Source organism: Passer montanus, unplaced genomic scaffold (genome assembly GCF_014805655.1).
Source record: "Passer montanus isolate IOZ18808 unplaced genomic scaffold, ASM1480565v1 scaffold18, whole genome shotgun sequence".
NCBI classification, from domain to species: domain Eukaryota; kingdom Metazoa; phylum Chordata; class Aves; order Passeriformes; family Passeridae; genus Passer; species Passer montanus.
In genome coordinates this window covers 5,426,781-5,541,618 of record NW_024365381.1, presented here as the reverse complement: position 1 = coordinate 5,541,618, position 114,838 = coordinate 5,426,781, and the positions used below count along the sequence as shown (strand labels likewise).

The window sequence follows — 114,838 nt, the reverse complement described above, 5'->3', positions numbered from 1 at the left end:
TCTGAGCACTTAGGGACACAAAAAACAGAGAATAAAAAGAGAATAGCTAGAGTTTTTCCAAATGTCAGCGAAATGTAAACTCTCTTACAAATTATATAGAAGAAAGACTTAGCACCAGTAATAAAAAGCAGATTGGAAGCAAATTTTCTTAAGTAAACTCCTGTGATTTTGATTATGGGTGTCAAAATCATGTCATTGTATAAAAGTAATATTCCTCTAAATGAGGTTTTAGTGTAACCTTACTGTAAGTATTATCTGTCCTGGCATTGAAACATCCTGGCATTGAAATGGCATGAAAATACAAAGTTTCAACCCTAAAATAACACTAAATTTCTCCAAATACGAAAAAAATAAAACTAAGGGAATAAAGTAAATAGCTGCCATAAAACTTAATTTAAACAATCTCTATTCCAGTTTAGTATTTTGTAGTAATGATGAATTACACAAGGGGGAGCTGTGACTGGATAAATATATCAGAACTTTTCATATTGAGTATTTTCTGTTCAGTATTCACTTAAGAAGAAACAGGTTATGATAGTATGTACTGCATTATTTTTACAAAAAAATGTGGTGTGGGTAATTTTTTTACCTTTTGCAGGAGATATTTAAAGTGACAGTACTATCCAAATTTTGTCAAATATTTTAATATTCTTTCAGTGACTATTTTGGCATGTTTCTGTTTTATTTGCAGGTAGACACTGGAGCAGGAAAAATTACTTTGTGAATAAGAACTATAGTTTTGGAACCAGTTGTAGCATCCCAACTCAAATCTAGGATACCCGTTTGAAATTGAGTTAAGAAAAATAAACAACTGTTTGGCATTGTCCTGGGGTGACTGTATGCTGCTTGTATCCCCAGTGGTCTGCTTTGCTTTTGCTGGATGTTGAGTTCTGTGCTTTTAAAGTAGATGTGAGAGCGAAGTGGGGAGGAGAAGAAGCGGTGGAATGTCTGAGGCAGCTGTATTCAAAAACATAAAAACAGGAGCTTCAGCTCTCTCAGTGTGTGTGTCTGCAGCATGGACAGTGAGAGGGAAATGGGAGTTTTTCTTTGTTTTTCGCAGCTTTTCCTCATTACCTGTGGCAAGGAAAGTTTTCACAAGACTGTGTCTTTTTTCCTGGAGATTTTCAAACCTGCTCTGCACTGAAAGCCCCACAAAAACACTGTGGCTCACAGGGGCCTGGGATGCAGCAATTCCCAGCACAGGAGGGACTGATAACAGACTGGGTGAGCAGAGCTGCAGCCCATGACAAGGACTTTCTGAATTTGCCATCTCTTCAGAACAGGGAGAGGTTCCGTTGTTTAATATTATTCATTTTTCTGTGTTTGTGAGTACTTTGCTTGTTAAATAAACTGTTTTTTCTACTTTTCTGCAAGGAAATCTTTCCCAAACTGCCTAGGGGAGGGGCTGCTTGAGTTTGCTTTCTAGAAACCACTTCAGAAGTTTCCTCCCAAAAATTTGCCCTAAACCAGGACAGATTTTTTCCCCTTGTCCTCCCCCTGCCCCAAATTGTCTCAGAATTGACATGCCAAGCTTCTGGAATTTTAAATAGTTCTAATTTTATGCTGCTATGAGTGAAATCATGTCCTGAGTGAAGTAAATTACATCATTCTCTTTCATCATGAGGTGGGCAAGGCTTACACATAAATGTTTGCATCCACACACAGACACTTTTTTCATTAATCATATATAGGTATGTGTTTACATTTTTGGAAAAAAAACCCCAAAACATGAGCATTTACATTTAGTGTGGTATTTTGTGAATTTTGGACGTTACTACAGAAATGACAGCTTTGAAAGATAAGTTAAATGCATACTAATAATCTCATTTCAGTAACCACTCAGAACAGTTAGTGGTCAAATCAACCTGAAAATCAGCCAGAGGAAGCAAAACCAAAGAGCAGGGTAACATAAGGAGTATGAAGAACAGACCTTACTCCAAAGTACACCCTCCCTGAACAAACTCAGAACTCCGTGGGAGGAAGTGTAAATATCCCATGTTCTAGCAGTACAAGGACTTCTTTTGTCTTACTTCTTCAACAGACAAGCTGAGGGAAGAAAGGCCATAAGGGCAGATTATGAAAAGTAAAGACCATGTGAGGAGAAATCCAGGCTGTACCATTCAGGAGAAACTCTGAGAAGTAGCTGCACAATGGAGACTCAGTCACTGATGTCCTCAGAGTGCAACTGCTAGTACACTTCATTCTGAACAGCCTTACTCGTTCTTGTCTCTTCCTGGCTTTCTCTCTTAATGAGGAATTATTTACTCTCATTCCCAATTGCCATCTTTTCACATTGTTCAGCCTACACTTATGTTAGCATTCCTTGGAAAAGTCTGTAACTGTTATGAAATGGTACAAAAGATGGATTTAAACCTCTCCTCCAGCTGATAATAAAGAAAGAAAATGAAACTCCATTTTATAGTTTACCCAATCTTATAGACTTACTTTCAGATGTAACTTATCAGATCATTAGTGGAGCAAGGTTTAGAATAAGGAACTAATTTCTAGTCTTTCTAGTTTCTTTCCTAGTTTCAGACAACCTTCAGTATAGGTAAAATAGAAAGAAAAATGCCTCTTCTTCTGGCATATCATTTGGCTAGGTTAATATTTTAGATGCCTCAAGTACATAAAAATCAAAGAACGGGAAGTGTAGGTATTCTAGTCCTGCGTGGAAGGTGAGTGGGGGTTTAAAGTTGCTCTGTTGGACTTGTGTCTGCAGTGGGATCTCAGGTGGAATGCAGCTGCCCAAGTCTTCTATGAAGCACCCAAAGCTTTAGGCAGATGCGCCACAGCACGTCTGAAGTAGGAGTTGTGCTGAAGCCTTTAGAAGTTTAACTCCAGGCCCAAACTTGATGTTTTTTCTCTTCTGACTTTTGATCCCTCCCTTTTAATCGGTGTGGGAAGGAGAGATGGTAAAGCAAGTTGTGTATGGGAAATTAAAATGAGAACAAAAGTCTGTCCAAATTATGCAACAAGGAACATTATGCTATAAAATTGCTCTTCAAATGTGGCTGTCATTGAGAGGTATTAAGATTTCAACAGTTATTTTCTCGATGAAGACTTAATTTCTTGCATAAAAAGGTTTTTAAGCTTAAAGCAATGCCTACATAATTAATGTCCTTTGGTTTTTTGAATGTTTGAAGAGTGCTAAAGGATTTAAATGTTACGGGAGTGTTGTTCATCACTACACAACAGTAGTATCAAAGTACTGTCACAGTACTTAGAATTTTAACAAATTACAAATGTAAAGCATAGTTAGGTAGAATGATCACTAGATCATTTTGCAATGGAATGTGTGTAGTTTTAGGAATTAGTGCAGGCTTGAGTGTTGTGCTGCTTTATCTAGGGCTAGAGCTGGGTTAGGCAAAACAAGCAGTAACTACATTTCTTCTGCCAATTCAGAAGAGAACTTTACTGGAAAACAGCAGAAAACAGAAGCCACAGATTCCCTTTCTTTAACTTCGTTCTCCATTTCTCTTATGCAATGGGATTTTCATGTGTGCAGTGAGGCAGAAATAAGCTGTTTAAATGTTCCAACAGGGAGAGTATTTGAAGAAATAAAATCTGTAGATAACATTGTTAAGTTTCACAGACTGTACAGTGAGGTACATGTCACTGGAGGGCTCTTCTGTGCATGTTTAAGTATGTTCCTTGGCCTAGAAACAACAACCTGGTGTGTAGTTTTGAGCTAATTTACCTTGGAGAGCATACACACAGTTTCCTTTCTGCGTTTTCCCCCCCAGTCATACTATACTCGTCAATTACACAATTTTTCATTGTGGGGTTGTTATGATATCCCAGTGCCCATCTTTGGAGTTGCTTTCATCTAATTTCTTTATATAAATGCACTTGTTTTTCTTTCCTACAGTAGAAAAGGTAATTGCATAGGAGAAGGAATTTTCACTGTTATTTTTGTCTTTTTTCTCCCTCCCCTGTTTTTTAACACATTTATATTACAAATGTGCCTGCTGGACTTAGCATTTTAGCCTGCCTATGATAGTTGCTAAGTAAATCCAATAAGAAACAGGATCTATTAAGAAAAGCTTGGAATCCAAGCAAGCAAGACAGTGGGGGTATTATCAGGTAGAAGAGGCACAGGCCAATGATATGACTTTTCTAGGAAAACCAATTGCTAAGCTAAATATAGAATCCAGATCTCTTGGAATTCAGTCCCATTAACCACATACTGACGTACAGAATCTCTTTTTTCCTAAAGCATCAGTAACTCTTAACTGACTAGAAGAATTGGTACCATGTGACTTAGACATACATTACTCCTATATGGAGTAATATATATATCCTGTTACCTTTATAATAAGTACAAAGACCTCTAGTGGCTGTGGAGTCCAAATCAGCAAAGAGAGCATATCTTCAAATACACTCACACTAACTATTCAGCCCACACACCACACACATTTTCACGGGTAGGGGTTGGTTAGTAATTATGGGGTAAAACCAGATGTCAATTTAGACAGCGGCAACTCTTTAAGAGACCACAATATAAATTCTTTATCACCCATTTTTGGATCTGAATTAGTCTACTAACAAACTTTAAGAGAAAACCTGACACAAATATGCAGTATTACTGTAGCTGGCAGTAGCATGGTCACATTTATTTCTCATATTTTCATTACAGTTACTTTTACCAAAAGCACTGACATCTCACTGTCATAAGGGATGTATGTAAATGTAGTTTTGAAACAATTGTGTTACTTACAGAGTGACAATTCTGAAAACTCTTACACATATAGATACCTTTCTATTATTTGTGAGTGGATCTTTATCTACTTTACAGGCTCGGCACGTTTTGAGCACAGAGAAGCTCAGGCCAACTTTGTGTGTGGGACTGTGTGAACGGGACCTCTGCAGTGCAGGTATGTCTGCTGTGGGCACTTGTGTCCCAGGCTTGGGGACAGGTTCTGTCACTCGGGGACCCATGGCTCTGCAGCCTCCCGTGCTGACACACTGCTGTATGTGGCTTCACTGTGTGAGCCTTTGGAAACTGTCTGCACTTCCCAGCTAAGTGCTCTTCAGTAGTAAATCTTTTCCTCATTTAATATCATCATATGTTCTTCTGGCTTTATTACCTAAATATTACATTATGTGTTTTTAAACTGTGTTATCTCTCTCTTCACCTTAGATAAATGATAACCAAAAGTGTTAATGCAACATAGTCAGCAATCCCCCCAAAATAAACTTGAAATTTCATGTATGAAAACATTTCTTTTAAAATATTAGACTTGTCTGCTCATCTAATACTTTCAATTATTTCAGAAAACTTAAAAAGAAGGCAAAAACTCAGAAGAAAAAAAGAACAGAAAACTTAATGAGACAGCTAATGAAACATGCAAATAAAACCTACTGGTGTAAACTTAAATTTCTTCCATTCTTCACGATCTCTGGAATTTTGCACTGTTTTTATCATGACATTTCCAAATATTTCAAATTTTCAAGTTGCCATGTGCTGGACTTTTCCCACTCTTTACTCTACTAGGAAAAGCAGTTCTAATTATATATATAGATATTTTTATACATGTTATTTTAATTTTTTTTTTATTTTTAGCTACTTACTTTCCCTCTAAAAATATACGTAAGATCAGCACTCATCTAGGAAATACAGAAACTTCTTTTTTTTTTGTGTCATGACTGCTGATTAGTTTAGATTCTTACTGCATTGAAAACAATTACCTGCCTTCTACTTGAAGGCATTCATGCTGATGTCAAGATGTGTCAAGATCTTTTGCTGTGCCACCTCCAGTGAAAGGCTGTCAAGGTGAAAACACTACATGTCATCCTAGCTTCCCACGCTATATCTAATTTTAATTTACTCTTAAGTTGCCACAGTATCTTGTGAGTCCTGTATTCTATCAAGTAAATGGTTATAATCCATATTTCCTTCAAAAATAAATAAGAAATAATAAAAAAGGAATACATCAAAATAACAAAATACTGCACTTTTCGTATTGTGGTATTTGTTTTTGGCAGAAGGAAGTAGAGAAAAGGAGAATGAGAAATTTCCAACAGAAACAGACTATGAATTACAAGTGCTCTTGGAAAAAAATTTTGTCAGGAATGGAAGACTGGCATCCACCAGCTCCAGTGTCACAGCTGTGGGACTGCTGTAGGAATTTTTCTTTTACCAGTCAGATACTTATTTAAATAACCTACATTGTGTAATCCTCAGTGAAGCAAAACTTCCCCTGTTCATGTTCATGGTTTAGCCCCAGTTGGCAACAAAGCACCACACAGCCACTCGTTCACTTCCCCTACTGATGGCATGGGGAGGAGAATTGGGAGAGAAAAGAGAATAGAATGCAGGGGTTGAGATAAGAACAGTTTATTAATTGAAACAAAGTAATAATATTAATATAATAATAATAAAAATAAATAATAACAGTAATAATAATAGTAGTAGTAATAAATGAAAGGGAGAGAGGGAGATAAAACACAAGAAAGACAAGTGCGAACAACACAATCTCTCACCATTTGTTGATCAATGCCCAGCCCATTTCTGAACCACACCTAGCCCCCTTCCAGGTAACTCACTCCAGTTTATATATTGGGCATAGCTTTTTACATAATAGAATATCTCTTTGGGCAGCTGTCCCAGCTATGCTCCCTCCCAGCTTTCGTGTGCCTCCTCACTGGGAGGATGAGACGCTGAAAAGTCCAGAATCACAGAATATGTAGAGTAGGAGGGGACCCACAGGAATCATCAAGTCCAACTGCTGTCCCTTCACAGCACCATTCCCAGGAGTCACTCCATGTGCCTGAGAACATTGTTCAAAAGTTTCTTGAACTCTGTCAGGCCCAGTGCTGTGACCACTTCCCCGGGAAGCCTGGCCCGCCACTCTGTGGGGAAAGGCTTCCCTAATATCCAACGTAAACTTCCCTTGACACAACTTCAGGCCATTCCCTCGGGTCCTGTCACTGTCACCATAGAGAAGAGATCAGTGCCTGCTCCTCCTCTTCCTCTCTTTAGGAAGTTCCAGCCTGCAGTGAGGTCCCCTCTTAGGGATCCTCTCCAGGCTGAACAAGCCAGGTGACCTGAGCCATATGGCTGTCCTTTAAGGCCTTGCAACATCTTTGTTGACCTCCTCTGGATTCTCTCTAATAGCTTCACTTCTTTCTTATATTGCAGTGACCAAATCTGCAGATAGGACTCAAGGTGAGGCTGCACCAGTGCAGAGCAGAGTGGGGAAGTCCTTGGCTTAGGGTAAGTACGACTTAGCAACAACCAAAATATCAGTGTTTTATTCACATTAGTCTCCTATGGAATCCAAAACACAGCACTGCATCAGCTACTGAGAAGAAAATGAGCTCTGCCCCAGCTGACACCAGGACAAGAAAAAGCAAAGTTGTTAGCATATTACTGCATACTATTTCTTCTGTTTAGTTTCAATCATTGATAAATATACAAATACTCAAGACTGAATTGAAACATACAGATTGAAAAAACTCAGTAGTGTTGGAATTGTGAAGAATTTATCATTAGTAGTTTCCCCATTCATTTATTTATAGCTTTATGAGACATTTTCATGTAGTGTCAGACATACTTAAGTCTATCCATCGACTGCACAAAAATATCTGTTCAAAAACCTGTGAAGATCAGACAATTCCTATGTTGATTATCTTAGCTTCAGAAAAACCACCACCCCAGAAGCTGACTTCCTGCTTGAGCAACCATACGCTAATTGCAAAACAAAAGGCACAAAAGGCACGTCTGGAGAGGCCCTTTCAGCAGTTAGTGCACTGCAGCGTATCTGATGCCGAACAACTTGTAAATGTTTAGCAGGTTCTTTGTTGGAGAGAGTCTGCTTGATGTATGCTGCTAATACTGCTGGGTGATGTGACAGAGCATTAAGGAAAACAAGCTGCATCCTTTACTGTCAAACTGTTCAGTTTCAGCTGCTCCAAAGAGTAGGCTTTCGGGTGAAGAGTAGGCAGCTGCTTTTTCTGGGTTTTTTAGTCAGCTGTCATCTTTACCAAGTCACTTTCCACCTGTTGGTTTTTAAAAAAAAATAAAATCCTTCCCACTCTCTTCAAGTCAGTTACTGAGATTCAAACCCATAATGCCAGGTTAATGTCTGTTACACGACTGACTGTGAAAAGAACATGAAGAAAGCAACAGGTAACTTGTGGTCCTTAACAGATTGGTTTTGTGTCGTTGCATTTTTCTTAAACTAAAAAAGATTAATTGATTTTTTTAAAAAAATCCATTGATGGTAACTCCTAGTTTTCTACTCATTTCTCCAATATATTTTTTCAGTGTATTTAATGTCCAATTTAAGCTCAAATCTTCCCATAATTAAAATTAATTAATGAAAATATTTTAGACTTTAAAACCTTAAAAGTACATGCTCAGAAAATGACTTTGTTATGTTAGTTTCTAAAAGTATGTAAGTAATACTGTGTTCAGTGCTTCTAGGCCTGTGGGACATATGATAGAATGTCCTTAAACCCAGACCTTTTAACTGTCCGCAGAAAAGGACTCCAAATCCAATCCCCAGGAATTTTGTACCATGCCAGGGCTGTAAGGCAGTTGTGTTACCAAGTTGCCTCCCTCTCCTTCTCATGATGTGCTTGAAACCTGTCTGTGTGTGAAGGGTTGGAGCACAGGAAGCCAAGCAGAGTTATCTCTGTGGCTTGCTGGTCCTGGCTTTCCACCCATCTGTATTTCCTGCACCTCTGACAAACAGTCCCATGCTGGAGTGACATGGCTTCTGCATAGGACAGAGTAGCTCTGTTGGCTTTACGTGGCCAGATGAGGGATCGGGTGCAAGGACAAGGTGCACACAGGAGAAAAGAACAGGACTCACAGGACTTTGGGGGCTGGAAATGATCCCCCCCAGCAGCTGTCACAGAATTATACAATCACAGAATGGTTGAGGCTCGAGGGGACCACTGGAGATCATCTGCATAGGACAGAGTAGCTCTGTTGGCTTTACGTGGCCAGATGAGGGATCGGGTGCAAGGACAAGGTGCACACAGGAGAGAAGGAGAGAAGAACAGGACTCATAGGACTTTGGGGGCTGGAAATGATCCCCCCCAGCAGCTGTCACAGAATTATACAATCACAGAATGGTTGAGGCTCGAGGGGACCACTGGAGATCATCTACTCCAACCTCCCTGCTCAAGCAGGGACCCTTAATCAGGATTGTTCCTGTTATTCAGGATTGTATCCAGGTAGGTGTTGAACATCTCCAGTGGGGGAGACCACAACTCTCCTGGCAGTCTGTTCCAGCTCTTAGTCACCTGCATAGTAACAAAGTAATTTCTCATGTTTAGGTGGAACTTCCTATGTCTCTTGTCCTATCACTTGGCAGCATCCAGAAGAGCCTGGCTCCATCCCCTTGACATTTACCCTTCAGATACTTGTATATATTTATAACATCCCCCCTCATTCTTCTCCAGGATAAACAGGCCCTGCTCCCTCAGCCTTTCCTCATAAGTGACCTGTTCCAGTCCCCTCATCCTCTTTGTTGCCCTTCACTGGACCTGCTCCAGGAGCTCCCTGTCTCTCCTGTCCTGAGGAGCCCAGACCTGGACACAGCTCTGCAGGTGAGGCTCACCAGGGCTGAGCAGAGGGGCAGGATCCCCTCCTCTGACTCTCTGGCCATGCTCTTCCCAATGCAGCTCAGGATCCCTTTGGCCTTCTTGGCCACCAGGACACATTTCTTGCAGGCTCAGGTGTCAGCATGGTCAGACTGTTACAGTTTAACTTCTGCTACTGAGACCTGTGCCCTTAAGTTAAATTGGCTGGGATAGTGTTTAATATTTAAAAGAAAGGCCATAATGTTTTAGGAGCTGTTTGAATTTAAATGCCATTTTGACTGATAATCTCAAAATATGTAGAACATGATGCATAGCAATACTCAGAACCAAGAAAAACTGGTGTATCCTCTAACAAGCACCCTAGAAACCTGGATTTTCCAATCAAGTGCGGGCAAAATTGCAATAACCACAGTGACTGCTACTTTTAAAAACAAAGTCCAGTTGTAGAGTTAGTTTCAAATGCTCTGATTTCACTCATTTAAAGATTTTCAAAACTCCTGTCTGTGGATATGAAAACATTTCTCATCCATTATTATAATGACTCACTCTATTTCTGTATTTTTATTGATTATGAGCCTAATTAATTTGTAAACCATCAGCAACCCCATTAAAATCCTTCTGGCTTTGTAGCGTCCTAAGGAATAGCATCTTATTAAAACCAGTTTGCAACTTGAATAGCTGCTTGTCTCTATTTTTAGGTAACTACCACTGAAAATGTAAGACCGAGAAGATTTTCTTTGTTTTGCTGTGTATTACTTGCTGAAAAATCAGATATATCAAGACTTATCAGATACACTTTAGGCAAGTGGGTCCTTCCAGTTATGCTGTACTTTATACAACGAGAGGAGAAACAAGCATTAAAATTACATGAGGCAAAACCACAGAGATAAAAATAAAAGACAGGGAAGTGATTTTATTTCTAGCTTGTTCTTCACATTATCTAGATAATAACTCAATTTCCTTAAAAAAACAATTAATTTCCTCAAATATTAATGTTTGTACTGAACTTGCCTATGTGCCCCTTCAGTAGAATTTAATGCCAAAGTTCTTGACAGTCATTATAAAATATCACATAACTGTCAGGAAAACAAATTTCACTAGTCATCAGAAATGTAGTTCACATCTCTGTCTAATTGTGTTATTCGATGCACAGGGGGTGTTTCTCTGCATGGAAATTTATTATTCTTCTTTCTTGTTCCCTAATGGAAATGAGCTCCTAGGTTCAGAGCTTGGAAAGGAATGAAATTTCCACCCTGTGACATTTCTCTGAAACCACTCTCTGTTTGTGAGTATCTCCTTCTGTGCTGGTAATGGAATCCCACACAGAAGAGCCAGTCTATTCTAATGGTTTTACTTGCTCCCAGCACCGCTTATGACTAAGTGCAAAACCCTCTCTTCTACCTCACCACCAACCCCATCCCCCCCATGAACCACAAGTCGAACAAGAGAACCAAATCTTTCTCTTCTAAGGTCTTCTTCATAGTGGAACTAATTATATACAAAGACATGAACACTTCCTTTGAGGGGAAACATAAAGTCATCAGGTCTGTCTGTGTGCTCAAAACTGCTGCACAAGTATGTGTACCTAAGCTAGCTGTGAGTTCCTCACAGTGTTTTTACAACCTGAGGGCTGGAAGGACAGCAGATTATAAATTTGTAAAAATCTGTGTATATATTCTATTACTTTATAATGTCTCATATTGTACAATGCCACCCTGTGTTGTCAAAGAGCCTGCTCTCAGAAATGGCATCTTTTCAGGCAATATTTGAGAAGTTTACAATATGAGAGTTCTTGTTCTGCAAACTCTTGACCAAGATGAAGAATTTACATGTTTTTTGAGTTGGAAGTGAATCAATTTGTGTCAACAAAGTGCAATCCCTATTCTAGCCAAGGGATTCTTCTGCTGTGTTTGTGTGACTCCTGCGCAAGAGCTTGGGAAGTTCTCAATTAGCCAGGTTTTGAAAACATAGCACTGGCATATTCTTCCAGGGAGATGTACCATAAACTTGGCATAAGACAATGTAGACAGAAATTTCTCTTGAAATATAAATGAAAAATGTTCATAATTCACTCAGTTGGTTCCCTCCCACCCCCCTGCAAAAAAAAACAAACCAAAAAACGCCCCCCCAAAAAACCCTAAACAAAACAAAACAAAACAAAAACAAAAAACAAACAAACAAACAAAAAAAAAAAAAGAAAACGACCAAAAAAAAACAACCCAAACCTGTTTTCAAAGAGAAAAAAACATCCAACAGAAAGCATCAAGTGTCTCTAAGTCCTGGGTGGAGTTCAACTCATTCCTAACTGATAGCCTTTTGATCTTGTGCACTGACTTACCTTTCTCTCTGATTTCTATTATATATCTTTCTGTCTGGTTTCTAGTGCTTGCTTCCCAGTCAAACAAGATTTTGCTGGGTTTGCTCAATGAGGCGTTCTGGTTCCCATGTCATTTGTCCAAACTTGTTCCATGCTTTCTCATCAAGGTGAAGGTGAGATGAAGAATGATCTACCAAAAGGACATGATACTCATTCTATGCAGTGACTTGGACAAGTCTTGCGAAGAACAAAGCAGTCTTTCATCTCACCAGTCACATGTCACCTGGACAAAAAACATGCAAATTTTTAAAAAACAAATGAGATTCTTTCCTTTGTCCAGGCCAGGTACTTGTAAAATATCAATTCTAATCAATCCAATGAGGTACATATGGCCTCCAGTATGACCTGCATTCTAGCTATTTTTGTAAATAACTTGTTTCCTTCAATAAAATATGAGTTGTTGGTCCCTTGACAAATATTCTGAGAAACCTAGAAAACAGAAATTAAAAACAAAAGTCAGAACTGAGAAAAATAAACTAGGAGCTTACTCTTTATGTTTGTATTTCTGCATGCTTTGGCATATTTTATTAGTATTTTTTTACAGACTCAAATATTCTCAAATGTTCATAATGAAAAATGGTACAAAATTAAAATGTGGTAATGTCTGGAAATACCTTCAAAATGCTGCCTCAATTTTAAGAACATTTTTTTCTAGCAGTTAATTGATAATATATCTATTAACATTTGAGTTAATAATGTCCGGATTGACAATCATACCAACTCTGGATTACATACTTCCCAAGTTTAATATTTGAATTTATTCCTGAATTTATTATTGAATTTATTGACTAATGCAATTAATTATAGCTACACATTAGCCTGCTTGTAACACGTTAAGCTGATGGTATAGGAGATTAGGAACTAGACCAAAACCAAACAAACTGTGGTATGCTATATTTAACCATATGCCTGATTTGATACTTCTCGTAACTGAATTTTCCAAAGAGCCTACAGGAAGGAAGAGCCTAATGGGCCCTTTAATTTTAAATGTGTCCTGCTCTTTGTGCCCTTACTATGCTGAAATGCTGGATGACTGAATGAAGTTGTGCTCCTGACCACTTATTAGAGAAGGCATTTTGAAAAGGAAGGATATGCATCACAACATGAATCCAGATTTCAGACAGCAATTTGTAACAATTTGGATTCAGGTTCAGAATGACACTGTGCATTTCAGGCCACTTTAAACTTTAAACACCTAAAAATTACCTAAATGGTATGTTGTCAGGGAAGCCATTTTTAGCATCAAGGAGAAATACAAGGATGTCTATTTAACAAGGTTAAATAGAGAGGAACACTGTTTAACTGCAACTTTAAAAAATCATCAGTCTCAGTGGTAAATGGTCTAAGTCATTAAATGTAAAAAGAACTCATTAAAGAGATACAACTAAGTGCCATTCTTTTGCCAACCAATGTTTCCTTTTAATTAAAATATTCTCTTATTTTCAGAGCCACACAGAGTTTCTGGTGGTTGATCCACTGAACTATTTTTATCTATATATATATTTTCAACCAACATAACCAGACATTAACTATATATGCAATATATGAATAATAAATGTTATTTTCCATTGAAAATAATATTTAGAGAGGTTTTCCTTTGGTAAGCCTTTTAAAAATAGCTCTAACTAGGAGAAGACACCTCACAGGCAAGTTTTACCCATTTTTAAGCTTTCTATTACTTTAAAAATTATTCTTCTCTATATAGCAATGCCTAATTATTTTCCATATGCTACTGTCTTCTTTTTAAAAGCTCTTTCTCTAGTGCCTTTGATATTTCTTTACAGAACTTCTTTTTCTCTCTTTTCATTTTAGATCCAACACATACTTAGGCTGTAAAAGGAGCATCCATTTAAGATCACCTCAGAACCTAATGATATGTACTTTGCTTTGGGTCAATGCTGAATGACATAGATTCTTCTTTAATCAAGAATTACAAATTTCAGAAACACTGCTAATAACATCTAAAACTTTATGTACTTATCTGTAGTAATCTCTGAAAATTGCTTATTTCTATAGAGGAAATTGTCTCTTGAATACGTAATTAAATATTGAATGCAGGGCAACTTAGGCTCTCACTAAAAGGGCTTTTTTTTCTGTAACATGCGTATACATTCAATTTTCCTCTTGCAGGTAAAAGTAGGTATAAATAGGAGAGTACATAACCTAGTCTGTTCTCATCTTATTTTTTGACACCCTATAAGAAAATAATGCATTATCTCATGCACTCAGCAAAAGATGTATCTAATTGGTTATGGTCCACAGACCTGGTCTTTCATCTGAATGCTTGTGTATACAGAGGTGCGGTAATCAGAATGCAGATGATTAGTCATCAGTAGGCTAGAATTTAAGGCTAATTTTTAAACTGAATTTTAGAATGATAAGCGTTATTTGTATTCTTAGGTGTCTAAGTTTAAAGTAATCAGTGAATCATGAAGATTACAGAGTTAAATTCTTCAAAGACAGCAAATAAATTCCTACTCTGAGAGGACAGTGAGAGCATGGAAGAGCAAGAAGTGAAACCAAAGCAGTATTTCTAATAGAATAAATTTTATATTAGGTAAACAAGTCTTGGCAGCTTTTTCAATAACATGCAGTTTTTTCTTCTCTACACAGAAATTTACTCCTTCCTCTCCCTCAACTAATTTTTCCATGAGTCAAACTCTCAATTGTAGAATTTATTTTAAAGATATCTAGTCTGATTTTTTGGGTGTTACATGCCATACAAACATGAAGGTAGAGTCTATCTATTGAAGAAATGTAAATTTTCATATCTAAAAGAAGCATGTAAAAAAGAAAGATGTGCTTTTACTCTAATTAGCTCATTCACTAAAATGGCAAATTTTAACCTTCTCTTCAAAAGAAATGGTATCAAAAAATGACCCTTTTGGTTAAGGCATATGGCAGGTGAGTTTGCTAGAGTAACATAACATGAAATGCGTGAACATATGAATTATGGCTCAAATCCAATACTTCAATGAACATCTAAGAAAACTTCTCAAATGCACATGTGCAACCTGCAGCACCTTAGTGTGAGAAAAGTTCAGGTTTGACAGTTCAGGAATTCTGACTAAACAGAAACTACTTGCACATGACTGAGAAAGAAAGTTGAAGAAGAAACTGGTATTTAGTAATGAGGTTAATGCTCTCATTTTGTCAGGTTTTACAAAATCACAACCTGTCAGGCACAAAGATTTCTCAGAAGCCCCTTTTGAAGGCACCTACCAGGTCACAGTTTTTAGAAGCACTCATACAAGCAGTGTCAAAATCAGAGCAGAGAATGTAAGGACAGGGTAAAACCACAGCTTAAAAACAATATTCCCGCCTTTTTTTTTTTTTTAAAGGATGGTAAGTGCAATGCTTATAGGGTCAGCATTTTGTAAGTGTTCTTAATCCTTATTATTTTCCATACTAAGAAATTATTTTTTTCTTGTTTTTAATTAGAAAACTGCAAATATTTGGGCTGAAATTCTTTATGCTACTGTTTGTTACTAGCTGGGTATTTTTGTAAATTTCAGCTACCAAGATAGAGCCACCTTTGAGAGTAAAATTGAGCAAAAACACATCATGTGGTCTATGTTCTAGACCTGTGTAGACTGCAAAGATTAAGTAATAGGATCAAATTATAATCAGTCTTGTCAGATATTGTTACATTTTCCAAGGTGATGGTGTGGATTTTATTGCCCTTATTAAAACTTATTTCATCTGGTGATTATGAAATGATTACAGCCACTTTTACCAAACTGCACTTCACAGTTAAACTCTTTCGTCTTCCCAGGCAGTGGTCAGACACCTAGCGTCCAACACAGACATGCTCTGTGAGTCATTGCTCTATGAGGAATTATTCAAGTTGATCACTCCTAGACTCAAGTGGTGGTGCATGACCCCCCTTCTAGGTTAAGCCAGAGCATCAATGTGAGTCGTTCTGTGAACTGGAGGGCTTGAATGATTTATGTTAAAGAGGAAGAAACATGCACAGACAAGGCATATCAGTTGTCTGACATGGATCACAGTGCAGTCCCACAGTCAGGTACGAGGCAGGGGAGGTGGAACACAGCACTGCAGTCATGGCTGTCCAGGCATGGCAAAGACAGCATAGGCTGGCACTACCACTGTGGAGTGGCATTACCCTGTGGAGTGGAAATAGAGCCTGTGGGGGCTTATCCTCTAACGAGGCTCAGGCAGACAATTACAGTGACTGATGAGAGCAGCAATCAAATTACACCAATTCAGCCTAGTTAAGTCTTCTGCACAGCTTGTATCTCAGCATAATTTCAGTTTCAACCCTTAGCAGTCACCTTGAGACAAAGCATTGCTTAAAAAAATCTCTATTTGATAGTGATAAATTGGGTGAAAAGAAATATGGTCTTTTGCTACAGCTTGAACTGGTGTTATAGAACATATTGGAGGATTTTATATTAAATTGCCTCTTCCATACAGTTCTGCAATCTAAGTATCATTCAAGACAGAAAAAAATAAGGTACCTATGATCTGACTTGTAGCAGAGCTGACTTTCCTCAGCAGAAGTTAATGATAAGTATGATTTTAATATACATTTCTAAATATTTGGAAAACAAGATTATAGATATCTTACATGGGACATGCAACATGATTTGATTTAACTCTCTGCATTTTATTCTTACACTTCGGTTTTCTTTATCACAACATGAAGAGGTTTTCTTTCAATTTCTATTAAATTTAATTATTAACATCAGACATTGTAAAATGGAAGTTAATTTTTCTATTCAATGCAGACTGCAATAAACTGTAAATAAGTCATTGAGCAGTATACTGCAGAAAACGGGAAATTCCTTATAGGACCATACAACTATCAGACCCAATTCATGCTATAGGTTGCTAAACCTAAGATGCAATTGCAGGCTACCACATAATTAATAATTTTCCTAAATGTTCCAATCTTAAGGATTACTGAATTGCTTGCCCACAGTAGAAAAAGCTATAACACATTCATCTCTAGATTCTACTGACCATTTTGCCAGAAACTTCTAATGCTTAGTCTGCATCATGGAAAATTTCTGTTTTCCTGCTAATGTGTTTTTTTTTCTGTTTTTTTGTTTTGTTTTGTTTGGTTTGGTTTGGTTTGGTTTTTTTGTTGTTGTTGTTGTTTTGGTTTGGTTTTTGGTTTTTTGTTTTGTTTATTTTATTTTTATTTTATTTTATTTTATTTTATTTTATTTTATTTTATTTTATTTTATTTTATTTTATTTTTTTCAGAATGAAATGTCATATGTTCAGCTAAATGAACAAGGATTTTATGACAGGTTGGACTAGAGCAGAAAAATGGCACACCTCCTTCTATAACATTTGTTTCATTCTGAAATCACCTTTCTGGAGCTGGATGCCTAGAGCTATTGCAGATGAGATAGCCCCTGCCTATCAAATAGCACAAGTGCTTTCCAGCACTGCTGTAGCCAGTGTCACCTGGTGCACTCTCTCCTCCAGCCACATCACACCAGGGACTCCTGAATCATTCTGCGATCAACTGCTGTGTCCCCACCACAGCTGCTTCCCGGCAGTAAGCGCACAAATTCACAGAAATCTCAGTATTAGTTCCAAAGAATACTTGTGCTTGATACTAATTAATTCCACTTCTTACAGTCATGCAGGTCTTCCTGGACATTGCAGCCACCTTCTGTGTTAGTGAGAGACACATTTTGCTGTCACCAAACTCCCTTATCACACTCCCGTATCTCCCAACTAAGCTGTTTAATGAAATGACAAAACAAGTATGGTTTGAAGACTGACTCCCTAAGAGCTCCAGTAATAACACCATGTAGCAGCACTTTCCCTTTCAATGCCACTTTTCCCTCTCACAATATTGTCCTCTCAATAATCAGTGAGCACTGATTATCATGTGCACTGAAGGTACATCAGGCAGGAGTCCACCAGAAATAAAATGTTCTTATTTAAGTATATGCTGTCTATTGATGCATGTTTACCTACAGACCAAAATAAGCACTTATATAAATCTAGGGGGCTTTTATAAAATAAATTAAAATATATATATTTTCTACTGTACTAACAATAGTTGCATCTAAAAATGCTAAGATGCAGAAAAATGAAAATCTCTTTTTTTGCTATTCTTTGGGCAAAATATTTTGTTTCATAAAAGATGAAATATTTTTTAAAGTTTCATTTTGGAAAATCAAGCCTGAACTAAATTAAAAAAAAAATTGAAGACCAAATGTTTCCAGTGCTACATAGAATAAATGAATAAAATCACAATGAAGTATTTTTGTGAATCTGTACTAAGAAAAATGGTTGGCTAGAAGAAAAATGTATTTTGGACTGACACAGAAGGAATGCACTTTCTAATTGTTTTGATTTTGCAACAGAACTGAAAAAGATAATTCATTTAATCAGCCTCTGGTTTTACAGAAAGTATGTTCTCATATACCAACCCCATAACTTAGCAGGTCTAGTGTTATTTTACCACAGGTTTTTCCAGATAGAAATTAAAATTAAATACTAGTGTGGCAGAGATAGCTCTGATTCCAAAGCTCAGATGTTGTCATGAGCACAAATTCTGGAGAAGGCTGGACTAATGGAGGAGAAGCAGCAGCAGGAAATCTCCCCAGTCTCTGCCAGGAAGCAATTAATGCAGGGACAAACTCAGTGCCACCTGCATAAACAAGCCTGTAGGTCTATGATGAGGGCATAGAAGCATGTATCAAAATCCCTATGCATATTTTAGGTGATTTCTTTGACTGGTCCTCAGAAAAAGCTAGGAGGAGCTTGAAGCAAAGATTAAAAAAAACAGTTAGAGAGAAGTAATAATGTTGACAGGCATGGACAGTGGGGGAAAAAAATCAAGCCAATGAAAAATCACCCAAGAAACTACTCTTTCACTTGCATATGGCAGAAATAAAAAGTTGTTTACTGAAATGGAAAAAAAAAAAAGTCATATGTCTGTTAGACGCTGTGTGCCTTGCATATGGCAGAAATAAAAAGTTGTTTACTGAAATGGAAAAAAAAAGTCATATGTGTCTGTTAGACACTGTGTGCAATACAACTAAATATTTATTTAAAGGCATAAAATGTCATGCTGTTTTGCCTACTTACTGGCAGAAAAACTTCTTGAATAAACAAATTCTACAAATTTGATCATTATATACTTTAAAAAATTCAATTCTAAGAGGTACTTTATATGTCAGAGTGATCACATGTAGCCTAGCAACCAGGATGTTATTGAAATTCTACATACAAGTGCATAAGTCATTTTTAGAGATGAGGTAACTGTAATGATGAATGTTTAACAAACGGCAGAATCAGTAAGATATGAGCTAAATTTTATAAATGTGCAAAGCTTGGTAAATTAATTTTTTTCATAAATTTGCTGATAAGAAAGGATAAATATCTGGGGTGGAGGGGGGGTTCCATAAGAATGTTAAACAATATTTTCTGCGTTTTCAGGTTATTTCCCATATTTACCATCTGAAGCTTTTTACACATCAACTTCAATCCTTATCTCAGATGTAAGGATTTGTCCTAAAAACATACATCTTATCTCTCTTATCCTGCCCAAGACCCGAAGAAGAGTCTTCTCTGCTTCATGTACAGATTTGTGGGTACAAGTGTCATACATCTAACTGACAGAAAACATCTCTCTAGGGTATTTTATATGCCTTTCCTGACACCAGTTCTGGATACTTCAACTCTTTGGTGAGGCATTATCCATTTTCTAAAAACAGACTGTTCTGTAGTTAGTGAACAAAACTTGCACTGTGTGCTGCTTCAAAGATCACATGACACTTGAAAAAAAAGAAGTGGAAATAGAATAATACCCAAAGTGATTTTTTTTTCCATTTAGGGGATCTGAAAAGTTCCTGTTTCATGGTAGTACTGTTGCATTCATCACAAGCCTTTGGGATTCATCCAGTTCTTTGGGATTCTTTCCTGAGCAGCAAAAAAATAGCCTACAATGAAGTCTACAAGTACACATGGTGAAAACTCAAGGTTCAAGGCTGAAAGGAAGGAGCATTGATGCATCCTAGAATGACAGTTCTCACATTCTTAGCACAGACAACATATTTGTTTCTCATTATTCCAGGCCTTAAGCCCCAGTTTAACTGTATTCATTGCTCCTCTGGTCCATGCTAATTTGCATGCAGCATCAGTTAATACCAGCTTAGAAGAATTGTTTAACAATTGGCTGTTAATTGACATTGTGTATGCTAGTTGTATCTCATTTTCAAAGCTTTTTCCTTGAATTCCAATTATGAATCAGGAACACCTTTTGATTAGTTATCAATCAGATAGGAAAAAATATCAGAAGTTTTTGAGCATTGGACATTCCTAAAAATAGTGCATGAAGGAGAAATTTGCCTTTGCAAACACTGTACAGAAGAAAGAGACCTTTAAATAATTGGAGGAAGAAGGTGACTCTGTCAATATAGAACTTGTTTCTGGTTTAACATAAACTGAGAATGATGGACATCTAATCCAAACTAAGATAAAGTTTCACTGGCTGTCTCTCATAACTTGCACAGGCTCTGTGGGATCACTGCTGTATTAGTCCAAAGCACAGCACACATTTCTCATGCAAAATGAGACTACAACAGTTATGGTCATAACAGCTTTTTAACAGTTCCGAACCCTTATTTATAGATGTTAAACCTAAGGCACAAATCCATAGTTTTAGTCAGTGCTGAAAGAAAAGCAGAGGTAAACAGCATCTCAGAGACGCAGTGTGAATGAAAACCTGTCCCTTTTTCTGCTATAACTGGGTGCAGGGTGTGGTGTGCCCTTATCACAGAACCCACCCCTTGATCTGTTTGTAGTAAGGTAATGAGTAAGCTACGCTTGTGTAGTCCTTTTGAACTGAAAAAAATTACTTCAGTTATCAGCACTTGCACCACCAGTAACATCAAAACCAGACAGAATTTCTCAATGTAGTTTTTAATCTAAATTTAGAAGAAAAAAAAAATACAGTAATCCTTCCTTCCTAGGATCTTGGCATATTCTAAATAGTCAAATAAATGATTGCTTAAGAGAAGAATCCTTAGGAAGGGTACTTAAGAGCAGAAGAAACTAGCCATTTAGATTAATTCTTCACAAGAAGCAGTTTATTTGATTGGTTTTATCTTTTAAAATTATCCAGAAAAAGTTGTACAAGCTTAAATTTGGCCAGTTGATAAACGAATCCTCTCTAATCTGTGGGAAGATTTCAGAAAGTTAACAGAAAGATTTCAGAAAGTGAACAGCTCTATTTTTTGTGTTTTGGTCACTGAATATTGTTTCTGTTTTGGTTAATTATACAAAAGTGAACAAAAGGAATGTTCCTATATGAATTAATTTTTGGAGTCTTTCATGGGCATCAGCATGCTAAGTACTGTAAAGACATGGACAAAGTGCTTGTTCCTGCTTTACCATACTGTTTCTAAACAGGCAAAAAGGGAAATGAGATGAGGGAGATGAGAATTTGACCAAAATTACACAACTGACTAATTGCAAACAGAGGATTTCCTGCATTTAAGCCCAATAAGCAGGGAACAAAGCTGCTTTTTACACATACAGCTTACAGGTGAAACTAAATACTCTGTTTTTTTTCACTTGCTAGAATGTGGATATTATGCTGGATTAGGAGAAACTATTTTGAGTTCTCTGCTTTGTGTCTTTTTTTCAGTCTGGTTTGCTAAGGAAATGAAACTTGTGCAATCACCATGGGTGTGTATGGGTGGCTGCACATGTGTCCTGGTAGTAACTTTTGAACCTGTTGGCAAACTGTAGCAAATTGGTACAGTACAAAGTACTGGTCTCACAGATAATGTAATTCCAAAATCTTGGTCTCAAAGGTAATGTTTTACAAATGTTGTGAAAATAGGGGTGCAGTTGTAAGGTAATGTTTTACAAATGTTGTGAAAATTCCTGCTATCAGGCTGGCACAGTTGCAAGTGCCAGCCTGATAGCAGGAAAATTCACGTGACAGAAATCATACTACTTTAGTTTTGATATTCACAGAACCATGCACCTTCTTCAGTTATGTTTTAAAGTTTTCCTCTGTATTAAAAATTTCATTAATGAAAAACCCAACAACAAAATGAAACCTCACAAAACAATGCAACATTATGAACTCAGGCTTGAAGGAAGAAATTACCTAGAATAACTGCTCATGGAAGGATGGTATCAGATTTCCAGATTTTCCTTCAGAGGGTAGGACTGGTGGCAGCAGAGAGCTTTACTGCTGTACTTAAAGGAAGAAAGAGGAAACAGATGAAAATAGGGATGAAGCTATGTTCATGATGGAGGACATTTATGTTAGTGATCTCAGATGCCATAATGAGGCAAGAGCTAATAAAAAATATCAGCATAGACAAGGCCTCACCAAGGCTCAAGGAAGGCAATGAATGAAGTTCTAACATTAGAATAATCTGTTTGAGCATGTGTCTCATGCTGGAACTTGCTCCTTTACAAGCACTGCTCCCTGTCCTGCTGCTGAGATCCCCTGCCAGGAGGGTGTGATGGAAGCTGGAGAGCCAGTGCATATGTTTCATTTGAGCGCTCCGGAGCAGGTCAGAAATTTTATTTCCCCTTTTATTTCCAGTAAAATTCACTTGCCTCACTGTGAGCAGCCTCCAACCGAACCAAAGCACACAATTTCCATTGTGTCATACATGTTCATTCAGCATGAGAATAAAATCAGTGAGAGACCGTTTACATCGGATGGCCTAGGGAACATTTTTATTCTTGTTGCTATAGTAATGAATACAGCTAGTTATGCAATCACTGGGATTGCACATTTTAAGAGGGTGGTACTTTCAAACAGTAGCAATACAATTGCAATGTGAAAAAGTGATGTAAACAAGGAAAGATGGAAGAGTAAGTCAACAGAATGCTTGAGATGGGTTTATTGGATTATGATGACATTTTAAAGAGGAAGTCTGGCTTAGTTGAGATACTTGCATCAGCTTCTAACATTAAAATCAGCATTTTGCTCTTCCACAGCTTTCTTTTTCTTAACCATGAAACACAGAGTTGGCTAAGAGTTATGAGCAATAACAAGACACTTTAGGTACTTGGTCATGGAACAGAATCCAGAACCTAAAGTTACGCAGATTGACCACAGACTGCATTCTGAGCTGGGAGTAAATGAACACAATTAGTGGTTATTCTTTCTGATAGATTATATCCTAAAACATCATTTGAGATGCAGAAGAGGTCTTCATTGGAAGGAGACATTTCCTATAATTTAAGGTTATGGAATTTGTTCTGAAGACAGATTCCCTTCAAAGGGCAAGGAAGTTAACAGTCTGATTTTGTAATGTATTTAAATTCAAGGGCTCAGATACTGAGAGCCCTAATAGAGATGCTTTCACTCATAAAGAATGCTCTGACACTCATCATGTCATTCTATGAGATGCTTAAGTTCAACTCCTTACACTGTTTGTAAAAATTCAAATCTTATCTTAATGTCTAAAATGCCAGAGGCTACAGGGTAGGATGCTTTCACTCTCCTATTCAATAACTAAAACCCCTTGTGTGCGCAGGGAACGCACACAACAAATATGAACACTGCCAACTACCAGAACACTTCCTTGGGAAAGGGAGGTTCAAGCAACATATCCAGAGGAACAAATAGCCAATGGATTTTGATTGTTGGGGGCTTACTAGCCTGACCAGAAACAGAGCTTAGATGCCACCAGATTGAGGAAGTAGCTTTGTCAGAATATTAAGAATTTTAACTTGGATCTAAAGATTTTGAAAGACAAAATACTCTATGGAATGAGGTAGCAATCTTGCTGAACAGTTGTTATTTAGTAAAATGGCCATGTTGGTAGCTCCTTAATTACTCCAGGTTCTGTGTGATTAACTATACTAAAATTGTCAGAATATCAGAAATTACCACCATATGGCCATGGATGATAAAATAAATTGACAAAGATTTAGCAAAGTTAAACAGCTTCAAATTAGAAGATTCCTTTACGCAATTTTTCAAAGTATGAAAAATATTGAAAGAATTAAGCTTACAGAAAAGCATAGTGTTTGATCACTCAAAAGGTCGCACAAGGACTTTGTATACTGGGAATGTTTTGCTGTTTTTCAAACATGTTCATAAACCAGCTGTAAAGAGATTTCAATTATTGCTTTTTAAAATAATTTGTCTTGTGAGAGCCAGAGACAGACAGGATACAAAGAAATAAAAAAGGAAAAGGAAGTATTTGCACAACAGGTAAACAAATTTTTTTTAAAAATCCAAAACAATGTGCTCTGATCTATACATAAATGGCACAAACATGAGAAAGAAAAGAAAAGGCTCATGACTGAGACAGGCTTGGTAAATAGCTGGAGTGACTTCTTGAATTTCTTCTTATCAATAATGTTTCCAAAACCACTGAGATTAGAGTTCAAGGAACAGGAAAATAAGGTAAATTAAGAAAGTAGTTTGAGGTTTACAAACAATGCCTGCCAAGGTGGCTGCAAAGTAATTCATACTGTATGTAAGCAAATGCAGGCAATTAAGACACAGAAACACAATAAAAAATCAATTAAATAACTCTCCAGTTCTGTATGGTACACCTAAGCATGCTCTGCAATCCACACAGCTCCAAATGAACAACTTCCTGTGCAAGCATGTCAAATATGAAAATTATATCTGCTTCTCCGAACATCACAACAATTAGTACAGCATAATCTTGGAATTTTGCATGAAAATGAGATGGCCTAGCACTCTGCACCGTTGCCCAACTTCTAGTAGGGATGAACAACATTGTAAAGTCAGTATGGCACATGCATGCTTCCCACTGGGTGCCTGAGGAATCATCAAAGCTAGGTTGAAGAGGTATAAGGTTGTGAAACCCAAACAGCAATTATCCCTACAGTGTGCTACTGTCTATTTTTTTGCCACTTATCCTGAAGAAAAAAAAAAAAAAAAGAAAGCCAAGGGGGTCTATTCTGATTAAAAGTTTGAATTCTTTTTCATTGTCACAACCACAGACTAAGACAAATAAACTTAACTTTCTTATCTGAATACAAATACTTTGCACCATTTAAAATAGTGATTTGAATACTTATAGGATCTGATATGTCCATCTAAGCACAATTTCTTTATTGTCATTGTTCTACTAGGGAACTAGAAATTATGGTTTTTTTTGTCTACAGTCTTAAATAATATTCTGTAACTGATGCTGAGAATAATAATGTGTGTCATGCTCTTAAAGGCAGCATAAACCAATCTGCATTATGAACACTAGTTCAGTTACTCTGACTCAGTCACACAGTTTACTGACAATGTTTTTCCCTTCTCTTTGTTTTCTGAACTTTTAAAGATAATACTAAGTTTAAATACAAATTTTAAAATGTGCTTATATTTGACAAAGAAATAGCACACTTTTTTTAACCTGTGTGTCATCCTGAGCAAACATTAACAGATCTTCCTTTCAAAATTCCAAAGTGATAAAATAGGACAGGTAGATAGAGAGAACACACAAAAACAATCACTCTTCAGACAGAAGCAAAAACTCTAACTTTCACTACTGTATTATTTTCAAGTTGTCATAAGACTTGACTCTTCATGTTTATACCACAGGATTCAAGGAGCTTTCAGAAGTGTTTTTCCTGGTTTCAACTGGGATAGAGAAAGGCACTGTCACCTTTTTCAGAGATGGTTGAAGGAGGAAAATAAAAAGCTGCAAATGAACAATTTTGAAAGACCTTAGGCTACAAAAAGCTTTGAATACTTTGCCTAACCCTCTTGCAGAGTGACAAACAGAAATATTAGCACCAAAAGTTTTTGGCATATCTTGACAATTGTACATTGTTTTCCAAGGTAGATATTCAGAGACACCTATTACAGACTAAGCTCCTGAACCTAACAAGGCTTGGGCTAAGGCTTTACAAGGACCCCTTAATATTGCCCCAAGAGGAGCTCTTAATAAACAGGGATGTATCTTAAACAAGATTAATTTTCAGCATACAAATTTTCAGCTCCCTGTTTGGCATTTTGCAATAAGAGTGCATTTAGATGTGAATACACTGAATTTGCTGAATTGCTGTCTAAATACCTTTGAATGATTCAATTATTTACATGCTACTGAACACTGATAGTGGTATATATTCACCATTACATTTTGTTCAGTACTGCTACAGCTACTCTCCCTGATTGAAACTGAAGCCAACAATGGATAGGGCTTCTAATCCAGAAAAGTGACAGTAATACTTAACAATATTGGTATTCTGAGCTGTCCTTTAAATCAGGAAACAATACACATTGCTTTAAAGTTGAAAAGATAAGGAGGTATAAAACCGGGAAAAGGAAAGGATCTGAGCAGTTCACAAAAATTTGCATCATTTTGGTCTAAGTAATTGCCATTGCCCTCTATTCATTTCCCATGTAGCCACAATGGTCCGCCAATATCCATTTTCTCTCTGCTTACTTAACATTTTCTTTATTGCATTAATTTTCCTGATCCTGTTCCCAAGAGCAATTATTTCAAAGTGTTTGTTAAATCTATGAAACTGACGAGCAGGTTTTACATTCCCTTCCTATAAGTTTGATGGTGTCAACAAAAGAGTTAACACAGTTTTGCTCCCCCACCTCTTCAAGGTATTTTCACTATAACTGTAAGACCTATAGAGACTGACCAGTGTACTGCCCTAACCTGATGATATTCTTCAGGAACCACACGAGACGTTCAACAAAGTACTGTGATGAGTAACAAGTTTTGTAAACAGCTTTGAAAAAACCCTCAGGATTTTTTCTAAATAGCTCCAAATATATTATGAAATATCAGCTCTCTTCAACTTAAAGGCATCAATTAAATTACTCAGTCTACCACCCTTCCTCCTGGGCAGGTGGAAAAAGAGCCTCCAGGTCTAGCCATAAGTATAGAAAGTTGCTGACAACAAGAGAACACGAGGGAAAAGTGGAGTCTTGAAGAGCTTAATCTTTCCCTTCCTGCACACACATGGCTGGTAAATTTACCGTTTGCAGCCCACACTAAGATTAGTTTTTCCTTTTAAATAATGGTCAACTCACTGTTAATTCTTGTAGCAATAACAGCAGAAGAGAGCCAGCCCTTGGCAGCCACTGTTACCTGTAACCACATGTTCTTAGTCCAGTTCTGCTTCCTTCTGATCCTCCAGAACCGTGGGCTCGATGAATTGCTGGAATGGGTTTGAGGGAAGATGCTCTTCCTTCCCTATCCTCTCCCTTTCTTCTCCATTTAACTCACATAATGAGCACACCAGAGAAACAAAGAGAGGGGCAAACAAAACCTGGTGAGAAGAGCAAAGAACTTTTCCTTTAAAGTGATGGAACACGAGAGTCCCTCAGTAGAGAAGAATGGGGCTGGTCTATGTGGCATATTATGTCCAATTACATTTTCAGCATTCAATTCAGTGCTTAGCTCAAATCAGCACAGCCTTGCATTCCAAGGTGAACTCCCCTTGGAAAAGGTTCCTGCCCTGCAGATGAAGTCAGAAAGGGCAAAGAAACACCACTTACCACACCCACGTGCTGTGAAACCCCTATGACTACTCCTTATTTCTTCTCACCTCACAGTCAGCAGGAGCTGTCACTCCTACTTGTTCACACAATCCCTTTCACTGACTTTGTCACTGCAAATAATGAGGGCAAACTTATTATCACTGACCTTGAATACTGCAGCAGCAAAATTAAATTTTGTCCACTCCGTTTGGAAATTTTGAAGCAGCTCTGCCAGAAACAAAGCACATGGAAACCATATCGACATTTCTTTCCAACTTGAAGGATCCATGTAATTTTAGGAAAAATTTAAGTAAACATTGTATTAAAAAAAAACAAACCCCATCACTTCTGTGTGCCCAACTTTCATCCTGTTATACTTTCAAAGGGACTGTTATATCCGCAACAATTTTACTGTGAAACCAATTTAAAAATGTTTAAACAATACACTTAGTATATTTCTAGAGCATGATGTCTGGCCTCTAGCTGCTGACCAAGAAATATCCTGTAAAGGAAGCAGCTAATCACTGTCTCCTTGGAAAATGTTTACAAAGGGGGTTTGGGGTGATGTTATCTGCATCCTGTTTAAATAGCTATTTTGTTCTCTTAAATCAGATGGTGAACCAAAAAGAGGCATTCTTAGTAGTATTGTTATGCTTTTCCTTTCTGTATCTTGAGTTTCTGGACAGTAATTTCAAGGGTAGCAGCTCTTTTTCACCTTATCTATCCATACTTTATACACCTGTGTTTTAAGAAATAAGGTGGTTTTTGTTATTCTTATCAAATCATTAAGTAAAGTGTATGTACATGTAAGAAACCCAACAAAATCTGACCAAATATGCTTATTCTGAAAGATCATAAAGGAAAGAAAGCTACTTTGCTATGGGGTACAGGAGGGAAACAAAAATTATGATGACAATGCTGTTGGACTCAGTTATAGTAAATAAAAAATTTTGTCTTTCTGATCCAGAATTAAATGTGATTTTATTGATTCAGAATACAGATTTCAGTTTGCAATATCATGACCTTTCACTGCATATTGCCCCACTCTGTGCTGCTCTTGAAATTCATGAAATGAATTTGACAGATGATCCTTACAGGCAGATGATCAATGTGCAATATCATGACCTTTCACTGCATATTGCCCCACTCTGTGCTGCTCATTTCATTCATGAAATGAATTTGATCCTTACAGGCAGATGATCAATATTTACTGTAATTCAGCATTCTCCTAAATAGCAAAATATCAAAATCTTGAATCAATAGAAAGGCTGGGGAACTGAGCCTAACAGCCACACAAATCAGCGTGAATCTGCTCAGAAGAATGCCACCAGTTGGTAACATTTCCTAACTCACCAGACCTCTTGATGTTTTTATCTATTATTAAGATACATCTTCATTGCTTTCTCTTAATTTTACTAGAATAATTCATTTTCGTATACTTTTGTTTAAAATTTTCTTGATTAAAAGCAACAACAAAATCTAAGTTTCAACTATACATAGCTGATAGTGCAAGACTGTTACCTAATGATAAACTTAAACATAGTTCTGAAAGTAAATTTTAGACTCCCTGCTGACTTTTAAGTCTGTGAGGGAGTCCAGAGTGCACACAGAAGGAACATCTAAGTTATTAAAAGTTAGAAATATCTAAATTTGACTGTTTTAGCTCACTTCATGTTGTAAGATTTATCTGAACAGAAGAAAAAGGGAAGAGGAATTTGGCCATTTTGAGGGGATTTGTCTCTGCCCAGAATCCAAATCAGACTACTGATGAAACTGAAGCACTATATGCACTCCCTGATGCATTTATTCATCTATCAGTCTCAAAATTCCTGGACTGAATGAGAAAAGCTCTAATCTGGATTGCAAAACCATGTGCTCATGCGCATTCCTGGAATATATGAACACCTTCACAAGCACATATGCAATTCTTTCCAGAGTGTATTACCAAAAAATTGGATAAATATTTATGAACACAACTGCATATTAAAAAAAAGACTTTATTACTCCTTGTTGTGAAGAACGGTGAGAGGGTTTTTTTTCCCTATTTAAAAAGGGGGAGCAGATGCACAAGGGAAGGGCCACAGAAGACGTAGTACTCAAAATGAGACTATGAGGATTTTTTTTTACAAAAACTAATTAGCATTAACGTAGTCCTTTGCATGATTGAAGAACATGTTTTTTATTTAATTTTCACTACTGAATGCTTAGATTTCTGTGATTTCTACAGTTCTGCAGTTTCTGCAGGTAAAAGAATGACGAGTCAGCACCTGAGGAATACAGCAAATAAATGTGTAGAAAGCTCTTTTTGGAATCATCACTTAAGGGGCAAGGAACTCTCTAGAGCCCATAGAAGATGCACAAGCAATTTCCAATTATCTCAGTCATCCGAGATTTTACTTCTCTAATCCTCATTCCCTAGTGACTACAAGCAATCTAACTTCTGTAACCAAAGCAGTTGAAAACTGCAACTCCCACCATTATGTCTCTTTGTTTACCTCCACTACATATCCATACTATGATTTAAATGGAAGCAGAGATGCTATGGAAGAAATGATGCCTTGTTTTATTGTTAAAGACAACACTGACACCCATTCACGTGAGATATGAATTTTGAAGTTCACAAGTCTTCAAGGGACCTCTCTACATGGTTACATTGTCATAATTGCAGTGACTTAAAGACACAGTCAAGACAAGGTTTTTAGGGATAGATAATGCCTTTTATTAGACCAGGTAGTATAATATAGGAAAAAGCACACAGATTTCCAGATGTTGCTGTTTTCTACGTTCAGTAAATTTTAGCTTTCAACATCACCTCCTGTAATACTACTGCATTCAGTTTGGGGGTTCTGGATAGATGGGGCAACAAGATACACACGCAGTAAAAAGCATTTTGAATGGTCAGGCTCAGGGAGTAGGAGTTTTACTGTAGCTGGAAACCAGCAGCGAGCAGTGCTGGGGGAGCTGCTGCAGTGCTCTCTCCTCCACTTGATACAGGCAGCATCGAATTGGGATGACAATTCAGTCCACCTGAGGCCAGGGCTGCCATCCAGAGAGACCTGGGCAGGCTGGAGGAGTGGACTGACCAAGGACAAAGGCACAGTCCTGCACCTAGGAAGGGAGAGACCCTTGCACCAATACAGGCTGGTCCTGGCAAGTGGGGAAGCAGCACTGCTGGGAAGGAGGTGAAGGCTTTGCCAAGCACAGGCTGCACAAGAGGCAGCAGAGTGCCCTGACAGCAGAGAGGGCCAGCAGCAGCCCAGGCTGTACTCACAGAGCCAGCAGAGAGGGAGAAGTGATTCACCACCACAGATCCAGTTCTGGGCATCCCAGCACAAGAAGGACATTGACAAACTGGATTGCCTTCACCAGAGAGCCACTGGGATTGCTGGAGGCCAGAGCACTTGTCCTGAGAGGACATGCTAAAGGAACTGGGCCTTTTCAGCTTGGAAAAGAGATGGCCTCAAGGGAGATGCAAGAGCAGATTGACTACTTCTGAGAAGGATATTGAGAGGGAGCTAGGTTTTCACAGCAGTGCTCAGCAGGAGTATGAGAGACAACAAATAAATCAAAACAAGCTTAGACTGTCATTAGATGTAGAGATGTTTTCATTTTCCAGATTTTTGTAACCATGAGGTCAGTCAAATGTTTTAACAGGCTGATCAGACAAGTTGTGCATTCTTCAGACATGGAGGCTTTCAAGATCCAGCTAAATAAAGCCCTGAGCAACCAAGATGGTCATGCTTGGAGCAGAAGGCTGGACCTGAGGTCCCTTCCAAAGTCACACATTGTGTGATTCTGAGATTCTCTACAGAAACTCTTGCTAAATCTACTCAAAATTTTAAACTTTTATCAGACCAACTGGCACACTGATAAAAGTTATTGCCTTTACCCACAAGCTATGTCTTGCCTATAATTTCCAAGATTAAGACCCACAGATATTCCATAAAGTGGCAGCAAGTTTCTACCCACATGGGTGTAATATGGGTCATTACTAGGACTGCACTCATTCAATCCATCCCACAGACCTTTGGCATTTGAAGTGAACAAACTTACAGTAGCTGTAACCACCAGCCTGAGCGTTCACTGAGAATGGTGGGGAATCCATGGCTGGCAAATAACCCAAAAAATACTCTGGCAAAATCAAAAACCAGCAAGTCCTGGTATTCTGTGCTCTAGTCTAGGTTCTGGCAATTTTTCTAAGCTTTTCCTTTTCTGCTTTCATCAGTTCTAGCTGTGTCTCTCTTTCACCTTGTTCAACTAAAGACTGACTGCTGGATGTTAATGTTTAACTGAAGCAACCTTTACAGAAGAAATGTCTGTATAGAGTAGCAAGAGAATTAGCCAAGGTCTGATAACCTCAATGGGGTTATCAGACCAAAACCTTCACTAACTCTGCAATTTTCCAAAACTGGAAATATTTGATAAATTGGTGAATGCACCCAAAGCCTAGATCATCCTGATCAAAGGGGATAACCCAGGCTTGGAAAAAACACTAGAACTGCTCTACTAGCTGCAACAGAAACCTACACTCACACCAACAAACTGTTTTAAGATCTACAAACTTTAATTATAACAGAGAAGTAAATTTAGATGGCACCTTAAACAGGGCAGACACTACAGGACAGCCACACCTTTGGCATATCACAGCTCAGATGAAGTTTTTCATGGGCAATTGCTAGTAGGCCCTCACTGAGGACAATTTGTTAAATCCAATGACTCTGATTACTACCTAGTTTACTAAGATTTAGCAATGTTGTCTTTTCATAAAGTGACTCTTCTAAGGTTTCTATTTTCTGTTCTTCTTCCCAATTATATTAGCAAGCTTTTCTGCCTTTTCTAGAATTGCTTCCTATACTATATTATCGGGCTTGCCTCTCTAATGTTGTCTACTGACACTGCCACATATCAGATCTTCTGTCAGTGCCAAGGACCCTTCTCACTCATGATCCCACACCACAAGGACACTGAAGAGCTTTCAGAATGAGGCTGTGCTTTTACAATGATCTATGCTAAATAGATCTAAGTAAATGTTATTGAAAAAATGTGTGGTCTTGCTCTCATGTCACTGTTTGGTTGTGGCAGCAGTTGAGCTAATGAGTGGGTGGTGAAATTAATTAAATAATTAGTATGGCAGAACATGTATAATTTTTACTGAGGTTATCTGAGTTTATTTTTTTGCCTGGATTTTGTGTTCAACCCACTGTATGGTAGTACATGCTCCACTGGTTGGCCCATTGTAAAGAGCAGGTATGGACCGAGGAAAAATAGCAAGCTGAATAAGCTTAAAATACATTTGACAGCACAGCTTTCAGAAAATTACTTTTATTCTGATTCAAGGCCAAGCTATGTTTGTGGTCTTGCAGTAATTTGGAGGGACAAAGGTATATCTTGAAGAACAACTGAACTCCAAAGATCCAGCTTGAGCTGAGGCAGTAAGATGGTTCTTTCACTTGGTTCTGATGATAAAATCCAATTTATAAATTACTATTGTTGGAAAATCTTCCAGGAATCTGAGCACATGAGTGCCAAAATAGATGGCTGGTCATGTTCCCTTGGGAGCAATATGGTCTGTCCTAGGCATTAGCATCTTGCAACTCTGTTAGCATGGTGGCTTAGTATGATAAATTATATTTTAAAGCAACTGACTACTGAGTGGAGCTCTGGGAATAGAAGAAATATCTTGCTTTTCCATAGAGCATATCTCTGATCCTCTGAGAACACAAACCAAGCATGAATCTACTTTACACTAAGAGACCATTTCATCAGAAGAATGTCACATTCAAGCATCAGTATGTCAGACTGTCATCTGGACATATAAATTAAAACTGAGTATTTGTATGAGGTTGTGTACTGTAAGATGTACTTATGGATTATTTTCAGAACACAAAGCCAGAAAGTACTCTTTCTGCCAAACCTCCATCTATTTGCGTATGTATGTATGCACTTCTGTACATTTGCGTGAATTTCTAAAGGAAAATGTGTTTAAAAAAAAAAAGCAAAGACGGCTGGGAGGTATATCTCTGAAGTACAATTCAGCCAGGAGATGGTCTTAACAACACAACTGCCACAGAGCACGTGATACGTGACCTTGGATATATATTAATGTATTTGTGTTTCTTAAACCACAGGGGCCTCCAAGCTCTACGCTAGGAACAAGATTGCAACTTACTTAAAAGAATGGCACCTACTGAATGTGATTGCCAGGAATATGTAGGGTACCTGAAATTCTTCAGCAAAGCAAAAGTCAAGTTGCCCCAGTCCCTGTTGTGATAATGCTATTTTATCACTGCCTCTGAGAAAAGCCAGTGAGCAAAATTGATCATTAGGGAAACCTGAAGAGAAATGTGCCCAGATTGTTGGTAGAAGATGACTTTGAATATCTGAACCTTGTCAGTTAGTCTTAGAATTAAAGATCCAGTTTATGAAATCTGTCTGATCTTGGTGTGAGGCACATTGGCATTATGATGACTAAGTAATGTTTACATACCATAAACTGAGCTCTAAAACAAGGTCTTGATAATGCAGCATCTCTGGGACCCTGTATTTTGTACTGCTGAGTGTATTTCTCAAAAAAACACCATTTGGCAAATTTTGCTTATAGGTATAGGGTGACTTTGCCCTTTCAGATTTCTTTCCTAGCCATTTCTTCTCAGAAGTGGAAAAGTTGACAACGTTGAGTTGGAAGAGCTCTCAGAAACTCCTAGTCGTTATACAAGAACCATGAAGAACACTGGGGCCCCTCTCATTGTCATGCAGTTAAACTGGAGGGGTAAGTAAGGTGCCGGATAAGCCTTTAAAACGGCAATCATCAACGTGGGCACCTCAGTTTTGTGCCTCCACCTCAGCACGGCACAGAGGCTCACTCGCCACAGCCGGGCCGGCCGCTCGCCCCTCGCTCCAGCCACGGCCGGGCGAGCTCCTGGCGCTGCTGGGAAACAGCGTGCTCAGGGAGGAGGGGAGGGGAGGGCAGGGAAGGGAAGGGAAGGGAAGGACAGGTCCTGCCCTGCCGGCCCAGGTGGTGCCGTAGAAAAAAGTTGTGGCAGCTTCAGAGCGGGCGGTGAGAGCGCGTGCGGGTACCCAGTAAAGCCGGCGGCTTCAGAGAAGAGCAGCCCCAGCTCAGTACTTCCTCCTGCCGATAACATCTCCGCCAGCGCTCGTCACGGGTGGCGGCCGCCGCCGTCGCTGCCCTACTTGAATCGGTTTCAGACTCCTCCCGAGGCGAGCCGGGAGCGGGAGAGCGGCGAGGCGAGAGGGAGGGAGGGGGCGATGCTCGGGGCCGCGCCGCTCCGCCCGGCCGCCTCCGCCCCGCGCAGCCCCGCTCCCTGCGCTGCCAACACAGCCAGCCGGGCGGCGGAGCTGCGGCTGGACCGGCATGGGGACCTTAGGCAAGAGGAGAGAAAACCAGTGAGTTTGCCGTGCTGCTTTGTGCCCCCGTCGCTCCCCTCCCCGCGGCGGAGGGCACCGGGGTCGGTGTCACGGCTGGGGCTCTCCCCGCGGCGGGGCTGGCGGGGGCTTCCGTGGGGCAGGGGCTGGTGCTGCGGGGGCCGGCCGGAGCCTCCCGAGCGGGACAGGGAGAGCAGAGGAGCGCGGGAGGGGGCGTGCGGGGGAGGATTTTGTTTCACCTTTGGGATGCCAGTGTGGCCGAGCGGGCGGGTCAGCGCGGGCGGAGGCTGCTCACGTTACGGGGTGGGCGAGCCCGGCTCGGTTACCTGCGGCACGGCCGGCCGGGCGGGGAAGCGGCGCCTGCTCCGGGTCGGCCAGCCGGAGCGCGGTCACTTGTTTGTGATGCTCTCCCCACCGCCGGGGCATGCGGTGGAGACGCAGGGCGGGCGTCCCCCGCTGCACCTCAGTCCCCCTTTCATCTGTTTGTCACGTCGGGTGGCTGCTGCGAGAGCTTCTGTTCTGAGGAACATCCAGAAGTGCCACCGGCTGAGCTTTGTCTGTCCAGCACGGCCAGTATAATGAAACTTTTTTCAGGTGTGGAAACTTCAGGTTTTCTCCTGGGTGTTGCCAAAGCCTGAAATATCTTCTACCTTAATTCTTACTTTATTACTGCTTTCTGGGATCCTCTCCCCTGGGTTGAAGAGGCACTGGGATAAAGCTAGAGCAGAGGGGCTTAAGCTCGTAAAAAGAAAACACTGAAAGCTGATCAGGCCCTTGTTATTTTTATATGAGAACAGGAAGTCAGATCACAAAGCTAAGAGGGAAATTGAGAAAAAGGGGGAAGGGAAGCGAGCATTTGCATGTCAGCTACTGTCAGCCTAACTACGGAGGAGCCCAGTCAGTGATGAGTACTGCCTCTGAAGGGTCAGACGTGTATTATCCTGAATTTCAAACTATAGAGGTCTGGGATCAGTGTTGGGTTGTAAATGACACCGTGGTCAGTGTTGTGGCTTCCCCAGCATTCAAGTGAGATGGAAAGGTAAGGATGAGGCTGGGCTTTCATGGGGATTGAGGTAGGGTCCAGTCTGTCTTCAAAAGGCATGCATTTTTTTAACTTCATGCAGGTGTGCCTAGTCAGGAATGTCTGTGAATTTACTTCTACTCTCTGTATGTAATACACTGCAGGAATTTCTATGCCTTTTCTTCCTGAGACTGTCAGCTGATTAATAGAGTCTTGCATAGTGTTCCAAGAAAAGTTCTGTTAAAGCTTAAGATAGCACCTTAAAGTCACTGGAGTCACTTGTTTAGGAAGGCTGTGGAGTGTCTGAAATAAACTCAAAGGATCCCTGAAATTTCAGGAGTCCCTGAAATAAACCCAGGTTTCATTGAAATGGCAATGCTTGTTCTTTTGTGAGCTATATGGTTATATTCTCAAGTCAGATTTTGCAGTGGTTCCTGGTATCTGCAGGCAAATATATTTCATCACTTTTCATTAATACAATATTATTTCAATTTACTGTTTCATACAGAAATATGAACTTGTGTGCAAGCAACGAATAGCCTTTAATATTATCCATAAACGTACATATTCTTGAAGTAGAAGGTATTATATGGGCAAAACACAAGACTAAAATTAGATACGTGCTTTACTTTTGTCTCATTTACAATTGTTATTAAATAAATTTTTTTTGTTTATGTATACTATTTTAAAACAACCTAGGAAATAATGGTGTTATGTAGATGCAAATTAATATATTTGTTTTGATTGTGAAATACTCCACTATTAGGTTGTGCTGATATTTTGTTTCCTTAACAGAGACTTTTCAGATTAAATTAATAAAACTAGTCAGGTGTTTTCCAATGTGTTTAATTTTTTTTTCCTCCTTTACTTTTGGTGGACACAAAAACATCTGGTGGTAGGTTATTACATACTTTCCAACAAACAGACAAGACTCCTGATAATCCTGACAGATCATTCAGTGAGCTGTATGACCATGTGCTCTGCAACAGGCATTTAGCAGAAAAAAAGTCACTTACTGAGCAGTCCCTTTGGTGTACATATCAAGTGGGAGGGTTATGTCTTCCAGCACCCTAACTAGAAGGAGTTAATTGTCCTTTAAATCTCTCCTCCTTTCCCATGCAGTGTAAAATTTGCCACTCTATCTTGTGTTTACTTCACTGTTGTGCTTTCTTCTAGGCAACCTGCCCAAGCATGCAGCACTGCCCCTGAATCAGCGCTGGAGCTGCAGCAGAGCAGCCACTGTCACAGCCTCTCAAATCACACTCAGGTCATGATGGTGCCGTTGGGGCACCTAGCCAAAGGAGCCACTTTGGAAGACCTTCTGGAAACCTGCATTCAGTCTTTTGGTGAGTGCCTGGAGGTGTTTAGAGTCATATTAATTTGTTTCTGTGTCTATGATTATGTTTCTGTTGGCTATGTTTAAATCCCCTAGTAGGGAATTAAGTGGATTTATTGGTGAAGTAGAATCTTGTTAACTGAGAATTGTCTGTGCTACAGGTGATTGTATTTTTCGTTGATGGATGGGTTTATGCAGATGTGTGTAATATATGCTGAGAGATTAGAGTAACTACTGCTTTTTCTTGAGGGAACCGGACAAATGCCAATCATCTACACTTCTAAGAGTTCTTCTGTTGTTCCTTAAAGTACCAATTTTGTAAACTTCAGCAAGCAATCATTATATTTTTGTATATTACAGTAACAATCTCATAATGCGTGTAAGCAACATGTTCATATTAAACATTTTTAAACAACAAGGGCTATTTTCAAGCTTGGTGAGATAACACTGGATTGCTTTTTGCGTTATCAGTATAGATTTAAAGTTGTTTCTTTATAAAAGAGAAAGATAACTGATGAGTTTAAAAATGCAGTTGGGATTTCTGTTTGGATTCTATTTGTCCTTTTACAACAGAGAAAGAATCCAAACAGAAATCCCAACTGCATTTTTAAACTCATCAGTTATCTATTTGTCCTTTTACAATAAGAATTGAAATATGGATAAGTGTAACCATTGCCTGAGCCATGTACCCCTAGTTTCCTTTTCCAACTTTTCCATTAGTAAATGTGTTTATATTCAATATTATTAAAATGTTGCTGAAGACACTTAAAGTGCTTCTACTGAATAATTTGCTTAGAAGTAGCACATCTGTTTGTTAATGCTGAGTCTTTCAGTGCTTTGAGCTACTCCCAAAGTATATGTGGGAAACTCTTCGTTTCAGAAGTAGTCCTTAGAAGATAAATGTACTTGAACACCCACTCAGCTCTAAAATAATTATCTATATAGTTAAATAGTAACACATCGTGCTGATCTACTGGTGCAGTGCATAAATACTGTGTAAACAATGACTAATCTTTCACATTTGTTTAAAATGAGGGTTTCTTTAAAGCCTTCTAATCAGCGTGAACAGAGAAATGCATGTCTGAGAAAAGCTGGTGAAACATGCAATATTCAGTAAGGTCTTGTTTCTTTTTTGCTTCTTTTCATCCCCAGTTCATTATTGTGAAGACACTGAACTTCTATAAAGCCCTAATTCCTCAATGAATGTTGACTGATATTTTTATAGGTTTCAGTTCAATAGGAGGGGGATAAGATATCTAAAACATAAGACCTTCAGGTGGCTGTAATATTGTGACTACTTGACCAGTATTAATGTCTCTACATTTTTATGAGAAAGCAGTAGTAACATTATAAAAATCTAGTATGGTTATTAAAATGGTGTAGTGCAGGTGAAACCCTGAGTAGGAGATAATTTTTGGCTAATACTGTGTATGGCAATATAGATGTGCTTAGGTGTTCCCAGATTCCTGAGCATCAGTGTATTAAAAGGACTGAGGTAACAAAGAAAAGCAGGTGTACCTGTGCAGTTCAGCTTCACATGCATGTCAGTCTTTCTTAAGGGTTTCACACTTCAGCTAGAAAATTTACTGTAATCCACTAGATAGGGTTTTCTTGACCTTTGACAAGCTGTGCATAAGTCAAGCAAGGTGAATTGTAGTGCATCAGCAAACATCATTATAACTCACTAAGGACTGCTAAAATCATGTTGTGTGCTGCAGAGGTTTAGACCCTTAATTGGACAATTCAGGCAGTGTCTGTATTTATAAATCTTCTATGAAATGATGCATGTTCTTATGCTATGTTGGAACTTCCCATTAAGGTATTAAAAAAAAAATACAACTGTTACAACACTAGATAACCTCCATAATGAAGTTCATTAAAGAAGGCTCTTGTAGCTATCCCCAAAACCAGTGCAAAATTCATTCACATGATTGTGCCAATAAAGGAAGAGATAAAAAGTCTTTAATTGTGATTTTGAAGAGGGTTGGGGGCAGGGAGCAAAATGGTAGGAAAAAGCATAGATTCAGAATGATTACAAGGAATCTGAATGATTGAGCAAATTTCTTTCCATGCATAGTACTGAAATTTTCTAACTTCTATGCTGATGGTTCTGTTTAGGCTGAGATTATATCTTCAGTCTTGGATATGCTGACCTATAATATTTTGTATATTATTCTATAAAGTCATTATTATGATTTGAGCAAGTTTTATATAAATGTTTAAAGTACAGAACTCCCCCAAGACATTGTGTATTTGAAGTTTACTTTCTGAAAAAAGCCTTTGGTTTATTTGCTGTCTAGCCTTAAGGAGAACAAAAGGCAGTAGATAGAGATGATGGTGTGTCACGTTTCAGAATATATACTGCATCTTGTTAGCATTATACTGCACTTGCTGATGTTATGTGTACAAATACAATTCCTCTGTAACGGATGCAGCTGAGTTTATGTTGCTGCACTCAATTACGCAAGTTTAGAGAAAGCAAACAGTGTGCAAGAGAGACTCCTGTCAACAATGGTGTGTAAGGAGAAGCTGGCAGCCTTTTGCTGTATACGCAGAGAGTACCACAAGGAGGTCTAACCAAGAAGGTATTAAGAATCAATACACACAACTGTGGAGAACACAGGCTGTAAATTCATATTGGTTCTTGTTGTATTGATTGTTGTAATTTATCTTACAACATGGATTATGAGAAGAAAGGAGAAAGGGAATATGCTAAATTGAAATTAAAAGTGAGATATCTAAACTGTGCTGCAGTATTATAAATGGATTCCAAGATGAAAGACTTTGTCAGGAGAGCCAAGTTAATCCAAAAGCTTAGTCAGTACTTAAAATCCTGCTTTGGGGTGCTTTGTGTGTGTGCTCTTTCACCTCTCTCAAACTTGGTCTTTTTTAGCTTGGACTGATGAATGACAGGCATGTGCCTTAGCAACAGAAACAATTAGAGTCTTAAGAGGTAGTGTGAAGTCATGTAGGTGGTCACTACATCTGAAAGAGTAGCATCATACCAGTGTTTATTCAACAGCATGATGAGGAGATGCTAAAAGTAAAGGTTTCTTGAAGTCCCATGGAAGTTTGAATCAGGATGATGAAGATGAATCATCCTGTGAATGAGTTGCCAAAAGTAAGGGCAACAAAAAAGCAAGGATGTAAATGAAGGCAAGAGTTTGGAGCGAAAATAGCACGGTGAGAGATTGAAGGTAGGAAGTGTCTTAGAAAGGAATATTGATCCTTTCTTAGGAGAAGATCTGTAGAGTCTTGAAACCACTCTCACCAGTTTTAAGAGAAGAGATTTGGTTATACAGGACAGTGCTTCAAAATGTGTCTCAGAAAACCTCCCAGCATTATAAGTAGCTACAGGATGGTGTTACTGCTACGATCTGGATTGACAAGAAGAATTGTAGAGCACAAATAACTCCATCACATGTGATTGCCTTAGAAAAGAAAGGGAGGAAAAGAGAAAGAAAGAAGGGAGGAGAGTGCAATAGAGAGGAAGAGCAAGAGGTATGGTAAAATGATTAAAAACTAGAAAAGCCAGTAGCTGCAGAAAGGGTAGATTCAGTGCAACCTCTACATAAGAGATATTAATCCTGGACAAAAAGCTCATAAAGAGGTACTTAAAAGTTGATTTTCCATTGGCAACAGAATGGCTGAAGTTGTAAGTTCAGGGAAGCAAAGAAGTAGTTAATGGACCTTGGCCCAGAATATGACAGCTTCAGGAGGGAGATAATTTATTCTGGAGGATATCTTCATTAATGACTGTGATTCTGGAGTGGAATTTCACATAGGACAGTGACTTTAACCCCTGCGTCCATTTTTTTTTCCATTATGTAGTATGTAAAATGCCTGGGAAAGTGTACTTTTGACTGGCAGACAGTTCTCTGAAAGGCCATGTGGCTTTGTCTGCTATTTTGTTGCTAGTTGTAAAGGCACTTAGTCGATCAGCTTTGTTGTTGAAACCAGCAGTGTAGGGTCCAGTTTGCTGGCAGGTCACTAGAACACAGGAAGCATATGCTTAGTAGCACGGCCATACTTTTGTGTCTAGTTCTTATAGTAATCTTTGTGACACTACATAAATTAATAACATATATTTAGTTCAGAAAGTGTTACAGATCAGAAAGGAAAAATGTATTAGCAGTGCTCCCGTCACTGGATACCTAATTTGTTAACTTTATATCTGCTAAATGTTCATGACATTTATCACCCTAGGGTATCCTCATGCTACTTGAAGTTCTGAATATGTGTTGTGAAGTCAATTTCTAATCTAGAAATTCTTTTTTTTTGTAGCTTCACAATATGTTAGTGCATGATAAGAAGTCCCTGTTTCTTTTCTTTGACTACATCTATTTTTATCTTATAAATCCACTTTTTAAAATCTAGAGTAAAGTTTAAGGGTGCTTATTTTTTAAAACAAACATACCTTTCAAAGATTCAGTGAGCTATTTTAACATGCATTCAAGCTTATAAACCATGTGGGGTCAGAGGGCCTTTTCCTTGCCCACACAAAACGTGTGTTTAAATTGGTTTTACAAGTGTTTAAAGATTCTGTTGCAATTAGGACAACGTGTATTCAGCATACAGCCAATTTGACATCTCCTTGTTTTGTCTGTAGTAAAGTCCTGAAATGTTACCTAGAATTACCTAGCAAACAATTCCAAGAGTGCACTAGAAAGCCATCATTTATTCAAACACATCTTGCTAAAAAAATCTGAGGATCATTTAAAAGCTGAGAATTCTGTAAGAGTTCAAGATGTTATTTTTATGAAGGAATTTTTGTCCTTAACCTCTGAGTACAAGATCTTACACTTTGCCTCTTATATTTGAGTGCTGGAAGTATGTTTACTGTAGCACATGGATTACCTGTGCTTATCCTACAATTCAGACACTTCAGTTTAAAAGAAATCAAAAAGTATCATCTTCAAATGCATGTCACAGTACAGTGTCCCTGTGTTTGGTTTCTTTAAAGAGATGTAAGTAAAGGGCTTTAGGAAAGCAACAAAAACATTTCTGAGACCATGTAGCATAATTCCATATGAAATCTCATCCATGATAAGCTGTTTGCGTTGGAGCTACTTGTTTATACATATATGTCAGTTTTAACCCATGGAGGACTTAAAGGAAGTGGAAAATTACAACTTCAAAGATCAGCAATGTTCTGAATAGAATTTATGTGAACCTAATGCAATGTTTTTAAATGCTGAGCAGTACATGATATGACACGAAATATCCACTGGTCAGCTGTCCTGGCTGTGTCCCCGCAGCCTCCTCACTGGTGGGGCAGTGTGAGAAGGCATCCCCAGCTCCTGGGTTAGAAGTTAGTTTGCCATGGTTTGTAAACACCAGTTCCAGAAGTATACCCAGAACTTAAAGCAAAGACTAGGAAGCTTAGGTATGTGAGTGAAATGTAAGTGAGGAATATTACAGCTGGAGCATGCAGCACTAATGAAAATCGAGACAAGGAGGTGGGACCCAAGGGATCTGAAGATTCTTCAAGCCCTTGAGAGGCAAGCAGCTTGGTGTTTACTAGTCTGTTGCAGTTTGAACCTTTGGGTGGGACAGACTTCCTGCTTCCTTGGATGTGATGACTGACTACCTCAGGATCTTAGAGGGAAGCTTGTTGTAAAACACTGCAGAGTAAGGGTTAAGCACACATCTGGGCTCAGTGGTCAGACAGGGACACTGACCTCAGAAGTTTCTGGTTCTGTTCTGGGAGTCTGTTTTTTCCTATTCATCAGTGCCTGTGCTAGCACAGCTGTATTGCCAAGCATTACACTTGAATTATTCAGGAGTTGCCTCTAGCTCAAAAAATTCACATGGCTCCAGCATCGTGACTTAAAGCTTTGGAAGAAATCTTGAATACTCAAATTATATTTTGTAGGCTTTGGAGAAAAAGACTATTTTATTAAAAAGTTTGCATCGAAATTTGCTAAAATCAATATTTTAAATATGCTGTAGAAGGATGTGTGGTGTGCTTCTGTGTGTGCAAACTTTTTTGTCTTCTTCTATGTACCTCATCTGAATTTCCAAGGCTAATGGAATGCTTTCCACCCACATTGCATTTGGTTTCTCTCAAAGTACATTTTAATTTCAGAAAATCATCCCATTTCCCTTTGACAAGAGCTTTTATCTCCCTGTTTTCATTTCAAAGAATTACCCACCTAGAGCTCTTTCTGCAAGATGTAGTTTTCCAAAAGCTGTTTCTGGGGGAGCGTAATGATTTTCCCTGGAGATTTCTCTCCCCTAATGTTCCCTACCCTCATGCAAAACAGTCTCATTATTCTTTTTGGATGCATATTATCCCTACTTTTGTCTTGGATATATCTGCATTGTTTATGAGTATTTGGAGGAATGGGAGTGGGTTCCCCTGTCCTCTGTTCTGTAGGGAGTTTGAAGGGAATAGATTAACATTTTTGTGAACTTGGTTTGTTTAGAGAGCTGTTGATGCAGGATTGATCACAAAGTAGTGCAGTTTTTTCTCTCAGCAAAATACTGATTTCTTCTAAGTTTAGTTTTGGAGCATTTCTTCCTAAGATCAATTACTTGTGTAAATAAATGTATGTAAAACTCAATAGTTGCAGGCACGTATGGACAAAAAGACACAAACAAATGAATCCAAAACTTGAGTGCAATTCCCTGAGGTTTTTGGTGCTGTCTGCTAAACATCATGTAACTCTTGTGGCATGAGGGGGAATACCATAATCCTGTACAGAATTAAATGTAAGCTGGAGCTCAGTATTCCACCAGCTTTCAGCTGCAGCTAAAACTAAAAAAAGCATTCTATTACCTAATTGCTGTGTCATTTTTGCTAGGACGTTCTTATTAAGTTATATTATTTCTGAAAGATATTAAGTACTTAATGATTTGAAATAAAGAAAAATTCACCAAGGATGAGTACAAAGTTCTACTTAGAGTAATCAGCTGTAAAAACAGTATGGTAAAGTCCTTCCTGTATGGCATTTCTGCAGAGAAGGCTCTCATTGTGAAGAAGGACTTGAAAACTGTAAATGGTATTAATTACAATAATGATGTTGTGTCACTGCAGAAACCCTGTGCGCATTGAGGGATGTGTGTACTTTCATATTTTCTGTATATACATTATACATTTACTTACGTTAAAATGTAGGTGTATATAAAGGTATTATGTAAAGCATATTAAGAATAATATTCTAACTCTGGTGCTAAGATCTCCTCTGTAGTACTATATTCAGGTTTTCTTCATAATGGTGTGAGCTACAAAGGATTCATCCAAAGCAACATCAAAGTTGACCAGACAGCTAGAAAACCTTGCCTCTGAGGAATAAAAAAAATTACAAATTTGATGTCTCTTAGCTCAGAAAATAGAGGGGTGCAACCCTTAAACAGAGAAAATATATTGATAAGGAAAAGAAATTTTTTTTCTGTCAGCTGGAGTCTGGGCTTAAGCAGCCCAAGTTGCCTGAAACATTTGATTAGACAGAAAAAAGAACTCCTAAATAGGTAGAGAAATTCAAGCATTGGAATAAGTCACCTGCAAAAGCTGTGAAGTCCTCATCACTGTAGAATTAAAAGAAGAAATTAAACTGGTTTTGAAACATGATATTGAGAAAACTGTTTTTGTCTTAGAGCAGCAGAATACAATATATTGGCTCCTAGTCCTGATATCTGCTATCAACTGAGCATTCAGTTGTCGCTAAAAAAATTAGTTTAAGTTGAATCTGCATGCTGACCCTCAGTAATGATGTCATACCTGATAAGGAGAATGGTAGCTTCTTATGAGTCGGATTCTGGCCAAATGTATTCAATTTAATGAAGACAGTTAAATGACTAGCTCTGTTACAGGGCATCAAATTCCAACACAGAAGTAGTAAGCATGGAATTAGAAGGCTACTATGGGTTGCACAAGTTTTAAGCTGAAGGGGAACAGGCTGTTTCCTGTTTGTAAAGGGAATTTCCAGGGAGTATCTGTAAAATACTCATGAAATATTTTATTTAGTTGTAGTTCCTTCTAGCCATTTTAAGGTTATCTTGCAGTACTGCACCTCGCATGTGGGGCAGATGCATTGACTTACAGCTTTTTCATTTCAGTCACTAAACCCTACCCATGTACTTCCACATGTATCTGCATATTTCTTACATGTCTCTGTGTTTTATCAAGGTCTTTGAAACCTTGAGACCTTAAGAACATAAGTTCCCTCACTTTTCAGATCACATGTTGTCTTAATCTTTGCAGACATTTATAGCACCAGCCTCGCACCATGTTCTTTAAACTACTAGAAAAAAATGCAGAAGTCTTGAAGAATTCTGTGTAGCACATCAGAATAGCAGCCCACGACTTTCAGCTTTGCACTTAACTTCTGGCAGTTGCTTGATACTTTCTTGCGCTGTGTTGTTTTCTGCATTTTGATAACCACTGAAAGACTTAAGGGAGTTTACAAGAAGTTATTCGTGTTCTTCGTAGCTTAGTCACTGATCATGTGATGTCAGTGCTCCGTGATTCACTTCTGATTCATTTCAAATTGTACTCTAGGTGATACAGTTGGAACCTGCTTATGAAATAATGACGGTGCTTATGAAATAAGGGCCTCTTAGACCTAGAAAAGCTAGCATCTCTTTCCTGTAAAATTCAGTTTGGTTAAGACATCCTTGGCATTCTTACTACGGCCTTATCATTGCATTCATGCATCAGAGGGAAGGTCTCAGTGCAGCGATTTTCTCTGCTGAACGTATTCTTTCTGTTAAGTATATTTACCACAGGCTCGTGGCCATCAGGACCTGGTGGAAAGCAGGTAGTTTGCTCTTAAAGCCTTGCTTACTGACTTTTGAGCAACTTGTTTCTCTATAGCATTCAAGGACCTAGAGATACTTAAGCTATTTCTAAATCTAAATCTAGAAAGATTAGGAGGAGTCACTCATTGGATCATGCAATAGAGTGGCTCATGGGTCTAAATGAGAAGGTTCTTACCCTTGTGTGTTCTGAGTCTCACATAAGAAATTTGTAATTTTGTAATTGTAGTTTTAGTGGCTTTGTTCTACTACATGGATCATAAAATACTTATCATTAACTGTCATTGTGCTTTCACTCGTGGAGTTAAATGCTGGAAAAGTACATTCAACTTCTGCTTTCTTTTTTGTTTCAGAGTATATTTATTAAAAATCTTAATACAATAAGGGAATTTGCAGGAGAAAAACATGCAGCAAATAACCAGTTGTTTATTTGTATTTTGCTGCAGTGAGACAAAGCTAAGGCTTTTGCAGTAATTTGCAGCTTTCTTTAATGTAAACTGACTAACTGAAACACACCCATCCCACTTTAGTTAGTATTCACTCGGTGGTTTTGCTCAGTAGGCTGTGTGGTTAGGAGCAGGTATACAAACGGAAATAAAAAGGAGTTTTAAAACAAACTGCTAAGGGTTCAGGAGAGTGCTGCAGAGGCACTCAGAGGCACACTTGCAGCACAGTCAGGCCAGCCCTCTTACTGGCTCCACCATTTGTACAAGATGCTTTCCCATTGTAAATTGTGTGCTGGTACAGTTCTTCCATGCAGGCTTGCTGTTCAGTGCTCAGCTGTACAGGGAACATTTAGATTTCTTTCTGCAGAGTGTTTTTTTTTATTTTGTTTTTTAAGCCACCACAAATACAATGGGTTTTTTTTTGTGAAGGCAAGCCTTTTAGTTGGAGGAGAGAACAGATAGCTCCAAACCTAGTATTGATTTAATGTGTGCAAAATAATTGCATGCCATTGTAATGAAGCGTATCTCTGTTGCAAGATAATTAGGTCTGGATGTGGTGAAGCATAAATACACTTTAATTATGCAGAAAAACACCATAAATGTGTTGACTTAATTACTAACAGTAGGCAGAACATACTGTTTTTCTCTGTACCTTTGTGACATGAAAAGGCTAAATGGAAGAGAGACCTTCTAGAAAACAAAAATTCAAATGGGAACCTGTGGCCAAGTGATACCTGTGTTATGATGTAGCAGAGGATTTTGCACACAATGAAATGCACATAATGAAAGTGCTAAGGGAGAGAGAGTGTTATTTTTGGTCTTTATTGTCTGGAAATTATCTATATTGAGCACTTACAAGAAGCTGTATGTTCTTAAGAGTATGTGTGCACATATCCATTTGGCTTCCAAGTAAAGCATATACTGAACTGTTTTCCTGATTAAACAGAAGCTAGTGGATGGAACTGCTGGCAGAACACCAAGTTTTGGCAAAGGAAGAAAATGGATACAGGCCTCTGTTTGCAAGGCCTAAAATAATTTTACTCTTCGTGAAGACACTCAAAGGGTACAAAATGCCTACTACTAAAGGCTTGATTAAGTATTTATTCTTGATGTTCCAGCCTTCCTCTGCAAATTTCCCACTTCTCTAGCTGAATAACTTGCTGGTTTGCCCTCAGTGCTCATGCTGTAATACCTAGGCAGTTTGTATCTCAGAAGGATTCTTTCAGTAAGGAATGAAATTTTGTGTGGACACAAACAAGGAACACATAAACTTTGGTTCATGCTGCAAAACAGAACTCGCAGCATAAGTCAAAAGGCAGATCAAGAACTTCCTGTTCCTTGGCGTCTATGCTGCTCTCATTCATGGGGCTGTAGGACAAGCAGACCTTCCCCTTGCCCACACCACTGAAGGTGGATACATTTGGTATCTTCTTGTAGAAGTGCATGGAAATTCTCACCCTAATGTGACTAATGTGGATTATCTTGTTTTGCAAATGGGCTATGTTTAAAGTGGTGTGCAAGTTGAAGTGCCTTCTCCCTCCCTTCCCTAGCCGTAGATGTCATTTCATATGCTGGAAATCTGCTGTTTCACATCCCTCTTCCATTTTGTCATATTATGATTTGCTTCTCTGTCTTGTTCCTGCTACTGCTTTTTAAAGAGAGAACTACATTTATTCCCATAGAGGTTGATCTATTTAAAAATTATTTGAGAAGATAAATTTTCTTTTGTATTTGAAAGGGCGTCAAATTCCAATTCAAGCAGGTTATGCTCTCTTATGACTGGCTGAGGGAGAACATTGTCAGTTAATATTTACAAACACTTCCGCTACTGTTTGTTGCAGAAATGGAAACTTTTTATAGTGCTCTGCCACATTTCATGCCCTTGATCTTTTTGACAGATGGAAAAAGAAAACGCACAAGATCCAGAAGACAGATGTAGGCTAAAGGCCCTGTGCTGAAATCCCTGTAGTGCATAGTTCAAGTTGATGTGCAGTACTTTTAGGTTCAGCACAGGGAGTATGCACAGGTTCACCTCTGGGTTTCTAGCATATGTTGTATCTCATTCTGTGTGCATCCATGCACATTTGTGATCCTATTCTGTGTGTGCACTTTGGTGTTATGTGTGTCATCTGTACAAAAAGGCTCACAAACAATTGAGAATATTGCTGTTCTGTTTGGTAAGTAGTTATGCCAGTGACTGGCTGAGATGGATCAGTAACTGAACGACTTTGCTCTGCAGTTCAATGATTTGTTTCCAAGTTTATATTCATATGCCTAAAACTAAGCATTTAAGTGCATTTCTGAACTTAGATAATCATGTAGAATTATCTGGGTATTCTGATTACTTTTGAGACACATCTGCTTTTTTGTTTGCCTTTTTTTTTCTTATTTTTTAAGGGTCTTCCAAACACAATAGTGAAATATAATAGTTGTTATGTGGCTCTCACCAGAAAAATTATGCACTTTCTAAATTAGTAGGTTACTGCTATCTTTGAAGTAGCATACATGAACAAACCTGATTAGAATCAGGATTCTGAAAAAGCTCGTTGAAAATTGTTTATGAAGGTATAGCACGATTTCAATATGAATAATCCTTTTTGTTTTTTAGATTTAGAAGGAAATGCATGTCAAAACAACCAGCTGCTAAAAATAATTCTGGCAATGCATCAGTTTTTCATCTCCTCTGCAGACATGCTTCAGAAACTCGTTGATCTATATCCTTTGTAATTTTCACCTGCTTTTAAGGTAACTTCATAGCCTGACAAGTTTGAGAGGGGTAAGTAGAGGATATTTAATCTATGGGTGCATTAGTATTCACCAATTAATCTGTATACTTGTTCTTTACAGTTTTTAGTTGTATGGTGTGCTTTTGTTTGGTTTGGGGTTGGCGTTTTTTGTTTGTCGGGTTTTGCTTGTTGTACACAGAGGAAAAGAGGAAACTCCAAGTCAGGTTTTAAATAGGATAAATCACCCTCTGTTGGCTGGGAAGGGAATATCTAGCAGGTGTTAAATGAATGGAGGCATCTCAGTTAGGTACTGTGAACCTTGGCCTAAGTTTCAGATCTGTTTCTTTCTCTGTCCACTACCAAGTCAAAGAGCAAAGAACAAAACTGTATCATCGGGGTGTGAAAATTTTCAATGAAAATTATTTCTCTCACACACACTGAAAATTGCTGAAATAAGTAATTTTCATTTCCTTTTCCTTTCTATTTGTTCCCATTTTGAATTGGCTGCCTGGACTCATATATGTTTCTGGCTCATTGGATTTTTCACGATGTAGCTACTAGATCATATTTGCAATGCTAGTCGTTCTTTGGAATTTTTAATTGTGGAATATGTTACCTGTCTTCTTAGCTTTACAAAACCTTTATTCCTAATTGGATGTACAGGATGGAGACCTGTCATGCTAAGAATCTCCATCCAATTTTGGTACAGTTCAATTTAATAATCCTTTCTTTCTTCAAACTCTGTATCTTCTGGGCATTTACAAGCAGCATCCTTGACAACAGAGCTTTACTGGAGCATTGACTGTCTGTCTGCAGCAGGACTGTCCTGCTGCTTCTCTAATGGCAGATGCTGGATCAAGTGTGCTAAGCTACAGCTGTGGTGTAGTGTTGCATTTCACTTAGGCTCCTGGGCTCTTGGAAAATGCAACAAAGAAGAAGTCAGTGCCTTCATCTTCTTTCTGAGATGGAACGTTTTCTACAACCAGAAAAGCAATTCAAACTTTTATTAGACTTGCATATTTTGCAAGCTTGGTTTTCAACTCGGTGTGTAGCTCCCTGTAAAGACATTGAAAGTTAAAGACAGTTTGAATGGATCAGGTAGTCTGGGCTCTTATATTTTGCAAAATCTTGCAAGTGTTCCAGTTGCACCGTTTCCATCCCCTAAATTACAGGAGTGATTTCAGGTGGTTACAAGTTCTTTGTAAATAATCTAATTCTAATCATTCAGAGAGGGGCCCTTAAAAATATTTGGGAATGTACTCAGACTTCACCAGTCCTGTAGTCAGCGTAGTGTAAGCGTGCTGAAAGGGTGGATGGCATGTCCCCTCAGCTGTGGTAGATGTAGGCTGCAGTTAATTGCAGTCGGATTGTCAGTGCATCCACGAGATATTTTCATTAAATTATGTTTTTCAGGCCTGAAAACACATGTGTCACCTCCATCAGAAGAATCAAGACATGCATAATACATTTTTCAAAATGGATTTTCCATTACTTCAGCAGACATTGGCTACAATATCAAAACATGTTTTAAAGAGCTAATAGACTGAAAATATGGTTGTTTCTTTCAGTTGCCAGAGCAAATTAAATGAAAACTGTTGTGTAACTAGAAAGGTGAGGTTACTATGGCAAGCCATGTTAAATTTTGCTCTGCCATTGTCTACAACTGGTTATGTTTAAAAGAAGAAAAGTTTTTAGTTTTTTTTTTTAATTTACAGTGAATTAGCTGAAAAGGATTGCTTCATAAATGCATTGATTGATAAATTTGGTATGAATATTTCAAATTTTAATGGCATGTGTCATTGCACAAGTTTTACAAGAAATTGTGAGGCATGTTGCAAAGAAACATGTAGAAAACAGAATCCCTTTACTGGTTAACACTACTCGGTACTCTGGCAACAGCACCAATATTACTCATAGTAGCCATAGTTGCAATAAACTGTGGTAACAACCTTGGGATATACTTTGTATATACTTATGTAAAAGCCTAATCTGATATAATATTTGCCATCCAGCAAGATGGTTCTTATTGCTTACAGGTTTGGAAGTATCAAGCATGTTACATTTTACATCGTATGTGAATGGATGTGGTTTTCCTTAACAGTTTTCTACCTATCTTAATGCTTTAGAAAATAACTCTTCCATGCTGTGTGTGAAGATCTGCTATTTTGTGAGGTAAGTGTATTTGTGGTTGCTAGCTGTTAGTTAGTTTGCAGTCATCCGTGTGACAAATATAAATATGTTTTTGCATGTCTGAAATTACATTAAAAAGAGAAACAGATATTCTGCTTCAGCTTTTCAAGGTTCACTTTAGCAGCTCCACACAACAAGGTCCAACTGGCTTTTGGCTTAAAGCAGTGCAAGAGTTGTCAGGTCACAGTTTTGAATGGAGTCTATATGAATCTGTATCTTAAATATCTGTGAAAACTGACAGTGCTCAGGAAATGATGGAATTGTGTCTAATATTATTATATTGGTCTATTAAAAATTAAGTGGGATATTGCAGATATTTTATACTAAGCAAAGCTCTATTGCATTTTGGTAGGTAATTCTCCTTAGCAATTCTACTTGCAATGGTCCTGGAACACTTAATTTTTTTAACCTATTAAGTATAATAAAGTTTGATATCTCAATATAGAGGAAAGAGAGGAGAGGGAAAATATTCAGCTCTAATAGATTGAGGATACCTCTTTTTACACAGTAACAGTAAAGTAGAATTTGTCTTAAATTGTGATGATTTTATTGCCTCAGAGCAGATTATTATTGGTTATGTCAGCTTACTTCAGTACTGTGTGAGATCTGGTAACATTTTTGCTTGCAGGCAAATTCATACATACGTGCATCCGTAAGAATGTGCATTTCCATTTTTCCAACAAGCACAGGTTTTTACATGTATAGTGCTGGGTAGTGTGTCTGTCTGGGATGGAGTTAACTTTCTTCATAGCAGCCTCTGTAGTGCTGTGTGTTGAATCTGTGAGTAAAACTCAGCATTATTTTACCTCTTGCTGAACAGTGATGACACAGCATCAATGCCTTCTGTTTCACATCTGCCCCTGCCAGTGTGGGCTGGGGGTGAGTTTGAGGCTGGGAGGGGACACAGCTGGAGCAGCTGACCTGAACTGACCAAAGGAACATTTCAACCCATACAGGATCATACTAAATTTCAGCTGAACTAGATCAAAACCTTCAAAACCGTTTTTTAAATTTTTTCCTTTGTGTGTACATGTTTTAATTTTAATAGGTATTGGATTACAGAATTCTGGATTATGTTCAAAATGGACTCTAAGCTATCCAGAGCTATGGAGGAATTTCAAGAAGTGGTTCGAGCTAATGGTGAGGAGTTACATTGTCGTCTAATTGACACATCTCAAATGTGAGTGTCGAAGTCTCAATATATACAGAAAAAAAAACTTTTTCTCTGAATTTCCTTTATTTGAATATAATGTCTCTCATAAGTCATCTGTTATAGCTGTCCTTACAAGAATTTATACTTCATTACAGATGAACTATACATTATGTAGTGGAAAATAATGTCTTTCATGAATGACTTAGGTTGAATTTAGCTGCAGTATAGACTTTGGGCTGGTTCTCTATGACAGCTAGGTTTTACCCTGTCCAGGGAACTTAGAAAACTTGTAGGTGCCTAATGGTTTTGTGAGATCACTGAAAAAGGAGAATAAAATTTGATTGGGTAACAGATGAGGTAAAAAAGTGTGTTTATATTTTGGCAACAAAGGTAAGTGAGGATATAGTTTATTACATTGTCAGACTCTTGATATTGTTTAGATGATTTTGGTTATAAAATATTTGTTGTGACCAAAATAAATCCTAGAGCTGTACATCACAGAAGACATGTTTCCCTGTTACATGGGAGTGAGATAGTTCTGTGGAGCAGTACAACTGACAAAACAAATGTCAGTTTGTACTTTGGAAATGCACAGGCTAAAGCAGAGCAGAATTTAGCATACATTTTGGATCTGGTTATGAAAGAGGATATTTAGCATTTCAAATTGAAATCAATTTTATTACTCAATGGGTCAATAGCAAAGTGGGACAGTTCATGCTCAGAGGTTGCTCAAGGAAATCTAAGGATTATTAAATGGAGGAGTGCTGAATGTATTCAACAAAGAAGAAGTTACAGATAGCGATTCTGAAAATGTAGAACTGATTGCAGAAATTACATAGACTCTCAGGCTGTTTAGTAAGACAGTTGTATTGTACTTAAAGTGCTACCTCAATACAATAAAGACTAACAATAATATTTTGTCATATAATTTCTACTGCATGAAAGGAGTTTGCTGTTTTGAAATTCAAATAATGCACTTTTTGCTGCACTAAGGCATGAAAACAATGTTACCTCTGACTTAGGGAAAGAGGAAAATTTTTCTCTGCAGTAAATAACTTGGAGTAATTGTGTTTTAAAAGAAATTCTAGGGATTGGTCTAGGAAGCTGACACAGCGTGTAAAGGCCAACACCAGTAAGAAACGGAAAGTCTCGCTTCTTTTTGATCACCTCGAGCCAGAGGAGCTGTCAGACCACCTTACCTATCTTGAGTTTAAGTCTTTCAGAAGAATATCAGTAAGTTTTTTATATTTATTTATATTAAGAAAATATGGGAAAGAATAGGAAATATGGCAGAGAGGCAGTAGTACAAGATTAACTCTGCCGTAAGAGATGTTGGACATGTAGAGTTTGTTTTCCAGACTTTTATTTTACTAGTATTGAAGGTGGCCAGTGTAACTTAGATTCTGAGTAAATACCCTTCTGCTGCAACCATATGTGAGTGGGAGAAGGAACTCAACTGTGTGAGAGCTGGGGCAAGATCAGTTGAAAGGAAGAGGAGAAAACCTTCCAGAGAAGCTCGGTTTGTTAGAACAAGGGATGTCATTGGGCACAAGAACAGGCAGCATCCTTTGACTCAAATCAGTAATCAGGCTGAAATGGGGTGAGGAAACTTGGAATATTCTCCTAGAATGCTAATCTTCTGTGGCTGTAGTGAACAGTGCAGCACTCCTGTGCGGTGATTAATTGACTGCACTGAAGATGGCCACTGGACTCTGCTTGCCTTTTTTGATTGTGCATAACAAAATAAAGACCAGAGATAAGAAAGCACTCTAGAAAATGCCATTTTTAATGTAAGGGGGTTAAACATATTTTATTATACAAGGTTTCATATACACTAACAATTTTTAAGGACTTATCCAAGATATTTTTTCTTTCATTTGATTTATTTTCTCAGTAATGCTTGTAGCTGATAAGATGCAAACTTCCCTATGCACCTTGGCTTCACTTGCATCATTGTATGCTACAACATTGCCTCTTTTCAAACCTGATACAGTTTACACTTGGAAAAGTGAATGTTAGGGACCAAAATCTGGGAGGGTTGCAAAGTCTGTGTGATAATAAGACTGAAGTGGTTTTTCAGTGGTTGTTTTTTTTGCTGTTGCTTGTTATTTAGTTGTTTTTGGTGGGTTTTTTGGTACCACTACAATATGAAGCTGAACCTATGCAAGGAAAGGGGCTCTCACTAGATGTGGAAGATTTCACAGTCATGTTTTTCATGTACTTTGTTTTGAGCTGACAGTACATGACTGTGTTTTGTGTTAAACTCAAAAAGCTGTAGAACTGAAGTCATGCACAGATTGCTGCCTGTAGGCAGTAATAATATGCAAAGCTTATATAACTTAACATTTTCAAAACCTCTGTGCTAATGTAAGGTAATTAATGAGTATAATAAGTATGGTTTTAGTCAGAGTGTCAGATGTGTCATGGAGTTCCAGCAGTTACATACATGTATACATTTTATATGAAGGGAACCTGCATATGTTTTTGTATAAATTGAGCTTACTAAGATTTTGTATCAGAGAATAATGCATAATTAATAATTAGCTATATTAATTAAATATTTGCAGAATATGTTGATGATGTGCAAGCTGCAGAATCCTTTGGTTATTCTAATATGGAATCATATACCAGGAGAAAGATTGAAAATGACCAGCTGTGTTATAAGTCCCTGGAATTTAAAGGCTTGGGCATTTAAAAGTCAGAAGGGAATATTTGATCACATACACAGCATACAGCAAAATCTTCCATGAGATACCATCCATCTTGCAGCAAATGAAAATGCAAGGAGTGGTGTTCACAGAGTAAGGACTGAAGGCATGCTGGTGCTTGGAAAGTATTTTAATCTTTAGTCATGAAGTACAGGGAGGCCACAGTCTTTTTTGTAAGAATCTGGATTCTGGATTCCTGTTGAGGCTCTTAAGTTAGTCATCACAATATCAGACTCTTGCAATATTTAAATACATAAACTACTTTAGTGTATCTGCCACTAACAAGCTTGTTACAGTTCACCTCAGGAAATTTGTGTACCACAATTAACTCAAAACTTTCAAGTAGCATTTTAGAGATTCATTTTTTCAGCATTTAAAAAAAACTTTTCTGAAGGAGATGACTGCTGAGAAAAAAAAAAACAAAACAAAAACTGATTCATAGTTGTACTGAAACTTCTGTGAAGTTCATAATTATGTAGTCAGATCTTAAAAATTATCTATCTGTATAGAGTAGTTGCTTAAATTTCAAGATCCAGCAAAACTTGGCTAGGTTCAAAATTCAAAGAGTAATTGTAATGTAAGTACTGTGTAATCTCAGAGACAGCTCTAATTATTACTAATATTTCTTCAATTTTTAATTTAATAAGGACAAATCGAAAGGTGTCTGCTGTCATCTACTTTTAAAGTGCTAATAATTCTTATTAAACAGATGGAAAAATATTATAAAGTTGCAAGAAGGTGAGAGGGGGAGAGTAAGAAACAAACAACAGTCTGACCTTTGCTTAAAGATCAGTGCTATTCCACATACTCCTGTGGAAAGGAATGTATGTCCCACCCTGTGAGTGGTTTTGGTAAGATGTTAGTGGTCATAGTAAAGAATGGCTGTAAAAATCCCTTGTCACATTTTCTGATGATTCAAATTATTGTGTATTTTTGTTAATGGATAAATCAACAGAATGGATAAAAATTGAGTCAACAAAAGCAAATTATTTCTTCTTTTTAGTCTTAATGTAAGAATTGCTTAAAAAATACATGTGTTACAGGTATCTACTGAACAATTTTAGATTGCCTTGATTAAATAAGAGAACCTCACAAGCTGTATTAAAAGTATTAAGGAATCTGCAGCCCTTACTCTTAATGGTCATATCTCAGTTTCATATTAATCCCATTGAACTTGCTTTTTGTATTAGTGTAGCTTAATTCAGAAGTGTGCCCCAGCTACAGAATACATAAACTGGACACTGAACTCCTTTAAACTGTTATTGAGTTATTAGGTTACAATTTAAGTTGTGTTTAACCTTCTCAATAGAAGTCAATGAATCTATGAAGCCACTGAGGCTGGGAGGAAAGCCCCAGTTCTACTCATCCTGGGGTTTATAAGAGCCAAGACTTCTGAGATACGGCAAAAAGAAGCTTTCAGTTAATTCAATTAGTGGAAGCCCCTGTTTTGAACTCAACAAAGCTTTTACAAAGGAAATATTTCAGTTTTATGGATAATTCAGGTATAAAAGATATAGTTTATATTTCATTTGCAAAACAGACCTCTGTCCACACACAGATCATGAGGCATATGAAACTACATGAGTTTTCATTTACGCTTCTTTTATTTGTTTAAGTTCTCAGACTATCAGAACTACATTGTGAATAGTTGTGTGAAAGAGAACCCAACAATGGAAAGATCAATTTCTCTTTGCAATGGTATCTCTCAGTGGGTGCAGCTAATGGTTCTCAGCAGACCAACACCACAGCTTCGGGCTGAAGTGTTCATCAAGTTTATCCATGTTGCACAGGTCAGTTAAAATCCAACATGTTTGGTGTTTATTTTGCTTTTCTCTGATGCAGCCCTTTTTTCTGCTCTTCCCATCCTACTACTGTAGGGTGAGCTGGGAGTGCTGGCACTGGTCTCCTGGTTCATACACACCACATGTGCATTTCTGTGTGTGTGCTGTCTTACCAAGTGTTCAGATATTACTGTCATGGCGCCAGCACTTTCTCATGTTCATTCTGAAGAAATTATTTTCACTGTAAAGCTAGACTTGCTTTTGAATCAGCATGTGAGATTCCCAGCTGTGGCTGTGAAGCTTTCCAAAGCATGAGCGACTCTGATGGCTTTGGCTGTAATTAGCAGCATTCACTAGAAACACCTTTCTGGATAAAAGGAGAGCTATGGTTCTGTTTGTATTCTTTGCATACTAATTCAACTGCAGTCATAACCAAGATAATAGGCAATGTTTCCTACTTGTGGTAGACTGTGAGAAGAAGGGGAAGTACTGAGAAAGTACTTTTAAGACTTACTGTATCTGAAAATCTAATATTTGATTTAATAACAGTAGAGTAAGTTCATGTTACACTCAATAAAATCACAGCTCATCATCAAAATACATGAAGTCAAATGGCACAAACTTGTAAGGCTTCAGAGGAAGACAAAAGAGGAAATTAAAATTTGGGTGTGCACACTGAACAACCTGAACCTTTAATTTATCTGTATTTTTTTTTGAATGTGAACACAGAAGCTCCACCAGCTGCAGAATTTCAACACATTAATGGCAGTGATAGGAGGTCTCTGTCACAGTTCCATTTCCAGGCTCAAGGAAACAAGCTCATGTGTTCCTCATGATGTAATTAAGGTTAGTATTGCTTCTCTAAGTTTTACAAATAAGAGAACCTTTAACTTTTTTGTCACTGCACACATTAAAAGTAATCTTACTTCATTGGATAAGATGGAAAAAGAGAACAAAAATTTCTTTGGTTTTGAAGAGTTTTTATTGATTATTTCATCTCTACATCACCAGTTACTCCTACACTTCTTACAACCCCACCTTTCTTCAAGACTTGTATAGATTCTCTAAGGTTTCAGTCTCAGATGTCATGAGCTGCATTTTCATCTACATGCAGTAGTACAGAATAATATTCAGACGTGAAAACAGAGAATTGGATCCTAGAACACTTGAAAACCAAACTGTTGTCTTCTGTAGTAACATTGATCATCCTTAATCTGTAAAATGCTAGCACAGAGCTCTGCACTTCGAGTGAAAAGACTTATTTTGTTCATCTGATTTTTCCATTTGGCTGGTTTTATTTCATTTAGACTTGAACAAATTTAACCCTAATGCAGACATAGTATGGTGGATTGTTAGGAATCTATTTAAATTTCCTGTTAAATTCTTGTGAAATATCAATGAAAGCTATTAAAAACGGAAGGAAGGTATATTTTTAGCAATGCTGCTTAAGCAGTCATGTGGCTTCTTAAGAGACTTCTTAAGAGAATAAGATACTTTCTTCTTTTTGGGCCTCAAAGAGTCCATGAAGGTATCTAATGAGCCTGTTTTGATCACAGTATGATCAGCCTAAATGAACAGTGCATACCTGGAGTAAGGACCTGAAATGTGACCTCCCACTGGAAATGCTTACAGATATCAGAATCTATAAAATCAGTTAGAGGGCTTATTTTAGAAACATGTTTTTCAAATTTTGTCATTTTAAGGTCTGCATGTGTGCACATCATTTGAATAACTTTTTGTTTAATGAAATTGTATACAGGTGCTAATAGAAAGCAGGTAAAAGTCTGGTAATTAGTGACTTGAAACACAATTCGAGGTTTAACTACATCAAACAGTTTGTAAAGGTTACAAATGGAGAACTTTGACAGGAATTTCCCAGAGAAAGCCTTAGTCCATTGCTTCTATCATGTTAATGAGTCAACTTTGTACCTGTATAATTTTCAACAAGGGAAATATTTATACTGCTAGACTGAATATTAATTTGGCCTTTATAAAAAAAAAAAACAACCCAAGATACTGTTTCTAATTAATTTCCATGGAAAAAAATTCTTTAAAAGACATGCCACCTTGAACCATAGTATGACTTCTGATCACACCATGATGGGATCATGGCACAGCACAGGATTTCACTGCCAGGATCTCTCCAGCAGTTCCAGCTGTTGTCCTGAAAGTCAGGGAATGCATTCCACATCTGAGTGTGAAAATGGCTGTTCTTATGAATGTCAAAGCTTGTGCTGTGCTTACACATTGACTGCATTCTGATCCCCCTGATTCAAGAGAATCATATTTCTTTTCATTTGACTAAATGGGGAGCATAAGGAGACCAGCATTATAGATTAGGCTATACATTAACCATCTATAATTACATATTAGTACCTAATTTATGGGTATAGGAAATCTAGAATACCTAGATTTCATTCAAAGTTTTAAAATTTTTTTCAAGACTTGTGAGTAAATTCCTTAACGATAATATGGGAAGTTCTTGTGCTGTGTGACAAAAACAGAAACAGTAACTAGTGCTGATTTTTTTTGTTTTCTTTTTATTTTTAGGTGTTTAATGAAATGACAGAATTGCTTTCGTCTTACAGAAATTATGATAGTTACCGACGTGCCTATAATGAGTGCAGTAACTTTAAGATCCCAATCCTTGGGGTCCACCTGAAAGACTTGATATCCCTTTATGAGGGCATGCCAGACTACTTGGAGGACAAAAAGATTAATGTGTACAAACTATATTCTCTGTATAACCACATAGATGAGCTGATACAACTCCAGGAAATGCCACTTCCCCTGGAGGCTAATATGGACCTTGTTCACTTGCTTACAGTAAGTATGTTAGATAAGATAAATACATCCAATTAAAAATGCCATATACCTATCAAATAACTAAACAGAGAATTCCACTAATTAATTAATTCTGAATACATAAGATTGTAATTTTTCCCCCAAAGGGGAAATGTACAGAAATAGAAGAAAAAAAATTGGTCATGACTTATGTGGCAGCAAGGGTAGAGGTGCCTTTCAGCAGTATGCTTCAAATTATTTCCATAAGGGAAGGAAATGTTTATTTCTGCTTCACTGTATTACTCTCTGTACTGTCAGTAAGGCAGATTCCTTGTGCTGAAAACAAAACCACACAAAAGTTCAGTCCCTCAAGATACTGCATTTCTAGCCTAGTCTCTTCTGGTACTTAAGGAACTGACATAAACATTAGTCAAATATAGTTGCTGTATTTCACTCCCAGTCATATCTAATCAGTGCCATGCTACTAAAAAATTAATACTACGTGGGTAATTGTTAAAGCTGTGGTTTTGGCTTCTACTAGTTAGTTAAAACACTACCTTCAATTAAAAGAAGTAAATCTTCCTTTCTTGTTTCTCAGTTTTGTTTGGCCTTAACAAGTATTTCATCTGGGAAAAACCAGGTAGTCTGCTTCCACTTTCTGGTTACAAGCCCTGTTTCAGGAAAAAGCTAATAGATAAAAATACTTATGTGCCTGACGTTATTTGTTCTGTCTGGCAACACCTTGTGTGAGGTAAAGCACACATGCCCAGAGTCTGAAATACAGCTATGTGAAATGGTGAACTTACTTCTTCCTGCTATTTGTTTTAAATGTTTTGTTTGAAATTATTCCAAGTATTTTTTTCTTCTAATAAAAACAGCTATTACAAATATTTAGAACTTTGGTCATAATTTCATGCAGGTGTATATGACAGGATATAAATGAGAAGAAATACTTCATTTCAGTGCAGGAGCTTCTGAACTCCCAATACTCCCTGTTACAGATTTCCAGATAATGGCAATAACAGTCTGTAATGTAGAGTTGGACACATTTCAAATCATTGTGAATGCTTGTGCAGCTCAAGTTCATTTCTTTTCTAGGTGTAATCAAAATTAATAAATAATGCACCAAAAAATATGAGTGCACTCCAGCAGCAAGTTTATAAAGTAGTAGTGACTGTTCTGGGATTAAACTAATGTGTTTGTTTTCAGCTGTCCCTTGATCTTTACTACACAGAAGATGAAATTTATGAACTTTCATATGCACGAGAGCCACGAAGTCACCGAGCTGCTGTAAGGGCCTTTACAGATTCTTAACAAAAGGAAGGCTTTTATGAGTGATTGTAATTTAAAACCAGGATTTTTAAAAGGAAAATTTTATCTCTTCCATTCAATTTAGTATTTTATTATATGCTAAATTGAAAACATTTTAGCTTTGTTGAGTGAGTGAAATCTATTAAAGTACAAATTGTTTGGTTGATGATGAAGTTTAAGATGGAATATATGGCAGAGTTTACACCGTATCAGGTTTTATAATATGAACACAAAGACAAATGAAGTTTCTGTATAGAGACATGACATCAGTCTTAATCTTGGCAGTTGATACTATTTTATTCAAATAGAGAATTCTTATATTATTCAAATTATGAAACATGTGAGTGTTATGTGGTAGTTTTGTTCTTGTTTTATTAATATGGAAAAGATGGTGATTTTACAGGGCTGTCAGTGAACTGTGACAATTTAAGGAATGACTGCTCTTTTGAACAATTCAAGGAAGAGCTTAAGCGCCATGTAGTTATCAAAAGAACAATGCTGGGTCCAACAGGTCATTTCTGCAGTCCTGTGTCACATAGTCCACTGTCACAAATGGAAGAAGTGTAATACTGAAAATCTTTCCATTTGGCACTAATGTGATATTTCTGATTTTTTTTCAGCCTATGACACCTTCCAAACCACCAGTAGTTGCAGACTGGGCCTCAGGAGTGGCCCCAAAACCTGATCCCAAAACCATCAGCAAACACGTTCAGAGAATGGTAGATGTAAGTAAGGTTGGCCAGTATATTTCATATTATTGTAAATCTTTATAGCCTTAATCTCAAGGTATGAGAAAATATGGGGATGGGTTTTAGTCCAGCCTGTGTTGACTTACCTATGTTTTGCTGCAAACCAAGAAATCATAATGCTTTTTTAATCTCAAGCAAAAAACTGCAGTCAAACTGTTGCACTGTTTAATAGACACTGTGAGAAGATGGGAGAGGAAATCCATAAATAATGAGGAGGCTTTCTAAAGTGGTAATTGAGACCATCCTCATTATAAACTATTATGCTGTTACCTTGCACAGTCTGTCTTTAAGAATTATGACCACGATCAGGACGGATACATTTCCCAGGAAGAATTTGAAAAGATTGCTGCCAGTTTCCCATTCTCGTTTTGTGTAATGGCTAAGGACTGGTGAGTACCATCTTATCAACTTTGTAGCATCTATTTTGGGAGACATTTAAGGGGTTTTGTGTTTAAATTGTATTTTATCATTGGGGTGTTAAAAGCATCCTCTTCAGGCACAGACAGAAGTGAAAACATAACTGACAAAAGCATCTTCTAAACGTTTTGTGAATGACATCTTCGTTGGGCTTACAGCAGTGGTATCCAAGCTCATTTAGAAGGAAAAACAGACAATAGAAAAATAAACATTTTTCAAATTATGTTCAGTATATACTGCTAAAGAATTTTCCTATGATAAAACTGTTTCTTAAAAACAGAGAATTGGCAAATATATATTTTGATAAAATCAGGAACATTTTTCTTAACATATTAGAGCATAGAAAAATACAGTAGTGATTATTCAGAGGTTTATACAGAGAATATCTGCATCACATATGCAGATATTCCATTTATCCTGTCAGTCTGCAGTTTAAGTGTGTAGATAAGCTTCTATATACTTTGGAAACAGTTGGCAAGATTGCTGAGATCACTTTAGCTTTTTGTGCATTAAACTATTGCTATTATAAAATGTGAAGAAAAAATGTTTAATTCTCCTTATGCATCTTATGCATTTAACAAAATCTATGTCTCACAAACAACTTTTCTTGTTTATTTCCAGGGAAGGTCTGATTAGCAGGGATGAAATAACAGCTTACTTTATGAGGGCTAGCTCAATCTATTCCAAATTAGGACTTGGTTTTGCTCACAACTTCCAAGAGACCACTTACTTAAGGCCCACTTTCTGCGACAACTGTGCTGGATTTGTAAGCTTACTTTTTAGTAAATTATGTTAACTTTCTTTGGAATTATGCTTTTCTTATCTCATAATTGCCTTGTGTCATATACAGAAATGGATCTATATAAAACATCAGTGAACACCAGACTTCTGCCTCTGTAGATGTTTAAGGTACCCTTTACTCCCCTCTTGGCAGTGCCAATATGTTTAAACATGGTTCATACCTTGTGGGGTTTGGTTATGTCACCAAAACCAGTCTCAGGCAAGACTTCTAAATGCAGAGCCTTCCACTCCTTGGGGCTGCTAGAATTCATGTTACAGAATTGATACAGACATCACTTGCCTCTGCCTATGGTACAGAAGGTTTAATAAAACTGTTATAAAATCCTACCAATCTGCCATTCAGCGATTGGTGAGATCAGACAAGGGTGCTGAGACAGCAGAATTCTCCATCTACTCCAGCTCCACAGCTTTTCAAGGAACTGCAAGATCTGCTGATGTATTCACTAGACTAGTTCAAGATATTTTGTTTGTCATTGAGACACATAAAATATTCTATTTACCTTATGCTAAAGGGGTAAATAGATCTATTTTGACATTATGATTAGAAGTGTAGGAAAGCAAGATATGCTGCAAGTGCTCAGATCTTAGAAAAGAGTGGAGCTTTTAGTGTATTTTTTATCTGGGGGTATCAAACATGCAGAAAAATTTATTAATACATAGGCTTTTTGTTTGTTTGAATTTCAGCTATGGGGAGTCATTAAACAAGGATACAGATGCAAAGGTAAAGTACTTTATACTTTGTTAATTTTAACCCATAATTTATAGGGAATGACAAAAACCTGTGATCATCCTGAGATCCAGGGCTATATCTATGGACCCATTTAATCTGACCTCCCAGGGAGGACAGGACTGATTCAAGAATAGTATGACAGAAGAAATGCAGAGATGAAGGAACTTGTAACTGACAGCTCTAATGCTTTGCAAGACATAACTGAATTCAGAGGATTTGTGAACAGGTCCTTGGACACAAACATCACGACTCTGTGAATGTTGTGCAGCACATTCCTAACATTTATTTTGCAGTTTTCTTCCTCATACAGGTATCAGCTTGCTCTGCAGCTGCTACAGTCAGAGCACTTTTGTGACTGAATGGTGCCATTTTGCACTTTCATAATGAAAAGGAGTTTTAGGCATGTATAGCAAAGGGATGTTGTGTTACAGGTAATGCACATAGAGAATACCAAAGGAGGCTGCTTGCTTCCCAAGAGGGCAGTGTGTCAGAGCTACCTTAGGTGCTACACCAGAGCCACTGAATCATGTAAACGTTGTCTTGTTTACAGACTGTGGGATGAACTGTCACAAGCAATGCAAAGACCTGGTTGTGATAGAGTGCAAGAGAAGACCCAAAACTTCAGTTGCAGACAGCAGCCCAACATCTGCGCTTGCTTCAAGCCTCTGCCCAGTAGGAGTTAAAGAACAATTCCATGGTGAGAAAAGACCATAATATGTAGATAATCTTCTCTTTCTTTGCTCCTTTTTCCTTTAAACCTGTTGTACACCATCCTTTTAGGTTTTGTGCGTTAACTGCAGGGTTTTATCTCCATGGAAAGTAGAAACAGGTGTATATTAGCTTGTATCAAGTAACACCATTCCTGCTCTAGACTAAGGCTGGAGTCCCTTTCCACATCTCTTGTCACACTACACAATGTATGGTGCACACATTCCACCAAATAATGAGTAAATCTTCTGCCAGACTCTCATGAGATCTAGATGCCATGTGACAGGAAGAGCTAACAGGCTTCCTTAACTCTCTCACTTTGTGACAAGCAAGTCTTGATTTTTAGCAAGTTATAACATTGACTACAGCACTGTTACAATTCTGACTCAAGTTTTAATATGGAGTTTTAAAGCCAATTTTCCTATGTATCTGTGTGCTAAGAAAACCAACAGCTAATTGTCTTTATTTTTTCCACTTCAGTAGCTGGATCTCTAACTCCTGTCCATCTGTCCATCTTCTGCAGAATTGGACATGAAAAATCTGCACCTCTCTGTTCTTCTCTCCTTATATCAAACAAACTCTATAACATTTTCTTTCTGTGTATTACTGTGCAGGCTTCCAAAGAAGGAATGTTGTCCTTGAAAAACACTAGGCTACTTCTGTTTCTATTTTGATTTTGACATTCCAACTCTTTGCATATTCACTCTTTTTGAATTTCTTTCCTGCTCTTTGCCTGTATTTAATGTCCTTCAAATCTGCTTCCACTCTGATTATCAATCTTTTGTGTTATATTTAAGACTCATACTGCTGGATTCCACCTTAGGCTTCCTGTTAGCACATCTGTAGAGCTCAGTGCAGCCCAATTCTCTTGATACTATGTGCACCTCTGTGATTGTGTCTGAAATGACTGCAGCACTACGTAATAACCACCTCTTACCCATATCAAAGTTTTTCTCAAGCTGACCTTGATGCCACACCTGTTTCTTCTTACTGATCCATATCTGTGTTACTGAGACAGGGCTAATAGTTGTTTCATGGGACAAAACATTGAGAAACTTCTAATGACACCTATTTTGGAGAGCAGTGAATGTAAAATCAGTAAGGAATAAATGCTTTATTTATTAAAATCATGTTTAATTACCATGCCTCCTGTTTCTCCTTTTCTGGGAGAAGATCTTGCCTTAATTGACCATATATATTTTAAAGGACAAGAAGAAGGATCATTCACCTTTCCTAATGGAGAAGTAGTGGAGCACAGTGAAGACAGCAAGGATCGAACCATTATGCTCATGGGTTCCTCAGCTCAAAAAATCTCAGTGAGACTGAAACCAGCTGTGATTCATAAAAGTACACAGACTGATCCTGTACTGCTGGCTGGTGATGTATCTCGTAAGCGGAGAGAGAAGAAAGAACACAGGATGCCAGAAAATCCTTATCTCCAGGCAGCTCCAGCATCCACATTTCCAAGCCCAATTCTAGGCCGCAGAAAGGCATTTGTTAAATGGGAAAACAAGGACTCCAGCCAGAAAATGAAGGAGGAGCATCACAGCTGCAAACCCTCATACCAGGAACTTGAGCAGGTACATACATGATGGAACAAATTCTGTTTTACACAACAGTATGGTCAAGTGGTTGATGTGTGGGGAGTGGCTGGGTGGAAAGGTGTCACTTTACTCCAGTGTAATTAATTCCCAATTTAATTGCAATTAAACAATCCATGAATAGCATAATAAAGTCTTAGCCACTTTAACTTCCAGCAATGCTTCATTTAAATGCTAAATTTTAGTTCTAGTATAGGGCTTCAAAGCTGTTGTTATGCTCACACTGATCCCTGTGTGTTCTAGAATGTGAACATAATCCAATCACTCAGGACAGAATGTTACTTCACAAAATGAGGAACATAGTTCTGAATTTCTTCTTGATTTTGGTGGCCTCTGCTACCCCAAATGACAGGATATATGGGGCTGAGAGGGTAGGGAGCTCTTCTTTTGTTCAACTGACAAGTGTACGGACCACCAAGAAATATTGCTGTGAACAGACGTGATGCTTCTTGCTACATTTCACCTGCATCAGCCCTGTTGTGTCTCAGCTTACTCTAAAGTGTTCTGACAAAATAGCTGTTCATAACACTGTGTCACCTCAAACATGGCCCAAATTCAGGTTTGTCCAAACACCTCTCCAGACAGGTTAAAGAGACTATTACAATTCCAAAGGTGCAAATAAGGGATAGATCCAGCTATAATTATGAGGAACAAAGACTTACTTTCATACTTTTTACTCAATATTTATCACTCTTCTAGGATCACAGTCTAATCTTTCAGTGATGACTGTAACTTTAAAAATATCCTTTGGTGCTGATAAAGTGAACTCATGTTATATCAAAGAGTGGTTTATTAAGACAAAGATTAAGACAATCTTCCAGTACAAACCACTTCCCTTTCAATCAACAGTACATTCAATACAACAAGGATGTGAAGCATAGATATAACTTCTAAAAAAGCATTCTTTAAAATGTCCCATTCATGTGAGCCCTATAATTTACACTTGCCCTTTCTCCCTCCTTCTGACCTCAATTACTAAACAGCAGATGAGGTTATGAATGAATGGCTTCTGGTACATCAATTTTGGCAGCAGTGGAGTGGTAAAGTGTGACCTGTGTTGTTGTTTCCCCAGACTGCTGTTGTTATGAGAGGTGCAGTGGGGGGTGGATAAGTGCAGGTTGTGGACATGACCCAGATACCAGTTGGTGGAAAGTTGTCAGAGCGTACACAAAGGGTAGAGCAGGGACTGTGGAAATACTCAGATAAGTTACTGGTTCTTTTGAGAGCTACATCAATTTATTTTTATGGCACTCAACCTAAATATACAACCAGACAGTCCTCAAAAAATTGCACTATAAAATACAATTACCTTTTTTTTTCTTGTTTGTTTAGGAAAGGAATATTCTAAAGGCAGACAATGAAGGTTTAAAGATCCAGCTGGAACAGGCACACAAAACAATTGAATCTCTCACAATCCAGAAAAGAAACCACGTAGTTGACAGTCTACAACACAGAGACTGCTCCTAGCAGATGAGAGGAAAATCTCCTATGGAATGGAAAAATGTAAGACTGAAAGAGAGGCTGTGATAAAGCTGCTTACCAAGTGAACTGGAGAGAGAATCTGAAGGATATTAAGAAGAAATGTTCTCTTTACTCAACACATTTCCCTTTTAAACATGCACTCCCAAATGTATAAAATAATTTTGACCTTGTAAGGTAATTTAGCATTATCTGTGCAATGGAAATAGTATCTTCTGGGTTTGCTTTTAAAAGGAATGAGAGTGTTGCTGAAGTCTCTGTTCACGTTGAAGACCATATTGATTTCCCAGTGACTTACTTGGCTGCCAGCAGCACGCCTTACTGTACAGATCTTCTGACAAAGTAGATATAAGACTGGGTCACCTCAAATTTGGCCCAACTCAGTTTTATAGAAACAAATGTGTGATAAAGCTGAGTAAGTTAAAACTGTAGAAAACCTATATTAAGAAAAACAATTCCTTCTTGGAGCTGAAACAAATTAAAAACATGAAGTGAACAGTCACATTTAATTCCAAAAATTTAACAAGAAAATTAAAGTAGCTAAGCTAATGATATTTGATTGATCCATACACTTTAAGATAAACTGACAAATTTTTAAAACATCTTTCAGAGCTTTAAAAGTTCTGCTGCTCAAACACTTACCTTTATTAAAGTAACGGAAGTGAGACTATAGACTTGGCATTGAATACTGCTTTCATGCCATAACTTGGAAGATTTAATTCCCCTTATTTGGCTTAAGGAGTAACTTGTTGTCCACATACGGTAGATATGGGACAAGGTTGATTTTATTTCTCTCATGTCAAAGTAGATTGTTGCCAATGTTGAGCAGAATCTTTAGAGCCATATTACAAGGGAAACTGTACAGCAAGCCCTGTGCAATAGCTACTGATTTCAGAGCTCCTAACAAGATTTCTCCATTTTCTCTCTCCTAGATTTCACATGCACTTTACATTAAGAGTCAAGATGAGTGTGCTCCTGTCTGTAAATTTTGTATAGTAAATGGTGCAGCGGAGGTAACTTAAAGACACAAAGTGTATATATTGTTAAGAGAAAATAGTCTTTCAAGTTACTGATAAATCTACTTGTCAAAATAGCTGATTAGAAAATTCCATTTGCATTCCAAGAGATCTGTACATTTAGAGCTATGTATTTGTCATCACACATACAAACACCATAAACAAAGTCCACTTAATGCTCAACACTTCTAAGTTACCAGTTCCATTATAGATTGAAATTCAGTCAATGACAATAGCATCTGTGCTTTGTGTTCAAAGTGGCAGAAAGACACATTCCATCCACAATTTACAGTCATTATCAAGCATATGAATGCTTTGTTTATAAAATTAATTTGAAAGTACTTGCCAGTTTAGTGATTCAAAATTGCTTGGAAATTGGATTGTGCTTGCAACTTCATGTATAAGTAAAAACAAATGGAGGGAAGGAGTAGTAGTAGTAGTAGATTTTCTGTAACATTACTGTAAATAACTGAAATGCATAGGAAAAAACCAGCTCTGTGCAGCTTTTTGAACTCATACACTAAACCTGAATTATTAACAAGTAACGTGGAATTGCACTTTGGTCAGTGAAGCAATCAGAATGGCTGTCAGGTCATGTCTGCACCCTTGGTTTGCCCATTTTCTGTGAGCTTCTTGATTTTGTCCTCTATTCAGGGAACTACAGCAAGGTGTATTTCTAATAGGCATTCAACAAATAAAAGTCTGTTTCTACAACTATTAAACAAGATAAAAAGTGGAATATATTTTCACATATTTAAAAAATGCCCCAGAGGAGCAGCTAAGACTCATAAATCTTGTTGTACAGCCAAGCTAAGTGCTCACTGGTGGTCTAAACTGTGGGTTTGAATAGAATTTGTGTATATACATATACTTTGTCTATGATGGAATGTGGTGATCATGAACAAAACCTTGTAATTTAAAGGAAAATTCCCTACTATCAGCAGCTGGCCCAAAGGCTACTGTGTAACTAGGTACTTAATACTCCAAAGTGAGTTATGACCACAGATTTGTACAGTCCTAAATAACTTAAAGTTTCTCTGTAAAGTTTGCTTGTTCAATCTGAAAGATTTAAAAGGGATCTGTATGCAGGAATGTCTTGCAGAACAAGTGTGCAGTGCTTCATGTGTGCTGAAAACTTCCTGCTTCAAAGAAGTCAGTTGATACCTGGATAACTTCAGAGCTTTATAAGTACCTTCAGGTTCTGTTTGCCCAAAGCCCATAACAATTATCTCCTTCTTCCTCACCCAACCCCCCCCACCCTTTTTTTTTTGTTTTTCTTTTCCCCGCTCTTTCTCTGAAGTGCTCTTAGTCCCTTCTTTTCTTTTGGGACGTTCTTTTTCCTGCATGAAAGACTTAACAGCGGAACCTGACTACAGGGAAACTGTTAAAACTGACAATGCTACGCAGAAAAAATGACTTGCCTTTGTTGCCTTTGTGTTAATCTTCAAGCTGCTCTATGTTAGGAAAAAGAGACACAATTAAAAGTGCTGTTTAGAAGTCATGTTATCACATAGTGATAGTGGAATTTATCTTGTCATGGCTAAGTCAAATGGAAAGGCTCACCTCTTCCTTCTCTAGGTCCAGCTCTACTTACAAGAAGGCAGAAAGAACAAGCACCATTCCCCATTTATTTTTGAAGCATGAATTCAGATTGTTTAAAGATAAAAGTAAATAGATTGAGTAATATCATAATTAACAAAGGCAGGGCTACTGTTTATATTCAGGTTAAATGCAATTGCTTTTAGATTAGCTCATATGTTTTGGAAATACATTTTTGTTCTAGCAGCATCTGTTAGTTTGTTGTAACTGATCTCTATGGCAACTTAAAAGTTTAATGCTAAGATTGAAAAACTGTACAGATTGTAAATATTTTATATAAATTGTTAAGATTTTGGTTTAATATTTATAATAGAAAAATATTAAAATTGCATTTCATGCTGCCTCTGATTTTGTACCTCAGAGAAATCTATACAAGCTATACTCATCTTTCTTGCCTGTTACCTGAGACCCTTCTGCAGCATTAACCTAGTACCAGTGTCTTAGACCAGCTCACCTTCTCTGAGCCTTGGAATGGTGCCTGGGAAAACTTAGGAAGCTAGGTATTTGCAGATTATTTGTTTGGTATTTTAGTGGCTGACACAGTAAAAACACTGCGCTGTTACTCACTATTCCAAGTATTATAAAGCATCCGTCTTTAGTATCATATTCTCTCACTTTTGTTAAGAATGCTAATTTTGAAAAGATTTCACAGCACTGTAGCCAAGTTGAAGCAAAGCTTTTGTTGTGTCTGCTAATGCTGCCTGTTGCACAGGCAGAACTGTAGCACCCTAAAGACCTCCTGTTTACCTTACAGTAAACTTCAAACTGGCACAGCCTAAATTGGTTTTTATATGGGGAAATGGGCATCCATTCTGTTATCTTCAGTCATGTCAGGGAAGACAAGAAGAGGTGAAACTCCTGTTTGTATGGCAAATCTGCTCTACAGTCTTAGGTAAAACAAGTTGTGGGGTTTTTTTCATAACTATCAAAAGTAATAAAATAAAACTTGAGAAGTAATTGGAGGGTATTTCTTTAGTTTACAAAAAGACAAAAACAGTGATCATATAGATCACTATGATTTTAAATTTTTTTTCAGTAAAATAAAATGTAACTGAGATTCTTTAGTAATCCCAGACAAAATCCCAGACTTGTGACATAGCTTTATAGAAAAATTTTAACAGGCAAGGTATCTATTGCCTTCTCATTTTGGTCAAAATACATGCTATTTCCATTACCATAAAAAGTAAGTTTCACCATTATTGTAAATCACCAGCAGGAATTCTTTCTCACAAAGGAGGAACATATGATAGTGGATCCAAATCACAATACACACAGATGATGCAAATAATTTCAAATACAGTGCTTTATTCCTCAGTGTTTACAGCTGTTGACAAAAGCGTCTCTCAATTCCTGAAAAAAATCCCCAACCTTTTTTTTCAGATCTTCAAGAAACAAAACCTTATTAACTTAGGTATTCATTAAATGCAAATAAACACAAAAATGTTCACCAACATATATATGAAAATCTTTTACTTACAACAGAATTTTTGAAAATATGTTTTTTTCAAGACAAAACTTGAGGTTTAAATCAATTACTTTCATGGTGTTATTGCATTGTTTGAGAAATAAAAGCATACATTCTGACAAAAGGACAGCAAAGGATACCTCCATGAAATATGGTGGTGCTTACTTTATTTTTTAACTACTGGCTTCACATTTTGAAGTTACTGAAGAAAGACTGAAATGGATTAAAAAAGAAAATCTCCAGCCTATTTGTATTTCCATGTTTTACATGATCTACATACACCTAACTGAAATAAGATATTGAAATAATTTAACTGTTAGAATTGAAGTGGGCATGTACCTGCTTCACTTGATGATTTACTTCATACAGAACTGTCCTGCCTACTAACAAACAGGATAGACTGATGAGTATAAAAACACCAAGGCACATCACATCTGTAGTTACAACAATCCAACTAAACTGCTGCAAGCTTGCATCCTAAGACTAATGAAACCTTTAAGCATAGATAAGTTGTTTGTTTTTCCAGGTGTAGTTCCTTGATGAAGCCACATGCTCGACTGCTGATTACTTATAGCAAAAAGAAACACTGGGATGAGCAAACAGAATTTAATCTTAAGGCTTTGGTTGTTGAAAAGCTGCTCTCATTTGGAATGTCATTGGTCTGGGAGCTGTTCCAGAGCATTAGGCAAAAACCAAGCACAGCATCCAGAGAACCAATACTGTGCTCCCACATGACCCATGAGGGGTCTCTCCATAACAACTACAGAGGCTGCCAAGAGCTTTGGCCAGTAAGAAGCATGGAAAAAATTTGGCAAAGGAACTACAGTGCTAGGAGTTGGGTAACATTAAGCCATTATTGCAAAAGTTCACATCCCAGCTAACATGTTACAGGAAGCAAAACTTCTGCTTCTTTTTGTCAGGCACCTGCTGCGACCCTAAACCTGGGTAAAGCCATATATATCATACATTAGAAGCAGCATTCTCAAGCAAACTGATGAGAGAGGAAATAAGAGAAGAAAAGCTCTTGAAAGATAGTAATTTGATTTGGAACAGAACTTTACATTCATGCATGAAGTTGCCAATGAAACAGGGCATGATATGTGTGTTTATGAAGGTAAAAAAAATTCTTTAAAACATACCAATGAACACCAATAGGAAATTTGTGCAGAAAGAGCTTATAACTGAGGAACATAAATCCAAAATCAAATCCTAAAGTTTAACATGCAGTTACACCTACAATTACAAGTGCTTCAAGCCAGCTGTGCTATTTCATCATCAGACACACCAGGATAATCAGATGCCTTCCTGAATCTCTCTGTAGTGACCTGACCCTGATAAACCGTCATGAGAACATAGTCAGGCAGCATCCCCTTCCTACCTCTGTTCTCAGGAGCGGCCTCACAACATGGCAGATCTAAAAGATACTGGGCAGCAGAAACTGACTTCTTCAAGTGACAATGCTAAATTTAATTCCTGTCTACATATATTTACAGCCATGATGGTGTGTCAGCTAACTCCTTCTAGACTGTTTGTGAGGGAGAAGGCACCCATACCATGTCAAGACAGGGCTTGTTTTAGGTTGGCAGAGAGAGAAATCACTGAGAAAAGGCAACTGCTGCATGAGGTGTCTTGTTACTAACCAGACAGATTCCCAAACACAGAGCAGGCAAGGGAGAAGAGAATAATTAAAAAAAAAACAAACAAGAGGAAAGAAAAAAAGGTGAGAAGAAATGTCATGTTTTTAATAAAGCTCAGCTTATTCCAACTTTGTGTCTCAAAGCTGATACACAAGGATATACACATGAATTCATACCAAACACAATGCCTGCAAGTTTTCTGCCCAATCTGATTTTAAATTATTTTTATAAAACATCCACAATGGAAAACAGGTAAAATGAAAATAAGACACTATCAAAACTCACTATGATGAGTTTACAGTACATGCTCTGACCATTAAAGAGTGTCTGATACATTATGAACATAAAAAACCAACCTCATTTGATTAACTTATGTAGAGTATTAATTTACAATGTTACTATAATGTGAAGTTCTGCAAGAATAATCAAATCTAACTGAATAATTTTCACCAAAGCCTTAAGAATTTTAACATTTGAAATTAAAATTCATTCACATGAATGAATGAATTAATTAATTTTCATGAAAACTATGAATGAAGAATAATGACATGAAGAGAACAAGCCTGAAAGCAGCATTCTTGAGTCTTTTAAAAGTGGTTTCATCCAGTTCTTAGGCCTACTTTGTTTTTTCTACACAACATTTTGGAGCAGGAGAGTAGACATGCAACATACAATAATCAGAGAGGTCTGACCATTAATATATTTTTGTTTGTTTAGAAAGGGCTTTATTCAGTTTTCTGAGACTTATTTTAAATAAAATTACATAATAAAAAACACCATATAAGCAGTACGAAAAACAAGGACTTCAGTCATCAGATTTCAGTATAAAACTTCAGTTAACTAAAAGAACTCAGTGAAAAATATCAGTTGGTCTAATGAAATAACTCATATGGTCATACTTAATTCTAACCTAAACCCAAGTCAACATATCTAGAGTCCTAGTACCAGTAAACACCACCACTATATTCTGCCAGTTACTCTGTTAAGATTTACAGTACTTTAGTATCTTCGGTATCCTCCCCCTCCCCTTCCACCATAGGGATCACCGTAGCCTCCCCTGCCACCATAACCTCCCCTGCCACCTTGGAAGCCACCCCCACCTTGGAAGCCACCCCCACCTTGGAAGCCACCCCCACCCTGGAAGCCACCTCCACCCTGGAAGCCACCCCCACCTCTTCCACCACCTCTGAAACCTCCTCCTCCTCTACCCCCACCACCCCCCCAGTTACCCCTTCCACCACCACCACCCCCCCAGCCACCTCTTCCACCACCTTCTTGTCTTTTTTGCCATGGAGGCATTTCAGGAGGAGGTGGTTCAATCTCTGTTGGTCTGCCTCCCCGGTCAGGGACTCTCCCCATCAGAACCTGTATGGAAAAACAGGTCATTTTCAGAGTTAAAAAACAGCAGTATGAACTTAAAGAGACACAGGATTTTCTCCTGTGAACAGAGAAATGCTGCCTGCTGTTTTCAGGAAATTTGGCCCCTCAATACAGTGCCTGACAGCAGAATCACTATCTCCTGTCCCTGTAACACCACAACAGAACTCTAGAAATGTTCTCATTTTTCACCTCTGAAACAGAAATAACTGCAGCTGGCTCAGGTTACTTTTGTGATTTTTTTATGAAGAACACTGCACACCTGAAGTATTAGTATTGCAATAAGCAATATACACACTTCATATATAATATATACAAATACACATATATATTTATACTCCTTATGATGTAGCTCTTCTACTTAAATTTCAAAGTTCAAGTTTAAACCTCATCAGCCAACAAGAAAAAAACAACTGGCAAACCGATGTGCAGTTCTCAAAGGCACACAAGTTTGCCTAGCATTACAAACTACTGATACTCAGTAAAGAGCCAGAACGAACAAAATATGCAACAGGCTGCAGTAACACTTCCAAGAAAAGGAAAAAAAAAGGCATCATGTCTATGGCAGGTACTACTCAGTGTATAAAAAGAGAAACTGCACTGGACAAAGTTAAACAAAACAAACATCTTTGAAGAACAAAGATGTATCCAAGTAGGTCTTTTTGTTGTTGCCTTCGTATTTCCTAAACTCCGTGTGATCAATGTCAACATTCCCTGATTAGTCCCAGGCACTCCAACTAAAGTCCTCTCAAAAAAAAAACAACAAACCCACCTTTCTCTAAAATCCTACAATAATTAAGAAATTTCAGAGTGTTAAGGATCAAAACATATTAAAGTATCTAAATGAGGTAAAAACATTAGAAAAATCTGTAAATACAGGATCAATAAAATCAGGTTTAGTCACCACTTGAATGGTGAAACTCACGTCACTACTTACAAGTTTCAGCTTTTATCACATACAAGAGAGCAGCACTATGTTGATTCACTACTGCAGCCAAATCAGGTAATTTTATTTTGCAGCAAAATGACATTTCTACAGAAACTTTTGTGATTTATAACACACTGATGAACTAGAGATGTGGTTTTACAAGCCAAACAATAACATCCTGGCAAGGTAGCTCAGGAACTGATACCACAAATACTTACATGTATCCCTGAGGTGTGCAGTTCCACTGAACTCAAGAGGTCATTTACACACACATATACACTCCCCACACTTTCCCCCCTTGTCTACACTACTCTATTTCATCCTGTTGCATGACTGTCTAGGAAGATCAAAGAAAGGACAATGTTTACCAGAATACTGCAAACCTTCCTTTCTTAAATGGAAAAAATGAAATTAAGGTACCAAGCAAAACCAGTGTAATTCCAGAATTCCTTTTGAGAGGTCTGCAAATGCCCATGTCTATTTCTCACTGCCAGAAAAGCATACCTTGTTGATGGCACAGGCAGTCTTCTCCCGTGTTGATCCACTACTGGTTCTTATGATCTTGGACAAATCCTCGCGAGCAGCAAGAAGGTGAGCCAGTGTAATGGTGGACTTTGGAGACAGCGCGTAGCGCTTGGGCTGGTAGATCCGTGCTATTTCATCTGTTTTTACCTGAAGGATTACATCAAACACTAATTACTTGCCAGGTAGCAAACACACCAACAGACTTACTATAAACTATGTGCTGGTCTCAGGAAGTTTCAATCTGAACACAAGGTGAGGTGTAGCTTCTGAAAATACAAACTATATTACAAAACATAGTGCCAGTTCTCTTCCTGTTGGTGGAGGCATTACACAGAAAGTGTAATGCTGCTGATTATGTTTAATTGATGCTGACACTTAGCACCAGTACAAAAGAAACTCCTCCATCCACTGGCATCAGATTTTTTAACATCTTCCAACATGTCTACAGACTAAAACTTAAGGAGTCCACCCTGCTTTCTCAAGAGCTTTACATAACCATATTCAACAGATTGCTTCTAAACATGATGAAAACAGAGCAGCTTCAACATAAAGTAAATTTGTGGAAAAAACCTGAAAATACATCAATGCAGCAAAAACAATTTTGCAAGCCACGAAAAGGTGAGACTGAAAAGTGGACAACATTAGATTTTTTTCCAAGCATGCTTTGATGCTTCATTTATTTAGCAGAAAAGAAATATACTTTCTGGGAAAATGTAGAATGACCTTCAGAGTGAAATAAAACATTTAATATTGGCTAGACCAAACAATACATGCCGAACCTTTACAAGGCTGTTCTGCTAGGTAATTACTCCATCATTTGTGAACCCATTTCAGTCTGCAAACGTAACCCTCTTGGAGGCTGAACAAGTTACAAAAAAACAAACCAAAAAAATCCCCAAAATGCCATACCATCAAAAGCAGAGAAATGTATCAATATCTATTTAATGGTGGGGAAAAAAAGGCAAGCTAACAAATTTTAAAAAGACAACAATTTGTCTATTGGCTTAAACAAAAATCTCTAAATTACATCAATGTCAGAACATTTTCCATCCCTAAAACCCTCTCGAACTCTTTCCTTCAAGAGAATAAGGAAAAAAAAGATTTAGAACAGTATGTTATTTTGAATTAGTATGTAACCTGGTTACTTCTGTAACTGCATATATTTCACATCAACGGTCTTTATAAGAGAGGAAAATGAATCATCTGACTACTTAATCATCAAAAACCTCTTTAAACTATTGTTCTGTTTCAAAAGGGCATTAATTGTTTTTATGGAACAATAGCAAGTGACAAAGTTTTAGTCTGCTTAAGTTAGTCATCAGTCACATCAACTACATTTTAGAAGTATACTTTAAATTTGAAGATGCATAATTGTATTGGTACAGCTGTAAGGAAGTTATACAAGTAGGGACATCTCCTGGCTTCTCTGAGCTCAACGCCTCCCTTTTCCTTTCTTGCAGGATAAAAGCATTCACAACCCCTTCAGAAATTAAACAGTGAGCTACTCCAATGCAGCACAGCAGCACCTAGGCTCGTGTTCCAGTGATACTCAGTGAGCTTCATGTAGTTGATTCTGCATGTGTCAATGACAAATTGTGATGTCACAAAGACTTGTAACAATCCATACTTTCAGTAAACTTTCCGAGTTTTAAGATTTATTCATCCTAAGCTTTCTAAAGAAACCTTTGGAAGGAAAGCTGATCTTGCCCCTAATGAACAAAAACATCTGCCTCCAGCTTCTCACATGTGTCTTCATCAAATTACAAACTTTGTGTGTCTTATCTCCCTACTCTTTGGGATACAAACAAGATACATTTCCAGCTTGGAAATATAATGATTATTTTTTAATATACAGAGTTGTAGGAAACAGTACAAATGAAACTATCACAATTAAAGCAATACCAGCAGAACAAATACAGAGGTGTGCTTTGGAATTTTTAGTGACTGGAAGGATTACAAGCAATTGTGTGATTTTCTCACACAGGCTACTATTCAAATAACCTGTTCAACTGAATGGCTGTTCATCTAGTAGAATCCAAGATAGGGGACAGTCACTGTAACCTCTCAGACTTTATGAAGTCACATTTTCCACCCAATCTATATTAAAGCCCAGTATTTGTCTTTTGCATCTGCATGAGGTGCAGAGGTTGCCTCCTAGTTAGTAAACTCATTGGAGGGTGTCAGATACAGAAAACAGGGAAATGGGAACTTTAGTTAAAGTGAGAAACCCCAGCAAAGGATGCTAGAATTTCTAATTGTGAAGCTATAAACAGTCACAAAGGATAGACTGTACCATGCCTGGTTAAATCCATCCCCTTCCTCAATACCTAGGATTTGGATATTACAACTTGAGATGAGAACAGGCTGGAAAAAAGATAACAGTGATGGAAGTGTATTTGTGTATTTACATGGCATGCATATTCTGTAGGAAGACTTGGTGAACAGTAGCAGACTCCCACCTACAGTAAGCAAAAAATACACTGAGTTTACCTTTGCTCTATCAGACCAGCCAAAAGACTGCACAGTCACATCGAGCCTCTTCATCAACATCCGCCGTCGACACTCGTACTCACTGCAAAGAGCATCATTGATCTTTTCCAATCTTTCCTGCAGTGTTACAATAAGAAATTCAAACAGACAAATGTATAAAGTTATAGAGGTCAATTCAAACTTAACCCCATCTATCAACTATGATGTCTATCCCGAGGTGACCACTACAAACTACACAGCATCTATGTAATGCTACAGTAGTATGCATGTACAAAATTATTTGAAAATGAACAAGGGATGAATCAACACAAGGTGTGGTTTGTAATGTCAGTTCTGGAAGAATACCTGATTATCACTGTTAGTATTTAGCAACTGAATTTTAGTATTAATATTCAGCAATAGAACAGTGACTATAGAAAGGCAAAGTTAAATGAAGCCATATACATTTATTTTGGCCATCCTGTTAAATACTGGAAAGAAATGGAGAAACTTTTCTTTACCACTTGGTCAGAGTTCAGAGGTTTTGTTAGCAGAGATTTCCCCACATGGTTATTTTTAACTTTTGAGAGAATGTCCTTCACCTGAAAAAAACACATACATCTCAGAAAACAAATGATATTTAGATTTATTTCAGCAAAATTTGTTACAATCTCTTTTGCTACTCGGAAGATCAAAAACAGCACATTTGTTTTAGCAGATTCATGAAACAGATACGCCTCTTCTAGCTTATGATCCACTACAAAATGAACTCCTGAGTACTTTTGTGAGATGACCAGCCTCTGTACAAAGATATTTTATGGGACATCATTTGTCCTCCCATTAACAGAACAATAGTTATATAGCAAATTTATCAAGTGCATAGAGGAAGTAGGACTAGCTAAATTACCCACTTTAGATACTACTAAGTCTTGTAATGGCAACAAATGGAAGTTCCGACTTCTGTTGCCAAATGTTACACTGGGCTACAAAAATTCTGGTGATGGGTGTTATTAAGAAAGGATGACTGCATGCCTGCCATATCTCCTGCCTTTCTCATTAATTTTATTCTAATCCTATAATTGGTTCCAGCTAACGTTATGTTTAAAACTTTTGCATTCACTCTAAATCAAATTTCCTTACACTTCTTCCACTAGTTCTTTGCCCTCAATAATTAGAGATGAAATATGCTCTCTCTACCTTCCAAACACCACTGTATTCTCCTCTCTCATTACAAGAAACCTCTATCTCCTCTTACTCAGTGAACTTCCTTTGGCAAAGCTCTTCTAAAATCATTACCATGAGTGCCCACAACACTTGTACATAGCCTGAACATAATCCAACTGATTTTTCAGCTGGAGTTGACTGCATGCATATTATTGTTCAAGTTTTGTACAGTCTGGTGGAGAGAAGTACATCTTAATTTGCTTCAGTAAATAACCATGGGAAACCAAGCAAAATGAGTAAAACTAGAAATAATTTTCTTTTGTATGTCAAAAGGAGGATTAAGGTAGTGCATGATCTACAGTAAAACCTGTATCTGGGGACAGCCATTAGATATATTTGCAAGGATTATAAGATTTCATGCGGGCACACAGGCATCTACATTACATTTGTCACAAAGGCATGGTTCAAAGCTCAGTTTTGAGCTTCACATGTTACACAAATATAATCTCTAATGATTGATACGAAAAAAAATTCCAGACGTCAAAATTCAAATTCTGGAGCACCTAGTTAATTTTAAAAAGAAATGCTTAGTAAATCAACTCTCATATGGCAGGATTTTTATAATTATCTCAAATTTTTTTTACTGTATATATAAAGAAAAAGTCTGGTCTCAAATTTTATGTGAAAACTAAGGTTTTTGTTCTTTCTTTTTACATCACTGCTGGGCAGCACTCTGGCAGGTTAAAAACACAATAACCCAGTAAAAGGTAAATATACTGTGCAGTGAGCAAATTAAGGGAAAACACTGTTTTGACTCTATCAGAAAAAACAGCCTAGCAGTATCTGAAAAGTGTCAATCTAATTAGTGTAATATTCCCTGTTATTATATTCAGTTTATATCAAAAGAGGTTACAATACGGGGTGAAGTTCAGATCCATGTACCATACTGATCCAAACACTCTTTCTCTGATAATCCCTGCTTCTCTATAACCTTTTTCTTGACAAAAACCATTCCAAGGTTGTCTGTCTTCTGCAGGTAGCCAGTTTAACTGAAGCATGTACAGAGTGCCATATTCCACTCCAAAATGCAAATGCACCTAAGCACAAACTACGTTTGAATTTAAATAAATGCCTGAAGATCAAAATCAAAAGTTAATAATCAACAATAGAGTAAGATCAGTATGACAACAAGAGATTAACAGATCAGTCAGTAACAAGTATAGAAGAAGGAATGAATAGCAGATGAATTAAAAATTCTATGGGGCAAGAGGTGTCTCTTCATATACCACTGTGGTCAGAAATATTACCTCAAAGTTTGAAAGAAAGAGAGTCTATCAAAATGAGACCAGCTGCTGAAACAAAAAACAATACAGCAAAATGAAAAACTCTCAATGTAATTTACAGTTAGATTGTGGAAGCCAGTGATGCTGAATACTACCTAGAGATTAGAATTATTTTAAGTTTGTAGCTGCAAGGTCAACTAAGAGGTAAACACAACAATGGGCTCCACATACAAAAGCCACACATTCTGCCATCACAAGTCAATCACTGCTGCATACTCCTAATTTCCATGAACTGAAAAGTGAAAGGAAGTTTAGAGAGAACAATTAAGGAAGATAATCAATGAAAATCAGAACTAGAAGAAACAAGAGCAGCTAAATGAAACAATCCTTTGCTGTCTGAGAAACCACTCCCAAATTTCTGCAATGTTTTCTTTCCAAGTCAGAGAACACCTATATAATTTTTATCCAGCACAGCTTTACTAATAAGTAACAGTTAAGGAGCAAGCTCTTCACTGATGACCTGGTCTATACTCATGAACTGGTCTATGTTTTTGACATACTGTGAAGTCATATTCAGATTAGTGAATCTCTACTTACTCCTCACTCCCACCAGCAGGGCTCATGGGGAAATCCTACAGCTATAATGGTGAAGCAAGCTGAGCTGCCTTACAGCTGCAGAATACACTGCCCAGCCACGACGGATGACAGAGGTATGAGCACAGGAACTCTGGCACACAACAGTCTGCCAGAGGACAAGAATACAATGGATGTGAGAATCTATGCTATAACCCGTATTCCCACACTTCACAGTTTTCCTGGATTGAGGAGGATATGCAGGAGTTAAAAAAACTCACCACATCCCAGAAAGAAGTCTGTATATGTAAGTGGGAACAAAACCAAATGCAGTGCCCTGATAAAAGAGCAGTGAAAACACACTCAAAGAAACATAAAACAAATTGTAAGAGCCAAATCATCCTAATGTTTTTACACATTCAGGTGTAAAAATAAAACCAAATAATTAAAACTAGATGTAGACAAGTATATTTGACTATTTGACATACCATGTAATCAATAACCTTGGTAACACTAAAAATATATGGGACTGCTTTGGGAAGTCACAGTCTCTAAATATAAAATGAAAACAAATCAGCCACTGGATCTGCTTGAGCCAAAAAACCAAATTCAAATCTGCTGCATAAAAATAAACAGTTATTCTACTGTTAACAAATAAGGTGTATCCTTATTGAACACGACATTTATCATTTGTTTTTTTATACAACTGAAAATAAATTTAGCTCCAATTTCACTACCATGTTCAATGTATTTATTAAATATCCTCATCTTTTCTCAAAACAGAGCAGTAATTTTTACATTTAACACCATTTGCACAGAAAAACATCACATATGTATGCATGTCCAGAGTTTTTTGAGATTTTGAAAAAACCTGACCTGTGGAAAGGTGTCATTAATTTAAATTTGAGGAAAGAATGTTGCCTTAATTAGTCATAAGGTGTGCAGTCATACTGTACAGTTGCATAGAGATCACTCAAAATCTTAAGCACAAAATATTTTTAAGCCTCTCTTTCATACACCTGCCGATAAATTCAGTATTTATCTAACTTTAAATACATTTTTGTTTGATGTCCTGGTGACAGGACAACTCTTCAGTCTTGTTCCCTGCAGTTACACTAATCCTTACTGTCCAGGCACCATTACATCTGTAAAATTACTACAGATAATTTTATTATGTTATTATTTATGTTAAATGAAATTTTTTTAATAATGTAAATTTTTGTTATTATTTATGTTAAATGAAAATGAATTTTATTATGTTATTATTTATGTTAAATGAAACACATTAATTTAAATAATAATAAATTCTAGCATTTCTACACAAATATTAAAAAAAATTTCTCACATTTCACTTATGTGTTATGTTAGCTTAATTTTGACTTAGTTTGTTCAGCAGCCCTTTGTAGCTTCTTTTCATTTAATTGATATGTGAAAAGTAGCAGAGTACTTTTAATAATGTGGGCCAAAAAAGTTCAGAAGTCTTTTGAATAATATCACATTAAAAGTTTTTTCAAATAAACGGTATTAGAATGCCACTTGGTAATTAGGTGTGAAATTCACACTATCTTGATTAGAAAACAGCCAGATGTAACCATTAGTTACAAAGCACAACACTGGCATGAACTTTTCTGAATCTTTCATCAATGTTCATTTAGAATTTATGAAGGTTTTGGCATTAAAACTCAGACTGACTCCTAGATTCCCCCTTTGTATACTGTACAAGGAAACAGCATCTTAAACAATTTGAAAATTAGTATTAGTTTTTCAGTGCTGTATAGTAAGATATACTTAGTGACAGAAGGCTGTAATACTGTCAATTTATCTCTCATTTTCTTAGGTATATTGATAACCACTACCCTAGGTAATTACAGGAGATGCAAAAGATCTTGCTATGATTGTACATTCAAAGTTTGAGCTACTATAAAACTAATTTTGAATGAAGAAATCAATCCAGATTTTATAATAAAATAAACTGGAAAATCACTTAAAACAATAAATATTCTAATGTTCCATACCAAAATACAGTGAGTGATCTGGCCTTTGGTAGGTTGCTGCTGCACAGCCAAACTATTCTCAGAACTACTCCCACAGCTACTGACAATGCTGAAGATGCTAGACAGAGACAAAGAGTAGACATGTTGAAATGCTGCAGATACATTTGCAGATACACTAAATAAAAATACTAGATCGGTATGTAAGTCTGTATTATGAATGATACAATACTAAACATCAACAGCTGCAATAGTATGCAGAATCTAATTAAATCAAAACCCAAAAATATTTGGAAAAATAAATATATAATTTCAAGTGAATTTCTGTGTTCATATTAAAAAAGTAATAAAATGGTGCTCTTAAAAAAATGTTTACAAAGCCAATGAACTTTAATTGGTGGCACCACCATTCTAAAGCAGCTATACCTATAAGTTTAGGTCTCTAACCCCGTCATCTATCAAAATAACTCCAAACTTCTCCTATATTAAAGTAATATAGGAGGACAAGTAAACACATTGCAGAAATTCTGCAAAATCTCTTGCAAGGTAAGAAAAAAATCCTTTGTTCATAAGGGATGAAGCACACAGAGAACACATTACACTATTAATTAGGAGTCACAGAAGATGAATGAACTAGTTTTGTCACCTTTCTACACTCTGAAGAGAGTACAAGTGGTATAACCACTGTGGAACTGGCAGACCTGAAAACTACTGGAAAATAGTCCAGGCACCATTAATTAAAAAAACCAAAAACCAACCAACAAAACCAAAGATAAAATACTTTTCAGATTCTGCTTGTTTGAGTACTTCTGAAAGGGTAACAGTTTATACAAACTGGGATGGCAACACCACGCACAATTCAAGCCTGTCATGCTGTCTGATAGGAAATGTCAGACTTTGCAAAAGGTGGGAGACACCAGGTGTCCAATAATTCAAAGAAAACATTCTATATCACTATGTGTGTATGAAGGAACTGGTGCTCCAGGTCTGGTCTTGCAGTCCCACAACTGCAGAACTGGAGTCCTGTCCCTACAATGCGATGAAACTAAATCTGCCCCAGAAAAGTAAAGCAAGGAATTGAGCAAGGAAGGTCACAGGCCATAGCTGCAGCCCATGAACACACATGGATGTAAACACAGCTATCACTCACACAGGGAGATCAGCACAATCACGCCATTAGTCAGCAGCTGTAACTGACATTTTCATTCCCAAAACAGTGCTAGAATTGTTTCTTCATCCCAAAAATATTTACTGAATGTAAGATTTCCTTAGAACTAAAGAGACCAAGCACAGATAGTGTAGGAATAGGCAGTTCCACTTGCACCTGATGGGTGATGCCATTTATAAATTAACCTATTAAAGGTTTTGTCTTGTCACACTGAAGACAGATGTAAGAAAATCATGCAAGTAACAGGCCCTCTCCCCAAAATCTCTGAATGTTCAACTGCTCAATTGTTGATGACGAAGAATGAAAAAAAATAAGCACAATCATGTCAAATTATTAAATTTAAAGACTCAGAAGCAGAGGGAGTTTGTATTCTACCCGACAAGGGGGAATCAGTCTCTCCTCAAACACTAGAGAGAGATGAAGAGCAAAACTTCTAGCAGTATGACAGAGAAGATAAATTCCACCTCAAGAGCCTATTTACATTTTGCAGTAAGGAACTCAGATTAAGGATCACATCAGTGAAATGAGTTAGAACCTGGAGGGACACAACAGAAAGAACTATCTTGCTGACTAAGGTTTAAGTTGCCTTATTCACTGAATACTGGCAATGCAGGCATTTTCATCCTCTTCTGCAACAAATCCACACTTGCAATTAAGAAATTAATAAACTCAAAAGGACTAATTTAAGTTTTGGATATTAAATTTCAATACATTTCAGAAATGACTGCAGGTATATAAATGCACAATCAGTTATTACCCAAAGTTTTCTGCTTGCTACAGCACATTTGAATGGGTAAGAGGAAAACTTACACCTTAAACTTGCATGGCAAATATGTCTGATCAGGTACATTGCAACCTCAGGGAAATGCTGAAATACTTCACCTCACAACTAAAACAGTTTAACTTAAAACACTAAGCTGGCCTAAGGAATCAAAACTTTTGCACTTGTCATATAGGGTTTTTATGGGTGAGACTGCTGGGCCCTTAGCTCTACAATGAATGGTTACAGGCACAGTGCTTACAGTTTAGCAAGAGTGAGAAAATGTAAAAGCCCATACCTTTTGTTCCACACTGGTTAACAAGGGAGGAATACCAGAAGATGAGGAGTTTGGCAGACCCAGTGCATCACAAATAGCTTGCACTTCCTCAATAATTTCACTGTGCTTTTCCAAATGAGAGCCTTTAACTTTCTTGCTCTGCAATATCTTTAAAGCCTGAAGTTCTGTACTTAGAAATACTAGAGAGAAAAGCATCATAACAGCAGATTTAGAGACACTTAAGCATTTCTGCACCCACATTCTCAGTACAGCTACAATATCTTATTTGTAGGATAACCATGATAAAAGGGAGACTTTCTCAGTTCTCTCCTGAATAGGTCAGTATGCTTCCTATTCTTTACCTCAATTCCCTCTCACCTGACTTCCTACCTTCAGTCTACACACTGCATTGAACTGTTCAACCCCCTTCTGCCACCAGATCCCAAGTTCCTTGGCTAGTTTAATATTACCACACTGGTTCCTGCTGCCATTCCTTTGTCCAAGTCCAACTTACACTTAAGACATTGTTTCTCTCAATTCTGCTTTCAGCACCTTCAGATTGTGCAGCATTCCTGTTCAAGTTGCCCTGACACCTCTCACAAACACAGGAAGCAAGTCTTAGTTTAGGTGAGCAGGAACAACTGGATCAAGAGAAGGATCAGGGAGCCTCAGTAGGTTGCACCATACTTTTAAAAGAAATTTTAGTTTCTGCTAAACAGCTTTCTAATGCTGCTCTATTTTTCACTTTACACAAGTGAGTTGATGCATGCTGAGCTACTGTGTAACGACTGCACACATCAACTTAAAAACACATCAAGAACTCTTCAGTGTAAACTGTTCAGTTGTGATAAAGCATGCACACAAAACACTGTATTATAAATGGGAAAAATTATTATTACTCACAAATAAGTTTAAGACAATCTTCTTTCTCTCTTAATCTGTCTTTGATGTCTCCAGACACCAGTGATGAATATGGACAAGCCATTTCTCTCAGAAAGCCACTAACTTCAAGCTGGAAGCTCTCTATATCTTTCACTCCTATGGAAATAAATACACAATTAATGGCTTGTTACAGAAACATCAAACTGCAATCTAATTTTTTAACATACACTTCTATTGCAGATTTCAACAATATTGTTGAAGCCCAAAGATTAACCACCTACCACCACAGTAACATTTTTCTTTAAAAAGTCCTATATACAAGAAGATATGCCTTCTAATAGTATCTTGTACTCATGCCTTGAATGAGGTAATGCTACAGCAGTCTGTGAGGACACGAACACAAACAACCATCAGTAGGAAGTGAACAGTTCATGTCACTATACAGCGCGTCAATGTAACTAATTCTCTGATTAAGAAGTCACAGGAGTCATGAGTCCATTATTTTCAGTGCTTGGTTTTAGTTCCACTACTTTTTTGGTAAAAACGTAAGTAATATAAACTCTCATCCAAACTCCAGCCCTTGGCAGCAACAATCAGGCAGTGCTACAAGCACTTCAGGTATCCACACACGGAGCTGACCGCAACACTGTGCCGGACACAGCCGGGAAACACCCGGCACTGCAATTCATGTCATCAAAGTGTGACTACAGGCATGAATGTACTTTTCACATTTATGTATATCTAAAACCACCTCAAATCACCTTCTTTTTTCCTTTTGAAACAGTTTTCAGAACAGGAGGTCTTAATGTAAGAGCCACATATATACAAATATCAGCCTGAGCTGGGCTTGTAAACTTCAACATTGTAATTCACTATTAGCTGGACAGTATGGGTCTAAATCCACTGAACAAATACTAAATTAACATTGATATACCATCTGTTGCAGTGATGCTTTCTTCCATATTACAAAGTGACTTTATCTGGGATCCTAACCAAACGCAAAGCTCACAAAATTCTGGTGAAGACAATCCATTTTCTGCTGCTTTTTTAAGGGCCTCCTCCTCCAGCAGGGCACCCGTGTACCTGCACAGACGGATAAACATTAGTAATAAGAAGCAAACATAACATAAAATATACATATTTTCAAATTATTTTACTATAAGCTGGTTAGTAACTACATTCATTTAAAGGAATGAATCTTTCTACATTATTTTCGTCAAGGAATAATTCAGACGTTTTTCTTTTAAGCACACCAAAAAGTTATTGGTCATTTATATACAAAAGAGTTTGTCAGAAAATATGAGACAGGCACTTTCACATGTGTATGTGAAAACACTCTGATCTCTCAGAACACGCCTGACAGAGAACTCAAGTGTTAACTCAAGCGGTTGGTCAAACTTCCTCCTAACAGTGACTGACTGCCCGGGATTACTTGGGAATAACATAACCGGAAACTAGATTATTTCGCAGTGTTTGTCCCGTACCATGCGTAGCACACGGCGGGAGGTGGGCAGGCACCACAGAACGCGGTGCTGCCCCGCCATTCTCCCGCGGCCGCCCCACCGCTGGCCGCGGCCGCTGCGCCCCACGGAGCGCCCGGGCTCCTCTGCCCTCCCCGCCCTACAGCCCGGCCGAGCGCACCGCCCCGGCCGTGAGCCTGTGTCTGGGGGTGACCCTTCCGTACAGCCCGGCTCTGCCTTTCCGCCCGTGCTGGGGAGCGCCCGGGCTCCCTCGCCCTTGCCCGGCAGGGCTCATCTCCTCCTGGCCCTGCGGCTGTGCTGCGGATTTGGCCCCGAACCCCTGCCCGCTGGCCGCGCTCCACGGGGTCCCGGCCGCCTGGAGAAATACAGGATCGGGAGCGACAGCAGCCACCCTTTGGAGCTGCGGACACGGCTCATGCAGGGCAGCCAGCTCTGCCACCCCTACCCCAAGCCCCCCCTGGGCCGTGGTTCAAAAAGCTGGTGTTGAGGCCTGGACTTGTTCGTTATTTCTGTGACCTCTCAAATTGAGAAATTCTGCCCGAGATGGTGCAGGCCGTATCTCCCGGGCACCTGCAGATTTTCCACTGTGGGGTGGTGCCTCAGCCCCGCTGTGCAGATTTTGGCTGATGTGGAGTGAACTCTCTCCACTGTGACTAGTGTGGGACTGTGTTTCGGGGTAGGGCTGAAAGCAGTACTGATAATATAAAGATGTTTTTTGTTATTGCTGAGCAGTGCTTGCACAGAGCCAAGGCTTTTTCTGCTTCTCGTGCTCTCATAGTACCCCAGCTGTGAAGGGACTGGTGGTGCTGGGAAGAGGCGCAGCCAGGACAGCTGACCCCAGCTACCAAAGTGATATTCCAGGCCGTGTGGCATCATGATCAGTATATAAAGCTTGGGGGAAAGGGAATAAGGGGGGATATTTGGAGTTGGATATGATGGCATTTGTCTTCCCGAGTAACTCTTGTCCAGGCGATGGCTGAATGCTCCCAGTGGGCTCATGGGAAGCAGTGACTTAATTCCTGTTTTGCTTTGCTTGCATGCATGACTTCTGATTTATGTATTAAACTGTCTTTTACCTCAACCCACAAGTTTTCTAGCCTTTGCTCTTTACTTTTTAACCTATGTGTGTTTCCATTTTTTCGATTCTCTCCCCAGAGGGAGAGAAGGAGGGAGTGAGTGAATGGTTGCATGTTGCTTGGTTGCCAGGTGGTGTAAAACCACAACAGCCTTTTTGACCTTTTTTAACCAGTGTTTTCTTACATGGATCTTCAGAAAATCCAGTGGCTACGTCTGTGATGAAGACCAGAAAGGCATACAATCAAATGGAAGTAATTACAACATAGATGTTCTTAATGTGGAAATCTCTACAATTTTTGAAGCAACTATTTTGAATTATTTCTGTTTAACAGAAGATGCGGCTTTATTGAGTGCTAAGCTTTAAAAAGCGGGTATCAGGACAGCTATAACATCCTCCCACATGCCCAGGCAGAAATCTAGAAATAAAAAAAAACATTGTTTATGGCAGTCAAGAGAAGGAAGAGCATCCTGAAGGCTGACACACTTATGTTGACCATATGTGTACATCAGTGCCAGTACCTCAGCAATCTCTTTCACAGGTCTCAACTGGCTCGTACCATGTGACAGAACTTTGATTAGCTTTTGTTTCAAATGGGCTAACATAATTTCTCTAAATGAAGGAGCATGCATCTGAGAACAGAGATTCAGAACATGAATTCTTGCTCCTTTTTAAACATTAATCTCAAATTAGAAGAATGAGAAAACAAGATATGCAGAACTGGACACAAATAGCCACTTCTCTTTTCCTTTCTTTTTTAAAGCTGTATCTCTATGTCACCGAGAGTGATTCATCCCTGTACAGTTTTCTCCAAAACTGGGAAATTTTCATATCAGTCAATAATGCAGGCTAAGACAAAGAACTGGGAACAACTGGAAGTGAAACTAGCATAACATTATCAAAACTAAAAAGAAACCTAGTGATTTAAGAGGTACTTTGTGGTACAAGTAGATGGCAGCAGTGCGTCTTGCTGTAAACATTCCTAATAAAAGTATTTTGCTAATTTATGTTACAGGAAAACACCTAAATTAGTAATTTTCTCCCACTGTCTTTTGATAGCATTGCTTATACATACATACATACATACATATACACACACACTTATAGATAGATAGAGAGAGAGATAGAGAGATAGCTGGATGATAGCCAAGCATGTTTTAAAACAGTCACTGTTTTAATTCCACAGGATGTTCTTGAAAAATCATAACTTTTCTGTGTACTAGAGCTGTTCTTTGTATGAAGGAGGACAATTTTGAGTTTCCCAAACTGTCTATTGACACCCACAACTGAAAGATGATTTTGGTTGTGATTGTATACTTATGCTCCTCTCATGGTGTTACCATTCATGCAGTCCACAGCTTTCTCCGTGTCCATTCCTGAGTTTCCCATCTCTGGAGAAGGGGAAAAAGGATCATGAGAACGCTGGCTGAAACACGTTTTGTAACCATATATGCCCACGGGTGTGGACTTTGCCTTTGCCCCATGCCCTTTGCAATATATGAACATAAACACCAAACCACAAGCACACAAGTGGGAACACCAAAGGGAGAGGTCTGGGTGCTCCACAGCCATTACTTTCCAACAGAAGCCCCATGTGACTTTAGCTAGCTCACCAGTGCCCTAGAGCTTTTCAGCTTTTGCAGAATTTCTTTTTCACTGGACTGCCAGTTAGCCATCTCCCTCAGCAGTCAGGTAACTCTTAGTGCTAGCGCAAGGAAGAAATAGAGGTGCACGGCCAAGATTAGAAAATGGAGGTAGCATTGGATCAGCACTGACTTGAATCAGCTTGAACTGATACAAAATGGCAGCTGTGTCTGTCTGTACAGCAAGGTGATGATGGGAATTTTGGGGAAAGGTCTGCCAATTTGTATGAAATCTCTAAATTACAAGTTGCCTGTAATCTTGCTAAAAAAAAAAAATACGTGACTCAGTTTTTTATTGAGGAAGGTAAACCTCAAGCATTTACGTGTATGAACAAATTGTTACACTGTTTAAAACTGCTTGAGAATTGCTCCTGCTGCCAGGCTCGCAGTGGGCATTCTCAGCCTAATGGCAAGAATGGGGTGGAAGGGTCCTGCTTACTGCTACAGCAGGGCATCACCTCCTGGTCTGCACTGCCAACAGAGATGGCTTTGGGTTCTATGTGGTGGGCACAATCTATCTGCTCCTAGAAGGGAAAATAAAGCTACCCACAGATGCAGCAGCTGCACATTTCAAATATTCATTGCTTTGTCCTTCTCATATGCAGCACAGGAATAAAAAATGAGGTCTCTTGAATTCAAACAGAATGGAGCCAGACACTGTTTTAATGCAGGAGAGGTACAAGTAATTTGTAGTACTAAGAAACATTTAGCAGACAATTAATTGACCACTAGGGGGGATCATAGGAGTGGAGAAGGAGTTGAATGTACTACATGATAAATGCTTTCCTCTAATCCAAGCTCGCGTACGTGCAATGTTAAACAATATTTGCACAGTTTAAAAATGATTGAGAAAAGACAGCAATCTGCACTCTGCACATTCTTAGGTTGATATAAGAAGCTTATATTAAATTTAAAATATATCAATAACAGGTTTACTTGTTACAATGAAATAGCTTCTTTACACAGATATTTTTTCATCATTTTAACTTAATCCAGAATAAGTCTGTTCAGCTTCCATCTGTAAAAAGGTGCTAAACATCCTTTTATTCTATTTAAAAAAAATAGGTTCTGTTCTTCAGACTTGCTGTCATTTAAACAAGTGTAGCTTGCTTGTTTAAAAGCTAGTGTTAAGTTGCTTTTAATTCTTCCATAAGCTTGTTCTTATCTTTAAGGATGATTTAGGAGTAGCCACTCCAGGCAGTATGAACCTCATTACATCATTGTGGAATCAGACCGCAAGCTGACATTGATCTATATATTTTAATTACATCAGTCTCACAAATGAAGTATTTGCAATGAACATGAATGATGTGGTATCCACGTCACCGAACCTCAACAAATTGCCACTAGCTACAAGGATCCTGCCCATCCATTTACTGACTGTCTTGCTGAAATTGAACTTGACATCCCATCATAAATATTTGATTTAGAAATCACCCTTCTAATGTCTTCCAGACCAAATCAAGCCACCTGAAGAAGTGACATCAAAGTTTTCAGTCCAGAGTGAATTCTTTCAAGAAACTGTACACAGTAATAAATTCTGCAGAATACCAAGTTCAGTTCCTTGATAATGGACTGCTCTCAAGTGTCTTTCTTGTGGCACATCTCTCTGCACAAGGTGGGGAGAGGGCAGAACCAGACAGCCATTGACACCTTGCACAATGACTGCAACATACCCACTAGTACCCTTTTTCCAGTACTTGTCTAAGAAGATGGTGTCTTTTCTAACTCTCCTTGAGTTGGAATAAAATGAATAAGGCAGTCTAACTTTGTAGGGTTATCAACTTAATTGCACATAGTTGAGTTTTGTAACTTACCTTTGAGATAGTAGATGTGGGGCCTAAATATTTCTGTGAGATGTGCTCGCACCTTTCAGCATCACTAAATAAATATGAATAATTTGTTTCTCTTTTTTTCCCTAGTGGTGCGTTACAAGAGAAGCATTATGACTATTAAAGAACCTAGATTTCTTTTTGCTTAACTTTGCTTTGTGGGATTCTCCCACAGAATATATTAATACACAACAATACAGAAAGAAAGGCACTGTACATAAGCATCTTTACAAAAGAGTTACACATGGAATTACCAGCACCTTTCACCTCTGTTGTTGTCTTCTTGCTACCAAGAGAGTAATTATACTGTAAGGACTAATTACATCTGAAATGTCTGTTGTTATTTTTTTGGTTTTTTTAAAAGGGAAAGTGAGAAGATGGTGTAGCCCTTAGGTGCCCAGTGAACATTTGTTTGCGGAAGAGGCTGCAGACTGCTGGTCATAATTTTGTAGGCATTATTCCATTATGAATGAGATTTAAGCCACTAACTAGTGCAACAAATTAAGTGAGCAAAAAAAGACAGACCTGCAGTAAGTCTGGCCCCTGCTGCAGCAAATGTTCAGCCTGGCAGGACAAAGCAATGAATATTCCAAGTTCTTATTTCTTATTCTTTTAAAAATAAACTGTGCCCATTTTGCTCTTCAGACCATATGGCATGAATAATTTCAGTGAAGCATTCATCACATCGTGATTTACACTGACATTATTTCTTAGAAGTTAAGTGGTGGGGCTTCACTGGGAGCAGCTTCATGCATTACAGCCATTCTTGTATCTTTCACTTGTTTCACTGAAAGGTAACTTCACTAATCTCAGCTCAAAACTGGAGTTATGGGAGTGAAACCCAAGCATAAAGTATTCCTGGTTTTCTGGTTGAAAGTTGATTTACTCATAAATGTACACAAGCTTTTTATTTTAAGCTTTTTTACTCGTGTATGATGTAGTCATATGTGCCTGATTGCTACTAACTCTGTTTTCCTTTCAAGAAAGCACAACAGAGAAAAGTCTTATGATAGTTATAGCAAATACAAATTTAATGAAGAAATGCTGAATGTTTAAATGGCAAAGAAGGTATGTGATCAGGAGTGTGAGTTACCTGAGAGGGATTCCCTGAGGTCAGAAACCTGCTACCAAGTGCTGGCAGCCTGTATCAGTAACACCATAAGGCTGCAGGGCTGTCCTGGAAAGCCTGTGAACAAGGGCAGCACAGACACTGCTGCATCCATAGGGAAACTGAGGATGTGGATTTGCAGCAGCTCCTTCTATCAGCTCTTAACTCTCTTTTATCACTCCCCGTTTCTTTTTTTCCATGGATTCCCCACAATTAAGTGGATTTTCTCTCCTATTAATTCTCTGCTGAGAGACCAGGAAAAGGAAGTACTTCTGCATATAGTAAGACAAAATTGTTTCTCTGCTAGTCATGTACACAGTGTGACCTTGGGGAATCACTTAAAACTCTGTACTTCAGGTGTAAAAGAACAGTTTTATCTGAGTAGTAAAGATAGACCAGAATTTAATAAATAGAGGAAATAATAATCATCATCCTGTCTTTGACTGATAAAATGTAAAGTATCAGACTATCTATCCTAGTTAAGATAAAAGACAGGAAAAATGGAATATTATTAAATGATAGTAATAGTTTATGTCTAAAAAAAATCCTGAAATATAAAGTGGCAAATGCTGGCTCTTAAATGTAAGGCTGAGACTTCCAGAGTATGAGGCATCCATTCCACTGGGGCTTGACTCACAAGTCATACTTCACAATTTATAGCAAAACTGGATTCTTAACATATTGGAATAAAGATTTTTAACAAGCTTCCATCTGTTAAACCAGCGAATTGGCTTGGTCTGATCATGCTTGCTGTTTTAATAAATAGCCAGCATCATTTTTCAAACCACAGCTTTCAAATTAGTTTGGAGCATTTCAACTCACACTAGTTGTGGCCAGTCCTGAAAGACTGACATTGCTTGTAGGTTTGGAGGAGCCTGCACCACACAGAGGGCCCAGCCTCCCGTCCTGGTGGCTTGGAAGAAAGGCATACCAGTGCCATTTAGGAAGGGTGGGCTGAGAAGTGACCTCAGGATAGCCACTTCCTTGACTAATGGTATTGCAAATGAGACATAATTGGTCTCAAACAGGAAGGGAGTGAACCACTAAAGTCCGAAAGCAACTCCCTGTCTGGAAGGTGTGTTTGCCACAGTGAAAAAAGCTACTCTGTTAGCATGGGAAAATGAACTGAGGGCATATTTGCCTTTTTGCTGGGTTTTTCTTTTTCAACAGCACAAATGAAAATGTCAATAAAGAAATGTCTGCATGGAATTAAATTCTTGCTTTTCCCTCTCTACAAGAAGACATTTAGGGTGTATCTATATTTTTCAATCATTTTATATATTAGTATTAAAGGTTAAAGCAAAGCATCAGTAAAGTTAAAATGAATGTTTATGGTCCAGAGTAAAGCAGTCAAAAAGCCATCAAAAAGAAGTCATAATGGGAGAGGTGGTTAAAAAAAAGTTGGGATTAAAAACATGACTATTACCAGCTAAAAAGTTACACTACCATGACAGGCATAACACATGCTTGTGTTATGCAACATGCTTCTCAAGTCCTGAGTGATACAAGTACCCCAAGCAGGAAGGGATGAGGATTTGGATGCTGACCACTAATCGATGCCGTCAGAGCTTTTCTTACCAGACAACAGAAATAAACGAACTGTGCAGTTCATTGTTTCTTCTCTGTCTTCTCTGTTTCTACATCCACACTCATCAGTTTGTCACCCATGCTTTTGTGGGGTGTTTGATCCAAACTTTTTCTCCTCTCTGTCTCAATCTCAACCTTGATCCTGTTCCCCTCATAAACTTCAAGACACTGCAAGTCACAGGAAGTGACAAAGGTTCAGAGAAATGGTGCTTAAATAATCTAATCTGTGTGAGGCAGTAGAGGTGACATAGCTGAAATAATAAAAAAATTACTAAATTAAAGGAATGTGAAGCATTTGAGCCCAAAATATTGAAATCTGACAGCATTAGAAGCAAATAAAAAAAACTATGCTGTGGCCTTTAACAAATGGAGTCTTCCTCTCATGGAAAAATTCAATACAAACTCACATGTGCACACATCCATACATATACATATGTGTATATAAAAGCAGGTCCTTAACTTATATTTCAGGCTGGGGGAGGTTTTGGTTCTTAGTCTCTCTTTTTCAAATGATTCACCTAGGTATAGCTTTTGTGAAAAGTTAGCATAATTCTATTGGATTCTCCTAGGAAAAGAAATAAGGTATATTTGGAAAGCTTCTTTACCTTTCCCTTGAACTGTAGGCTTTTTTTTTTTTTAATAGTAACTCAGCCTTTTGGTTTTCTTTCACCCCTTTCACCCCCTCTGTTGCTATTCCTTGAGAGCTGTGGGTGGCCGATGAAGTGGTGAACATCACACGATGTCACTTAGCAACCTGATGTTCATAAATAGCAACAATCATTCTCCGAATGGCTATTTTTCCCCATCAGAAAAAATGTTTAGACCCATTCCATTCTGACAGTGCTGAATTCTTCATCTCACTTCCAGTATATTTGTTGCTTATGCTTTCCTTTCTGGGGGTCCAATTTCACATCATTATATCCTGGCTGATGCTATTAGGATGGTTCCAACTTTTTTCTGAGCTTACTGGTAACATGTAATGGCAGTAATTGTTTGCACCAGTGAAGCTTTTCAAGAATATTGTCCTCTCCCTTTTCCTAAATGCCTGCATTGCATGAGTCTAAGATGCTCACCATACTGTTGGTGAGATGAAATCAGAAGGGTCATCCACAAATAATTTTTAATTTTTAAATGCCTTTGGGGAATGCTCAGGAAGCACAGAGATATATCAGTTCTTTCAGAAAGAATCTGGTAGGATTTGTGTGTATCCTCTTAATATTAGTATAATAATTAAAAATATTGGCTTTGTTGAATGACAGATTTTTGCAAACAGCTTACCTTCATGTGAGTATTAAGACAGAAATCAGAAGATAAGATTATAAACTTATGGAAAGTGGAATTGTGCAAGCCTTTGAAAAGGATCTTGCAAAAATCACTTAGGAAATACGATGAAATCATACAGCCACCTAAGGCCAGCTTGTCCTCAAGAAGTTCTCTGTCTGAGAGCACAGAAGAGAAACCAGCCCCAAATCCTGTCCAAGCAGCATCAATTCCCCTCTCCCTGAGCATATGGCTGCTCCTCAGAAAGCTGGGAGCTCTGTAGCTGAGAAGAGGGAGTAATATGGGTGAAACCAAGACACTGTCATCATGTGTGCGTGACCACTTCCACAAATCCTCCTGCTACTCTGTAAATACTCCTCTCCCTCTCACTATTTGCATTGGTAATTCACACACCAAGTAAGTAATGGCTGAACAACACAGAGAAAAATATCTGGTTTTAGTGTTTTATTTGCCATTAAAAAAAAATATAATTCTACCACAGAACAGAGAAACAAGGAAGACTGTACTTCCTTTCTATTTCCAAGACATCTTTGTCATTCACACCTTCTTTCTGTGGATCAGCATTTCAGTTCTATAAAACTGGGGGAAAAAACCCTCTGATAGAAACACGATGCCCCAGAGGTCTCTACTGCTCTCACATGGCTGCAGTATCTCACATCAGCAAGCTACTGCTATCTGAGCCACTTTAGGCACAGCGGCTCATGTCTGGAGGGTGACAGAAATGAAATTGCTACAAGCAGTCTGGAAATTCAACTTCACTGTGGTGGAGCCAGAAGAATAAAACCTGCAAAATAAACTGCTTCCTCTTGTTGAGGGAAGCGAGGACAGAGGTACCTAATCAACAGCTCTCAGTCTACTAAAACCTTTAAACTCAGTTTAACAGGAGAGGTAGATAAAGTGATACATGTAATATATTACTTTCTAGGTTTTCTTCCTGTGAGCAAGCAAAATTAAGACTACTGTAATGAAAGATTAATCCAAGCTGGCTGATATTTGATGTAAATTTTGCAGACTGAGAAAATGAAAGAAAGATTATGGCCTCTGCAAATGCATTTTTTTATTCTCGGCCAATACAAGGTTTATTTTTTTTAAATGCACATTTTTATTACAATATACATGATAGGCTTATTCACAGAAATCATCACATTCAGGGTGTGCTGGCTGGAGACATAGAAAGGGAAAGTCCTTAGCCTGATTACTTCCCAACATATTTTTATTTGCCTCATAATCCTTTTGCATTTTACAGTGTGAATTAGAGTTGGAAGACATATCTAAATCAAAGACAGGTTGTGGGGTGTTGCAAAACTAAAACTTCAAAACAGTTATGAGCTGCAATGAAGATAATTTAGGAGGGAAGTATTACAGCTCTTTGTATGTCAGTAGATGGTGCTCTATATACCATCTACACACACAATGTACATGCATAGAATGGTTTTATAGACAGTGATTGTTATGTAGCCTTCTCTTGGTGCAATGGAAAGAACTTCTGGGGAAAAAAACCTATATATTAAATTCAAGCTATTCACAATTCTACTTACATTTACTTGAAAATAGACATTTTGACCCTTATTTTCTAACTCATCTTTGATTTCAGGTGTGTTCATAGAGAGGCTTGCTTCAGTAGATCTGGCTTCTGCAGCAAAATACCATGTAGCAAGTAAAAACAAATTATGCTTCACGCTTAACTGAATTTCCTTGTAAGCCCCATACACAGAGCTACATGTAGCATTTAGATCCATTTAGGTACTTATCTGGGAATGATATTCCTTACTAGTATTTTAAAACCCCATTTTATCAACAAACTTACTTTCAATATATTTTATATTAGCTCTTGATGATGACCTTCCCAAATGATAATTCTCCTTGTTTGTTCTGAACATTAGGGGACATCTGTAACACATTGGTACTATTGAGGACTTCCTTTGTAGGAGCTTTTGCTCATCCTTATTTTATTTTTTTGCAATACAGGGACCCATTTACACACTAAGCTACCTAGAAGATTCCCAGGCATAACTAGGAATAAAAAGTAAGTAGCGCTGAGACATGGCCAAACTTTAAGGTATGCTGTTTCCTATTTCTTTTGCTAAATGAAGAGTTCAGCATCTTGCAAGACAGGAAGCTCTCTGTTTGTTACAAATCACAGTACATACAAAGCATGTAAGTTGTCAATGGCCCAGTTGTGGCAATGGAAAGCTCCTTTAAGACAATTTGAGTACACCTTGTAGGCACCCAGGGATCCTTTCACCACTCCTTTCTAACACAGGGCTGGTGCTCCTTGCTCTCTATTAAAACATAAAGATAGTGAAAAAGTATTTTTAGATGGAAGGAGTTGGTTTAGTTGCTGATTCCACTGAGACACTGCTGCTTTTCAAGAAGAAAAATGTGGTGGACAGAAGGGAGGAGTCAGGATAAAATGCTGGAGCAGTTTCTAGGCCAGTTTTCAGCTCTATCAGTTTTCTTGAAGACAAGTTAATAGAAGGGCCCAAGTCTTCCCCTGGGTTTTGCATGCTACCACCTGCAATTCTGTGATGTGAAAACCCAGCTTATCTTAGATGTGGAAGGATAAAGCTCATAAAACTGGTTGATCTGAGCAAGAGATAGCTTAGTTATCCACTGGGAAATACCAAGGGACAGGCAAGGGTCCAAGGGTTGCTGTTGTTCTAATTAACAGTCAAATTGTGCTTTTCTTAATCAATAAGAAAAGAGGGATGGAGGATGTATATTCTAGCTCACTATTTCTGCGTTTTCTGTACTGTGGGAGATCCAAATTTGAACTTCTACTGTGCAGCCTTTGGTCACACCCCTCAGGTCATGCCCCCACACCCAAGTCTGCCAAGCCCCATCAGCCCATCACTCTACTCTGCCTGCTCTCCCTGCTCCATGTCCCCAGCCACAGCCCCCACCACGTCCCTGTCACCATCCCACCAGGCTGCAGGCTGAGGCTTTGACAGGCAAGCCTTCTTCTTGAAGATTGTCCATTATGAATAACCTGGTTTCACTGAGAAATTTCTAGATTAAGTCTGCCCCTACCTAGCTGCATGCCTTGGAAATGTGCCTTTTTGACACAGTAAATACGTGTTCTATAGAAAGCATACTGCACCGAAGAAATTTTTCAGAGATCCCAGAGAATGGAACAATTACCATCACTTAGGAGCACTGGCACCAGCACTGCTGGGATCCAAGACTGGCACTTGAAGTCCAAGGGTTTACTCAGACAGGCTGAACTGTTGGGACTAATTCATATGCCCTCTTTACTGGAGAATTTCAGTTAGTAGATAAAAAATAATGGATAAATTATGAGGAACCTCTGTTTTGTGAATCCTGGCAGATCCCTGGGGCTGCCCAGCAACTTGCTGTTGGATATGATTGCACCTGTATGTCCAGCCAATATATAATATAAACTCACAGATGAAATACTAGGCACTGAGTGATTTCAGGTGCTTTTTAGTGTGGAGTAGATAAGGCACCTGAATGTGTCTCTAAGTGCCTACAGAAACACCTAAGGAAAAAAGTCCTAGCTCTGAATTTAGTTCACAATCCCTATGAAATGCAGTTGGCTGTCCATGAAAAGGGAACACCTCCTGGAAGTATTGTAAAGGAAACCACTTGGTAACAGTGAGAAGTGTAGAGGCAGTGCAGCTGTACAGAAAGGGGGGCAGGTTAATGCACTTGACAGAATAAGACACTTGAAATATAGATTTCAGCTGGAAAAAATACATTTTCAAACCAAAATGTTAAGTAAGTTTCTTCCTAGATTCTACAACTGTAGTAAACATTTATATAGAAATGACCAATTTGAGAATCAAAAGGAAGATTAACAGCTTTAGTTTTATATGCTAGCAGCCAAATTTATTTCTCGCTTTGTGGAATTCATCCAGCCTTCTACTCTCTAACTTTAGTGAGTTATTCCAGATTTAAACCAGTGTAAGCAAGGGCAAGTTAAAAATACTTGTGCCACAATTGGCCTTGAAAATACATTTCTCCATGACAGACATTAAACTGACTGCTGAGGCAGACAGCATGTCTTGCCCATAATAATTTTGTATTTGCTTCTTTTTCTCAGTCCTTAAAATGAGTTCATGACTTCATGACTCTAAGAGTAAATGCATTATATAATGAATGCACTTTTTATACAATATTTGGGGGAAATTAAAGTAAATGTTGTATGTAATAATGCTGCCTGGAAAAAGCAGTGATAATAATTCTGATGATGGAGTCAATAGGAAGGCATTTAGTTAATCCTGTGGTCTGAGATAAATGGCAGACAATCATGTAAACTTAATTAACATCATAAAACAAATACAAACAGCATTAGCCCATCAGTTCTTAGCTAAACTCTTATTTCCTTCAGAATACCATTGCATGAAAAGGTTAGGGCTTATATACTCAATTAAATCTAATTCCATAAATAATTTGTCATGCTTTATCCAAAATTGACCCAATCTGCACTCCTGCAAGCAGATCTTACTCACACAGATGGACCTTTGGAAACAAGCTTTGCCTAATAGCATTTCCTCCCTGTTATTCTGGTACCTGAGCGTTGAGCAGAGCTCTCTCTGAGCATTGCACAGAGAGAGGGAGATTAGTGAGAAAAGAGAAAAAACACACAACTGTTGTAATAATTATAATATCAAATTTCAGTGCAGACAGTTAAGTGAAAGGAACCTTGCTGAAGCATCAGCACCTGGGAAAAGCTCCTGGGAATAAGTACATATTCTTTGGATTATATTTTTGGTTTGGGATAAGAATTTGTGACATTTTCTTTGGGGTTTTATAAAGCAAATATCCATCATGTATCAGCAAATTTGATTTCTGATCATTCTGTTGTTTCCTTCTGCTCTTCATTAATCCTGGAGGATTCTCCAATAATTTTTAGAAAGTCTTTCCATGAATATGGCACTGTGGCTAAATATCATAAGATGTACTTTGGATGTCTCAAAGGCCATTTCTTCATATCTTTATACACAGACCAGAACAGAATATCAGAGGATGGACAATATGAGACTTAAAAAAACCCAAAAAACCAAAAACAAAACAACCCTACTTATTTTTCATTAATTAACTTAGAATTGAGTAACTGGGAATCTCAGAAGGGTTTTTGAAAAGTGAGTATTCTTTATCTAATCTGGGTGATCTGAGATAAACTAAATTCCAGCTCTCAGATAAGGATGATTACCAGATTAAAATATTACCTGAATGATGAACTAGCATGTTCTACCAAGGGAAAAGGGTAATACAGTACTTTCTTTTTTTTTTTTTTCCTGTTTATGTAGTACATATATGTTGCTTAAGAATGAGCAGTTAGTTATTTCAATGTCAACTGTTAAAGGGTAAAATGGTAAAATCAGGTGCCAGGTCTGAATCCTGTCCCTGTTCAGTCCTGACCTGGCAGCTGGCCATCCCCAAGGAGAGTTAGTGGGAATTTTCCTGTGTATATTAGGAATGACAGGAAAGACATATAGAAGAGAAACTTTCCATGTGATGCAAATCTCTATTATGTTGTTCTGCTCAATTTTACCTACACATCTTCATCTCCAAAAGGAAGAGGAGGAAAAAAACCTACAGGAATAGAGAACAGCTTTTCTACTTTAAACTCAGAATTTGTGCAAAATATTGAGTGCTTTATCCATGATTCATGGAATTTGATGAGCATTAGCTATAAACATTAGAACTTTTTGCAATGCACAGATGTCACTGTGACATACTTTGAAGAACCTTTCTGTGCATTTTGTATTGTCATACTTTTTAAACAGTATTGCCCTTTTCCTGTTTCCCTTCTTGTTGCATTTTTCTCCTAATGACAAAGCACAGTCTAATTAGATTTGTAAAAAAATGTACCCAACTATTAGTCTTTATTGAGAACTAATAGAGTAAAGAACTCACTGTTAAGAAATAAAAAAAAAAAAAAATTAAGAGGGATACGTGCATGTAATAAAGAGGTGTCATGGAATGACAGGAAAAGGGCAGCACCTTTAAATTAAGAAAGGAAAATGATGTAATAATGATTAAACCACAAAACAGAACTCCAACACAGTGAATGAGCAATGAAAATAAGGTAATAAAAAGGAGTACTGAACTAGCTCATGAGACATGTTATTACAGTGAACATTATGCTAGGACGGTTTATTTTGCTTAGCATTATGGCCACCTTCAAGGTTGCTATGACAAATGTGTGAGCGTTTAACGGAAAATGAACATTTTTTTAACTAAAAAGGCATCTACCAGCTCTGTGCCTACTCAATTTCCTAAATTATGTGCCACATAAATTTAACTTCATTGGCACTAAACAAATGTTAATGTTAACCACTTATGGGTTAAAGCAATTTTTTAAATATTCAGTGTGTTTCTTTGTTGACATTCCTCATTTCATAAATTGTAATCCATGCAGTTTTGCTTTACTCAAAATGTAAGGCACAATAACAGCACCTGAATAATAACTTCTACTAGCTAAAGGGCTGATCTAGTTTAAAAATGAATATATACAGTTTCTACTAGATTTAAGGGATATTAAACTTTTTTTGTAACTGGCCTTTCAATGACTTTCTTCCCCTGGCACTGAAAGAGTCTTTTTCATGTGTGACTAAGTGACACTAAAATTTATGCAAGGTTCTTACAGCAGAGGGAGTAAGGGAGGAAAAGCACAACAGGGTTTCTCCATGCAACTTACAAAAACATTATCAATGTGGTTGATTCATTGAGCAGTGACAAACTCAGAGAACTGTTACCAACTGGAAGAGATGTACTGGACCAAACAAAGAGGGAAAGTGGAATTTGGACAACCACAGTCTGAAAGTGTGCTAAAACTAGAGCACAACAAGGTCGTTGGATCCCAATGTACAGGAGGGTTGCACATTTACAGGGCTGTTCTCCAGGTTGTAATCCAACTTCTAAAGATTAAGATTAATTTCTAAAGATGAGGTGTTTGGGATGTTTGGTGGCATAGGAAGCAGGTAAGGGGTTCCCACCTGGCCTGTCAGGATGTGTAAGGGGAGTGGTAGGAAGCTGGATTAGCCTTGCAGCATTTGAAGCTGTGCAGGCAGTGCTTATTAATGTAATGAAATTGTGAAAATACTAAATGGCAAGTGGGGTTGCAGTGGAAATTATGAGATATGAAGAAAAGATGGTGGAAGAAGAGGAAGAAGAATATAAGATCAGGAAGCCCAACTAATCACATTTCAGCATTTCAAAAGGAATAGATCAATTTCCTCTGCTGGGACTTCAAGCTGAAAGTATATTGCCCTGTAACCTGAAAACTAAAGATATTATGTGTGATATTACAGATGTTATACACTCTTTCTTTCCTGAAACATTTTTAGGAGTAGTTTTTAGGTAAGTTTTTTTTCTGTTTGCTCCTAGGGGATGATTGGAAGAAAACTGTCATGGTTTGTACATCTTCGCACAAGATTTGCAATTTCATCATTGAGGTGAATGGTGATGAAGTGAAACTCTGTTACTGCCAGATTAACAAAAACATCAGGAGGCTTCAAGTCACAGCACAGGAACCTGTAAGACTACAAGTGATACAGATCATGTTCTTGCCTGACTGTTGAAGATTCAGGCTCATAACAGATCTCCTAAAGAGCTGTCCATGACACTGTCAAAAGAACTCTAGAGTACCATGCACATAGATGACGCACTTCTACAAATGCTACCAAAGCTGATGCTCTTCTAAAGCTACAGGCAGCAAGCAGCATAAAAGCCTAAACTGGCTGCTCAGGGAACAATGTATGTAAGCAAACAAGTGACTGAGAATAAGGGAGAAAAAACCACAAAACAACCCAAAACACTTTTCTAGGATGTATTTGCTGGTGGGAGAGAGGCAGAATCTCCTGGCTGTGGAGATTTTGCTTGAGACACCACAATTTGTTTACCTGGCTATGGAGATTTTGCTTAAGATACCACAATTTGCTTCAACGTCAGGCTGGGTGTATTTGCTATTCCTTGGGACATGCTGTGGTTCACTAAGCTCTGCTGAGCTGAAAAGAAAATTTTCATACCATGTCTCTGCAGAGTGCTGCATGCAATATTTATGTTGGTAGAAAAGCTGAAATGACTGTGTTTGAGTTAAACAGATGAGGAGAACTAATGCAGGGCTTGAGCAAGGCTGAATACCAAGCTGCTAAGATAAACCCCAGCTCAGCTTTCTCATTCTGGACAGGTAATGGCTTGAAAACATTGAAATTAATTTGTACAGATTACATGTACCATCAGCCATCAATAACTCATCTGGAGCTGTTTCACCTGAAGAGGACTGTCAATAAACCACTGCAAGACATGGTTTACATGTTATCTAGCTGACTGATTCACTGCTGCTTGCTCACTGACATATATATTGGATGGACATAAAAGTCTTCAGCAAGCACAAGTTTTTGGATGGAACCAAGACTGTGCACTCAGCAATCCTTGGCATTCACCACATCGTATATGAGCCCAGTTAAGATTTTAAGCAATTTTATATTCTGAATTCCTGAGATCTATGATCACTGTAAGTTCCTATATTCAAACATATAATTGACTTGGAGGATACTATGAAAAAAAAAACACATTAGGGAACGATCTTTGCTTCAGTCCTGATTTGACATCAGAAATTACTGTCAGCTGTGATTTAACAGTCAGTATCAAAAGACAAAGGTAAGTTTTCAGGTATTGTGCTGATCGACATGATGACATGGCAGGCTTTTCAATAACTCTGCATAACATAGCTACATCTATCTATATCTATAAATGACATAGCTAGACTATGCCTACTGACACTAAGCAGAACCTGTTGATACCTACATCTTTACTAGCTTTCTCCACTTTTTTAAAGAATCAAGGTAAGAGTGAACTGACAATCTTTCAAGATTTCCTTTAAAACTGTCACTGTAGATGTGTTATTGACAAGTTACTTATTGTCCAAAAAAGGAAGAAAAGAACTCACTGAAAATTCTATTAGCATGTTGCTACCAGCCACATTTCAGAAGTTGTTTGAAGTCTAGTAAGTGACTATCCAAGCATGTCAGTAGCTGGTGAGAGTACTGCAAGTAGAATTGATCTTCAAAGTTGGAGAGATAGTTCAGCATTTACTGCACCTTGTAGTGGAAATAGGGAAGAAAATATCATTGCAAGGTGACTGCAGCTGATGAGGTGCCATCCAATCATCCATGTAAATATGTAACCTGAAATTCCTCTTGGGCTGCATCACAGATGTCAAAGTTCCACCAAATCCCGGCAGTGTGTTCACCAAATGCTCTGACAGCCAAGACTTTCATCTCAAGTGATGTTGTGATAGTATGTCAGTTGCTGTGTTTTTGCAGACATGAGTCATTAATGATGTCAGCCTTTCCTAAATGACCTTTGCAACACGTGGGAGCAGTTCCATTTAAATGTTCTTACGTCCAGTTGCCACACAGACAGTTTTAGACTGGGCATGCTTGAAGATCTTTTCTACAGTACAATCATTCATTACACAAGGCGAGACTTTTTTCACCTACCCAAAATTTTTAGAAGGCAAACAATCCCAGAAGAGATCCACACACATAGCAGGACCTAGTTTGTCCATTTACAAATCTGTATCACTTTGATGTCTTGCAAAAGACAGTTCTTTAGCTAATAACCTGATAAGGAAGGCTACATTTTTTAAAGGTCATTTGTGGGTAAACAACAGTAACACAACCCATCACTGAGTTAGTACCTGCTACATATCAATCAAGGAGCAAGCCCAGATGGTGTTCTGTCCAGGTCTACAAAAAACTTCCACTGTATAACCTTTATATATATATAGCCTGCTTTATAAAGGGGAAGGCTTCTATATCTTCCTCAGGAGATTAAAAGTAGATTCCCAAGTGTAAGCCCTTAGGAAAAGAGTGAAAAAATATACAAATCAAGGGAGCAAGGACTTGAAATAAGCTGTTTCCCAGTGCAGGCAGCTTTGAACTCAAGACGTAACTGAAGCCTATCCCCAGGGTTATGGTTAAGGGCAACTTCTGTCTCATTTTTCTGCAGATATGTAGCCAATCGGGAATGCCTGCACTGGGTAGAGCACATTGTAAAGGCTAGTTTGGAAGAACCTATTCTATGTCGTCTAGAAATCTAGAAGTCAGCTGGCTGAGCATTTTCTAAATTATTGCAAGTCCAACTGTCCCAACCAACTGTTACAATACAGGTCTGCTAATGTTCTCACCCTACTTTTCCCTCTAAATGTAAATGTTTATGTTAAAGAAATTCAGAGGGAATGGAGATAACTGCTGCAGCGAAGGAGTTTCAGTGGACACATCTGGGCCACACATTCAGATGTGAAGTCAAAGTGAGTCTTACAGCTCCAGTGCCTTACACTCCTAACTCTGGTGCCAAAGGCATATTCCTGCAAGATTGAGGAGTGACAGCATGGCAAAGTACAACCAACATAACCACTCCCACCCTCCCTTAGCTTACTTCCCACCTTGTGGGAGGAGTAGGGGATTTTTGTTTGATCTTGGGGCAAAATCCTTCTACTTTCCTTACGCTACTGTAAAGCCTCACAGCAGCATTTACCAAGAAATTATATTTAAAATTAATAAACATTGGAGGAAAATACTGTCAATAGTGAAAACTGCCACCACTCTCATGAATGTGAGTCAGTTCAGAGGTATCAGGCTGAACAAATGAGGACTGAGGGGAAAGCAAAGATGTGACTGGTCTAAAGGGAAGAGAGACCTTAGGCAATAATTCAGCATTTTTGGAGACACTGGTACATTAATGGAGAGAAAAGCTACAGTGAGCATGAGGTCATCAAGTATAGTGCAGGAAGGACTTGAGTCACAATTAGCATGTTACTGAGTAAACTGATGAGCCAGACTTACCACCTCACGGGTGGCTGGAGGTAAACTAGCAGGAATCCATTGGCAACAAGACACCCAACAAGCAAACGATGCAGTTCAGGTACTTTTGAATTTTCCAGAAACACAAAAAGGGCCAAAGTTTTTAGAATATTTCATTTTTTTAAACTTCATAAGAGAGAAATGGGACTAAGAAAGGTGAACTGGCAATTACATGGTTAAAATCTATTCTAGTAATCACTTGAGAAAATTGTCTGACTAAAAACAGGATGAATATTTGTGCACAGTAACATTACTTCGATTTTTTAGTAGTGGCATGAAGGGGAATGACTCAGTCTTCTTAAGTCCCCACCCATCCTCTGGCTCTGGCTACTAAGAACAGTTTAAATTTTGTAGTAGAAACAGGGTCCCAGATTCACTGACTAGCTGCCAGCTCTGCCTGTACTCACCCACGTCCAGTCTCACCCTGCTGCTGATGCTTCAGCCTGAGCAGACATGTGTGCCTTCCAAATACACTGTGCACAGGCATTTTTACCTGGCTTGGTTCAGGCCCCAGATTCCAGCCAGGTTTTAGAGGTGCTTTTAAGATAGATTGGTAATCTGGAAAAGGTTTGGAGGTCCTGAATTTTTTTTTAACATAACTATCTTGAAGTTAGCAACTCTGTGAAAACATTTTTGTGCCAAAAGAGCATGTGAAGCAGCTGTTCAGTACTTATGCAAACACCTGTGAATATTTTTAAGCTTACTAACACTTAGCTTTCCTCCTCACCTCAATACCATGCTAATACCTATTACTTATATTGAAAAGCCTTTGTTCATGAAATATATTCATATTTTAATAATTCTGACAGTGAAAAACATTGAGTTATAATGATGACACGACTAAAATGACAATTCTTTGATTGTAACTTGAAATATTGAAGCATTAATGGTAGGATTTGCCTCAAAATTAGAGATCATGTTTAGCAGGCACAAAATCACATCACTTATTCTGAAACTATCTTGCTTCTTCAAAATTAATAATTTTCTTCAAAAACCACAGAATTGCTGATGCAGTAAGTGAATTCTGGAGATCACCTAGTCCAACCTCAAATGCCCAAAGCAGCGTTAGCTTAAACAGATTACTCAGGGACCTGCTTCAGTGAATTCTGAATGTCTCAAGAGGATGGAGATTCATCACTTCTTTGATCAACCAGCTCCAAATGCACTAAAGCCTTCAGAACTATGACTTTAGAAATATAAGTTCACTAATGCAGCTAATTCATAGAAATCTGTGCAAGTCTGTCACAAACTAGAGTTAATCAGAAGTCTGGATAGCACTGCTATTTTAGAACAGTGTTGTTAATTGAAATGTCTGGACAGCAGTCAGCCTTCAATACCAGTCAATTAGCTATTCATCTGTGCAAATCCCAGACATGCACCATGTACAAAGAAGAGTGTTCTGGACTAGGACTTGGCAGATTTCTGAAACACTCCCTGTTATGGAAGAGCCAGGACCTTGACTGTATCAGACTTTACTTATTAATTCAGGTACACAAAAAGGCTCAAAGGCGCTGGGGAAGTCAGAAGCTGCTGTATTTAATAGCTATATTCAGAATGTTTGAAATGTCTTGTGAGTGCTGCATCACTTGTGAACACATCCTGAAGAGATTAATTTTGTGAGCAGGACCCAGATGATGCTCTTCTTCCTCTTCTCCCCCTCTCTAATGCCATGGTTCAAGAGAGGAAATTTAACCTCTGTCCCACAGTGTACCTCTTTGCCTTGCAGGGATCACCATTCTCACTTCTCATGTCTCCACCAATTTCCAGGCTTCCAAGAACTAACAGAAGACCACTAAGCCCAAGGACGTAGGAAGAGTCATTTACCATTCTCATGAGAGAATTAGCCCTGAAAGAAAAAGAGTTGTCTCCTTCATAAGCAGCATTTTTAACACTTAGCTGTAGAGTCATGGAAAACAAGAACAGTGGATCCTGCACAGTTGGTGACTCAAGTGTCTCTTGTACTCTTGAAGGCCAACAGTGACAACCTTCCCAAACTAATTTGTTCCACCTTGTTGGTTTCAACATAGTTCCAACAACTGTTCAAATTATTTAACTCTATTACCAATGTGATTTTTAGGGCAAGAGAGCAAACCAAGAGTTGTTTAGAGCTTCAGTGTTTTAGTTTTCCTGCTCCCCTTGAAAAGACTCTCCCAGTGTTTTGCAGAATCCAGCCCGTTTGCCCATCTTGTAAACAGTTAAATGCAAATAGGTAAGAGACAAAAGAAAACTTAGGTAAAACCATATCAGACTTGGAAAACAAGTTCTTTGGATTGGTCAGCCACAGGCTGACTGCCCACCTAATGGAGACAACTTCTCAGCATTACTATATTCAAGAGTGATGTAGTACTTCAAACTCTTCTGAGGCTTACAATACAACTTTTAAATACTATTTATAATGGGCATTTAATAATTAGCAGCTATCATCATCAGATGCACACAGATTGTAAAAACTCTATATGCTGGCAGAGAAAGCTGAAGACAACTTCAAAACACACCGAAAGAAAAAGGGAACAAGTTATGGAGAAAAGACAGAAAGAGTAGGTCACTGTAACACTTCCCTCACAGGCAATAAAAGCAACAACAGAAAAGCACCAAAGCACATTGTCAGGTACAAAGAGACAGCCAGCTCCAGCAAAGGGCACTGATAACTGCCGACAGCAGCAATATGTTTGCACAACCTCTTTCTACTTCAGAAACAGTATTTTCATATTTTCAGTGTGAAAGTAGTCCACTATACTATTTGCTGTTTACATGGGACACAAAATGGCAAGTTACTTACACAGAGAGCTAGGAGGTGTCAGGTGTCAATAGATTTGTATCCTACTAATGTCATACAAGGAGAGAGCTCACACAGGAATGCTTTGGCAAGTTGCAATATTGGAGTAAGGAAGATTAGCTCCTGACTCAAAGCCAGTTTTACATGCAACAGTAAGTTTAATCATCTTAAAAGGCTTTTGTATAGCTACTTTTAGCACTGACCACAAAAACAGATTTAATTGATCAGTACTGGGTCTACATTTAGAAGGGTGTCTCCTCTTTCAAACAGTTATTATTTGGTCAGCTTACTTACCCTGATTCATATTACTCAAAATCAGAATGAAGAAGAGGTTTTTGTTGGTGGTTTAAAAAATAAAAAAGCAGCAAATGCCTAACATGAAATAATTGTTCCTGTGCATTACCTCGAACTGACATAGATAATTGCATACTGCTAAAAACATTGTATTTAATTTGGTGGGTACTGAGATGTGCTTGGAGTCTGCCAAACCACCACTTAGCTGAAATCGCAATTAATCTGAGAAGCTTATTCTGTCAAAGACATTATATTCTCAAATATTCCAAAACCCCTCAAGTCAGGGCATGGATACCTAGAGATACAAGTTTCTTGAAGAACTGACTTATCTTTTTTTTTCTTTTCCTTCTAGGTAAAACCAAGTATTGTTAGTGATTCACAGTACACATTACTCAAAGCACAATTAAGTCAGATCCCATTGTGTGTGTAATCGTACTGTCCAATCTCAAATTAAAGGTAGAAAATGTGGATTATTTTTTATTGTCATTCATTTACTTGTTATGTCTGTTTTCAAACTGTTAAATTACACCTGTGTTCTCAAATTATGGAAGTGATGACACAATCCTCCAGACTGAAGTCTTTCTGTTCTGGCACAGGATCCTATAGTGATCCACGACAATAATTCAAAAGGTTAAGGAAACAGTGATACAAAAGGCTGAATATTAATTGGTAAATGACTTGGATATTTTTGTGAATTGTCTTTAGAAACTGGCCACTAGCTCTGTGAACTCCAGCAATTAAGTTTGACTCAGCTGTAAAGAAGAAAAGAACAAGAAAACAAAAAGAATATGAAACAAAAAAACCCCACAAAATCCATCACCACCACAAACCCCCCAAATAAAAAAAAACCCCACCCAACCAAGAAGACAAAAAAAAGAGAAAAAAGAACAAGAAAAAGAAATCAACAAGAAAGAACAAGGATTCCTTACCTATCCTTTTTTTTCTTGTTCAAAGCCAGAAGAATGTGCATTAATCGTTACATTAAGGTAGATTTGTCTGACATGTAACATTAGGTTTCCAAATCATATGAAACTATACTTAATGCTAAACTGCTTTCTCATACTTGTTTTTCACATAGTTCTATAGTTTTCTCTAGTAGCTCTTCACCGTATTTGTCATTCATTTCATTTGTCTGTTTCATTCCTCTGGTAGAAGTGCATTTTCACATCATCAATTAAAAGCTCAAGTATCTACACTTAATAGTCCATGTAAAAGTTACACCTGGCAATGAAAATTCTTCAAGTTAGCAACTGATCAAATGAACAGGGAGAATTGTTTTATTGACTGCAACCAATAAGAAAGCATTTGTAAAACCTAGAGGCAAATACAATTCAATTTAAAATAACCTAGCCTAAACCCTGACTATTGAACTTTCAAATTATGGTCTCACAGATTTCTACTTGTTCATTTTTCGTCATGGACTGATTAGTTTTCCTTCCTTTTCTGATGTATTTCTTATTCTGTAACTTACAAAGCTCAGAATTATATTCAGAGATAGGCATTTTTGTGGTGGGGTCTAGTGGGAATTCAGATATATATGTTTTATGTAAAGGAATCTTGACCTCCTCAGCATGATGTCAATGACAAGTAGTGCTGTACATACAAAGCAAACTGGTATAAGGCTGTTTTTCTTTAAAACATTACAGCAACTCTTAAAAATGGTTCCTACAATGAAAGATGCTGGAATTTGAAGGTAATACTTGTATTTACTTCTTTTTATTCTGTTCTTGAGCTGCAACATTTCATTTCATGTGCACTGTTCTGAGCAATTCCAACACAGAATAGAAAAACATATTTTTTTCATTTCGAGATAGTTTTAATCAGGTAATTACAGGAAAAACATTGAAACAGTTTTTATGGTGTTATCTACTTCATCAGCTTAGAAGGATATGATGTAACAAACCAGTTACAAACTTAAAGACATATTTACATTATATACTCAAAGTAACAAGCTATATTCATATTCTTTACGCAACACCTATGGGATGAGTTAATTAAATTATACATCATTTAGTAGACACAAATAGCATTTGAGGTTTAATGGAAACAATATACACATGAGGCACTTTGAGGTCATTAGGGTGAAAAGCAAATGGCACCAAGCAAAAGAAGGAAAACCATGTACAGCTTATACCACAGCTTTACACATGACAGCTGCTTTTTCACCAAATGCTTTGATTTCTTTAACGAACTTTTGCAATTAAGAGAAACTTTCAGAGGAAAAAAAATCAAAATGAAAATCTAACATCCCCCTCAACCCTTTATATTTGTAAATGCACCGAAGTAAACAAGTTTTATCCACCCAGCTGCTGGACTAATAGTACCATAAGGCATCTTTTTAAAGTTCTTGGATTTTTTTTGCCAGCCAGTGATCCTGATCTTCATTTTACTAATATGAATGTATAGCTGTACTGGCTGCACATTGTGCCATAAGCCTGGAAAAGATTTAAAGTCTAATTTAAACCTGGGCATTATTTACAGAAGTGTTCAACATTATCCTCCAGGTACACACAAACATATCATTCTGAGAACTCATCCAAAATGGGAATGTTATATTCCAGCATGCACAATTAAGGCATTCTTCAAAACACATTTGCTTCTCTAGGGGAAACTGCATTGGTTAAGACTGTTTGAGACATCTCTTCTATAAGCTCTTGAAGAGTTTTATGATGTCATGCTGTTTACTAAACAGTTACCATAATAATTGTATATTATCATTAGATATTGCTTTAAACATGCACACAGCTGTAGGTGTATCTTTCACAGCTACTGAAATTCATTTGTGAGAGCACACACCCACCTGTGCATCCTCACAACTTGATTTGTATCACAAAAGGCCAAATTCCATCTGCATGAGCATCAAAACTCCATCACCTTGCTGTGGGAAGAACTTCAAGAGGGGAAATAAATAAAATAATCATAATAATAAAACCCCTTTCTTCGAAGCCCAGTGACACAAAACAATTTTCATTTCATTCCTGGTTTTTATGCTCTTGTAACAGGCCATCATAACAATTTTAAACCTAACAAAATATATGGTTTAAAGGATTTTACTTCAGTATTAATAACGAAACTTAAGAGGCATGGTGAGCTAAAGCATCCCATCAGATTGCAAATGAGTATTCTGTAAATTCATGGCTAAAGCATAACCTAATGGCGTACCTTAAGCCGTGCACGGCCAGCCCCGTTAGTTAACTGCGATGTCATCGAGGGCTGTGCCTGAAGGCCGCCGAGCTTTCCCCAGCAGATGGTGCCCGAGCGCCGCGCTCCCTTAACTTCCCCCTTTCAGGGGAAACAATTTTCACGGTAACCGAGGCTTCAGCGAGCGAGGGACTTAATATTCAGTGACGGCTTCCAAAGGCTCGGGTCCCCTCCAAGCAACACAAAGCTCTGCTACTACACGCCTGGCAAACTACAGCTCGGATGTTAAGGGCAAAGATTACGGATTGAGGAAGAAACTTCTCTATTTCCAAATGCTCAAGAAAATATTTCACAAGAGATAGATGAATGTTTCGTGCTGCCAAAACCAGATGTACGGATGCAACAAGCTGTTCTGGAATGGGTTTGCTGTATATCTACCTTCCACTGCTCATGTCCTAAATGTAACAGTGGGTAAGATCCCTAGCACCAGAGAAAAAGTACATGTGCATGCTACTAAAACCAATCCTTCTGCAACCTCGCATCTTTGCATGTGTTTGGTCTCTCCAACCAGGCAAGCTGGCTGACACTGCTGCACAACAGGAACAAGTGAGCATGGGCCCATTCAGTAACCAGTATTAGATGACAGAAGTCTTCAAAGAGAAAAGCAAAAGGTGAAAACATTTTAGCAGCAAAGTGGTTAAATGCAAGGTGAAAATATTAATGCACACATTTAATAAAAATATTAAAGTATATGTGTCATATAAAATACAGTACAGGACCAGGAGTTTCACTATGCTGTATAGTGCTCAGAGGAAATTGCTAAAACTAATTTCTTTCTGGAGTATATTTACAGTACGATTATATAGCATTTTCTTATACAGCCAGCAAGTTCTTTTCTTCGGTTGTTCATACCTCTCCACCTTGAATTAGGAACCTAGCATGTACATACAGTAATTTCCTCTCATTCACTAGAAAAACATCAACATTTTTTTAATGAAAGTTGTTTTTAAAGTTAACAGTCTATTCTAGGCAACCAAGTTTAGCTGAAAATGTGTGAAGCATGAAAACCAACCAGAGTAGCAGCTTTCAAATACATAAACAGTAAAAACCCAAGACTGCTGCTACCGTGTCATATTCTTGGACTTCAGCCATCCAATCAACTCTTAATACAAAACTAGAAGCTCTTCCATAACTTCTATAGTTATCAAGA

At 37.9% G+C, this 114,838-nt stretch overlaps 2 protein-coding genes across 4 annotated transcripts; one reads left to right on the top strand and one right to left on the bottom strand.

Annotated features, from left to right (window-relative positions):
- Positions 1–31,331: 31,331 nt before the first annotated feature.
- On the top strand, positions 31,332–70,421 carry RASGRP1 (RAS guanyl releasing protein 1). Of its 3 annotated transcripts, none has more exons than XM_039705361.1 (17): positions 31,332–34,778; positions 36,955–37,124; positions 48,929–49,034; positions 51,156–51,218; positions 52,285–52,416; positions 53,469–53,622; positions 56,714–56,887; positions 57,608–57,724; positions 59,429–59,704; positions 60,872–60,952; positions 61,594–61,698; positions 62,002–62,111; positions 62,761–62,905; positions 63,625–63,661; positions 64,221–64,367; positions 65,585–65,958; positions 67,312–67,446. In XM_039705361.1, exons 1-17 carry the CDS (start codon positions 34,747–34,749, stop codon positions 67,444–67,446), a joined length of 2,358 nt encoding a protein of 785 aa, XP_039561295.1. In that variant the 5' UTR covers positions 31,332–34,746. The 3 variants fall into 3 exon arrangements, with proteins under 3 accessions (XP_039561295.1, XP_039561296.1, XP_039561294.1); XM_039705362.1 differs by lacking the exon at positions 31,332–34,778 and adding an exon at positions 35,077–35,351; XM_039705360.1 differs by lacking the exon at positions 31,332–34,778 and adding an exon at positions 35,744–35,796 and having other exon boundaries at positions 67,312–70,421.
- Positions 70,422–71,352: 931 nt separating this feature from the next.
- Positions 71,353–88,133, bottom strand: FAM98B (family with sequence similarity 98 member B). The gene is made up of 7 exons (XM_039705381.1): positions 87,507–88,133; positions 86,594–86,728; positions 85,712–85,890; positions 78,996–79,076; positions 78,496–78,612; positions 75,985–76,152; positions 71,353–74,540 (listed from the first exon to the last, which is right to left on the bottom strand). Exons 1-7 carry the CDS (start codon positions 87,709–87,711, stop codon positions 74,175–74,177), a joined length of 1,251 nt encoding a protein of 416 aa, XP_039561315.1. The 5' UTR covers positions 87,712–88,133; the 3' UTR covers positions 71,353–74,174.
- Between the last annotated feature and the right edge of the window lie 26,705 nt (positions 88,134–114,838).

Excerpts from the sequence above, each read along its gene's own strand:
- RASGRP1 (XM_039705360.1), top strand. The coding sequence starts at position 35,744 with ATGACACCGTGGTCAGTGTTGTGGCTTCCCCAGCATTCAAGTGAGATG. Across the intron at positions 35,797-36,954 it reads CATTCAAGTGAGATGGAAAG|GCAACCTGCCCAAGCATGCA; the intron begins GTAAGGATGAGG and ends GCTTTCTTCTAG. Across the intron at positions 64,368-65,584 it reads AGTTAAAGAACAATTCCATG|GACAAGAAGAAGGATCATTC; the intron begins GTGAGAAAAGAC and ends TATATTTTAAAG.
- FAM98B (XM_039705381.1), bottom strand. The coding sequence starts at position 87,711 with ATGTATATTTTATGTTATGTTTGCTTCTTATTACTAATGTTTATCCGT. Across the intron at positions 78,613-78,995 it reads CTCTGAACTCTGACCAAGTG|GAAAGATTGGAAAAGATCAA; the intron begins GTAAAGAAAAGT and ends GTAACACTGCAG. Across the intron at positions 76,153-78,495 it reads GCTGGTCTGATAGAGCAAAG|GTAAAAACAGATGAAATAGC; the intron begins GTAAACTCAGTG and ends GTAATCCTTCAG.